Genomic DNA, 108,907 nt, shown 5'->3' on the forward strand with positions numbered 1-108,907 from the left:
TCACAGCACTGCTGAGGGATGAAGTAGATGTTCTCTTCACATCCACCATAACAACCCCAGGGGTACCATGATGACACTCTCTCCTGTAAGGCCCATAGAGAAACTCAGATTTCAACTGAGTGACAGCTGCCACTCAGGGGATCCAAGTGAGACACTATTAGTTCTGGGTAACATAGGCACAAAGGTGCAAGTAGTTTTTATTCCTTTGGCTTTTTGAGGCAATGTCTCTCAAAGGCCTTGAACCCCTGATCCTTCCCACCCTTTCAATTGATTTCTGCAGACTGAATAAGTATCAGGAATTTTGAATTACCTTTTCCTTAAACTGGGTTCTCTTGCAGAACTCGGGCTATGTTGTGTTTTATTTTGTTTTTCGTTTTCACTTCCACAGATTTGGAATGTTTTGGGTTGAACAGTATGTTAGAATGCAAGGGAGGTCTATCAGTTCTTAGTGGCTTTAAAGATTGGAGGGAAATGATGAGACTATTGTATAACAATGTTTGAAAACATGTTTAGATGGTTTCACAATGAATACATTATTGTGAGAACAGTGTTGATACCATGAGCCCCTGAATAATTCTTTTGTTATTACAGTGTTTGTGGGTTTCCTCTTTCCCTTCCCTCCTCCATTTACTTCCATCTCTTCCTCCATCCACCCCTCCACCCCTCTCTCACTCCCTCTTTCCCCCTCTCCATCCCTCCCTCCTTCCTTTCTTCCCTTCCTTACTTCTATGAGGTTATATAAAGGAGGAACAGAGCAAGGAGAAAGAGTGGAGGATGCAAAGAAAAGCAGTGATGTCACACCTCACATTTTACCTTGTGTTTATAAACTAGTATGTACATTATTCATGATGGTCTCTATTTATATTTTTTATATTTTAATGTTCACAATTTTATTACAAACATCCTTATAAAGGAGATACTAGTAGTATGAATGCCTATGAAGTTGGCCATGTTACCACATCCAAGTCATTAAAGAAACTACTAAGTATTTATGAACAATCAACATCAAAACTTTAAAAATCTAAGTATATAGTAGCCTCCAAAAAACCTCCAGCTTGCAGATGGTGGTGGAGTAACCATTACTGCATCACCAAGGAGGCAGGAGCAGGGGGATCTGTGTGAGCGTAAGCCTAGCTTGATGACAGAGAAACTGCTTCAAACAAACAAATGAACACATAAACAAACCCTGGGGGGAGGGGGAGCTACAGACTGTATTGAAAACTTCTTTCTCTACCACAGTACTAGAGATTGAACTCAGGACCTTGTGAATATTAAGTTAGCACTGCAAGCACCCACTACTGAGCTACATCCTGATAACATTCAATAAAATCCATTCATACGTGTATACAATGTATCTTAGTTGTAGTCATTCCTTGGTTACTCCCTCTAGCCTTACCACCATCACCTCCTGCCCCTAGCCTGTCTTCCATATGCTTTGATCAACACCCTTCCCTCAACAAGTCTCCTGTATCCCTCCCAACTTCATGTTGTTTAATAAAATCACCCACTAAGTCCAACTGGTGCTGCCTGTATTCGTGCATGCTTGCTGGGCATACAAAGGGGCGTGGGAAACCTGCCAATGGCCACCTTTCTCAAAGAAAAGTGGCTCTCTGTCCTTTAGCTTTTATCAGTTGCCATTAGCAACTCAGCAAGGGATGGGGTTGGGGTATTGAGAATCCCTCCCCCTCCACAATGGAAAGTTTAACTCTCTGGATCTTGTGAAGGGCTTGCATGGGTAAACACAGCTGCTGTGAATGTGTGTGTGTAACAGCCATGGTGTGTTCAGAGGCCAGCCTCTCACAGTATTCCTCACCATTCATCAGGTTTTTACACTCACTCTTTCCATAGCTTCTTCAATACTGTTTCCTGAGCCTTGAAGTAGGTAGGGATCCTCTACAAAACAAAAAACTGCATGATATTTATACAGAAGCCAGTGTTAAGCCGTACTTAAGGTTCACATTTGTAATGAAATAAGTAACTGGGCCTCCACAAGTTCCATGGGAATCGCAGACTAACCATTTGGTTTTCCTCTGCCTCATTTTCTCCTCCTCCTCCTGCTCCTCCTCTTCCTCCTCCCCTCTCTTTAGCATCCTCCTCCTCCTTCTTCTTCTACATCCTCCTTTTCCTCTTCCTCCTCCATCTTCTCCTCTCCTTCTCCTCTTCCTCCCCTTCTTCATCTTTTCATTCTTCCTTGAGCCTCCTGGCCCACTAGGGCCCTTCTATCTTGCATCACCTCTGCCCTCTCAAGGCATGCAATATCCTGTATCTCATTCTTCCTTTAGTTCAGCTGCCTTCTCTTCACATGGTGGTCTATCTTGGGCTGTCTGCTCAGACCACATCTCACCCAATTTCCTTGCTACATTCCCAGTGGACAAGCCCGGTGATTCACTCTTGATCTTTGGACAATATTCAGAATGAAGCAGGAAGAAAGCAAGCGGTAGTCTTTTGTGAGTACCTAAGTCTTCATTTTTCTTCAGTTCCTTTCTTATTGCCTTTAAGAGGAACATAATTCTTCATCAGCTATCATAGCCTCAGAGCAAGCCTTGTCACTTGGAGCTGTATCTTCAGGTTTCACCTTTTCCTTTGTAGGCATGAAGGTCCTCTCCAAGAACTCAGCAAAGCTGACTGGAATCCAGGCATTTCTTTCTGTTCTCCTGGAAGTCTGCAGGAAGACAGCTCCTGGGCCTTTTCTTCCTCCAGCCAACCCAGTCTCCTTCACCCAAGGTGACCCATGGCGTGCGGGGAGAAGGGGGGCTCTATCTGAGTGGGCTTTTTCCTGAGTCCAAACCAGATGCTTCCTTTTCCATACGATTGTCAGCTGGCTTCACTTTTCATATTATTTTAAGCTTTAAATATTTTTCTCTCCTTGTGGAGCAACAATTGTGGTAATAAAACCAGATACCAACTCTTATCTCAGGTTAGTAATAAAGTTGTTGCCTACTATCTAGAAATGTACCTGCCTTTTCTTTTTTCTTTCCTTTTCTCTTTCCTTTCCTTTCCTTTCCTTTCCTTTCCTTTCCTTTCCTTTCCTTTCCTTTCCTTTCCTTTCCTTTTCGTTTCTTTTCTTTTCTGTAAAATGTGGCATATTACAGGTTGGGATGTATCACCGTTGGTGGAGTGTTTACCTAGCTAGTATATACAAAGCCCTTGTTTAAATTCCTAGCACTGTGTAGGTATGGTGACTCGTGTCTGTAATCTCAGAACTCTACAGGTAGACATGTGGGAAGCAGAAATTCATCCTCAGCATACAGTGAGTTTCAAGTTGGCCTGACCCAGAAGAACTCAGGGGAAAAAAGCTGATGTCTTTTCTCTCTCTCTCTCTCTCTCTCTCTCTCTCTCTCTCTCTCTCTCTCTCTCTCTCTCTCTCTTTCTCTCTTTCATAATTCTTTTGGTAGAGAGAAGGAAAGAGATGAACATGTATTAAGTTCCCTGGTATCTACCAAATTTGTGTATTACTTGTCGGTTAATATTATAACAAACATTAAATTGTATTCAGAACCATATTTTGATTATTATCTTTGTGTGCTTTGGATCTCACGACAGTGATAGTTACCTGAGGTGCTTAACTACCGTTTCTGTGACAGTAAATTATTTAAGTTTACTCTCTCCCTCTACAGCCCAACAGTGTGTAGTTTGTATGGTTCATTTGTTGTTGGCTTGTTGTTATTGATGTTGTTTGTGTTGCTGATGCTAGAGTCTGGGGCCTTGGACATGTTCGGCAGGCAAATGCTCCACCACTGAGCCTCCAGCCACTTTGCTGGAGGTTTTTGTAGTTGTAGATTGTAATGAAGAAGTTTTTCATCTTTTATATTTGAAAAAGATACCACGGCACGATACACAGCTACAACCAATGCACTAAGATAAATAACCAACCCAACAGAGTGACATTATGATGCAGTAGTTGTAAGACTCAATTTAAAAGATATATCACTTCATCCTTGGGTTTGCCTATGTTCTCATCTGTGAGATTTAAAATCTTTTGAAACATTGAATGAAGCCTCTCATCTATCATCTACTGCCATTAAATATCACATATTCACAGCTGGAGAAATGGACCAGCCGACATCCAGAAAAGTCCTCCAGTCATTCAAGAAAGAGTTCCTGACTAAGGACAAATTGTTTCAACTGATTTCTTTCCTAAGGTTTGATTTTGCATTGTATGTTCACTTTTAAAGCGGCTTGCTGATCTCTTCGTGGACCAGAGAAGGAGGAAGTACTACTCTCTGTTTATTTTTTCACCACAAGATTAATTCAGGTCAATCTCAGCTCTCAGGTTTGTTCTTGTAGTGGTTTTGAAGGTTTCAAAGGAAAGGTTGCTGCATGGATTGCTATGAAGCTGCAGATGTTTGCAAGTGAGTTAGAGAGTGACTTCTACAAGCAGATCAGATTGGTGGTCCTGGTCTTCTGGCTGTTAGGGGAACACCACTTTGGCCACTGATTCAAAGAATGTTCTGTTGAGAGCATTTGCTAAGGGGGTTCTGATGATGGCAACTTGCTGATGTCAGGGAACTCCAGGGACACGAGCTCACTGAATCACTGCTTTCATTGGAAAAGTAACTTTTGGCCATAACAATTCTCTGCTGGCTAACTTAATGTCAACTTGGCACCAGCTGAAGTTATCTGAGAGGAGGGAACCTCAATGGAGAAAATGACAACACAAAATCATGCTGTTGGTACACCTATAGGACATTTTCTTAATTAGATTGATGGATGTGGGCCCAGCCCATTGTGGGTGGGGCCGTCACTTGCCTGGTGGTCCTAGGTTCTATAAGAAATTAGGTTGAGCAAGCCATAAGGAGCAAGCCAGTAAGCAGTATTCCTCAGTGGCCTCTGCATCAGCTCCTGTCTCCAGATTTCTATACTGTTTGAGTTCCTGTCCAGATTCCTTCCATGATGAGCTGTATTGTGGAAGTATAAGTCAAATAAACTTTCCTTCCCAAGTTACTTTGGTTATGATATTGCCACAATAGCAGCTCTAAGAAAGAAATTCCTATTAAAAAAAGTCATTTAACATACCAACTAATAAATCTATTAGGATGTATGTTGGCACGTGATAGCAAGTAGGACTCTAAATGTTAATTTCTATGATAAGGGTTTGTTATTCCTAAGCACCAAGGAAGTGCAAATCAACCACAGTGACATTCTGCCTCATACCCCATACCTGTGAGCACAGATATCAAAAACAGAGCAGAGAGATCAGGCCCTGCTGACAGCATACAGTAAAGGCATCATTCTGTGTCTCTGCCTTCCTTCTGGGGGTCAGGAATGCCACCAATGTGCCACTTGGGGAAGGCAAAACTCAGGGATATTAGGCTGTGTTTCTTCCTAGCCCCTGGGGTGCTGAGCCACATTGCTCAGGGAAGGCTGAAACAGTCTCAGATAGGGGGCCCAGCCTGTGTTTCTCTGGCTGAAAACAGCAGGGTTGGGGGGAGGGGGAGTCCTATGCACCCAGAAGCTCCTGGGAACCATGATGAGTTGAAAATGGTGGTCCCAATCCGCTTGTGTATGCAGATACCACTGGGAACTTCAAGTAGTTGGGAACAGGAGCCAGTAGCCATATATGAACCCAGTGTGGGGAATTCAGCTTAGCTCCAGGTGAGTGCCAGGACTATGGAGGGGCTAGAAGAGGGGTCCTCTACAGGAGACTTAACCACAGCTCTGTGTGTCTAAGCCTTACCCCCGCCATCCCCATCCCCCCACAGCCCACTGTCCCCCACACCCTTCAGGTCTTTGATGAAGAAGACAGTCCTTGCTTGTCTAAACTGTTTTATTCAGGGTAGATGAAAATGCACAAGTCTTACTCTGGGTGAACCAGAGATTGAATATCTTTCACAGAATTGGAGGGAAGCTCACTGGCTAATCACTTAGAGCCTAGTTAGATACCCCATCACAATAGAAAACTCTATGCAATGTCACCGGTTGTCATGGTCCTCTGGTGACACAGTCCACTGCCTCACAAAGGATATCTGTGTGCACTCCAGGCAAGAATGTAAATTGGTGGAGCCACAGGCAAAACAACATGGAAGTTCCTGAAAAGAAATATAAAAAAGATGTAACTTCCTCATGAGGTGTTTGAAATAATTGTCTAATATTGGCCTGTAGGCAAGTCTGTCGGGCATTTTCTTGATTAAGGATTGATGTGGTAAGGCTAAGCCCACTGCAAGAAGTGGGTTGCCTTGGCAGGTGGTCCTGTGGTGTAAGGAAGCAGGCTGAACAAGCCATGAGGAGCAAGCTTGTAAGCAGGGCTCCACCATGGCGTCCTGCACTGACTTCAGTTCATGATGGTCTATAACTGTAAGCTGAGAGAAACTCTTTCCTGCCTGTGGTAGTCACTGTTCTATTACTGTGATGAAATACTACAAACAATGTAAGATACAATGAAGCTTTTAACTGAGGGCTTGCTTAGAGTTTCATATAGTCCAAGGTCATCATGGTTGGAAGTATGACCGCAGACAGGCAGGCCTAGTGCTAGAGCAACAGCTAAGAGCTAACTAACATCCTGATCTTCAGGGAGAAAGAGATTGACACTGATTCTGACTTGGTCTTTTGAAATGGGCTGAGAAAGAAGTTAGGGAAACAACACTGTTCACAAGAGTAAAAACCAATAGAAAATACCTTGGTGTGACTCTAACTAAGGAAGTAAAAGATTTGTATGATAAGAACTTCAAGTCTCTGAAGAAAGAAATTAAAGAAGATCTCAGAAGATGGAAAGATCTTCTATGCTCATGGATTGGCAGGATCAATATAGTAAAAATGGCTATCTTGTCAAATGCAATCTACAGATTCAATGCAATCTTCATCAAAATTCCAACTCAATTCTTCAATGAATTAGAAAGGGCAATCTGCAAATACATCTGGAATTACAAAAAACCTAGGATAGCAAAAACCATTCTCCAGGATAAAAGAACCTCTGGTGGAAATACATACAAAAGTTGACCAGATTTGGTACAAGCTTGTAATTCCAGCCCTCAGAAGGTTTTTAAAATTGTTGTTGGTAGCCTGACCTAAAGCTGTACTACAGAGCATTGTGATCAAAAATTGCATGGTCTTGGTATAACGATAGACAAGTAGACCAATGGAATAAAATTGAATACACAGAAATGAACCCACACACCTATGGTCATTTGATCCTTGACAAGGGAGCTAAAACCATCCAGTGGAGAAAAGACAGCATTTTCAAAAAATGGTGCTGGCACTACTGGCGGGTAACATGTAGAAGAATGGGAATTGATCCATTCCTATCTCCTTGTACTAAGGTCAAATCTAAGTGGATCAAGGAATTCCACATAAAACCAGAGACCATGAAACTTATAGAGGAGAAAGTGGGGAAAAGCATAGAAGATATGGGCACAGGGGGAAAGTTCCTGAATAGAACAGGAATGGCTTGTGCTGTAAGATTGAGAATGGACAAATGGGACCTCATGAAACTGCAAAGCTTCTGTAAAGCAAAAGACACCGTCAATAAGACAAAAAGGCCACCAATAGGTTGGGAAAGGATCTTTACCTATCCCAAATCGGATAGGGGACTAATAACCAATATGTATAAAGAACACAAGAAGGTGGACTTCAGAAAATCCAATAACACCATTAAAAAGTGGGGCTCAGAGCTAAACAAAGAATTGTCACCTGAGGAATACCGAATGTCAGAGAAGCACTTGAAAAATGTTCAGCATTCTTAATCATCAGGGAAATGCAAATCAAAACAACCCTGAGATTCCACTTCACACCAGTCAGAATGGCTAAGATCAAAAATTCTGGTGACAGCAGATGCTGGCAAGGATGTGGAGAAAAAGGAACATTTCTCCGTTGTTGGTGGGATTGCAAGCTTGTACAACCACTCTGGAAATCAGTCTGGCAGTTCCTCAGAAAATTGGACATAGGACTACTGGAGGATCCCTGAATACCACTCCTGGGCATATATCCAGAAGATGTTCCAACTGGTAAGAAGGACACATGCTCCACTATGTTCATAGCAGCCTTATTTATTATAGCCAGAAGCTGGAAATAACCCAGATGCCCCTCAACAGAGGAATGGATACAGAAAATGTGGTACATTTACACAATGGAGTACTACTCAGCTATTAAAAAGAATGAATTTATGAAATTCCTAGCCAAATGGATGGACCTGGAGGGCATCATACTGAGTGAGGTAACCCAATCACAAAAGAATTCACATGATATGTACTCACTGGTAAGTGGATATTATCCCAGAAACTTAGAATACCCAAGATATGAGATACAATTTGCAAAACACAAGAAACTCAAGAAGAACTAAGACCGAAGTGTGGACACTTTGCCCCTTCTTATAATTGGGAACAAAACACCCAGGAAAGAGTTACAGAGACAAAATTTGGAGTTGAGAAGAAAGGATGTATCATCTAGAAACTGCCATAGAAGTGGATGCTCACAGTCAGCTATTGGATGGATCACATGGCCACCAATGGAGGAGCTAGAGAAAGTACCCAAGGAGCTAAAGGGATCTGCAACCCTATAGGTGGAACAAAATATGAACTAACCAGTACACTCCCCCCCAATCCCCCCCCCCTACGCCGGAGCTCGTGTCTCAGTCTGAGTATGTATCTGAAGATGGCTTAGTTGGCCATCAGTGGAAGACGAGGCCCCTTGTTCTTGCAAACTTTATATGCCTCAGTACAGGGGAACACCAGGGCCAAAAAGTGGGAGTGAGTGAGTAGGGGAGTGGTAGGGGGAGGATATGGGGGACTTTTGGGATAGCATTGGAAATGTAAATGAAGAAAATCACAAATAAAAAAAGGGAAAAAAAGAGAACTTCAAGTCTCTGAAGAAAGAAATTGCAGAAGATCATAGAAGATGGAAAAGATCTCCTGAGCTATCTGGGGAAAGGAAGCAGCATGCAGTGTCACACAGCTCTCTCTGAGGCAACTGCTAGAACTGGAATAGGGATGTTTGTTTGTTTGTTTGTTTGTTTGTTTATTATAAAAGCATACAAAAGTTAGCCAGAGTTGGTACATGCCTGTGATTCCAGCACTCAGGTTTTTAAAAAATTGTTGTTGTTAGTATTCCTGTTGATTCTATTGGATTTGTTTTGAACTCTCCCAGCTATTTGCACTGGACCCAGAAAATTAAGCCCATGCTCTGTACAGACCTATCATTCATGTTAATCAGTGATTTTATTCTTAGCAATCACTCCTCAGATGATCTCATTACTCACTTTCAAATAAGGAAAACAGTCATACAAACATTAGTTAACTTGTATGGTCTCACGTAACCAACTCATCATGACTATAGAGTGGCATCCCAATCTTTGGAATACCCAAGCTTCTATTTTTGAGATGACAGGCCTCTGTGGAAGACTCTATTAGCTGGCAGAGGACCTGGAATGTCTGGCGCTTGAAGGCCAAGGCTGCCCCTCCAGTGTCTCTGAAGTTGAGGCAGAGTTCAGCCAACAACACAGGAACACTTGGCCACAGCTGGTTCAGGTCTGTGTTTTGGATGAGCCCTGAGACCTGGATGTACACAGGTCTCCAGAGTTCTGGTAAAGGTGAGCACAAACACTTAGACTCGAGGAGAATGATGGACCTTTGGGATGCAAGTCTTTCTTTTTTTTTTTTATCTTTGCTTTGTACATAGTTTATGTCAAAATCAACTTTTTCTATACTCCAGACCTTACTTAATCAGTCTGACAGAAATTTTGAACCCTCTGACAAACATCACTCCATCCCTCTTCTACCTTTTTCCCTGGACCATCATTCTCAGAGATGAGCCATTCTGAGGGAATCCTAATAGCCCCAAAGGTAGTCATCTTTGGCACTTGATCTTTAGGAAAGTAGGCAGAGTTCTGACCCAGATGATTGCAGATGTTCCTCTTGGCCTCCAACTTGTCTGGAAACCTTTGGTCTTACTTCTCCCTTCTCATCTTATTTGGACCTAGATCCCAATATTTCCACACAAAACAGAGGCTGGAGATTCTTAATGATACCTTGTAGTTTATTGTTTCTGTTTAAAACACTAGGTAGAAACTCCCATGACCTCCCAAGACAAAATGATTTACAATTTGAAAGTCAGTGACCAAATGCCCTATTGTCTCCTCCCTGGAGAAATCATGATTAAAAAATTAATAATAATCCACGGTGGTAGAATGTTGCTTTGTTTGTTTGTCCGTTTATTAGTTTTGGGGGTGGTGGGTTTTTTATTTTGTTCTGTATTTTTGAGACAAGGTCTGTCAGTGTAACCCTGGATGTCCGGGGAACTTACAACATAAAGCAGGATGGCTACAACCTCAGAGAGATCCACCTGCCTCTGCCTCCCAAGTGGTGGGATTTAAGTTGTACACAAGCATATCAGATAATAATCTTTTAATTGCCTAAACTATATCTCATAAAGGAAAGAAAAACCGAAGTCAAAATTGCCTCACTCTAAAGCTACATTCATGATTAATTAAAAGCAAGGTACTCATCAGCTGACTGTGTTCTGTGTTTAGCACACTTTTGCCAAATTTAGAGAACAATTTAAAGCCATTCAGAATTAACAATGAATATACATGAATGTCAAACAAAATAAGAAATCCATATCTTACTCAGGAGACATTTTTGACACACAAAGATTTCTGACCTTGGCTGAGATAATTGTTTTATTGTTGTTTTGGGGGGTTTTGTTTGTTTGTTTTTTCTTTTTGTTTGTTTGTTTGGGTGTTTTTTTTTTGGTATTTTGGTTTTTTTTTTCTGAGACAGGGATTCTCTATGTAGCCCTGGCTGTCCTGGAGCTCACTCTGTAGACCAGGCTGGCCTCGAAGTCAGAAATCTGCCTGCCTCTGCCTCTCAAGTGCTGGGATTAAAGGCATGCATCACCGCTGCCAGGCAGGCTGAGATAATTCAATGGCTGAAAGTCATGGAGACAGTTCTCATCCGAGTGTACCACCGTATGACCAACCATTAACTATGCCAGCTTGAAAGTAGAGCAACAATCTCCAGCCATTGAGGCATAATGAAAGATTACTGTACTCACAGGCCAACAAAAGGCGCAAACAGACTTATTCACATTCAGAGTTTATAGCAATGTCCTTTCAGACCATTGATATCTACGAAATGCATATGAAATACCTACAGCACTGAGTCTAAAGGGGACTCCACCTCACAGGGAACATACAGAAGGGTAAAGAGGAAAACCAAGAATGGAAACCTTACTGCTCCCAGTTGCCTTTTTCAAGCCAACATCTCTTTCAAGCCTGCAGATTTTTTTTTGCCTTTGGGAAATTAAGTTGGACACAAAATCATCTTGCTTATCACATAGCAACGTAAATGTAACTACCTGATGTCCTACTCAGCTGACAGGAGGAACGATACAAGTGAAAAACAGAGAATGAGTAAAGAGGAATAAAATGTACCTAGTCAATAGGAAGATGAACAAAATGGACCAAAGACATCAAAAAAGATGGAGGTGAGGAGGGCACTAATATACAGGAGATCACTGTCAAACTACATGCCCTTCAAAGAACAGTCTTAGCCCTGAGCTGGGGCAGTGCCAGCACACTTCTTTTTTTTTTAATTTTTTATTAGGTATTTAGCTCATTTACATTTCCAATGCTATACCAAAAGTCCCCCATACCCACCCACCCCCACTCCCCTACCCACCCACTCCCCCTTTTTGGCCCTGGCGTTCCCCTGTACTGGGGCATATAAATTTTGCGTGTCCAATGGGCCTCTCTTTCCAGTGATGGCCGACTAGGCCATCTTTTGATACATATGCAGCTAGAGTCAAGAGCTCCGGGGTACTGGTTAGTTCATAATGTTGTTCCACCTATAGGGTTGCAGATCCCTTTAGCTCCTTGGGTACTTTCTCTAGCTCCTCCATTGGGAGCCCTGTGATCCATCCATTAGCTGACTGTGAGCATCCACTTCTGTGTTTGCTAGGCCCCGGCATAGTCTCACAAGAGACAGCTACATCTGGGTCCTTTCGATAAAATCTTGCTAGTGTATGCAATGGTGTCAGCGTTTGGATGCTGATTATGGGGTGGATCCCTGGATATGGCAGTCTCTACATGGTCCATCCTTTCATCTCAGCTCCAAACTTTGTCTCTGTAACTCCTTCCAAGGGTGTTTTGTTCCCACTTCTAAGGAGGGGCATAGTGTCCACACTTCAGTCTTCATTTTTCTTGAGTTTCATGTGTTTAGGAAATTGTATCTTATATCTTGGGTATCCTAGGTTTTGGGCTAATATCCACTTATCAGTGAGTACATATTGTGTGAGTTCCTTTGTGAATGTGTTACCTCACTCAGGATGATGCCCTCCAGGTCCATCCATTTGGCTAGGAATTTCATAAATTCATTCTTTTTAATAGCTGAGTAGTACTCCATTGTGTAGATGTACCACATTTTCTGTATCCATTCCTCTGTTGAGGGGCATCTGGGTTCTTTCCAGCTTCTGGCTATTGCTATGAACATAGTGGAGCATGTGTCCTTCTTACCAGTTGGGCCATATTCTGGATATATGCCCAGGAGAGGTATTGCTGGATCCTCCGGTAGTACTATGTCCAATTTTCTGAGGAACTGCCAGACTGATTTCCAGAGTGGTTGTACAAGCCTGCAATCCCACCAACAATGGAGGAGTGTTCCTCTTTCTCCACATCCACGCCAGCATCTGCTGTCACCTGAATTTTTGATCTTAGCCATTCTGACTGGTGTGAGGTGGAATCTCAGGGTTGTTTTGATTTGCATTTCCCTTATGATTAAGGATGTTGAGCATTTTTTCAGGTGCTTCTCTGCCATTCGGTATTCCTCAGGTGAGAATTCTTTGTTCAGTTCTGAGCCCCATTTTTTTAATGGTGTTATTTGATTTTCTGAAGTCCACCTTCTTGAGTTCTTTATATATGTTGGATATTAGTCCCCTATCTGATTTAGGATAGGTAAAGATCCTTTCCCAATCTGTTGGTGGTCTTTTTGTCTTATTGACGGTGTCTTTTGCCTTGCAGAAACTTTGGAGTTTCATTAGGTCCCATTTGTCAATTCTCGATCTTACAGCACAAGCCATTGCTGTTCTGTTCAGGAATTTTTCCCCTTTGCCCATATCTTCAAGGCTTTTCCCCACTTTCTCCTCTATAAGTTTCAGTGTCTCTGGTTTTATGTGAAGTTCCTTGATCCACTTAGATTTGACCTTAGTACAAGGAGATACGTATGGATCGATTTGCATTCTTCTACATGATAACAACCAGTTGTGCCAGCACCAATTGTTGAAAATGCTGTCTTTCTTCCACTGGATGGTTTTAGCTCCCTTGTCGAAGATCAAGTGACCATAGGTGTGTGGGTTCATTTCTGGGTCTTCAATTCTATTCCATTGGTCTACTTGTCTGTCTCTATACCAGTACCGTGCAGTTTTTATCACAATTGCTCTGTAGTAAAGCTTTAGGTCAGGCATGGTGATTCCACCAGAGGTTCTTTTATCCTTGAGAAGAGTTTTTGCTATCCTAGGTTTTTTGTTATTCCAGATGAATTTGCAAATTGCTCCTTCTAATTCATTGAAGAATTGAGTTGGAATTTTGATGGGGATTGCATTGAATCTGTAGATTGCTTTTGGCAAGATAGCCATTTTACAATGTTGATCCTGCCAATCCATGAGCATGGGAGATCCTTCCATCTTCTGAGATCTTCTTTAATTACTTTCTTCAGAGACTTGAAGTTTTTTTTTTCCATTTTTTATTAGGTATTTAGCTCATTTACATTTCCAATGCTATACCAAAAGTCCCCCATACCCACCCACCCCCACTCCCCTACCCGCCCACTCCCCCTTTTTGGCCCTGGCGTTCCCCTCTTATGGGGCATATAAAGTTTGTGTGTCCAATGGGCCTCTCTTTCCAGTGATGGTCGACTGGGCCATCTTTTGATACATATGCAGCTAGAGTCAAGAGCTTCGGGGTACTGGTTAGTTTATAATGTTGATCCACCTATAGGGTTGCAGATCCCTTTAGCTCCTTGGGTACTTTCTCTAGCTCCTCCATTGGGAGCCCTGTGATCCATCCATTTGCTGACTGTGAGCATCCACTTCTGTGTTTGCTAGGCCCCGGCATAGTCTCACAAGAGACAGCTACATCTGGGTCCTTTCGATAAAATCTTGCTAGTGTATGCAATGGTGTCAGCGTTTGGATGCTGATTATGGGGTGGATCCCTGGATAAGGCAGAAATTACATGGTCCATCCTTTCATCTCAGCTCCAAACTTTGTCTCTGTAACTCCTTCCAAGGGTGTTTTGTTCCCACTTCTAAGGAGGGGCATAGTGTCCACACTTCAGTCTTCATTTTTCTTGAGTTTCATGTGTTTAGGAAATTGTATCTTATATCTTGGGTATCCTAGGTTTTGGGCTAATATCCACTTATCAGTGAGTACATATTGTGTGAGTTCCTTTGTGAATGTGTTACCTCACTCAGGATGATGCCCTCCAGGTCCATCCATTTGGCTAGGAATTTCATAAATTCATTCTTTTTAATAGCTGAGTAGTACTCCATTGTGTAGATGTACCACATTTTCTGTATCCATTCCTCTGTTGAGGGGCATCTGGGTTCTTTCCAGCTTCTGGCTATTATAAATAAGGCTGCTATGAACATAGTGGAGCATGTGTCCTTCTTACCAGTTGGGGCATCTTCTGGATATATGCCCAGGAGAGGTATTGCTGGATCCTCCGGTAGTACTATGTCCAATTTTCTGAGGAACCGCCAGACGGATTTCCAGAGTGGTTGTACAAGCCTGCAATCCCACCAACAATGGAGGAGTGTTCCTCTTTCTCCACATCCTCGCCAGCATCTGCTGTCACCTGAATTTTTGATCTTAGCCATTCTGACTGGTGTGAGGTGGAATCTCAGGGTTGTTTTGATTTGCATTTCCCTGATGATTAAGGATGTTGAACATTTTTTCAGGTGCTTCTCTGCCTTCGGTATTCCTCAGGTGAGAATTCTTTGTTCAGTTCTGAGCCCCATTTTTTAATGGGGTTATTTGATTTTCTGAAGTCCACCTTCTTGAGTTCTTTATATATGTTGGATATTAGTCCCCTATCTGATTTAGGATAGGTAAAGATCCTTTCCCAATCTGTTGGTGGTCTCTTTGTCTTATTGACGGTGTCTTTTGCCTTGCAGAAACTTTGGAGTTTCATTAGGTCCCATTTGTCAATTCTCGATCTTACAGCACAAGCCATTGCTGTTCTGTTCAGGAATTTTTCCCCTGTGCCCATATCTTCAAGGCTTTTCCCCACTTTCTCCTCTATAAGTTTCAGTGTCTCTGGTTTTATGTGAAGTTCTTTGATCCATTTAGATTTGACCTTAGTACAAGGAGATAAGTATGGATATATTCGCATTCTTCTACATGATAACAACCAGTTGTGCCAGCACCATTTGTTGAAAATGCTGTCTTTCTTCCACTGGATGGTTTTAGCTCCCTTGTTGAAGATCAAGTGACCATAGGTGTGTGGGTTCATTTCTGGGTCTTCAATTCTATTCCATTGGTCTACTTGTCTGTCTCTATACCAGTACCATGCAGTTTTTACCACAATTGCTCTGTAGTAAAGCTTTAGGTCAGGCATGGTGATTCCACCAGAGGTTCTTTTATCCTTGAGAAGAGTTTTTGCTATCCTAGGTTTTTTGTTATTCCAGATGAATTTGCAAATTGCTCCTTCTAATTCGTTGAAGAATTGAGTTGGAATTTTGATGGGGATTGCATTGAATCTGTAGATTGCTTTTGGCAAGATAGCCATTTTTACAATATTGATCCTGCCAATCCATGAGCATGGGAGATCTTTCCATCTTCTGAGATCTTCTTTAATTTCTTTCTTCAGAGACTTGAAGTTTTTATCATACAGATCTTTCACTTCCTTAGTTAGAGTCACGCCGAGATATTTTATATGATTTGTGACTATTGAGAAGGGTGTTGTTTCCCTAATTTCTTTCTCAGTCTGTTTATTCTTTGTATAAAGAAAGGCCATTGACTTGTTTGAGTTTATTTTATATCCACCTACTTCACCAAAGCTGTTTATCAGGTTTAGGAGTTCTCTGTTGGAATTTTTGGGGTCACTTATATATACTATCATATCATCTGCAAAAAGTGATATTTTGACTTCCTCTTTTCCAATTTGTATCCCCTTGATCTCCTTTTGTTGTCAGATTGCTCCGGCTAATACTTCAAGTACTATGTTGAAAAGGTAGGGAGAAAGTGGGCAGCCTTGTCTAGTCCCTGATTTTAGTGGGATTGCTTCCAGCTTCTCTCCATTTACTTTGCTGTTGGCTACTGGTTTGCTGTAGATTGCTTTTATCATGTTTAGGTATGGGCCTTGAATTCCCGATCTTTCCAGAACTTTTATCATGAATGGGTGTTGGATCTTGTCAAATGCTTTTTCTGCATCTAACGAGATGATCATGTGGTTTTTGTCTTTGAGTTTGTTTATATAATGGATTACATTGATGGATTTTCGTATATTAAACCATCCCTGCATCCCTGGAATAAAACCTACTTGGTCAGGATGGATGATTGCTTTAATGTGTTCTTGGATTCGGTTAGCGAGAATTTTATTGAGGATTTTTGCATCGATATTCATAAGAGAAATTGGACTGAAGTACTCTATCTTTGTTGGATCTTTCTGTGGTTTAGGTATCAGAGTAATAGTGGCTTCATAAAATGAGTTGGGTAGAGTACCTTCTACTTCTATCTTGTGAAAAAGTTTGTGCAGAACTGGAATTAGATCTTCTTTGATGGTCTGATAGAACTCTGCACTAAACCCGTCTGGTCCTGGGCTTTTTTTAGCTGGGAGACTATTTATAACTGCTTCTATTTCTTTAGGGGATATGGAACTGTTTAGAAGGTCAACTTGATCCTGATTCAACTTTGGTACCTGTTATCTGTCCAGAAATTTGTCCATTTCGTCCAGGTTTTCCAGTTTTGTTGAGTATAGCCTTTTGTAGAAGGATCTGATGGTGTTTTGGATTTCTTCAGGATCTGTTGTTATGTCTCCCTTTTCAGTTCTGATTTTGTTAATTAGGATTTTGTCCCTGTGCCCTCTAGTGAGTCTAGCTAATGGTTTATCTATCTTGTTGATTTTCTCAAAGAACCAACTCCTCGTTTGGTTAATTCTTTGAATAGTTCTTCTTGTTTCCACTTGGTTGATTTCACCCCTGAGTTTGATTATTTCCTGCCGTCTACTCCTCTTGGGTGAATTTGCTTCCTTTTTTTCTAGAGCTTTTAGATTTGTTGTCAAGGTGCTAGTATGTGCTCTCTCCCGTTTCTTCTTGGAGGCACTCAGAGCTATGAGTTTCCCTCTTAGAAATGCTTTCATTGTGTCCCAAAGGTTTGGGTACGTTGTGGCTTCATTTTCATTAAACTCTAAAAAGTCTTTAATTTCTTTCTTTATTCCTTCCTTGACCAAGGTATCATTGAGAAGAGTGTTGTTCAGTTTCCAGGTGAGTGTTGGCTTTCTATTATTTTTTTTGTTATTGAAGATCAGCCTTAGACCATGGTGATCTGATAGGATACATGGGACAATTTCAATATTTTTGAATCTGTTGAGGCCTGTTTTGTGACCTATTATGTGGTCAATTTTGGAGAAGGTACCATGAGGTGCTGAGAAGAAGGTATATCCTTTTGTTTTAGGATAAAATGTTCTGTAGATATCTGTCAGATCCATTTGTTTCATCACTTCTGTTAGTTTCAGTGTGTCCCTGTTTAGTTTCTGTTTCCATGATCTGTCCATTGGTGAAAGTGGTGTGTTGAAGTCTCCCACTATTATTGTGTGAGGTGCAATGTGTGCTTTGAGCTTTACTAAAGTTTCTTTAATGAATGTGGCTGCCCTTGTATTTGGAGCATAGATATTCAGAATTGAGAGTTCCTCTTGGAAGATTTTACCTTTGATGAGAACGAAGTGCCCCTCCTTGTCTTTTTTGATGACTTTGGGTTGGAAGTCAATCTTATCAGATATTAGGATGGCTACTCCAGCTTGTTTCTTCATACCATTTGCTTGGAAAATTGTTTTCCAGCCTTTCATTCTGAGGTAGTGTCTATCTTTTTCTCTGAGATGAGTTTCCTGTAAGCAGCAAAATATCGGGTCTTGTTTGTGTAGCCAGTTTGTTAGTCTATGTCTTTTTATTGGGGAGTTGAGACCATTGATGTTAAGAGATATTAAGGAAAAGTAATTGTTGCTTCCTGTTATTTTTGTTGTTAAAGTTGGCATTCTGTTCTTGTGGCTGTCTTCTTTTAGGTTTGTTGAGGGATTACCTTCCTGTTTTTTCTAGGGCGTTGTTCCCGTTCTTGTATTGGTTTTTTTCTGTTATTATCCTTTGAAGGGCTGGATTCATGGAGAGATAATGTGTGAATTTGGTTTTGTTGTGGAATACTTTGGTTTCTCCATCTATGGTAATTGAGAGTTTGGCTGGGTATAGTAGCCTGGGCTGGAATTTGTGTTCTCTTAGTGTCTGTATAACATCTGTCCGGGCTCTTCTGGCTTTCATAATCTCTGGTGAAATATCTGGTGTAAATTCTGATAGGCTTGCCTTTATATGTTACTTGACCTTTTTCCCTTACTGCTTTTAGTATTCTATCTTTATTTAGTGCATTTGATGTTCTGATTATTATGTGTCGGGAGGAATTTCTTTTCTGGTCCAGTCTATTTGGAGTTCTGTAGGCTTCTTGTATGTTCATAGGCATCTCTTTCTTTAGATTTGGGAAGTTTTCTTCAATAATTTTGTTGAAGATGTTTGCTGGTCCTTTGAGTTGAAAATCTTCATTCTCATCCACTCCTATTACCCGTAGGTTTGGTCTTCTTATTGTGTCCTGGATTTCCTGGATATTTTGAGTTAGGATCTTTTTGCATTTTCCATTTTCTTTGATTGTTGTGCCGATGTTCTCTATGGAATCTTCTGCACCTGAGATTCTCTCTTCCATCTCTTGTATTCTGTTGCTGATGCTCAAATCTATGGTTCCAGATTTCTTTCCTAGGGTTTCTATCTCCAGTGTTGCCTCACTTTGAGTTTTCTTTATTGTGTCTACTTCCCTTTTTAGGTCTAGTATGGTTTTGTTCATTTCCATCACCTGTTTGTATGTTTTTTCCTCTTTTTCTGTAAGGACTTCAACCTGTTTGATTGTGTTTTCCTGTTTTTCTCTAAGGACTTGTAACTCTTTAGCAGTGTTCTCCTGTATTTCTTTAAGTGATTTATTAAAGTCCTTCTTGGTGTCCTCTGCCATCATCATGAGATATGCTTTTAAATCTAGGTCTAGGTTTTCAGGTGTGTTGGGGTGTCCTGGACTGGACGAAGTGGGAGTGCTGGGTTCTGATGATGGTGAGTGGTCTTGGTTCCTGTTAGTAAGATTCCTACGTTTACCTTTCGCCATCTGGTAATCTCTGGAGTTAGTAGTTATAGTTGACTCTGTTTAGAGATTGTTCTTCTGGTGATTCTGTTACCATCTATCAGCAGACCTGGGAGACAGATTCTCTCCTCTGAGTTTCAGTGCTCAGAGCACTCTCTGCTGGCAAGCTCTCTTACAGGGAAGGTGCGCAGATATCTTGTTTTTGGACCTCCTGCTGGCCTAAGAAGAAGGCCCAAAACAGGGACTTTCTCAGAAGCTGTGTTGCTTTGGCAGTTCCCAGAAGCTGTCAGCTTCTGTGGTGCAGACTCTCACCTGTGCAGACTAAATTCCTAAGTTCCAGGGAGTCCCGGAATCAAGATGGCGACCGCTGCTGCTGAGGCTGAGGCCGCCTCCCAAGCCAGGCGGACACCTGTCCTCTGGTCCGGACGGTGGCCGGCTGTCTGCGGCCCGCCCAGGCTGCTGCCTCAGCGGCTCTGTGCTTCTGCCTGTCCCAGAAGCTGTCCGGTTCTCTGCTGCACCCTCTCACCTGTTCAGACTAATTTCCTAAGTTCTGCTGAGTCCTGGAACCAAGATGGCGACCGCTGCTGCTGAGGCTGGGGCCGCCTCCCAAGCCAGGCGGACACCTGTCCTCTGGTCCGGATGGTGGCCGGCTGGCCAGCACACTTCTTTTTCTCTGCCTGTCTGTCTGGCTGTCTGTCTGTCTGTCTGTCTGTCTGTCTGTCTGTCTGTCTGTCTCTGTGTTTCTCTGTCTCTGTCTCTCTCTCTCTCTGTTTCTCTGTCTCTGTCTCTCTCTCTCCCTCCCTCCCTCTCCCTCCTCCGTGTCTTTCTCTCTCCCTCCCCCTCTCTCTCTCACACACACACACACACACACATCCTATTCTTTACATTAAAAGTTGTCCTATACACTACCCCACCCCCCAAAATGGTGAGATTAGTGTACTGTCCTAAAACCACCAATTTCCTCCCACTAAAATGATTAATTAAATGATCTCATACCGTGTTATTTCAACCAAATGAAACTGTCTACACTTTGCCAACTTTGAACTGCTGAAAGCAATTTAGCACAGCTCATCTGAATGGCCTACTATCACTAAAAAGAAGGAAGTAAATATACAGAAAGCCATTAGGGAATAGTCCTACTAGCAGTTTTTAAACAGAATATATACACATTGTGTGTGTGTAGAAATATCTACGAATATAAAAATAGACAGTGATATTTTCTAAATGTCTATTTTTTGAGAGAGGGTCTCACTATGTCACCCAAGTTAGCCTTGATCTTTAGGCAATCCTCCTGCATCAGTTTCCCTGGTGCTGGGACTACAGGTATATACCATGTTATTTGGTTATCTTAAAAAATGTATAAATGCATATATATATATGCGTGTGTGTTTATATGTGTGTATATATACATACATACAGACACACACACACACACACATATATACATATATATATATATATATATATATATTCTTACGTGTATGTTGTACATAAATAATATATAACACTTGTAAGTGCATAGAGATTTTCTGGAAGCACCGCAAGAAAACATCACTTACGATTGCCTCTGAGAGGAAACCAGAGATCAGTGGAAGATGGGATTTCTCTCATGGCTAGAATCCTTTCCTGTAGCCTCTTGTATTGTTAGTATGTGTGGGTTTGAATATGCTTGGCCCAGGGAGTGGCACTATTAGGAGGTATGGCCTTGTTAAAGAAGGCATGGCCTTATTGGAAGAAGTGTGACAGTGTGGGGGTGGGCTTGTAGACTCTCCTCCTAGCTGCCTGGATGCTAGTCTTCTCCTGCTTGACTTTGGAACAAGATGTGGAATTCTCAAATATTCCTATACCATGCCTGCCTGGATACTGCCATGCTCCAGCCTTGATGATAATGGACTGAACCTCTGAACCTGTAAGCCAGCCCCAATTAAATGCTCTCCCTCTGTTGCCTTGGTCAAGGTGTCTCTTCATAGAAATGAAACCCTAACTAAGACAGTATTTCTTGCTACATACATGTCTTATTGTTGTTTTGAGATAGGGCCTTACAAGATAGGCCAGACTATAGTCAAATTTACCATCCTCTTGCCTCAGCCTTCTGAGCAGTATAATTAAAATACCCATTGCCAGCTTGTACAATGTTTTCAATTAAGAAAATGCCTAGACACTTTTCAAATGTCTCAAGTAAAGCAATGTCCATTTTAGTATGCAAATACTTTAGTGTATCATGAAATATTTACAAAAAGTATTTCAAACAAGGTTAATTACTTAAACTCTGGCCTTTTGTTAGTTTGGTTTTGAGACAGAGTTTGATGTAGCCCAGGCTGGCCTGGGACTCCCTTTGTAAATGAGGATAGTCTTGAAGCACTTATCCCCTGCCTCTATGCCCTGAGCATTAGAATTCCAGGTGAGTGACACTGCACCTTGTTTCTATGCAATACTGGGAACTAAATCCAGAGCTTCATCCATGCTAGCAAAGCAGTCTACCAGTGAGCTGCCTCCCCAGCCCAAACTGTTCTGCACTGTTCACTGCCTGCCAAACAGGGGAATGACCCCGGGGATCTTCAATGGGAACTAAAGTCAGTGGGCTTGTTCTAATGATAATATTCACATTGCAAGTATTTCATAACTATGCAGTCATTCATGGAAAGATATTTGTGTGTGTGTGTGCACGCGCGTGCACGTCACAAGCACATATTCGATGAGGTCATGGTCAGCTCTCTTCTTCTTCTTCTTCCTCTTCCTCCTCTTCCTCTTCCTCCTCTTCCTCTTCCTCCTCTTCCTCCTCCTCCTCCTCCTCCTCCTCCTCCTCCTCCTCCTCCTCCTCCTCCTCCTCCTCCTCCTCCTCCTCTTCTTCTTCTTCTTCTTCTTCTTCTTCTTCTTCTTCTTCTTCTGAGACAGGATTTCTCTGTGTAGCCCTGCCTTTCCTGGAACTTACTTTGTAGACCAGGCTGGCCTCAAACTCAGAAATCCACCTGCCTCTGCCTCCCAAGTGCTGAGATTAAAGGCTGGCATCACTATGACCTGCAGCTGTCTTCTTTAGTCACTTTGCTCTTTAATTTTTGGACAAGGTTGATCCTTAAACCTGAATCTCTGATTGGCTTGGCCAACAACTCATGGGGATCCTCCTGTGAATGCCTCCCCAGCACCTGTCTTTTATCAAATGTGGTAGAGGGGTCTGAATAAGAATGACTGCCCCCATCCCTGACCCCTCCCTACCCCCACTCCACACAAGCATGCCCCCAGTCTATGGAATGTAAACACTTGGTCCTCAGTCAGTGGCATTATTTGGGAAGGAATTAGGAGTTTCTTTCTGGAGGAAGTACCTCACTTGGGGGGGGCAGGGTCTGGGAATTTAAAGCTTCACACTGCTCTCAGTTGGCTCTCTCTGTTCCAGGCCTTCAGTGCATCATGCTGCAGCTTCCTGCTTCTACTGCTATGCCTGCCTCATGCAGCCATGCCTCCCCACCAGGATGACCTCTTATGCTTTTGGAAGTAAAAGCCCCAAAACAATCTTCTATAAGCTCTCCTGGTCAAGGTATTTTTGTCACAGCAACAAAAAGGCAACAAAGACACATGAGTATTGGGGATGTGCCTCAGTTCCTCCACTTACACAGCAAGCACCTTACAGTCCGAGTCCTTGCTCCTCCCCTCAAATATTTTCAAGTTCTATGAACAACACACTCACCTGTGGGCCATACACCTAACTACACAACTCGATCAGGAGCACATTTGCACATCTATATGTAAGCATGTAGTATGTATAAGTGTGTGAATGCAGAACTAAACGCACTATTAGTAATCCTAATCCATCATACTTAGAGGGTCTTGATGTATCTTCAGGATGACTGAGAAAACACTGTTAGTGTGGCCTCAAAACCAACTAAGCCTTAGCCAAATCTGGGGCCTGTGCCTCTATTCAAGCCTCTCTCACCTTATACTCCTAGGGAGAAGATGAGGAAATATCTTCATTCTCCTAAGGGTGTTTCTCTTCTTACCTGGATAATTCCCAAAGACTAGGAACCCACTGTTACCTTTAGTAGCTCTACTTAAATTACCTCCTCCACAGACCTCACCTTCTCCTCTCAGGAGCAGTATGTGAGCTAAGAGCCACCATGATGGGCACAACAGCACAAGTTACAGCCTGGAGTACCACAGTGATGGGCACCACAGCACAAGTTACAGCCTGGACTGCAGGAGGTGGGCCGTGAGCCAGAGGCCCATTAGTCTTTTTTTTTTTTTTCCATTTTTTATTAGGTATTTAGCTCATTTACATTTCCAATGCTATACCAAAAGTCCCCCTTACCCACCCATCCCCACTCCCCTACCCACCCACTCCCCCCCTTTGGCCCTGGCGTTCCCCTGTACCGGGGCACACAAAGTCTGCGTGTCTAATGGGCCTCTCTTTCCAGTGATGGCCGACTAGGCCATCTTTTGATACATATGCAGCTAGAGTCAAGAGCTCAGGGGTACTGGTTAGTTCATAATGTTGTTCCACCTATAGGGTTGAAGATCCCTTTAGCTCCTTGGGTACTTTCTCTAGCTCCTCCATTGGGAGCCCTGTGATCCATCCATTAGCTGACTGTGAGCATCCACTTCTGTGTTTGCTAGGCCCCGGCATAGTCTCACAAGAGACAGCTACATCTGGGTCCTTTCGATAAAATCTTGCTAGTATATGCAATGGTGTCAGCGTTTGGATGCTGATTATGGGGTGGATCCCTGGATATGGCAGTCTCTACATGGTCCATCCTTTCATCTCAGCTCCAAACTTTGTTTCTGTAACTCCTTCCATGGGTGTTTTGTTCCCACTTCTAAGGAGGGGCATAGTGTCCACACTTCAGTCTTCATTTTTCTTGAGTTTCATGTGTTTAGGAAATTGTATCTTATATCGTGGGTATCCTAGGTTTTGGGCTAGTATCCACTTATCAGTGAGTACATATTGTGTGAGTTCCTTTGTGATTGTGTTACCTCACTCAGGATGATGCTCTCCAGGTCCATCCATTTGGCTAGGAATTTCATAAATTCATTCTTTTTAATAGCTGAGTAGTACTCCATTGTGTAGATGTACCACATTTTCTGTATCCATTCCTCTGTTGAGGGGCATCTGGGTTCTTTCCAGTTTCTGGCTATTATAAATAAGGCTGCTATGAACATAGTGGAGCATGTGTCCTTCTTACCAGTTGGGGCTTCTTCTGGATATATGCCCAGGAGAGGTATTGCTGGATCCTCCGGTAGTACTATGTCCAATTTTCTGAGGAACCGCCAGACTGATTTCCAGAGTGGTTGTACAAGCCTGCAATCCCACCAACAATGGAGGAGTGTTCCTCTTTCTCCACATCCTCGCCAGCATCTGCTGTCACCTGAATTTTTGATCTTAGCCATTCTGACTGGTGTGAGGTGGAATCTCAGGGTTGTTTTGATTTGCATTTCCCTGATGATTAAGGATGTTGAACATTTTTTCAGGTGCTTCTCTGCCATTCGGTATTCCTCAGGTGAGAATTCTTTGTTCAGTTCTGAGCCCCATTTTTTAAGGGGGTTATTTGATTTTCTGAGGTCCACCTTCTTGAGTTCTTTATATATGTTGGATATTAGTCCCCTATCTGATTTAGGATAGGTAAAGATCCTTTCCCAGTCTGTTGGTGGTCTTTTTGTCTTATAGACAGTGTCTTTTGCCTTGCAGAAACTTTGGAGTTTCATTAGGTCCCATTTGTCAATTCTCGATCTTACAGCACAAGCCATTGCTGTTCTGTTCAGGAATTTTTCCCCTGTGCCCATATCTTCAAGGCTTTTCCCCACTTTCTCCTCTATAAGTTTCAGTGTCTCTGGTTTTATGTGAAGTTCCTTGATCCACTTAGATTTGACCTTAGTACAAGGAGATAAGTATGGATCGATTCGCATTCTTCTACATGATAACAACCAGTTGTGCCAGCACCAATTGTTGAAAATGCTGTCTTTCTTCCACTGGATGGTTTTGGCTCCCTTGTCGAAGATCAAGTGACCATAGGTGTGTGGGTTCATTTCTGGGTCTTCAATTCTATTCCATTGGTCCACTTGTCTGTCTCTATACCAGTACCATGCAGTTTTTATCACAATTGCTCTGTAGTAAAGCTTTAGGTCAGGCATGGTGATTCCACCAGAGGTTCTTTTATCCTTGAGAAGAGTTTTTGCTATCCTAGGTTTTTTGTTATTCCAGATGAATTTGCAAATTACTCCTTCTAATTCGTTGAAGAATTGAGTTGGAATTTTAATGGGGATTGCATTGAATCTGTAGATTGCTTTTGGCAAGATAGCCATTTTTACAATGTTGGTCCTGCCAATCCATGAGCATGGGAGATCTTTCCATCTTCTGAGATCTTCTTTAATTTCTTTCTTCAGGGACTTGAAGTTTTTATCATACAGATCTTTCACTTCCTTCGTTAGAGTCACGCCGAGATATTTTATATTATTTGTGGCTATTGAGAAGGGTGTTGTTTCCCTAATTTCTTTCTCAGCCTGTTTATTCTTTGTGTAGAGAAAGGCCATTGACTTGTTTGAGTTAATTTTATATCCAGCTACTTCACCGAAGCTGTTTATCAGGTTTAGGAGTTCTCTGGTGGAATTTTTAGGGTCACTTATATATACTATCATATCATCTGCAAAAAGTGATATTTTGACTTCCTCTTTTCCAATTTGTATCCCCTTGATCTCCTTTTGTTGTCCAATTGCTCTGGCTAATACTTCAAGTACTATGTTGAAAAGGTAGGGAGAAAGTGGGCAGCCTTGTCTAGTCCCTGATTTTAGTGGGATTGCTTCCAGCTTCTCTCCATTTACTTTGATGTTGGCTACTGGTTTGCTGTAGATTGCTTTTATCATGTTTAGGTATTGGCCTTGAATTCCTGATCTTTCCAGAACTTTTATCATGAATGGGTGTTGGATCTTGTCAAATGCTTTTTCTGCATCTAACGAGATGATCATGTGGTTTTTGTCTTTGAGTTTGTTTATATAATGGATTACATTGATGGATTTTCGTATATTAAACCATCCCTGCATCCCTGGAATAAAACCTACTTGGTCAGGATGGATGATTGCTTTAATGTGTTCTTGGATTCGGTTAGCGAGAATTTTATTAAGGATTTTTGCATCGATGTTCATAAGAGAAATTGGTCTGAAGTTCTCTATCTTTGTTGGATCTTTCTGTGGTTTAGGTATCAGAGTAATAGTGGCTTCATAAAATGAGTTGGGTAGAATACCTTCTACTTCTATCTTGTGAAAAAGTTTGTGCAGAACTGGAGTTAGATCTTCTTTGAAGGTCTGATAGAACTCTGCACTAAACCCGTCTGGTCCTGGGCTTTTTTTGGCTGGGAGACTATTAATAACTGCTTCTATTTCTTTAGGGGATATGGGACTGTTTAGAAGGTCAACTTGATCCTGATTCAACTTTGGTACCTGGTATCTGTCCAGAAATTTGTCCATTTCGTCCAGGTTTTCCAGTTTTGTTGAGTATAGCCTTTTGTAGAAGGATCTGATGGTGTTTTGGATTTCTTCAGGATCTGTTGTTATGTCTCCCTTTTCATTTCTGATTTTGTTAATTAGGATTTTGTCCCTGTGCCCTTTAGTGAGTCTAGCTAAGGGTTTATCTATCTTGTTGATTTTCTCAAAGAACCAACTCCTCGTTTGGTTAATTCTTTGAATAGTTCTTCTTGTTTCCACTTGGTTGATTTCACCCCTGAGTTTGATTATTTCCTGCCGTCTACTCCTCTTGGGTGAATTTGCTTCCTTTTTTTCTAGGGCTTTTAGATGTGTTGTCAAGCTGCTAGTATGTGCTCTCTCCCGTTTTTTCTTGAAGGCACTCATAGCTATGAGTTTCCCTCTTAGAAATGCTTTCATTGTGTCCCAAAGGTTTGGGTACGTTGTGGCTTCATTTTCATTAAACTCTAAAAAGTCTTTAATTTCTTTCTTTATTCCTTCCTTGACCAAGGTATCATTGAGAAGAGTGTTGTTCAGTTTCCATGTGAATGTTGGCTTTCTGTTATTTATTTTGTTATTGAAGATCAGCCTTAGTGCATGGTGATCTGATAGGATACATGGGACAATTTCAATATTTTTGAATCTGTTGAGGCCTGATTTGTGACCTATTATGTGGTCAATTTTGGAGAAGGTACCATGAGGTGCTGAGAAGAAGGTATATCCTTTTGTTTTAGGGAAAAATGTTCTGTAGATATCTGTCAGATCCATTTGTTTCATCACTTCTGTTAGTTTCAGTGTGTCCCTGTTTAGTTTCTGTTTCCATGATCTGTCCATTGGTGAAAGTGGTGTGTTGAAGTCTCCCACTATTATTGTGTGAGGCGCAATGTGTGCTTTGAGCTTTACTAAAGTTTCTTTAGTGAATGTGGCTGCTCTTGTATTTGGAGCATAGATATTCAGAATTGAGAGTTCCTCTTGGAGGATTTTACCTTTGATGAGAATGAAGTGTCCCTCCTTGTCTTTTTTGATGACTTTGGGTTGGAAGTCAATCTTATCAGATATTAGGATGGCTACTCCTGCTTGTTTCTTCATACCATTTGCTTGGAAAATTGTTTTCCAGCCTTTCATTCTGAGGTAGTGTCTATCTTTTTCTCTGAGATGAGTTTCCTGTAAGCAGCAAAATGTTGGGTCTTGTTTGTGTAGCCAGTTTGTTAGTCTATGTCTTTTTATTGGCGAGTTGAGACCATTGATGTTAAGAGATATTAAGGAAAAGTAATTGTTGCTTCCTGTTATTTTAGTTGTTAAAGGTGGCATTCTGTTCTTGTGGCTGTCTTCTTTTAGGTTTGTTGAGGGATTACCTTCTTGTTTTTTCTAGGGCGTTTTTCCCGTTCTTGTATTGGTTTTTTTCTGTTATTATCCTTTGAAGGGCTGGATTCGTGGAGAGATAATGCGTGAATTTGGTTTTGTCGTGGAATACTTTGGTTTCTCCCTCTATGATAATTGAGAGTTTGGCTGGGTATAGTAGCCTGGGCTGCAGTTTGTGTTCTCTTAGTGTCTGTATAACATCTGTCCAGGCTCTTCTGGCTTTCATAGTCTCTGGTGAAAAATCTGGTGTAATTCTGATAGGCTTGCCTTTATATGTTACTTGACCTTTTTCCCTTACTGCTTTTAGTATTCTATCTTTATTTAGTGCATTTGATGTTCTGATTATTATGTGTCGGGAGGAATTTCTTTTCTGGTCCAGTCTATTTGGAGTTCTGTAGGCTTCTTGTATGTTCATATGCATCTCATTCTTTAGATTTGGGAAGTTTTCTTCAATAATTTTGTTGAAGATGTTTGCTGGACCTTTGAGTTGAAAATCTTCATTCTCATCCACTCCTATTACCCGTAGGTTTGGTCTTCTTATTGTGTCCTGGATTTCCTGGATATTTTGAGTTAGGATCTTTTTGCATTTTCCATTTTCTTTGATTGTTGTGCCGATGTTCTCTATGGAATCTTCTGCACCTGAGATTCTCTCTTCCATCTCTTGTATTCTGTTGCTGATGCTCAAATCTATGGTTCCAGATTTCTTTCCTAGGGTTTCTATCTCTAGTGTTGCCTCGCTTTGAGTTTTCTTTATTGTGTCTACTTCCCTTTTTAGGTCTAGTATGGTTTTGTTCATTTCCATCACCTGTTTGTATGTTTTTTCCTCTTTTTCTGTAAGGACTTCTACCTGTTTGATTGTGTTTTCCTGTTTTTCTTTAAGGACTTGTAACTCTTTAGCAGTGTTCTCCTGTATTTCTTTAAGTGATTTATTAAAGTCCTTCTTGATGTCCTCTACCATCATCATGAGATATGCTTTTAAATCTAGGTCTAGGTTCTCAGGTGTGTTGGGGTTCCCTGGACTGGGCGAAGTGGGTGTGCTGGGTTCTGGTGATGGTGAGTGGTCTTGGTTCCTGTTAGTAAGATTCCTCCGTTTACCTTTCGCCATCTGGTAATCTCTGGAGTTAGTAGTTATAGTTGACTCTGTTTAGAGATTGTTCTCCTGGTGATTCTGTTACCGTCTATCAGCAGACCTGGGAGACAGATTCTCTCCTCTGAGTTTCAGTGCTCAGAGCACTCTCTGCTGGCAAGCTCTCTTACAGGGAAGGTGCGCCGATATCTTGTATTTGGACCTCCTCCTGGCCGAAGAAGAAGGCCCAAAACAGGACCTTTCTCAGACACTGTGTTGCTTTGGCAGTTCCCAGGTGGTACAGACTCTCACCTAAGCAGACTAAATTCCTAAGTTCCTTGGAGTCCCGGGACCAAGATGGCGACCGCTGCTGCTGTGGCTTAGGTCGCCTCCCCAGCCGGGCGGGCACCTGTCCTCTGGTCCGGAAGGTGGCCGGCTGTCCCCGGCCCACACAGGGTGCTGCCTCAGCGCCTCTGTGCTTCCGCCTGTTCCAGAAGCTGTCAGGTTCTCTGGCGCACCCTCTCACCTGTTCAGACTAATTTCCTAAGTTCGGCGGGTCTCGGACCAAACGAGGCCCATTAGTCTTAGCAACTTATTACTGTGACTTCAGATGTTTGAACACAAAACCATTTTTTATAAATACTGACATATGAGCCAGTATAAAATGCAGATTTCCTGATATTCTGATATGAATATCAGAAGCAGTATTCCAAAACTTGATAATTAGCCATAATCGTGGCAAATGTTTCTCAGAAAGTCCAAAAAAAAAAAAAAAAAAAAAAAACAACAACAACAAACCCAAACACCTTTAATCCCAGCACTCAGGTGTCAGAGGCAGGCAGATTTCTGAGTTTGAGGAGAGCCTGGTCTACAAAGTGAGTTCCTGGACAGCCAGGGCTATACAGAGAAACCCTGTCTCGAAAAACAACAATAACAACAAAAAACAAACAAACAAAAACATTTTCTTAGATTTATTGTAGTCTTCATAAACATGCTTTATCCAAAAAGTAAACAATACAATCTTTCAAGTTCATTAAGCCAACAACTTAATAGTGCCCTCTATCAAATTTTTTGTTCAATCTTACTTCCTCAGTTCAATTTATGCCATCCCTAATTTTTTTTCAAATGGCATGAATCTTACTTGCCGATATTGATATTAATAGGCATGGAATTTTGACCATTGCATATAAGTATATGATGTGCCAAATTTGAAACCTGCCATTTTTCTCTTTAATTCACTTTTTCAGGTTTGTTTGTTCATTTTGTTTTGTTTTGTTTTTTATGAAACGGGGTTTCTCTGCATAGTCCTGGCTGTCTTGGAACAACCTTTGTAGACCAGTCTTGAACTCAGAAATCTGCCTGCCTCTGCCTCAGGAGTGCTGGGATTAAAGGCTTGTGCCACCACTGTCCGGCCAGGGTTTTGTGTCTTTTGGTTTGTTTATTTTTGTTTTTGTTTTGTTTTGTTTTGAAAATTTTTTCACAAGTTAAAAGTATGGTTAGCTTTAGTTTTCAAAAAATCGAAATTCAGAAAAATTACAAATGCTATGAACTTCAAATCCGTCTCCATTAAACAGTAGTTCCAAGATGTCTGAGTAAACATGGCTGAAGCAACCTTTGACTCTGGTAACTGAAGTCATTGTCATGTATACATCTAGTGAATTTTAGATGCCAGCACATGCTCAAACAAACACTAATCCAAATTGTTTTCATGTAAGACTCCCATAAGCCTTAGGCAGCTAATTGTCATGAAATGACTGTAGATGAATTGCTTTTGCAAATCTGTTACTAGAGGGAGCATCCACTAATTTAATCATTTCCCTCCTCAAAATCTTGCTTTAACTCCTCCACTAACGACAGTCTAGGTGTTGAAGACTTCTAAACTAAGAAGAATGTTAAAATATCTAAGTCCCTTAACATCCAGTAGCCTCTGCCTTCATTATTAAAGGAAAGCTCAACTTTGAGACTAATCAGCACAAAATGCCACAAAAGCACTACCACACCCTGAAATACCCTAAAGAAATTAATTTGTGATGAACCACCATGGATGTCTGAGCCCTACACTTTGAGGGAACCTGCAGCACAGAAGCCTGGGCAGCCTGTGGGCACAGCACACCAGGGAAACTGACTGAGAGACTCAAGCTGCTCAGCTTGCTGTGGGTGGGAAAGCACAGTGGCTGGCAGAATACAGCTTCCAGCAGGGTTTCCATAGCATGCAGCTCATGGGTGAACAACCAAACTCCCTTTAAGTTTCCTAGGTGGCATCTCGCCACCAAGCTCTAACCGTGCTTCAAGATGCTTGCTATGATGGCTAGACAAGTGTTCCAGAACACACCATAGATATCTCTTCAACCCACCTCAGGAATCCCTAGAGCACCTTCCAGTCCTCTGCGCCAGGCCACGCCCCATCCAGGCAGCCCCGCCCCACGGCCCCCCTGCACCACTCTTCTGGATACCACTTCCAGGGATCTCCCAGAGCATTCCCTCTGCCCACAGCCCTCTCACAGGTCCACGGCCGAGCCTTACCTTGGTCCCCATCTGTTCAGAGGTGGACACTTTATGGATCAGCTTCTGGGGCCCCTCCTGTTCCAATTCACTGTAGGATGAATCCTCTCCAGGTCCTGCAGCAGTGGGGCAAACCACACTGGCCTCAGGGACAGCTCCTCCTGCGAAGCCCTGAGGGTGGTGCTGGCTGCAGGCCCAGGCATTCTCTCTGATTCCTGCAGGGACACAGCAGTGCCCCAGGGGCTGTGGTCAGCTGCTGGGCTCTGCCCGAAAGTCTGAGCCCTGCCCCTAGCTAGCACCATCTTCCGCGATCCCCTCCGCGCAGCACCCTGGACCGGGGACCCTGGATCACAAGCCTCCCCTGTCTAGACCTCTTGGGTCCTCTGTGCACTTCACGCCTGGGCACCCAGCCTTGGGATGTTCTGGTGTTGCTGACCCAGGATATGACCAGCACCAGAATGAGATGACAGATGTCGAGATACGCCTCGAAGGACCTCCCTCTCACTCCTCCTAGGGTCTGGAGGGCTCAGAGGGAATAGAGTAGAGATAGGAAGGGGCATGAAGCAGCAGGTCAGGCAGTGGAGATCCTCCTCCCCTTGTTCTAGGCAGCAGGAGTGAGGAGAAGGCTCCTGAGGGAAAGGGGGACATGGAGCTATCTCCTATGTTCTGGGGTGCACTCTGAACCCCGAATCCCTCCACATACTCGGACCACAAAGTACAACTCCAGCTAATTAAATGTTCCCTCTGCCCTGGAGAAGAACTCGGTCTCATGGACCCTCACTCAGCAACATTGCTAGGACCTTGCCTCCCCACCTCTGACTGGGGGTTCGGGGCCTTTAGGCCACCTCTACAGTGCTGTTTAGCTTCGGGCCCACCCCCATCTGGCGCATTAGGTAGAGAAGAGCATTTTCTGGGAGGTTCAGCTCTGCTCTGAGAGCTTTTGGTTCAGAAAGAGCGATTCCCTTTGGCTAACAGGAAGCTGGGAAGGGCATGGTGAGGACTCAGAAACAAGAGAGGACATGCATGCAGCCCAAGATGACAATATGCCGAAATAAATGTCTAGGCTAAAGCGCCCATCCAGAATGCCTGGAAGAATGCACCGAACTACGTGAACAAAGTATAAAGCAAAGAATATATATACACACATCCACAGGAGAGAACACCACTCCCTGGTCCAGACTAAAGTCTGAGGAAAGAGAATCCACAGGCTGGAGCCTCAGCTCCCAGGCTTCCCTGGCCAGCTGCTTCAGCACAGCCACAGGGAAGAGCTACCTTGCAGCAGCAGTGCACAATGCACATTCGACCTCAAAATCCTACACAGGTGGGGGAAGAGGGGCTGAGGGAGAGGGTAGGAAAAGGACAGGCTTCCTGCTGTCCACCTTAGAAACCTTCACAGTGCTGTTAGTGATTTTCCAATGGTGAAGTCCCTACCAACTTGGGGGGGGGGTGCTCTCTTCAGTAGATCAATTCTTTTAGCCCTTCAGGTTCCTCCCCTAGTTTGTCACTTAGCCTTGACCTTGAAAATTCCTGGAAATTAAGATTTGGGGTTTTGATTCTTTCAGGTTTCAGGTGCAACCTTAAGCCCAGCTATGATCAGCTGCCAGCTCTAAGAGATTTTAACTACACTGAAAACGTGAAATCCCTTCAGGTCATTCAGCAAGAGAGTGCTGCCATGTTTCTCAAACACAGAGACAGCCTCTCTTGTGCTTCAGTTATTCTCTTTAGCTAGGGAAAACATGGGGTAAAATGGACTTCAAAAGTCCTTCTGGCCCTATAATATGAACTTCTGTACCTACAAGTACACACTGCCGAGAACTTTCTAAGAAACAATAGCATTAAATGGCCTTGGTCGGAGATCCAGATCAGTGCCTAGAGTACAGAGAGCCCATACACGGCCAAAAACAAAACAATGCCCTTTTATTGACCTTTGTCTTAGTCTGACTATTTGTTCACAGACAAGTCAAGACAAAGACCCCTAGTAAAAGGCTTACCACAGTTCAGACTTTTCCTTTTAATGTAAAGAAGACAGAGGGCACAAGCTGGGACCAAAATGTGATTATGATTCTAATGTTCTCTTCCCCACACTCTATATAGTGAAAGGTCACTTTGGCAGCTATCCTGTATTTCAACCTACACATTAAACTTTCAGGTTTTATATAGCAACATTTCCCAGAATCCAGTCAAGGGTGACTGAAGTGAAAGGTGGTCTAAGGCCCATGCCTATTTGGGGAAGAAGACGGGTTCCATTTCTTACTCTTTGAAAGGATGCTGATTGCTTAGAGACACATTGCACAGCTTCACATCCAGGAGCCAGGCAATTAATTCCTCAAAGTTCAGGTATCCATTACTTATAAAAACCTAGCCTTGCAGCCCACTCTGATCAACACAGAATTCAGTAGCCAGCTCCTAAGGCCTGTAACTTTGAAAAGCAAAGCCAGTCTAAGCTGGTTCCTGCTAAGTAAATGACTGCAACTCAACAGCATCTGCAGCTGTAGAGGAAACCCAGGATGGCTGAAAATACTGTGTAGGCAAAGAAAGGAAAGCTGCCTCATTTCCCACAAAAGGCAGCTCAGGGGAAAAGCCTGGTGGAAGCCCATTGCTTCTGAGAAACTTTCAAGGAATCCCCAATTTAAAATAGTTTCTGACCTACTAACTGCTTCTCCTAGTTAAAAGCTTTCACAGTGGTTCTCTGACCTAAGGGACATGCACTTGCCTTTTCTTTGTTCAGTTTGTGTCTTTGTCTTGAGGGAGTCCCCTAGCACACCTCAGGCCCAATCTGACTTGGCATTTATGGCAGGTCTCCAGCATCAAACTCTATTTCTCTAAATGGCTACTACCATTTCAAATACATGGCATATTGTCTCATTTGGTTTATAAAAAGTTCCTTGACTTTCTTTAGTGTTTTAGATTTTCAAATAATTTCTCCCATGCTGCTCACGAATTCCCTTTTATTACTGTTACTTTGAGATCTTCATTGGTCAGCCATTGTAGTGCACACCTTTGGTTGCAGAATTCCAGAGGCAGATGCCAGCAAGCCTCTGAAATGTGAAGCCAGCCTGGGCTATACAATAAAACTTCCATGTAGAACATATCACTAATCTTGTTGAAAGCTTGCATGTTGGAGTTTAAGATATGAGTGCTCCCAAGAGCTGGAAGCCAGTCTGGCCTACATTGTAACAGGCCCGCAAGGGCTACACAGCAAGATCTTGTTTCAAACAAACAAACAAACAAACAAACAAACAAAAGCAAGAAAGAGTCTTGGCCGTACAGTGTATAGATGCTACAGTCAGGGTTATACAGAAAGGAGTAAAGCTGAACCCCCAGTCAGTTTTCTTCTTAATAAGGTGCCATACCCTCACCCCCAAAGTACAAGAGACATAAGCCAAAGCTGATTAAAACTTTATGAACACTCTATTACTACTTACAGGTATTTTGAACTAATCAATTGCTCACAAGCAGAATCATGAGACACTTAAAGTGTCTAATCCCATGTTCTAAGGTTTTACCTTCAATTGTGATAGAACTTAAGAGTTATGTGTCATATCTTGAAAACCATGAGTGGGTACTTGAGAAGCCATGGTGCAGGGCTCATGTTCCTGATCAGTCCAGAAGCAAAGGACTACAGATGGAACCAGCACAGACTGGAAGGCTGCCCTGGCAGCAATATGGAACCGATTCTGCAATCACTATGTGTTCCGTAGTCAGAACTTAACATTCAAAACGTTTGCCCTGGGTCAATTTTCTTAGTTGTTACGCGGATAACAAAACATTCCGTGAGCAACAGTGCTGTCGATTACAGGAACTTCTGTGGTCCTAGCCCACAAGGGCAAAGACTCACCATCCAGGCAGAAAGGGGAACTGTACAACCTCTAGCTTGTATTGTGGCCTTTTTGCTTTGAAACACTTCTCTTTCTAAGTGTCCATTAATTCTGGACTATTAACTGGTATACTGCCATCAGTTAATGCCAACAGGTACAGAACCATTTGAAAATAAAAACCAATTTTAGGCAATGACGTATAGTCAAGCCTCTCTCCACTTAAGGTATTTTGTAAATACTCCCACATTTTTAAACTGAGCTCGAATTCTAACTACCTATCTGCTACCCACTCCCACCCAAGATTAAGGACTGCTTTGCTAAATATCTTCTAATCGCTCATTCTCAACAGCAAAACACTTTGATTCTACTTACTTATTTACTTTAGTGATGCTAGGGCAAGCCTTGCACTGGCATATGCTCTGTCCCAGATCTACATCCCAGGCCTCATTTTTTTCTTCTGTCTCTGGATCCAGAGTCTCAATATGTAGCTTATGCTGGCTCCCCAATCTGGGCCCTCTTTCCTCACCTAGTTGTTGTGAATACAGGTGTGCAGCACCGCACCCAATTCCCCAAATAATTTTTGGGCTAAAATTTAAATTATGCCTATATTCACTAACACTGGACTATATTCCAAAGCTAGCAACAAAGAAAACCAAGAAACTTACTATGCTAGCAAGTATCTCCTTTAGGCTCAAGACTTAGCCAGAATAACGCTAAATAAATTAATATGTATCCAAATGTATCTAATTAACTTAATTTCACTCCCTCACAGAGAGAATGGCAGAAAGTCCCAGAAAATCCCTTTTCTCCACAGGAATCTCCAAGGAATCTTTTGATTTTCTCTCTGAATAGGAGAAATCAGGCCATCAAAGTTTAGGCTCCATCAGGAGAGAGGGAGAAAGGGAGATAGAGGAAGAAAGAGAGAGAGAGAGAGAGAGAGAGAGAGAGAGAGAGAGAGAGAGAGGGAGGGAGGGAGGGAGGGAGGGAGGGAGGGAGGGAGGGAGAGAGAGAGAGAGAGAGAGAGAGAGAGAGAGAGAGAGAGGGAGAGAGAGAGAGGGAGAGAGAGAGAGAGAGAGAGAGAGAGAGAGAGAGAGAGAGAGAGAGAGAATGAGAATAAGGGAAGGGAGAAGGGAAGAAGGGAGAAGGGAGAAGGGAGGAGAGAGGAGAAATTAGAGAGGAGAGAGAAGACAGAAGAGAGAAGAGAAAGCATAGTATGCCTTGGTTGCCTGGTGAAACAAAAAACATCTATGAGTATTTTAACCTATATGTCTTTGACACTGCAGACCTATTGCATAGGAAGTCTTTCCATCCAGAAAATAAGCATCAGAGAGATAGTCAGCTGTCCTTTCAAAATAGGACAAGAGAAATATACTCTTCTGCATTTTGGCCAGAATAAACCTGATAATATGCAAGGCTTCTCTCTCTTTTAGGGGTGATGATCAGAATGGTCTCAAGCAACTCCAGAATTTCCACACCAAAGCAGAAGGCTTATGAACTCAAGGACCAAAAAGTCCAGCCAAGCAGCTATTGATGCTAAAACTAAAGGCAGATTCATCAGTGCAGCCAAATCCCCACTGAATCTAATGGAAGAGAAAGCAGGAAAGAGCCTCAAACTCATGGGAATGGGGATAAATATCATAAATGAACTCCAATATCTCAGGTTCTAACATCAAAATTTATAAATGGGCCACAAGAAACTGAAAAGCTTCTGTAAGACAAAGGGCATAGCCAATAGGACAAATTGGCAAGCTATATATTCGGAAATAATGTTTACCAACTCCCCATCCAATGCACAGCTAATATACAAAATATATAAAGAATTCAAGTAGCTAACCACCATAAGAGCTAAGTACACCATCTAAAAATGGGGTATAGAACTACACAAAAAATTCACAATGAATCTTGAATGGCTGAGAGCACTGAAGAAGTCTGCAACATCCTTAATCTTCAGGGAATAAAACCAAAATGACCCTGAGGTTGGTGTCCAGGAGTATACTTTCTAGTGAAGAATGCCAAGATCAAAAACTTCTGTGAAAACACATGGTCAGAATTTAAAGAAACAGAAACATTCTTCCATTTCTGGTAGGACTGCAAACTGCTATGACAACTATGGAAATCAATATGGAGGTTCCTCAGAAATTCCCACATAGATCTACTTGAAGGCCATTTACCAACCTTACTGGTGAATGGCCTGCAACTTTCAGTTTTCACTTGATGGCTTATTACTCAGATTTTCTTATTTATTGAGCTATGACTTTGCTCTTGGTAAGCATTTGGTCTCTCTGATTCTAAAGCAGTTCTTTGTTCTTACACATTTTTTGAGGAACCTCTATCCACTGGGACTTATTTATACCTTCAAATCCCTCTAAATTGGGGGACTTTTTATACTTGAGGAAGCTGAGTGACAAAAGCAAAGTATGTTGAGCCCTTTGGTGTCCAGTGCACACGAATCTATGGGAGTCTAGATATGATAATCCTCTAGAACATTCCTTAGGAAAGCAGCAGGAAAACAGCAGTATGCTCTAAGGTACCTGTGTGACCTCACTTACCTTTGCCAGCTTTGTGGGTTTCTCTACTGCTGGTCTGAGAACAATTGGAAACTCCTGGAATAGATGTCTCATATCTCATTTCCTTTGTCATTGTTAGTATACTAGTGGGAGTAGGTTTGAAGGAAAAATACTCTCAAGAACATTAATAAAACAAGTGCTTCATATGGACCATCAGGATGAAGTACCAAGTTCAAGGACAGTTCTGCAAGAACTGCTCAAAGCCAGCCAAGTGGAGCAAGAAGAAAGCCAAGCAGAAGTCATTCATTACCAGCACCTGCAGCACCTTTCTCCAGGACAGGGTCACTTAGCTTTGGTAGGAGAAGGGATGACCTGAGATAGCTGCCCCATATTCCTTCAGAAAAGAAGCAGCCAGCAATATTGGGGAAAGAATATGGGTGTCAGGGGGCAAAGAAACAGAGTGTAAAGTGAATTAGTAAAAAGATATTAATACAAAAATATTTAATTATTTAACAAAATGTGACAAAATGTATTGTTCTAGTAACTCTAGTGTGTATACACTGGCAATCACTTTAACACACAGAGAGACTAGAAGTTGTAAAGTAGGGTACCTTTTTTATTGACATAAAATATGAACATAGCAAAGATAAATAAAAAAGAAAGACTTGCATCCAAAAGATCCATTATTCTACCCAAGTCTAAGTGTTCGTGCTCACCTTCACAAGAATTCAAGAGACCTCTGTTCATCCAGGTCTCAGGGCTCATCCAAAGTACAGTCCTGAACCTGATGTGGCCAACCAAGTGTTCCTGTGTTGTTGGCTGACCTCTGCCTCAGGCTTCAGAGGCACTGGAGGGGCAGTCTTGGCCTTTAGGTGGCAGCCATTTCAGGTCCTCTACCATACCAGATAATGAGTCTTCCACAGAGGCCTGTCAACTCAAAAATAGAAGCTTGGGTATTTCCAAAGTTTGGGATGCCACTCTACAGTCACGATGAATTGGTTACATGAGATCATACAAGTTAACTAATGTCTGTATGACTATTTTCCTTATTTGAAAGTGAGTAATGTGATCATCTGAGGAGTGGGTGCTAAGAGTAAAATCACTGATTAAAATGAGTGATAGGACTGTACAGAGTATGGGCTTAATTTTCTGGGTCAAGTGCAAATAGCTGGGAAAGTTCAAAACAAAACCAATAGAAACAACAGGAATACTAACAAAAACAATTGTTTAAAAACCTTCTGAGTGCTGGGATTACAGGCATGTACCAACTCTACCCTACTTTTTTGTGTATGTATAACAAACAAACAAACAAACATCCCTATTCTAGTTCTAGCAGTTGCATCAGAGAGAGCTGTGTGACACTGCATGCTGCTTCCTTTCCCCAGATAGCTCAGGTCTTCTGTCCTATACCAGGTCAGCTGGAGCTAAAGCTGGTGCCATGCCATGATTCTGCAACAATCCTTTTCTTGGTAAAATTGATCCTGTATACAGTGAGCCCCTTGTTGTTGGATCCAGGCCCCGTTAGGCCAGCAAACACATAAGCCACCCTCAGTGAAAGAGAAAAGGAAAATTGGAAGAAAAAGACCTCAACTTTGAATCTATCACCTATCTCCCCTTGATTTTTGAGCTCTGCATATTGATATTGTTTGGCTCAAGAAGGGAGTGAAATTCAGATGGTTTCCCAATGAAGACATACATAGTTTTTCACTCTTTATCTGTGAGGTTAGCGGGCATTATAGCACAGATTCAGCAGACCCAGCATAAGAACACAGAAGCCAGAGATGATAATGCCAAGGGACAGCATCCTGAACTTATAGACACATTAAAATTGAGGTTTCATCTCAACTCAGGCCATTGCACTCCCTGTCCTACCTCCTGAGTCTTATACTTGCTGTGAGTACAGTATCACGGTACAACCAGCAACATCCTTATTGCTCAACTTCTCCATTCCGGAAGACAGATATTGGAGAAGTTATTGCAATGAGGCTAAAATGTAGTAATGTAAAGTCCGGGATGACCTTTGCTCTCTGATGCCCACTTAAATTGTCTGGTTGTATTTGAGAACAGGACCATGTGCAAGATAATGTTTTGAAGATGGGACAGCAAGTTTACCATTTATATTTGCCCTGTAGTTGATCCCCTATGTTTGAAAGAATAGGGAGTTTTCCTTATAAAAGATAGCATTGTAAACCAGAGATTTTGTGAAACACATAGATATATATATACATATATATGTATGTATTTATGTATGGAAAGAATGACAAGAATAACCACTATCAAGGAATGCACCGTTAGAAAATATCATCCAGGTTTTATACAATTAAATGTATAGGAGAAAGATATTTGCCTCTGTGATACAGGAAATCCCTGGGAAATTGGAGTATATGTCATATGAATTGACTCAGGTGGCATATTTATTTTTGAGAAAAATCTACTACATCCACAGTCCCTAGAGATTTGGGGCTAACAAAATCTCTTAAGCATGTCAGAGTCCTAACCAACGTTCCCCCTCAAAAGCACATGACATCTAATAAAGCAGTTAGAATTCTCCAGCTTTGGAAGGATAGGTTGCCAAAGGGGATCCCACGGGTCCATGAGAGGCTCCAGGAGAGGCACCCCAGAAAAGGACCAAGTTGGGGAGAACTAGTTAGCAGGTAGGTCATGGCAGTTGCTAGTGATATCATCAGTAATGCCTTCCTTGGAGAATCTCTTGTATCTAGGATAGAACTAGAATCTTCTGTGTTGTCACCTGTGTTGTGGTGACAGCAACTGCCTGTGGTTCATACCTTCTGTTTGCTCTGGGATTACCAGCAGGAATGTTTTCCTGGCTGCTCAGGCTATGTCAGAAAGAGAATGGCGATGAAGGAGAGACCAGACCAACGGAGAAGGAAGAGGGAATCCTTTCTCATGAAAAAGGAAGAAGGAAGTCATTCTTGAGAAGGCACAGTGAGTCCTGGGCAGAGTGGGGAACTTCCTGGTAGAGGTAGGCTTGAGCTGGGCCGTCCAGGAGTAGGTCTTACAAGCTGAAGCCTTGGACTTTGCCAATGTCAAAGAGTCAAGAATTTCTGATGATTAGTTTGACAGAGCCAGGAATTGACAAACCTGCAGCTACTTTTCTGGGAGCTATTTAATTTCAATTTGAGTGGCAAAGAATGCCAGGAGTGGGCACTATGGGAATATCAGTGTGTTATTCCTTTCATGGAAGGGAGTTGAAGCACTTCACCTTCCAGATTACTGTAGGTAACTTGAGTATCTGATGAAAAGAACAGAGAAGGATGCTCCCCTGGTCATGTCATGTGGTGAGGACTCAGACACATTGGATTTGAAGACACACTATTAATTAGTGCTTGATAGTGCTAAGCACTATGAAATCCAGGATTTCCCTGCAACACATCTGATATGACCTGACAATGTTCCCCATATCTTTACGTCTGAGGCAAATTATAGAATTCAGGGCAAGGGGTCCTGTAATAGGGAGTGTGGCATATGTCTGACAATGGTGGTTAGGAAGAGGACATAGCTTAGCAAACCAGCTGGAAGATAGCTTTTCTGCTCTTTTAGGGATTCACCCTGTCTTTACCTTTTCTCTCCCTCAGTCTTCTTCTTGGGACTCAGAATGGTCTCCCCTCTCCTGGGCCATCAAGTATGCAAATTCTTTTGTGTTTACCTATCTGCAGGGTCTGCTAGAAATACTTCAACCCAAAATTCCAAAATGACTAAGAAGAGATCAAAAATAAATGAACTAGAAGAACTGAAATTAGATATGAGGAAGATCAGCAATGACATGGAGGAAATGTGTGGAATCCTGAACCTTTACATGTATGAGGATTTGAACTACAGGTAGGAATTATGCCCAGTACCCTGTTGCCTGTATTGTGCCATCTGTTAACCCAATTTCCTTCCATGAATGGAGTGTGTCATCTCCCATCATTCAATTAAGTAGCCCTGACAGGTGTTTAATTGTTGGATAAACAAGGTGCTGTGTGTTTATTATCATCTTTTGTACTTGACCTTGGGGTGCTTGCAATCTGATTGTTGCTGTCAACAGCTGGAAGGACCTGCTCACACTTACTGTCTCTCAGTGTGTGAATGCAATACCTGCAGGCTATCACACGTTTACTCTGATATTGTTCATTATATTCTGAGAGATGGCACCTGTCTGGATTTATTTGGCATTCTAATTGTGTCTATGTGTGTGAACTTAGCTGTGTATGTTTTGTTCAGGACTGAGGCTCTGGGACCTTTGATGGGGTCTGAGGATTTTTGTGATGCACAGTTTGCAGGTCCTTTTAGTGTTTGTCCATAGAGGTCCAAAGTGATCACCAGGGAAGTTTGCTCCTGGTGTTTCCTTGTTGTCACACAGGAATCTCCTGGGGGAGGAGATGTGATAAAGCCTTTCTCCTGTAAATACTAGTTGTGTCCTCTGGGAATTCACATAACAACAGGAACCAAGGAATGAGAATCCCTGCCTTAAAAATAAGAGGAAAGTCATTACAGATATCTACTGGACCCATGCCTGTGGCACAGTGTAGTGTAAAATTGTCATAGAAGTACTCTATTCCTACATGCTTGCCCGGGAAGCCCTTGAAGGTCAGCTAGCTCCATTTGGTCCCCTGGCTCTGCTGTCCTCTGCCCAGGATAGTAAGTTTAATTAGCACCTACGGGACCCAGTTTTGAGGAACTAGGATGTGGCATGCAATTGGCTTGGGTAGTCCATGATACAGCCTGTTTGCACATGATTATTGAATCCTCAATTCAGCAGATTATTTGCTTCTTGGGCCATGCCCTAACACAGAATGAACACTGAATTCAACATCATTAAATCACAACATGAGAAGACAATGTTGGATATGGATAAAATGACCCAGTCCATAATTATTTCCATGAAGTTCTCCGAGGAACTGTTAAAAGATAACTATTCCTACAGGTGAGTCAGTGACACAACTGAGACCCCCAGAACTAGGCAGGGAATGCTTCTGTCCTTTTAGGACTTTGAACAAATGCAAGGGCTCTGGTTCTATGTTATCTGTTTTTTTTATTTAGGAACACTGCCCTGAGGCAAGGGTCTTGGATTTGTACCTCTTGGACTCAGTTGTCCTAAGTGTGAAGAGTGTCCAAGACCCTCCAATCTTTATTCTTCCAAATTCAAGGCCCTCTATATAGAAAACTTTTCCACCACGCTGGGAATATCCAGGAACCCTGAACCTCTAGGGTTCTGACCACAGATTAAAAGATCTAGGATTCCCGACAAAAATGGAAAGAGTGTACACTTGTTGGGTCAGCTCACCTCTCTCAGAGGAGATAAGCCCTCTCCCTGCTGAAGGTTTTATGGTCCCACAGACCTATAATCAACCATGAAGAACATTTCCTCTTCTGTGATGTATAGGGTGCACTCTTGGTGTCAGGGCTTTCAGAAGTTTGTTGAGTCCTGTGGAATATGGCTGGTATCTTGATTTGACCTGCCTCTGTTTGCTGCTGCTACATATACTGTAGACTCTTCTGGGACTGTCAGGGGTTCAGGGCCCTAGTGAGACCATGGGACTTGTAGGAGTGGAAAGCCAATGGTATCTGGCTGGGAATCACCAATTTTTCTTTGTGGATCAGCATCAAGCAGAAACACCGCCTCCGTGAGTGCACTCAACTAAAGGAAAAAGTGAGGATATTACTGAATGAGAACAGAAAGCTGCTGGTGGAGCAGGCTGGAACGCAAGTGTCCCATGGGGAAGAAAAGAGGTTCTGTGAGGAGGCCAGCAAGAACATCTGTGCCTCAAGTGCCAAGGAGCAGCAGGTAGGATGATGTGTATCAGAGGCAGATTGCCCTCATGTCTAAACATAAACATAGACAATCCAATGTCACAGTCCACCAACTTCTCCAGGCACTCACCTATGTCTCCTCCAAGTGTTTGTTTATGTGATCATCTACAGGACTCTCTGTGGAGGTAGCCTGGTTCAAGAAACTGCATGTTTGGCATGCAAATGTTCCTGCTCTGCTAGAATCACTAAGGGAGATAGGTTGATTACACATCACAACACTACATGCCTTAAGTTTGAAGGATGCTGTGTTGGAGCCCTTCTTGATAATAGAAAGAGCTTTGAAGGAAGAAGTAAAGGCCTGTAGCTCATTTGCTTTACAGGGATCTTGTGAGATTCTAGGTAGGAAATAGTTTGCAGGGATGACAGCCTTGTGTAATTGACAAATAAGTGGATTTCATAGCTGTCTTTTGGCCACTTCCATTCACCCCTTTCCCCTCTATCTCAAAATAGTCTCTACAGGCTTCATATATCTTGGTTCACACTGAGAGGTCCTGAGTAGCATATTGTCAGTCCCATTTTCTTTGAGTGATGTTGGAGTGGTCATTCCTGGGCCTTAGAGTCTGGAGTTGTCTGGATGACCAGAGATGACAGAGAGGCTTCTCACAGGCTCAGGTTTGGTGTGTGATTTCTGAGGCTTCATGAAAAAATTTCTTAATATATGCCCCCAATTCTGACCAAGAAGAGTGTTCTCTAGTGATTTTTGTTAGTTTTTTTTTTTTTCTGTCCCCTGTGACAGGGATTCTCTGTGAAGCACCTGCTGTCATGGAACTCACTCTGTAGACCCGGCTGTTTTTGAATTCAGAAATCTGCCTGCCTCTGCCTCCCAAGTGCTGGGATTAAAGTAGTGAGCCACTATGACCTGGCTTCTCTAGGGCATTTTATTCCTCTAAAATAATCGCACAGTCGTTGGGTCTCCCTTGAAACATCTCCTCTGCATAGTCTGAATTATCTTGGTCCTGAACCATAACAGATACCTCGTTGTTTTCTGCTCAGTTATGATTTTATGTGAATCAGTCTGTGTGTGCTTCTGTGTGTGTCTTTGTCTCTGACAGTATGTCTGTGTGTTTCTTTTTGTGTATGCATTGTTTTCTTGACCTGTGTCTCTCTCGGTATGTTGGGAGGCCATTCAGTGACATCTGAGTTGTCCAGTTATTCTCTATATTACTTCTTTGAGCATTGGTCTCTCAATAAAAGTGACATTTCCTGTTTTGTTCTGTCCAGTAGTCTTTGCATCTCCTGTTCACTATCAGGTAGCACCCCCTCTCTCATTTATTTCATCAAATTAATAAACAATACAGCTATTTTAAAAATAAGTGTTAGATTTCTTCACTTTCCCTGCATAGAGTTATCTCCCTAGGAGATTTGGGTTTGTCTTATTGGCTCCACCATGAACATGCATAGAATCCTACCGTGCATCCCTCTGCTAACATGGCTTTTGCTAACTATATCGTGGGCGTGGCTTTGTTTCAGGATAGATTCCTCCTCATAGTTGGCACAGTGCTGCATTTCATAAATGTCACAGCACGTTATTTCACCAGCTTTTTTTCTGACTGATATTGAGGAAGATTTAATATCACATGAACTGTAATAGGTTGAAAAGTTCCTGGGTAGTGACCAAAAGTCACTGTCTTCCTCTGATGCTACCAAGGAACCAGTGTAGGTATAGTGAGGGGACCGAGAGAGTCAACATGGGGCTTGCTGGGGGCTTTTCTTAGGAATCTCTTTCTTGGGAATTTGGTATTGTGTTGTCCAGGTTATCTGTGCAGAGCTTGTAACTTCCTGGTAGGACCAGAAAGCATCTGCATAAAAATTTTTTTGAAGAGGAGTTAATTACAGATGAGGGCCGCAAAGACTGCCTGAGTCTAAGAACCTTATACACATATACATCAGAGGTCCCAGTAGCTGCTCATGCAACAGGAACTTTGCTGGGCGACAGTAATATTTTCATTGATTTGTGTTTGTGTGTCTCTGTGAGTATTGTGTGGTGTGTATGTTTTTGTTCCTTGTGTGTGTTGTGTGTGTTTGTCTGTGTGTGTTTGGACCAAGTTTGGCTGAGCTTGTTTATACTAAAGTTGTGTATTAGTGTAATACTAGGTAATTTTGTGTTTGTGATATGGGTGCTTGTATATACAAGTGTGTGTGTGTGTGTGTGTGTGATTGTGCATAAATGCAGCTGTGTGTGTCTCTAGAGGTCAAATTTAATGAGAAATACACTCTGAGGTTTTAGTTTGCACCTATGAAATATCAAATACAGCAGTCCAATTATTCTGCATGCTCACCTAACACCCAAGAATAAAAGGACACAAGAATTCTTGTAGGGTCAGATTTTTAACTGACTAGAGACAAAACTATTGATTCTCATTGAAATCTTTAGAGCAAATGTAAGGGATATGGTATATGGAGGTAAGGAGGACATTGCTGTATAAAATCGTTGTGTTTATGACCCTTTTCTGCTCTTGGTGAACTGTGAAGGACCACTGGAAGGTCAGGTGGCTCACTGTGTCTTCTAAGCATTCCAGGTTGTTTTCCTCATTGCCTGCCACCATTACATTTCCTGCTATCTCTGCTCAGTAAAGCTTTGCCATGTACTTTGTCTTGGATTTTACTCATTGAGAGATTGAGTTGCTTGGAGCTGAACTTGGATCCAGCAGAATTCCCATAGCTGTGGAGCAAACCAGGCCTGTTTCAGGAGCCCATTGAGGGTCTTGATAATCTAAAGTACTCACACTATCTTATCTGTGTAGCATTCATCGGGACTGTTCTTCAACATCATTTTCTCAGAGTTAAAATCAGCCTCAGTTGGGGTTGGGAGAAATGAGGACCTTCAGACAGTTCTGGTAGTATAAAATTGGTTATGTCTGTTAGAAGCCATGTTCTGAAAGTAGAAAAGAAGTCCTCATTGACCCAGTCCTTCCAGAACAAGTAGGAGGTATCCACAGAGTCTAGGGTATTCAGGGTTGTAGTGGTCCTCAGAGCAGCCCTGAAGGAGAAGTTATCCTGATGTCTGTTTGCTGAAGAATGAAATGGTACTGTGTGGTGCAGCCCTTTCATGAACTCAGTGTGAGATAATCCATGCAAGCTTTTGTCCTTCAACTAGTCAGCCTTTTCTTACTCAAAATAGCCCTGACACAATCACATTCTGGGGAGAAAATGGTTCCTTTGGATCCTGTTATAGACAGTTCCTATTACTCTGGGCTCATACCTTTGGACACCAAGTCAGTTAGGTGATGGAAAATGGAGATCCTATTGAAAGAATTTGTTTACTTTGAGACAAGTCTGAAACAGTGAGCAAGAACAAGAGGCTGGTCCACCACCAACATGTGAGTCTAGGCTGGGAAACAAACCTATTCTACACAGCCTTGGGAACTTGCTGAGCCAGATTGGATAATAGGACAAGAACCCTGATTCCCAGACCGGTTTATGAGTGGAAAGCATATCACTGACTGCGCTGCCTATATGCTTTGCCCACTAAGTACCTTTCCCATTCAAGATTTGGTTTTTTATGCCTCTAAAGTTTCCTGGGAGATTTTTATATTTGTATTAACCGGGAAACTAAACGGGGCACTGCAATACAATATGCTTGTATTGCATAAACACAAATAGGTGTGTTTGAGAATGTGCCCTACAATAGTCATAGCTGTACAGGGGTGTTCTGTTTTTTTCATGACCATCACTTTTAAGGTTCATTGCTCGGCCTTGGGAATATTTTTATTTAGCAAACTCTTGCAGATTCTAGGACCTATGAAGTACCCATGGGGGTTTGTGTTGTATGTTGTCTCTGGTTATTTGGAGATAGAGGGATTGACAAGAGGAACCTTGTGAGGTTCCTGCACTGGAGAAATAATCATAGCCTTCACTTCAGTTCAGGGCATGCTCGCACCCCATAAGGAATCCACATGGTTTTCTAGGTTGCACACATCTCTCTTGGACTCACATTCAGACATTGTTCAATTGTTATTACTCAATATAATATACCCGCACAACTGGGGAAATGTGGTGTTTTTTTTAAACTCCAGTATAATGTGTCATTGACAGTTCTGATTCTAGCAGTTTTTAAAAGGTGAGAAACAATTCCAAGCTCAGGTGTTCTATGACACTTGGGATGCACGGTATGATCTCAGCTGATAGGTCATGTTGGTTTGTCCAGCTGAATAGAGCTGTTCTGGGAGGGACAGCTCAATTGACAAATGCTTACCAGGCCTTTGTTTCTTCCTTCCCTAAGTCTGAAATAGTCCAGCAGAAAGCAGAACATGGCACAGACCAGGACATGATCTCCCTCAAAGAGAAGTGCTGGAGGAAGAGCACTGAGTGTGCACAGGAAATACACCACTGTTGCCTCTCATCCCTAATAACCATGGCTGTAATGGGCTGTATGCTCCTCCTTTATTTTGTTTCTTTGGTATGAACAGGCCTTAATTTCATCTAGCCTCTGGCCCAGGAAGAGTGCACATTTAAAGGGATTAAGAGAAATGCTGAGACACATTAAGAGCTGCTGGGCATCCAGGAAGAATCTGAGTGCAAATTTATCGTTTCCTGATGGGTCATCATGACTAATTACATGGAGATCAGTCAACAAAATTGTAAAACCTTGGCTCCAAGTCTACAACCTGTGTTCTGCTTTGACTTGGGAGGCCATATCCTTCAGACCCACAATCCAAAAGGAGAGTGTTGCTTAAATTTCTCCTGCAAAGATTTTTACCTGCAGGAACTGCTTTTCTACTTAGTTGCCAAGGACAGCCACAGGCTATAAGTCTGCGCTACAAAATAAGCAGACTAAGAATTTTGCTTTGCACAATTTTTTGGTTTGATTTTGGTTTGAGTTTTGATTAGTTTAGTTATTTGGTTTTTCTTGTTTTCATTCAAAGTTTTGTTATTAATTGGTTGTTTATTTGTTCTTGTAATTAATTTGATATTTTGATAAGGCTATATACAGTACATATTGACTGTCAGCTTTTAGTTACAATTGAGTACATTGCATTTATTCTTATGACTAACACCTTGATCTCCAACTCTTCACTCTTAAAAACCTTGTTATTTCAGGTGTGATCATGAAATCCCACAGATATCAGACCCAGATGGATCTCTGCATTCTTCACGGGACCTGGGCTCCATAGTTTCTTCTGAGCCAGACTGCACTACAAAGTCCATCATAAATTCATTGTGGAGAGTGTGTCCAACTCTCTGGATAGGAACTTAATGTTGGAAAACTTACCCATGCTGCATCCTTGTTGTCAAATATTTAGCTACTGTGAAAATTCTGTGGATGATGATGTTGCACACATTAATGGCAAATACATCAGTATTTCTGTAATAACTCTCATTAATTAAAAGCATAGTCTAAGGGAATAAAAAGCTGTCAGAAAACACAGCAGTGTATGCTTCAGCTTTCCTTCAAATATAAAATCACTGGTAACTGCAAGTAGAGATAATAAATTCCACAATCTGTTTCTGGACAGGTTTCTCTACGGGTCCTTCAACATTCATTTTATTACTTTATGATTCACCTGTGTCTGCCAAAAGACATCATTCAAAAACGATGAAGACTGCAATTAGGTATCATCCTATAAAATCCTAACAAATGCTTTTTTATTTGATATTTTCTTTACATACATTTCAAATGTTAAACCCTTTCCTTGTTTCCTCTCTGAAGATCCCCTTTTTCCTACCCCCAACCCCTGCTTCCCAACCTACCCACTCCCTCTTCCTGGCCCTGGCATTCCCCTTTACTGGGGCACAGAACCTTCACAGGACCAAGGATCTCCTCCCAGTGATGACCAACCAGGCCTTCCTCTACTACATATTTAGCTAGATCCATGAGTTTCACCATGTGTTTTCTTTGGCTGGTGGTTTAGTCCCAGGGATCTCTGGAGGTACTGGTTAGTTCATATTGTTGTTCCTTCTATGGGGCTGCAAACCCTTCAGCTCCATAGTTCCTTTCTCTAGCTCCTTCACTGGGGACCCTGTGCTTTGACCAATAGATGGCTGTGAACATCTACTGCTGTATTGGTCAGGCAGTGGCAGAGCCTCTCAGTAGACAGATATATCAGGCTCCTGTCAGCAATCTCTTGTTGGCATCTGTTGTAGTGTCTGGTTTTTGTGGTTGTTTATGGGATGGATCCCCAGGTGAAGTCTCTGGATGGATATGAGGTGTCCTCCTGCCTCAGCACAAATTTGAACACAAATTTGTACACATGCATCCACACACAGGTATACAGGCACACCAAACAGGCGCTGACACTGTAACCTAAGTACATTATGAATCCCTTTGACCTTTTCTGGTCTATGCATCTTTTATCTGTCTTTAAACACAGACAACATACCTGACATACCACTTTGTAACCTGTAGTCTCCCCTCCCCCAGCCTGAAACCTGCTTGCTCAGGGGTGGAGCTTCTCGCTCAATCATTCTGCCATGCCCACTGCTGGAACCTGCTGCTTTGCTGTTCGGAGCCCTGCACATTGTCACTCTGCTATTGGAACCCAAGATTAATTGGCGGGAATAGGGGCCCCCTTTCCCTGCTTTATAGTTGCGTGTGGAACAGTAAAATTGAGCTTTGATCAGAATGACTGTCTTAGCTACATTTCTTTATCTCGCCACCTAGCCCCTCTTCTCTTCCAGGTTTCCAAAATGCCTTTCCAGGCTAGAACCCATGTTGTGATCTGCTGGCCCGACACAACAGTAACCTCATGTACTAAAGAGAAGTTCTTTAAGTCAGACGTGATGGAACATTACTGATATCCCAAGACTCAGGAAAGGTGTGAAAAGTACAAGTCCAGGGCCACCATGAGCTACATCATGCTATTTCCAAACAAAACAAAACAAAACAAAACAAAACAAAACAAAACCAAACCAAAGTTTGTTTTATAAGCATTTGTTCAGTTGGTAGAGTACTTCCCTAGCATGAACTCAGGGGGATGGAGACAGGTAAGTCAATTTCTTCAGCTTCATAACAAGTTTGGGACTAGTCTGAGCTACAGGGAAATGGGCAGGTGTGAGATCAACAATACTGTGTGTGTGTGTGTTCTGAGAGAGAGAGAGGGAGAGAGAGAAAGAGAGAGAGAGAGAGAGAGAGAGAGAGAGAGAGAGAGAGAGAGAGAGAGAGAGTTTATTGTTAAGACACGTAGATGTGACTTTGATAACTTCTTTCTTGAGCAGTCCATGGGCACTGTGGAGGTCTGAATGCAAATAGCCCCCATATATTTGGGAAGGATTAAGAGATGTAGCCTAATGGAGGAGTTTCAAAAGCCCATAGCATTCCCTGTCTCCTGCCTGTGGATCAGATATAAACTCTCAGCTACCACTCCAGTATGATGCCTGTCTCCTGCCATGCTCCCCACCATAAGAGTCATGGACTAGCCCTGTGCACCCATGAGCCCCAGTAGACGCCTTCCTCTATACGTTGCCTTGGTCATGCTTTCTCTCCATAGCAGTAGCAAAGTAACCAAGACGGCCCCCTGATATGTACAACTACCACCACCCAACCCCCACACAGTCGTTCTCAGTAAACTCCATTTATGGTTCATACAGACTTGTACTAAATTTCTCTTTTGTGGTGTAAGTTAAGAGTTTCATTTTTCAGTGAGTAGAAGTCCCCCTAAGGGACAGTTGCCAATGTTGAGCTGTGTCTTCCTTTTCCACTGCCATTACTATGCAGCCCAGGACTGCTTGGGGACCTTTCCTGAAGTGCCTTCCCCAGCCCTTTAGTTTCAAAGGCCCTCTCTAGTCTCCTGGATTCCTGCCTCCCTGGTAGATGTCATGCTGGCTACTGAGTCACCTACAGCCGCCTTCAGGCTCCTTCTGTGATTATTCTCCAGAGTTGATTCCAAGAGAATAATCACAGAATTATTGATTCCGAGAGCACCTGGGTTGATTCTTGGCAACTGCGTGTCTTGTCTTTGGAGCTCTAAGCTGGAATCTGAAGTGCTGGGTCCTACCACTGTATAGAGGGGCTCTGCTAGAAGTATTCTCAGGGGATCATAAGAGCTAGCTTTCCCATGCTGCCCCTGGCGTTTCCCCTGCACATTTGGAGGGAACCTTGTGTTTTCTATTTCTTTAAAAGAAAAACGTATTTATTTTCAAGTTTATTTTAGGTATATGAGCATTTTGCCCACAGTATATGTCTTTGCACCATGACTTTGCTGTATGCGTAGAGGCCAGAAGAGGGTGTCAGATCCTCTGAAATTGGAGTTGCAGATGAATGTTAGCCATTGTGTGAGTGCTAGGAACCCAACTTGGGTCCCCTGGAAGACAACCAGTGCTCTTAACCTATAGCTGACTCTCCTGCCCTGAACGTGTCATTTCTTGAACTACAACTAAATCTGTCACAATTTATATTTATTTTAGACTCAATTGTTTCATCCTCTCTCTGTGGAAAGCAGACCTCATGTTGGTTTGTTCTTTTCTCTGCATCGTTAACAATCTCACCCAGCAGTCATGGAATACTTTTTTCATAGTTTTCTATACTGATCTCTTTGTTAGATGAATCATTTGTAATTATTAATCATTTTCTTCTCTTATAAGCAACATCAAGTGTGCGGAGAAAAAAAATACACCATCTTACCATATTTTAGCCAAAAGGAAGGAAAAAAATACATGCAATTATGGAATCCTGTTGCACATTAATAACCAGTAGCCATGTTGAGACATAACCTACCAATTCAAAAATTCTTATTTTATCATATGTACACTTTTTACGCATTGGGCTTTAGTTAGCTAAAATATTTAACAGTTTTTTATTTTTAATAATAACAATTTTTTTTACTATTAGTAATGTGTGTGTGTGTGCAGAAGAACATGCTATCCTGGACATGTGGGGTCAGGGGACAACTTTGTAGCCTTAGTTCTCTCCTTCCACATTTATGTGCATTTAGTGATCTATTTAACTGACATCATTAGGCTTGTGTGGCCCATGCCTTTACCCACTGAGCCATCTCACCACCCCTATATTGTGCTTTAAAAAAAAAAATCTGTCTTTCATTTTAAAATGACATTTAGTTTTTTTGTTTCTCTTGATAATTAGGTGAGATGAGGACAACAGGAAAATAAGGTCATTTGTAGAATTTACACCTTGAGTTATGAGCTGGAAGTAACAGTGCATGTGGGATGGTCATGTTTACATGCCTGCAATCTCAGCACCTGTGAAGAAAGAAGAAAAAAGGAAAAGCTCCATTGTACTCTATGAACCACCATAGGAATGATACTCGCCCACACACCTAAAGCATAGCTGTTCCTTCATTGCGAGCTCCACAGGGGCTTCATAAAGTGGGACTGAGACCAGAGTTCTCCTTCCTTGCGTCAGAGGTATTATCAATACTGAAATGCAATCTGCTCGTGAGCCTCCCTCAAGGGCAGTCCTCACTTTAGAGTCTTTATCAGTTTATTTCTGTGGGAAAGTGTTCGTCTCCAGCACGTTCCACTGAAGTCTGGCTAGAAAGGTAGAAACTACTGTTTTTTGTTGTTTGAATGGGAGATACACATGCCTCTATTCTGGGGGACTGCCTTCACCATGGTCTCCAGGGGCTGCATTAGAGGGAAGAAATAGCCCACACTGATGAGCATGGAAAAAAATGGACACTGGTTGCCTGGAGCATGAATGTCAAAACTTATCAAGTACAGAGAGCATTGTGACAGATTGTTCCAATATATATATATATAGTCATGTATACATATCTAATCCACATGCTCGTTTGACAAGGTTTTTTATGAAGGCTGTATGTTCTGGCCCTCTTAGTCTAGGTAAGGATTTATGACAGGTTCAAATGACTCATTTGGTGACAATGATGCTATGCGACTTCTGAGACTTCAAAGTGCAGTGTGAGTATATCTCTCTTTCTATCTCAGAATAAATCTTGGGACACCTGACTTTCGGTGTACAAAGTTCCATTCAATACTGCGAAGCCAGCATGCTAGAACAAGTGAGAGCCTGGCCTTGGAGCTGCAGATTCCTAAGAAGCCCTGCATGTACTCAGAGTCCTGAGTCTCAAATCATTAAGGACTACAAACTCTACTCAGACAAGAAAATCTGGTGGCTCCTGGGAAAATCCAGAGCAGACCCTTTTGGGTAGACACCTCCAGGATGCATGCTTTATTCCCTACCCTCACCCCTGCAAAAAGCAAACAACAACAAAAACCAAACCAAACAACCAAAAACAAAACAAAACCAAAAACCTCCAAACTAAAGCAAACAAGGTCACTGAGGAGAACTGCCCAGCAAAACACTACTAAGCATGCAAGAAAGCAAGCTGACACAAATGGGGCCCATATGTGGACAAATGGGAGAATTTATTCAGGCAACTATAAATAAAAGAAATATTTCTAAATAAAAGTGCTTAAAATGGTTAATGAGATGCTAGGCGTGGTAACACATGCCTTTAGTTCTAGCATTTGGGAGGCAGGGGCAGGTGGATATCTGTGAATCTGAGGCCTAATCCTAACCCTAACCCTGTCAACAAGTGGCAGGGTAGCCAGGCCTATGTAGAAAGATCCTGTTGTACATACATGCCCGCCCACCCATGCTCACACACAGGTTTAAAAGATAAATAAAACACAAAGTATATTTAAAAAGACCTAACAGCTTTTTAAAAGAATGAGATGAAAGTTGTAGGGAGATTAACAAATGAGAAGACAGTGGTCATATTAAGAAATTAAGAAGCAGGCTAAACGGAGACAGGAAGATTACTACAAATTTGAAGCCAGTCCCATCTCTGTAGAGACTGGCAGGCCAATCACCAGAACTACATAGCAAAACCTTACCTCAAAAGGACAAGAAATCAGCACTGGCAACTGAACATTGTTGCAAACAAAATTAGGGAATTGGATAATATATCAGAGAAAATTATCCAAGACTAGCAAAACACACACAGACACAAACAAAACAAAACAAAACAAAACAAAAGAAAACAAATCATCATCATCATCACCATCACCATCACCAGCAACAACAACAACAACAACAACAACAACAACAACAACAACAACAACAACAAAGAGGAGAACGGTGAAAGAAAGATCGAGATTTGGAGGATAGTATAAAATCTCTGTGTCAAATCTAGTTATAGAAACTCAAAATAGAGAAAATTGCATGGAACAGGAATGAAGATAAGTAACAGTTGAATTTAAAACATTTTCAGTCTTCTCTTGAGGGACATCTGGGTTGTTTCCAGCTCCTGGCTATTATAAATAAGGCTGCTATAAACATAGTGGAGCATGTGTCCTGGTTATATGTTGGCGTATGTTTTGGGTACATGTCAATTAGTGGTATAGCTGGGTCTTCAGGTAGATCTATTTACCAATTTCTGAGGAATCGCCAGATTGATTTCAGAAGTGGTTTGACCAGCTTTCAGTCCCACCAGCAATGGAGGAGTGTTCCTCTTTCTCCGTATCTTCGCCAGCATCTGCTGTCACCTGAATTTTTGATCTTAGCCATTCTGACTGGTGTGAGGTAGAATCTCAGGGTTGTTTGGTTTGCATTTCCCTGGTGACTAGGGATGTTGAACATTTCTTTAGGTGCTTCATGGTCATTCAGTATTCCTCAGTTGAGAATTCTCTGTTTAGCTCTGTTCCCCATTTTTAATAGGGTTATTTGGTTCTCTGGAGTTCTTCTTGAGTTCTTTGTATAGACTGGATATTAGCCTTTGATAGTATATAGGATTGGTAAAGATCTTTTCCCAATCTGTTGGTTGCCATTTTGTTTCATTGACAGGGTTCTTTGCCATACAAAATGTTTGCAATTTTTTGAGGTCCCATTTGCCGATTGTTGATATTAGTTATCTGGAGACACCAAACCCAGACACTATTGTTTGATGCCAAGAAGCACTTGCTGACAGGAATCTGGTATGAGTGTCCCCTGACCAATACAGATGCAGATACTCATAGGCAACCATCTAACTGAGCATGAGGATACCAGTGAAAGAGCTGGGGGAAGGACTGAAGGAGCTGAAGGGGGTTGCATCCCCATAGGAAGAGCAATATCAACTAACTGGACCACCCCATGCTCCAAGAGACTAAACCATCAACCAAAGAGTATACATGGAGGGATCCATGGCTCCAGATACATATGTAGCAGAGGATGACCTTGCTCGGCATTAGTGGGAGGAGAGGCCCTTGGTCCTGTGCAGGTTTGATGACCCAGTGTAGGGGGATGCTAAAGGAAGGGTGGGAGTAGGTGGGGGAGTGGGGGATCACCCTCATATAGGCAAAGAGGAGGCAGGAGAAAGAGGGTTGGGTGGGGGTGGTTGTGGACAGTTAAAGGGGGATATCATTTGAAATGTAAACAAAATGATTAATTAAAAATCCACCCCCCAAACCCAAAAAACATTTTCAGATTTAGAGAAGGATTTATATTTCAGGGTAAAATGAATATCAATTTCATAAGAAGAAACAAACAATCCTAAAACTAAAATCCACTTAGATTCAAACCATTAGTCCAAACACAAAATGAAAATATTAAAACTTGATGGACAGAAACATAGTGGACTGAGAGTAGACATCTCATTGCTGGCCCGAGGTGCCAAAAGGTTGTTATGAAGGGTTGGTGTTAATCACTTTCCATGTAGAATTCTGTAGACATTGAAATTTTGATGTAGGCATAGGAGGAAATAAAAATACAAGACTCAGAGGCCTTTGGTGAAAGAAATTGAAAAGCACATTCTCAGACACACACATACACACACAGACACACACATAAACACACAGAGACACACACAGAGACACACACACACAGAGACACACAGACACACACATAAACACACAGAGACACACACACACAGATACACACACACACAGACACACACACATATACACACACACAGAGACACACACACAGAGAGACACACAGACACACACATAAACACACAGAGACACACATACACAGATACACACACACACACACACACACATATACACACACACAGAGACACACACATACACAGACATACAGACACACATACACACACACACACACACACACACACATACACCAGTGTCTAGAGGTCTGTGAAGCAATGCCCCTCCCTGCCTTTTTTGTCTCCCACCGCAGACTCTGTATCACTTCCCTCCTCTGTATGATGGCAAAGCCTTAGGAGGTGGATGGTAATATGGAACAGAGGACACACCCCACAATCTCCTAAAGTGTACTGTTCCCTGAGAAGGAAACAAGGTGAGGGGGAGGGGCGGTGGCAGCAAGGCTTTCCTAGAGCCCTATAGTCTGATTTATACATACAATGAATGAAAACAGTCATGCTAAAAGTAGTGCTCTTAGGATGGTCTGGTAGTAGTGAGATCAAACCGTATTTTTAGGACATCCTTAAAACACAATGACTTGGAAGAGTTGAAAAACAGAACTAGTTATACTGTGCATTCAGGAGCAAAGAGAACATTTTTATTATACAGGACAGAATTTAATGTTATAAGACAATGGAGATGGTATACTGTTTCTTGCTTTATGTTTTGAATTGTTTTATGTGAGTGTGTGCCTGCCTGTCTATCTGTGCACCATGTTCATGCAGGTACCTGAGGCCAGAAGAGGGTATTGGATCTTTTGGAACTGGTGTTACAGGTAGTTGTGAGCTGCGCAAGGTGGGTACTGGGCACTGAACGTGGGTCCTCAGGAGGAACACTGAGTGTTCTTAGTCACTGAGCCATCTCTCCAGCCCCTCCACCTACAAGACACCAGTTCCATTTATACAGAATCTGCTTTCATAACCAGACCCCTTTCTTGGGTGCTCATGCAAGTTAGGACTTCAACGGGAACTGGGGAGATACCAACATTTAGAACATAGAAACAGCTGTATATGTAGTCACATTAATGAAGCAATCTGGATTATAACCCTGGCTCTGGGAGTTACACAGGTCCCTGGGCAAGCTGCATTCTTCTTTTCCAGTTTTAATCTTTCTTTCTTTCTTTCTTTCTTTCTTTCTTTCTTTCTTTCTTTCTTTCTTTCTTTCTTTCTTTCTTTCTTTCTTCCTTCCTTCCTTCCTTCCTTTCTTTCTTTCTTTCTTTTTTCCTTTTTTTCTTCCTTCCTTCCTGCCTTCCTTCCTTTCTTTCTTTCTTTCTTTCTTTCTATAAAAAAATAACGTATGTGTGTGTTTGAGACAGAGAGAGAGAGAGAGAGAGAGAGAGAGAGAGAGAGAGAGAGAGAGAGAGAGAGAGAGAGAGGAAACACAACTTTTGGGAGTTGGGTTGCTCATTCTGCCAGATGGGTTTGGGAGTCTGAAAGGCAGGCTTGACAGTGAGTGCCTTTACTCCTGAGTTACATCACCAGCCTCTGCTCTGGTTTTCCATGAATGGCACTGACTGCTGTGAGAACGAAGTGGGACGATGCAGGGGAAACATAACTCATACCGCATGACAAGTCATTCTTTCAACAGACTTGAGAAACATGGAGTGTGCTGAGAACTGTACCAGAGCCAGGAAGATGGAAGATGTCAGGTATAATATTTGCTACCAGGAAGACGATATGTGAAAGCTGACTTCAAAAGTCTTCTCAGGCATTATGACAGGATTGTGTGTAGCCATTTAGTGTAGAGAGGGCAGACGGGTTTTTGTTTTTCTTTTTTCTTTTCTTTTCTTTCCTCTTCTTTTCTTTTCTTTTCTTTTCTTTTCTTTTCTTTTCTTTTCCTTTCCTTTCCTTTCCTTTCCTTTCCTTTCCTTTCCTTTCCTTTCCTTTCCTTTCCTTTCCTTTTCTTTTCTTTCTTTCTTTCTTTCTTTCTTTCTTTCTTTCTTTCTTTCTTTCTTTCTTTCTTTTACCATGCAGTAAAGTCGGGAATACTTTTATGAGAAAGGTAGCCCTTAGGGTGAATTGTGAAAGATGAACAGGTGCTGTACAAGGCTGAGTAAGAGGAAGACCATTCCAGAACAGGGTGCAGCACAAAGACAAGTGGCCTGAGGATAATCACCTGCATGGAACTCCTTGTTCCAAGGGATTCCTAGTGAAGATACTAGGACTTCAACTTGTGACTTGGGTCATGGCAAGAGGGATGACATATAAGCAGCTTAGAGAGGACACAACCAATGAGGGGAGCCGGGGGTGGGGTGGGGCTTGGTTGGTCAGGCACCTGAGGCCAAGCCTGACCACCTGAGTTCAATACCCAGCTCTCATATGGCAGAAGTTGGGAAACAATTCCTGCAAGCTGTCTTCTGACCTCTCCACACTTGCACATGGGGCCCACACACAAATAAGTAAAATAGAGTAAAAACTTCAAAATTAGTAAGGAACATAATGCAGGCCAGAGAGGAGAGGGAGAGAAATTGCCAGGAAGGGGAAGCAATGAGAGAAGGGGGGAACCCAGGCTTTTTTTTTTTTTTCTTTTCCTTTGCAGGACTAAGTGAATTGTGGTGACATTTACATAAGGCTAGAGAGAAAAGTCAGCTGTCAGGAAAGCACATCATTTTACACAGGCTGAAAATAAGGCCAGGGGATAAAGGCAAACATTCCTGGTTAGGAAGTTGGCAGGCTTCTGGGCTGGAGAGATGGCTCAGTGATTAAGAGCACACACTGTCCTCTCTGAGGGCAGGGAGTTTGATTTGGAGCACCCACACTGGGTGCCTCCTAACTCCAGCTCTAGGGGTACTGGATGCTTCTGGCCTCCATGAGAATTCACACTGCTGTGCACAAACCCACACACAGACACAGACACCCAAGTGAAAAAGAAAAGTCAAAAAATGTAACAACATGCTTGAAAAACAGCAGTTCACTTCTGGTCTGGGATAGCTCATTTGGCCTAGAGGAATGAAGGGCTGGGTTTGAGTGAGCCCCAGTGTTCATCTGTGATCCCAGTGCTGAGGTAAAGGCAGCATGGTCAGAATGATGGAGATCTGTGAGTTATCATCTGGCTGCTAACTAAAAGCAAGGGAGGAACTTGTAGACTGCTCACTCACCCCACTTAACCCTCATTCAAAGTAAATGAAGGGCAGGCTACTTAGGCAGCAGGTAAGAGGCCACTGAACAAAGCATAGTCACAAACAAAGAAGACCCAACATTCCAAGGCCCCTTTAAAGGAGAGATTCAGGAATGCAAATCTAGTCAGTCAAGTTATAGAATGTGAGGGCTGGACGCCATCTAGTGGCTTAGCTCTCTCCACAATCCTTAGTGACCTTAGTGACCTTTAATCCTTAGTGACCTTAGTGACCTTTAATATTCCAGTGGAATATTAGCCTCGGAAGTTAGTATGACGTGGGAGCATGCTGGATCAATTACGTGTTTTGAATTTTCGGTTTCAAAACGTGTGAATGCATCTGTCTACCAGACTAAGAGCCATGAGATGGTAATGCATCTGTCTACCAGACTAAGGGCCAGGAGATGATGCTGGCAGGAGTCTGAAGTCCATGAGAGAGGAAATGACCCATGCAAATGCAGTCACTCCTCTGTTTGCAACTAGATGGAAACTGTCTCCACTGCCAGTAAAGACGATTTCAGGAAAGATGATTGAAAAACTTGCTAGTTGCAATTTTATTTTCTTTTTCCCAGAGAGCAGCAGGAGAGACAGTTGACATTTGAGCTGTGTCTCTGAACTGCCCCTGTCCCTAATTTGAGTTGAGAGCTCACAGGGAACCACAGACCTGCTCCTTAGCTGGTTTTCTTTCCACAAAATCTTTCAGCCATAGAAAATGAATAAAAGCAGGGCTCCCCAGACAGCCCAGCCAGACATCTCAGCTGCCAGAATAGGTGCTTGGGAGCGGCCCAGGGGTGCAAAGCACAGCCTTGCTCTGTTGAAGCCAGGTACTGTCCTGGGCAATTGGCTCCAGGCTCAGCTCAGGAGAGGCGACCACCTGGAGCTACAGGCACCCGTGGCAAGGAATGCCTAAAGGAAAGGTGCCAGGTCCTGCTCGCCCCTTGAGAGCTACTTGCCCCCAACATCCCCCAATGCTCCTGTCAAGCCTGGGTCCTTGGTGAGGGTTCCTCTTTTAGCTGCAGCATGCCAGGTGCCTGTGACCACCTGGTGGCTGCTTTCCTTTCAGCACCATATATGGCCTGGCAAGTGGGTCACATGCATCCCGGGCCGCCCGCCTGGAGGGGTCGCTGGGGAAGGGGCGGAGGGCGGGAGAAAAGGGGAGGGAGTCGGAGGCGGGGACAGGAGAGAGAGGGGGCGGATTCTGAGGCCATGGGAGGCGGCAAAGGCTTGAGGAGCCTAGGGCTCTCCACCGCGCCAAGGAGCTGCACTCCTGCGGCTGCGGAGGTGGTGATGAAGGAAGGGACCAGCGCAGGGGGAGGGGCGGGGAGAGCGCGGCGGAAGCCAGAGAGCGCCTTGACCCTGCGCTCCGTCGGTCAGTGAGCGCGGGCCAGCGGGATGGAGCCTCAGCATCTGCGCCCCGGGTTTGGATCCCAGAGCACAGCCTGGGTGGAACCGGTGGGTACCATGCCAGCGCCCGCGCCCACCCCTCCCGCTTGTCCTTGCTCCCCGCCTCCCTCTCCAGGCCCAGGTTCCCTGCAGGAAGCGGTCCCGGATGAGGTCCCCAGCTGCTTCCCAGCCGGGACAGCGCTTCCTCCAGCGCCCTGGCTCCTCCTTGCTCGCCGCCCGAAGCGCCTTTGTCGGGTCGGCCTCTGGTGAGGGTCCTGAGAGGACCGTTTCCTTGCTTCATCCTTTTCTCAGCTTTGCACTGCATTCCCGAGAGTGGTCGGGGGCCCGGGGAGTGGAGGTGACTAGGTTGCGCGGTCAGCGGGTGGCACAGGGAGGGGACGGGGCTCACCTCTTGACCGCACGCTGGCAGTCACCTGGGCATGCAGGTTCCAGAGGAAAGCCGCCTGGGGAGGCCCGCGGCTGCCAGAAGCCCAGAGCCACGCCTCCGACTCGGGTGGCCTAGGCTGCCCTGAACTGTTCCGAGGGTCAAGGACCTGGCCCAGGATCCAGCCCCAGCTAACTTCGCTTTCGCCTGGATCTCAAAGCACACGCCACGCGCAGATGGAGTCACTTTTGGGGCTCAGAGTGTTGCGTGTGAGAAGATGCGAGTCGGGGTCTTTGGATTTATTCCCTAAAATCCATTAACTTATTTCTTGCACCTCAAACTGAACCTTCTGTTATCCATCCATCCCATCAGGGATTCCTCGCAGGAATCCCGCCCTGCGTAGACCCTTGTAATCTTGAGTGGGCAATGAATTTTGGCTCTGCATACCCTATCTATGTATTTCTTACTCCTTTTTGATTGACGTTGTGAACCATCTCAAAAGCCTGGTCCAAAATTTCTGGCTTCATTCATGCAGAGGTGCTGTTCTGATGACATTTTCCCAGGGACTTCCTGAGTCTGCTCATGTGCGCCCTCTGCCTGTTGAGAGCTTGTAGGTGAGGGGCCAGGTTTGCTTCTTTTCTACCCTTAGACTTCCAGCCATTTTGCCAGGGTACAATTCACTGCCTCCTGCTTCTTGACCTTTCACGAGTGTCTTTCGACTTTGATCCATCTGCCACTGCGTTTGCTTTCGTGAGTTTGCACGTTAGGTAGCCCATCTGCGCGTGTTCTATTGCGATCATTATTAGGGAGTAAGGTGTTCTTGGTTAAACATACCATTCAGTCTTGACATTTTAGATCATTGGGAATGAAATCCAGCGACTTGTTTTGAACTTTACTATATAAAATCTTATCAGCTTCCACCACGTACAGCGGGAAGCTCCAAGTTATGTGTAGTGCTTTTTGGGTGCTGAATGCTAGGACTTCACCGCAGTTAGAAAATCAGAGAACCTCCGGCTTTCTTCTCCAAAGTGCTAAGAAACAGAGTGCTTTCTTATTCTCCTAGAAAATCTTCAGTACTCGTCTCGCCACATGAACGTTTAAAGCTAAAACCTTCACAGAGAAGCGAGATGGAGCAGGAGCAGTGGCTAATTGCTGAACTCTTCAAAACTTGGCGTATGTAGGTGGCTAAGGCATTTTATTAGTTCAGCAGATATTCTTATCCAACACCTGTCGTGTTCTGAGATTGTTGGGCAAGTTGTTAACTCTCAGACAAGCGTTGTCCCCAAGAACCTTACTTTATAGCTGAAGGTTGACATCTATCCAAGTATGTGTCATAAAAAGTTCTCACGAGGGATTTTATTCAGAACTTTGTGTAATGACTACAATATTTAAGGATTTTTCAAATGCTTTATATAACTACTTAAGAAAGTTGTGTTACCTGAACGACTAAAAGAGGAGTATATTCAAGAGAAAGCAAGAATGTAGTAGAGGAAACAGCTTTAAATGTTAAATTTTCTGGCATGGGGTGCAGTGGGGTTGACGATTTAATCTAAATATGTTTTGAAGGAACACTGGGTCCATCCAAATCCGTGTTGTTTATGTTTGGGACAGAGCATCACACTGTAGGACAGGCTGCTGTGGGATTTACCCGGTAGGCCAGGCAGGACTGAAACTGCATGCCCTGTTCTTGCTTCAGCAGAGTACAAGGCATCATCAAATTCCCCAAAATCAGAGTCTTTAATTTTGATTCAGGGATCTCAAGAATCTGAATGAAGTGAGTTCTGGTTTCCTTCAGAATGAATCGATATGACCGCCATGCGGTAAGCTATACTTAGAACATTAATTGCTAGTCTATATACAATTTTTTTTGAAAGTTTGATATATTTATTCACAAAAGCGATTCAGCTGCAGGGGCATGATCTTCTGTGAGGAAGTCAGCACTCCTGTTGATTCCCTTCCAGCCTCCTGATGAGATTCTCTTGGCTGAGGGTTCTCATGCATTCAGGTACTTAGCATGGTGTCTGATGTGGTCAGCGATTAAGGTTGCAATGAAGCAGTAGCTATGATCATAACCCTCTTGTAGCCTAAAAACAACAGGGATTTTCTTCTCTGTGCAGGCAGCTATGAAGTTATCAGGGAGTAACTGCCCATTTGAAAGAATCTCGTCATCTTTTCCTTGATCAATTAGGATGTCAATCTGGGAACCCGAATAGGACTTCACGAGACAGGTTGCATCATATGCCTTCCATTTGCTTTCATCTGGTCCCAAATATCCACTAAAAGCTTTTTTGCCCCAAGGACAGAGCACAGGGTTGCAAATTGGAGCAAATGCTGACAGAGATCTGTATTTTCCAGGATTTTTCAAAGCACAAATCAGAGCTCCGTGGCCTCTCATGGAGTGATCAAAAATAGACCATCCTCTGTGGGTCCACTGGGAAATTGGCATTTATGAGTTGTGGAAGCTCCTCTGTGACATAAGAGTACATTCTGTAGTTAGCTTTCCAAGGATCTTCAGTGGCATTCACATAAAACCCAGCACCAGTGCCGAAGTCCCAGCTGTCATCTTCTCCTTTAATATTGCAGCCACGAGGGCTGGTATCAGGGGCAATGACCACAAGGCCGGGCTCTGAGGCAGCTTGCTGATAGCCAGACTTTGATATGAAATTTTGTTCTGTGCAAGTTAAACCAGACAGCCAGTAAAGCGCTGGACATTTTCCACTCTCGGCCTGGGGTGGTAGGTAGACAGCAAATTTCATTTTACATTTCAGCTCAACACTGCTATGTTCAAAAACTTACTGGAGCCCGCCAAAGTACCTGTTGCTGGAAATCTGTTTGAGTGCCATTCTCCTCCTCGGTGACGGGGAGGGGCCTATATATAATTTTAAGAAGCCACACTGTCTGTCTGTCTGTCTAACACAAACACACACACAGACACACACACAGACACACACACACACACAGATAGAGAGAGAGAGAGAGAGAAAGAGAGAGAGAGAGAGAGAGAGAGAGAGAGAGAGAGAGAGAGAGAGAGAGAGAGAGAGGTAGAGTGCGGGGACAGAGAGAGAGAGAGAGAGAGAGAGAGAGAGAGAGAGAGAGATCAGATCTAAACAGTAGAATCACAGCTTTCTTGACTGTGTGTGCTTAGAGACTCTCATTTTCAAGACCTGTGTGTGTCCCCTCCCCCCATTGCTTCCTAGTAGGTGGCACAGAACAAGCAGCTGGTACATGCTCTGGCAACCACAGCTAAAGCCCCAGCTCCATGCCTCTCCAATCAAGATACATTTATCCTCTGAGACAAAATAAATCCTTCCTCTCTTAAAACAAAATAAACAACAGCAAAGAAAGCAAACCTGTTTTAACCGGGATTCCAGTTCTGAGTTGTTTTATTTTTTTAAACTTTCTTAAAATTTAAATATAGGCAATTTAATATTTTACCATACAAACTTGACTAAAGGGGATTACTGTGCTATTATGGCATATGGCAACATGCATGCAAGAATTTGGTCTCTCTCTCTCTCTCTATCTCTCTGTCTCTCTGTCTCTCTCTCTCTCTCTGTCTCTCTCTCTCTGTCTCTCTCCTATGTATGATCTATTTTTCAGTGAACACAGTTTGAGTTTCAAGAAGATTGGATCTTGTAACAAAGGGTATATTTTAACGTTTGAAGCTATATGTGACCACATTGACTAACAGCACACATGTGGTCCAGACTTCACAAGAGAATGACAGTAAAAGAGCCACTAGCTAGAATCCAAGTACCTTCTGCCCTGCTTTCTATTAGAGGTAGGGACCAAAGAAAATGTTGGGACACAAGTTGAAGTAGGAGAGAGAAAGGAGGTGAGGGGGATGCCTGCCTGGTTCTGCCTGCCTTTAATTTCAGCACTTGGGAGTACTCAGAGACAAGTAGATATCTGTGAGTTCAAGGCCCTGCAGGCTCTTCCTGGGTGTGCTTACAAGCATCAGTACTTGAGGCAGGTGTTCCTTCTGCATCCATATTCATCCTAATCTGAGTTTTCAGGAATATTTTATTTCACATTTAGATGAATAGGGGAATTTTGAGAAAGAAATGAAACATTCCTGGGTAAATTTTTGAAAGTAAACAATCAGTTCCCCACAAGGGAATTAGTAATGAGTTTCCAAAAAAATCTAATGGAGGTCTTTGGAAGGAGGAGGTACTGAAAGGATTCCCTTCAGTGTTAGGAGTGGCTCCTGGAAAGTGCAGCATGAATTGTGAGGAGAGCTAGTTAGCATGGTTGCAGTGTCAGCTCCCCATGACATCAGCAGTTCCTTCCCTAGACATTCTTTTGTATCCTGGAGAGGCCTGGCATGGTTTGAGATGTCACCTCTGTTGTGGCAACACCAACTGCTCTTGGACCACTTTATGCACTGCCTTTCCTAATCACCCATAGATATGTTGACAGAGGAAGGATGCTACTTAGGAAAAAGAATGGACACAAGTGAGAGGAAGAAAGATGACCCTTGACCCTCAGGCTAAAGCATCAAGAAATAAATGGTCCTTGAAAATGCGCCACCATAAGTATTGGTCAGAAGATGGGAAAATTCCTGAAGGAGACCACAGTCTGTTTCTGGGTCTTCAGGAATTGGGACTCAGTAGTTAGTCTCTCTGGGAAGCTTCTGGCCTTCCCTGATTTTCATGGATCCTGAATTTGCCAATGATTACAGGACATTAGTTTGTCCCAGATCAATGAAGTTTTAAGGCTAAAGCTGTTGTCCTGGGTGTTTCAGGCTTCTGCTCTTACAGGGGAAATGGGTTTGAATGGGACAAAAGTGAAAGCAGCAGCAGGCAGAGGACTGTGAGTGAGATGTCAGCACCTCAGGGCTGGGCATCACTGCCCTTTACCCCAGGGACTCCATTAGGTGAACTGTCTGTCCAGCTCTCCTAAGAAGGAAAGAAATTGGCTTCCCAGGGAAGACCTTTCATTTCTCAGATGTCACAGAAGAATGTCTCTGAACAGTGTTCCCTAAAAGTTGCCCATATAGGTAGCAGGTGTGGGTATCAGTTTGTTCTCTAGTCTATCCACTGGACTGTCAAAATAGTGAGCCAGAGTAGAGACTGGTGCTTTCTTGCCAACTCTGGGCACACTGGGCTCTCACGCAGCTGACTTGGTGAGTCTGGGAACGAGTTGTGCTCTTGCACTGTTTTCCATCCATAGTATTGTTTCTAGAGTGACCTGACAGGAGATATGGACATCTCCACACCATCTTGGTGCTTGTGGGCTATGGTATTTTTGTGATGGTTTCTATACCACAGGCTTATGGACAGTACTGCCTAATTAAATCATACGTAGCTATGAATAAGCCTGAGGATCCTGTCCTTGGTCACATGATGCATGTGCTAATGAAGCAAAAGAGGTCTGACTGGGTCACATGCATTCCTGTTTTGTCAGATGTCTGTATAGGACTCAGTGTTCTGTCAATGCTCTGTTCCTTGACAGTATGCATATTCACTTGTGTTCATCTACCCATAGGGGCTGCTGGTGTACCACCATCATCCCCAACACTCCAGTTCAGAAGATGGGTGGGGAAAGTGGAAAGTCTAATCAGTCAGCCGATGACCAGTGGGAAAAATGAGCTACAAGATCACCTGATCTTCATCAGTGAGAAAGCTTTGCACAAGAGGTATTTTTCATTCTGTCAAACATCATGGTCAATTTCTTGGGTCTATGGTATGGCCTACAATTTATTCTTATTAAATTTTATGGTACTGGGAGACTGTAACTCCAGGGTGTCACTGTGCCCAACCTTTTCTCGCTAAACATTCTCACAGGCTGAACTTGAAGTCAGAGCAGGAGTGAGCTGCGGACATAGGCTATTCAATTTCTTTTATATGAAACTGAAATCCTACCACTCAGGGATTGAAGAGGATGTGATGTCTCAGCATGTATTGATAGAGGCACTGACATGTGACCGTTTGAGTGAGATATTAGTTGCTGTGAGGTTTTGATTGATTGTTTGCTTGCTTGAGTTCGTTGTTTGTTTGTTTGCAAAGCTTTGTAATTGTCTGGCAGGTGTTGCTTGCTGAAGCTTGCTATATCACCAGGAAAGCTTGGTCCCATTTGGTCCATCCTTATACATGATGGAAGGTCTTGGGCTCATTAATACTCTTCTCAGATTTTGGGTCTTATAAACAGAATGTCCTCTGCATTTCCTCTGGATTCTATTTCAATTGTACTTTCTCATTCTCCCTGCAAACACACCCTGATTCTGTGTGCATGCATGTGTGTGTGTGTGTGACTCTCTCTATATTCTGGTCATAAGGGTATGTGGTAGGACCTGAGGAATTGCCTGCCTTACAGTCTGCTGACAATGCCAATGCTTAGGACTGGAAACCATACTTCAAGCAACAATGCACTTGCATTATGTGTTCAACTTGATGAAATATTTGAGTTCTGTGGTGAATTCACCATGACCTCCTCATTCTGGGTAATTCTCCCTGAAATGTGGATTATATAGTTTGGCCAAATTCATAGGACTAGGCCAAAGATCAAGAGTCCTTGTTCTGAAAGAAAAAAAAAAAGGAGAAATGTCCTCATAGTTTCTGTATACCCACACCTGCGCCATAAACTACTGAGAGTTTAGAGACCTCATCTGTCCCTCCAGTCCTATGCGGGAGCTCAAACAACCAGAACTCTAACCACCTGGACACCCAGCCTCTGGAGACCTTTGGACAAGATAGCAAGATTAATAAGCTTAGATGATCCTAGTACATAGGAGGTAGAAGGTAACATACTGTGAGCTTGGATAGTTCAGAATCCATCCTGGATTCAGGTGACCCTTGAAGCCTGTGTTCTTGGGACTCTTTGCTCTTGGGGCCAGGCCCAACCACAGATCAAATCCTTACTATGAAAAATTGAAAGTGGAGACTAAGCAGGTAATGTTGGACCTGCAGAGCTTACAGAATGTGTACACTGAGGCCTCAGAGACATTTGAATTCCTGGCAAAGAGAAAGGCTGCTATAGGTAACTGTCTGTCTTGCTTGGGAGCACATGAGCTGTAGAATTGCCATCTCTGCTTTTGATCCTGCACAGGAGACTCTCGAGCTCTGGTTCTTGCTTTCTGCCACTTCACACAGGAGCCTTTAGATTTTTCTGTTGTAAACCTGTGGGTTGAAACACTTTTTGGGGTAAAAAAAAAAAAGGTCAAAGGACCCTTTCACAGAGGTTGTGTATCAGACAATCCTTTATCTCAGACACTTCTATTATGGCTTATAACAGTACAAAAATTATAGTACCCAAGTAGCAATGAAAATAATCTTAAGTTTGGGAGGTCACTGCATTAAAGCATCCACAGCATTTGGTAAATTGAGAAACCCTGGTATTGACAGAAGAACTATTTGTATCATGTGAGGTCTACTTGACCCCCGGGGCTGAGTCAGGATCTGTAGAGAGCTAGTTACCAGCAGACCCATATATAGCAAGTATTCCCCTTGTTTCTCCTTTCCAATTCATAGTGCCTTTGCCCATTCCTTCGTGATGTTTCTCCATTAGGATGGACAGGTAGGGACAACTGTAGTCCACTTCTTCTTTTTAGGAAACATGGATCCCTCTTAGTGTTGGGACTTTTGGAAGTAGCATGAGTGTTTCTGGAATTTGCTGTTCTCTAATTTTTGCTTTCTGAGTGCAGCTCACCTAGATGTCCTGAGTTCTTATCTAGGTCTTCCTGAGAACCAGGGTCTGGTGGGGTTGATGGTGTTTCTTATAAGTTAATAGGGAAAGGATAGCAGGGGCTTTGTATGCATTGGGTGTTTGCAGAAACCTGCAGAGCCACCTTCTGATGGAACTGAATCAGCTGAAGAAGAAGGTAGACATGCTGAGGAGGCACAGGAATAAGAAAGTGCTGGAAGATAAGGCACTGGTGCTGCAGTACTTGTGGGACTTAAAGGGGCTCCATAAGGACCAATAGGAAGAGGCCAGTGACTTCCAGAGTCAGGAACAACAGGTAGAGACAGGCAGCTTTGTCAGGCTAATGGTTAGCTCCATCTGCCCTTGTAACTTCTAGACGAGCTCATCCACCTACCTGTGCTTTCATCCATCATCTTACTCATCCACACAGCAATCTAAGTACATACCTCATGACAGCCAATTGTTCAGGTCTATGTCCAAGCACAAATATTTCTGGGGAATGAGCTTCTTGTGAGAAAGTGGATTATCAGCAAGCAAATCCACCTCTGCTTAATACTTCAGCCCAAAGATGAGTACAGTTCAATAATACACCACACGCCTACAGGGTTCAGTGCACAGAGCTTTAAGTGAGTGAAGTCAGGGCTTGTGGCTTATTTGCTTGGCATCAGTCATATAATTCACATGTGAGAAGCAGCTTGCAAGGGTGGGGGGAATCCCTTTGCAAATGCCAAATGAGCAGTTCTTAATGTTATCTCTTTTGGGGTGACATGTGGCATTTCTCATCTTTGCTGTCTACATTTCAAGACAATCTTTTTAATCTGCCCAGGACAGACTCACACTGACTGAACTCTGACTAGCAGAGTGTTAGCCATGTTTTTTGTCAATGAGGCTGGAGTATTCTCCTTTTCTGTAGATTGCATTCTCCTGTTGACTGGATGACTATGGATGTGGGTAGGGATTCTGACAAGCTAGGGACATGGTGTCAGAGATTTAAGATTGCAAGAGGAAATTTTATGCAACCACTTCAGCATAGTCTGGCCAAGCAAAGCATGCTCACCATAGCAATTGTATCTTCCACCTTTTGTTTAGCATAGTGTAAGATACCGCTCAAATTGCTGGTATGCTATAACTAAACGAATGTGTTCTTGCAGCACGAGGTGCTTTTTTTTTGGTATTTTGCTCTCATTTACATACTCTGTGTGTGGTGGATAGGCTGCGGATATGTGTGTTTTTGTGTGTGTGTATATTTTCTTTTTTGTATAGTATAGGCATGTGGTATTTTTTTTCATGCACTTTTTCATGCATTTTCTTCATTTTCTAGAAGATCTCATTGGGTTTCATTTTCAGCCTCTGTCTTTAAATACTGTTTGCTCTTTCCCCCAGAAGCTCGCTGCTTTGCTTGCCTGGCTGATCATCAACCACTGGTATCTTTGTAAACACTTGCATTTTTATTCCAGTGTGTGCATGCTTTTTGATACCCCTACACTAAGAACACATACTCTAATTATCAGGAACAGGATAGTCTGGAGCAAAGGCTATAGTACTGCTGAGCAGAAGGACCTGGTCATGCAGAAGAAGAACAAGCAATAAAAAAAAAAATCTGGTCTTGCTTGGTTGTCTCTCAGATGAAGTAGGAACAAAGCCTGGGAGGATCCTGTGGAGTGACTTTTGTGGGCTTCTTTCTGCTCATGGACAACCTGATGGTCACAGCCAGAAAGAGAACACATCAGAGTTTACATGGATCTAGTCTTCAGGACCTTCTGTCCAGGAAACAATATGTTTGATACTCAGTGAGTGTCTTCCTCCATTCCAAACTCTCTGATATGTTATGAGCTTGCTGTTTTTGAACACACAGAGATGCTCCTGTTTATAACTTTTAAGTGATGGGATTTAAAGGAGTGCATAACCATGGCTGGAAGAAACTACACTTTTATTGAGAAATACTGCCTGTAGACCTGAGATTGCCACCCTTGAACCCGGGTTTCTGCAGTTTCTGCCTATTTCTAGTGAATAGTGTTCTCTGGATAGAGAAGATTTAGGAGGTAGCTGGATGAACCCAGGCAGAGCCTCTGCTGCAGGGATGCCTAGAGCACTTCAGAGGAGTGTTCTGTAACAGAGTCCCATAAGAGCCAGCATACAGCATCCAGAGCTAGTCCTAAGTCTAACACATCATAATGAAAGTCATTTTTAAACAAACAGGATCACTTTCCCTCCCAGGTCCTTCCCTCCCTCCCTAACATGGTAGGGGGCAGTTGGTGTGGGGAGAGGGAAACCTGATCTGGTATTGGTAGAGGGAAAATGACTGAAGTCCTGATGTCTGGCAGAAAGAATGTAAACAGGCAGCCTCAGGAAACTGGAGCCCCAGAATGCACCAGAGGCAGTGTCTTTTGCTTTGCAATTTTGTGAGGTCCCATTTGTCGATTCTCGATCTTACAGCACAAGCCATTGCTGTTCTATTCAGGAACTTTTTCCTTGTGCCCATATCTTTGAGGCTTTTCCCCACTTTCTCCTCTATAAGTTTCAGTGTCTCTGGTCTTATGTGGAGTTCTTTGATCCACTTAGACTTGAGCTTTGTTTAAGGAGATAAGAATGGATCAATTTGCATTCTTCTACATAACTGCCAGTTGTGGCAGTACCATTTGGTGAAAATGCTGTCTTTTTCCCACTGGATGGTTTTAGCTCCCTTGTCAAAGATCAAGTGACCATAGGTGTATGGATTCATTACTGAGTCTTCAATTCTTTTCCATTGATCTACCTGTCTGTCGCTGTACTAGTACCATGCAGTTTTTAGCACAAGTGCTCTGTACTACAGCTTGAGTTCAGGCATGGTGATTCCCCCAGAGGTTCTTTTATTGTTGGGAATAGTTTTTGCTATCTTAGGTTTTTTTTTATTATTCCAGATGAATTTGCAAATTGCATTTTCTAACTCAGTGAAGAATTGAGTTGGAAGTTTGAATCTGTAGATTGCTTTCATCAGGATAGCCATTTTGACTATATCAATCCTGCCAACCCACGAGCATGGGGGATCTTTCCATCTTCTGTGTTCTTCAATTTCTTTCTTCACAGACTTGAAGTTCTTATCATACAGATCTTTCACTTCCTTAGTTAGAGTCACGCCAAGGTATTTTATATTGTTTGTGACTCTTGTGAATGGTGTTGTTTCCCTAATTTCTTTCTCAGCCCGTTTATCCTGTGTGTAGAGAAAGGGCATTCATTTGTTTGAGTTAATTTTATATCCAGCTACTGCACTGAAGCTGTTTATCAGGATTAGGAGTTCTCTGGTGGAATTATTAGGGTCACTTATACATACTATCATATCATCTGCAAATAGTGATAGTTTGTCTTCTTACTTTCCAATTTGTATCCCCTCGATCTTCCTTTGTTGTCGAATTGCTCTGTCTAGGACTTCAAGTACTATATTGAATAGGTAGGGAGAAAGTGGGCATCCTTGTCTAGTTCCTGATTTTAGTGAGATTGCTTCCAGCTTCTCTCCATTTAGTTTGATGGTGGTTTTCTGTAGATTGCTTTTGTCATGTTTAGGTATGGGCCTTGAATTCCTGATCTTTCCAAGACATTTATCATGAATGGGTATTGGATTTTGTCAAATGCTTTCTCAGCATCTAATGAGATAATCATGCGTTTTTTTCTTTGATTTGGTTTATATTGTGAATTACGCTGATGGATTTGCGTATATTAAACCATCCCTGCATCCCTGGGATCCAGCCTACTTGGTCATGATGGATGATTGTCTTGATGTGTTCTTGGATTCGGTTTGTGAGGATTTTATTAAGTATTTTTGCATCCATGGTCATAAGAGAAATTGGTCTGAAGTTCTCTTTCTTTCTTGGATCTTTGTGTGGTTTAGGTATCAGAGTAATTGTGGCTTCATAGAAAGAATTGGGTAGAGTGCCTTCTGTTTCTATTTTGTGGAATAGTTTGAGGAGAGTTGGAATCAGGTCTTCTTCGAAGGTCTGCTAGAACTTTGCACTAAACCCGTCAGGTCCTGGACTTTTTGGGGCTGGGAGACTATTGATGACTGCTTCTATTTCTTTAGGGAAATGAGAGTGTTTACATCGTTAATCTGATTCTGATTTAACTTTGGTATCTGGTATCTGTCTAGGAAGTTGTTTATTTCATACAGGTTTTCAGTTTTCCTGAGTATAGCCTTTTGTAGTAGGATCTGATGATGTTTTGGATTTACACAGGTTCTGTTGTTATGTTATAAAGAACTCAAGTAGATAACCTTCATAAGAGCTAAGAACACAATCTAAAAATGAGGTAGAGAACTAAACACAACATTCACAACAACTCATCTTGAATGGCTGAGAAGCACTGAAGAAGTGTGCAACGTCCTTTTTTTTTCAGGTAAATGAATATCAAAATGACCCTGAGGTGGTGTCCAGCGTTATACTTTCCAGTGAAGAATGCTAAGATCAAAAAAACTCATGTGAAAGCATATGTTGGTGAGAATTTGAAGAAAGAGGAACATTCTTCCATTTCTGGTGGGACTGCAAAGTGCTATGGCAACTCTGGAAATCAAAATGGAGTTCCTCAGAAATTTTCAGATAGATCTACCTGAGAGCCAAGGACCAACCTTACTGGTGCATGGCCTGCTACTTTCAGTTTTCACTTGATGGCTTGTTACTCAGATTTTCTTATTGGGCTATGACTTTGCTCTTGTCTTTCTGATTCTCAAGCAGTTCTCTGTTCTTACACATTGTTTTGAGGTACCTCTAGCCACTGGGATTTATTTATACCTTCAAATCCCTCTAAATTGGGGGACTTCTAATACTTGGAGAAGCTGAGTGACAAAAGCAAAGTATGTTGAGCCCTTTGGTGTCTAGTGCACACGAATCTATGGGAGTTTAGATATAATAATCCTCTAGAACATTCTTTAGGAAAGCAGCAGTATGCTCTCAGGTCCCTGTGTGACCTCAGTTACCTTTGCCAGCTTTGTGGGCTTCTCTACTGCTGGTCTGAGAACAATTGGAAACTCCTGGAATAGATGTCTCATATCTCATTTCCTTTGTCTTTGTTAGTATACTGATGGGATTCGGTTTGATGGAAATATAATCTCAAGAATAATTAATAAAACCAGTGCTTCTTACGGACCATCAGGATGAAGTACCAAGTTCAAGGACAGTTCTGCAGGAACTGCTCAAAGACAGCCATGTGGAACAAGAAGAAAGCCAAGCAGAAGTCATTCATTCCCAGCACCCTCAGCACCTTTCTCCAGGACAGGGTCACTCAGCTTTGGTAGAAGAAGGGATGACCTGAGATAGCTGCCACATATTCCCTCAGAAAAGAAGCAGCCAGCAATATTGGGGAAAGAATATAGGTGTCAGGGGGCAGAAAGCAGAGTGTAAAGTGAATAAATAAAAAGATATCAATAAAAAATATTTAATTATTAAAAAAATTGGACAGAATGTATTGTTCTAGTAACTCTAGTGTGTATACACAGGCAATAACTTTAACACCCAGAGAGAATAGATGTTGTAAAGTAGGGTGCCTTTGGTATTGACATAAACTAGGAACATAGCAAAGATAAATAAAAAAGAAAGATGTTTGTCCCATAGATCCATTATTCTCCTCAAGTCGAAGTGTTTGTGCTCACTTTTACCAGAACTCTGGAAACCTCTGTTAATCCAGGTCTCAGGGCTCATCCAAAGTACAGTCCTGAACTGGCTGTGGCCAAGGGTTCCTGTGTTGTTGGCTGACCTCTGCCTCAGGCTTCAGAGGCACTGGAGGGGCAGTTTTGGCCTTCAGGTGGCAGCCATTCCAGGTCCCCTACCATACCAGATAGCGAGTCTTCCACAGATGCCTGACATCTCAAAAATAGAAGCTTGGGTATTTCAAAGATTGGAATGGCACTCTACAGTCATGATGAGTTGATTACGTGAGACCATACAAGTTAACTAATGTCTGTATGACTGTTTTCTTTATTTGAAAGTGAGTAATGAGATCATCTCAGGAGTGGTTGCTAAGAATAAAATCACTGATTAACATAAATGATAGGACTGTACAGAGCATGGGCTTAATATTCTGGGTCCAGTGCAAATAGCTGGGAGAGTTCAAAACAAAACCAATAAAAGCAACAGGAATACAAACAACAACAATTGTTTAAAACCCTTTTGAGTGCTGAGATTACTGGCATGTACTAACTGTGGCTAACTTTTTTTGTTTTTATAATTAACAACCAAACATACAAACAAACAAACATCCCTATTCCAATTCCAGCAGTTTGCATCAGAGAGAGCTGTGTGACACTGCATGCTGCTTCCTTTCCTCAGATAGCTCAGGTCGTCAGTCCTATACCAGGTCAGCTGGACCTAAGACAGTGTAGTTGAACTACTTGCTGTCACGACATGATTCTACAACAATCCTTTTCTTGGTAAAATTGAGCCTCTATAGAGTAAGCCCCATGTTGTTGGAACCAGGACCCTTTAGGCCAGCAAACACACAAGCCACCCTTAGTGAAAGAGAAAAGGAAAAATCACATTGGAAAAAAATATGCGCCCTAATTGTAAGAAAAAGCCCTCATCTTTGAAGCCATCACCTATCTCCCCCTGATTTTTGAGCTCTGCATATTGATATTGTGTGGCTCAAGAAGGTAGTGAAATTCAGATGTTTTCTGAAAGAAGATATACATGATTTTTCACTCTTAAATCTGTGAGGTTAGGGGGCACAGGTTCAGCAAAGCCAGCATAAGAACACAAAAGCCAGAGATGATAATGCCAAAGGGACAGCATCCTGACCTTATAGACACATTAAAATTGAGGTCTCATCTCAATTCAGGTCATTGCACTCCCAGCCCTACCTTCTGAGTATTATATTTGCTGTGAGTACAGTATGACGTTACAACCTGCAACACCCTCATTTCTCAACTTAGCAATTCTGGAAGACAGATATTGGAGAAGTAATTGCTATGAGGCTACAATGCAGTAATGTACAGTCCAGGATGACCACTACTCTCTGTTGCCCACTTAAATTGTCTGGTTGTATTTGAGAATGGGAGCATGTGCAGGATAATGTTTTGAAGAAGGGACAGCAAGTTAACCATTTATATTTGCCCTGTAGATGATTCCATATGTTCAAAAGAGTAGGGAGTTTTCTTTGTAAAAGATAGGGTTGTAAACCAGAGATTTTGTGAAACTCATGTATATATATATATATATATATATATATATATATATATATATATATATATGAAAAAATGCCCTCTGTCAAGGAATACACCGTTAGAAAATATTGTCCATGTTTTGTACAATTAAACCTATAGGAGAAAGATATTTGCCTCTGTGAGACAGGAAAACCCTGGGAAATTGGAGTGTATGTCACATGAATTGACTCAGGTGGTATATTTATTGTTGTGAAACATCTACTACATCCACAGTCCCCAGAGATTTGGGTGCTAACAACATCCCTTAAGCATGACAGAGTCCTAACCAACGTTCCCCCTCAAAAGCACATGACATCTAATGAAGTAGTTAGAATTCTCCAGCTTTGAAAGGAGATCCCACAGGACCGTGAGAGGCTCCAGGAGAGGCACCCCAGAAAAGGACCAAGCTGGGGAGAACCAGTTAGCTGTTAGGTCATGGCAGTTGCTAGTGACATCATCAGTAATGCCTTCCTGGAGAGTCTCTTGTATTTAGGAAAGAACTAGAATCTTCTGTGTTGTCACCTGTGTTGTGGTGACAGCAACTGCCTGTGGTTCATCCCTTCTGTTTACTCTGGGTTCACCAGCAGGAATGTTTTCCTGGCTGCTCAGGCTATGTCAGAAAGAGAATGGCGATGAAGGAGAGATCAGAACAACAGAGAAGGAAGAGGGAATCCTTTCTCATGAAAAAGGAAGAAGGAAATCATTCTGGAGAAGGCACAGTGAGTCCTGGGCAGAGTTGGAGAACTTCCTGGTAGAGGTAGGCTTGAGCTGGGCCTTCCAGGAGTAGGTCTTATAAGCTGAAGCCTTGGACTTTGTCAATGTCAGACAAAGAGTCAAGAATTTCTGATGATTAGTTTGACAGAGGCAGGAATTGACAAACCTGCAGCTACTTTTCTGGGAGCTATTTAATTTCATTTTGAGTGGCAAAGAATGCCAGGAGTGGGTACTATGAGAATAACAGTGTGTCTTTTCATGGAAGTTAGTTGAAGCACTTCATCTTCCAGATTACTGTAGGTAACTTGAGTCTCTGATGAAAAGAACAGAGAAGGATGCTCCCCTGGTCTTGTCATGTGGTGAGGACTCAGACACTTTGGATTTGAAGACACATGATTAATTAGGGCTTGATAGTGCTAAGCACTATGAACTTCAGGATTTCCCTGCATCCCATCTGATATGACCTGACAATGTTCCCCACATCTTTATGTGTGAGGCAGCTTATAGATTTCAAGGCAACGGGGCCTGTAACAGGGAGTGTGGCATATGTCTGACAATGGTGGTTAGGAAGAGGAACATAGCTTAGCAAACCAGCTGGAAGATAGCTTTTCTGCTCTTTTTGGATTCACCCTGTCTTTATCTTTCTCTCCCTCCATCTTCTTCTTGGGACTCAGAATAGTCTCCCCTGCCCCTAGGCCATCAAGTATGCAAATTCTTTTGTGTTTATCTATCTGCAGGGTCTGCTAGAAATACTTCAACCCAAAATTCCAAAATCACTAAGCAGAGATCAAAAATAAATGAACTAGAAGAACTGAAATTGGATATGAGGAAGATCAGCAATGACATGGAGGAAATGGGTGGAATCCTGGAACTTTACATATATGAGGATTTGAACTACAGGTAGGAATTATGCCCTGTTGACTGTATTGTGCCATCTGTTAACCCAATTTCCTTCCATGAATGGACTGTGTCATCTCCCATCATTCAATTAAGTAGCCCTGACAGGTGTTTAATTGTTGGATAAAAAAGGTGCTGTGTGTTTATTATCATTTTCTTTTGTACTTGACCTTGGGGTGCTTGCAATCTGATTGTTGCTGTAAACAGTTGGAAGGACCTGCTCACACTTACTGTCTCTCAGTGTGTGAATGCAATGCCTGTATTGTTCCTTATATTCTGAGAGATGGCACCTCACAGGATTTATTTGGCATTCTAATTGTGTCTGTGTGTGTGAACGTAGTTGTGTGTGTTTTGTTCAGGACTGGGGTTCTGGGACCTTTGATGGGGTCTGAGGATTTGTGTGATGCACAGTTTGTAGGTCCTATTCGTGTTGAGTCCATAGAGGCCCAAAGTGATCATCAGGGAAGTTTTCTCCTGGTTTCCTTGGTGTCACACAGGAATCACCTGGGAGAGGAGGTGTGATAAAGCCTTTCTCCTGTAAATACTAGTTGTGTCCTCTGGGAAATCAAATAACAACAGGACCTAAGGAATGAAAATCCCTGCCTTAAAAATAAGAGGAAAGTCATTACAAATATCTACTGGACCCAAGCCTGTGGCACAGTGTAGTGGAAAATTGTCATTGAAGTAGTCTATTCCTTCATGCTTGCCCAGGAAGCTCTTGAAGGTCAGCTAGCTCCATTTGGTCCCCTGGCTCTGCTGTCCTCTGCCCAGGATAGTAAGTTTAATTAGCACCAAGGGGACCCAGTTTGAATGAGCCAGGATGTGGCATGTACTTGGTTTGGGTAGTCCATGATACAGCCTGTTTGCACATGATTATTGAATCCTTAATTCAGCAGATTATTTGCTTCTTGGGCTATGTCCTAACACAGGATGAACACTGAATTCAACATCATTAAATCACAACATGAGAAGACAATGTTGGATATGAATGAAATGATCCAGTCCATAATTGTTTCCATGCAGTACTCCAAGGAACTGATAGAAGATAACTATTCCTACAGGTGAGTCAGTGACACTACTGAAACCCCCAGAACTAGGCAGGGAATGCTTCTGTCCTTTTAGGACTTTGAACAAAAGCAAGGACTCTGGTTCTATGCTATCTGTTATTTTTATCCAGGAACCCTGCCCTGAGGCAAGGGTCTTTTATTTGTACCTCTTGGACACAGTTGTCCTAAGTGTGAAGAGTGTCCAAGACCCTCCAAACTTTATTCTTCCAAATTCAAGATCCTCTATATAGAAAACTTTTCCACCACGCTGGGAATATCCAGGAACCCTGAACCTTTAGGGTTCTGACCACAAATTAAAAGATCTAGGATTCCCGACAAAAATGGAAAGAGTGTACACCTGTTTGGTGGTCTCACCTCTCTCAGAGGGGATAAGCCCTCCCTTGATGAAGGTTTTATGGTACCACAGACCTATAATCTACCATGAGGATCTTCTGTGATGTATAGGGAAAACTCTTGGTGACAGGGTTTTCAGAAGGTTGTGGAATCCTCTGGAATATGGGTGGTATCTTGATTTGACTTGTCTTTGTTTGGTTCTGCTATGTATATTGTGGACTCTTCTCGGGCTTTCTGGGGATCAGGGCCCTTGCAGGGATCATGGGACTTGTAGGAGTGAAAAGCCAATGGAATCTGGCTGGGAATCACCAATTTTTCTTTGTGGATCAGCATTAAGGAGGACCACCTCCTCCGTGAGTGCACTCAACTCAGCGAAAAAGTAAGGATATTACTGAATGAGAACAGAAAGCTGCTAGTGGAGCAGGCTGGAACGCAATTGTCTCATGGGGAAGAAAAGAGGTTCTGTGAGGAGGCCAGCAAGAACATCTGTGCCTCAAGTGCCAAGGAGCAGCAGGTAGGATGATGTGTATCAGAGGCAGATTGCCCTCATGTCTAAACATAAACATAGAAAATCCAATGTCACAGTCCACCAACTTCTCCAGGCACTCACCTATGTCTCCTCCAAGTGTTTGTTTATGTGATCATCTATATGGCTCTCGGTGGAGGTAGCCTGGTTCAAGAAACTGCATGTTTGGCATGCAAATGTTCCTGCTCTGCTAGAATCACTAAGGGAGATAGGTTGATCACAACACAACAGCACATGCCTTAAGTTTGAAGGGTGCTGTGTTGGAGCCCTTGTTGAGAATAGCAAGAGCTTTGAAGGAAGAAGTAAAGGCCTGTAGCTCATTTGCTTTACAGGGATCTTGTGAGATTCTAGGTAGGAAATAGTTTGCAGGGATGACAGCCTAGTTTAATTGACAAATAAGTGGATTTCATTACTGTCTTTTGGCCACTTCCATTCACCCCTTTCCCCTCTATCTCAAAATAGTCTCTACAGGCTTCATATATCTTGGTTCACATTGAGAGAGCCTGAGTAGAAGCTTGTCAGTTCTATTTTCTTTGAGTGCTGTTGGAGTGGTCATTCCTGGGCCTTAGAATCTGGAGTTGTCTGGATGACCAGAGATGATAGAAAGGCTTCTCACAGGCTCAGGTTTGGTGTGGGATTTCTGAGGCTTCATGAAAAAATTTCTTAATATATGCCCCCAATTCTGACCAAGAAGAGTGTTCTCTAGTGATTTTTGTTAGATGTTTCCCTCCTCCCCCCCATCCCCCTGACAGGGTTTCTCTGTTCACACTGGCTGTCCTGGAACTCACTCTGTAGACCTGGCTGGCCTCGAACTCTGAAATCTGCCTGCCTCTGCCTTCCAAGTGCTGGGATTAAAGTAGTGTGCCACTATGACCCGGCTTCTCTAGTGCTTTTTATTCCTCTAAAATAATCGCAGAGTCGTTGGGTCTCCCTTGAAACATCTCCTCTGCATAGTCTGAATTATCTTGGTCCTGAACCATAACAGATACCTCATTGTTTTCTGCTCACTTATGATTTTATGTCAACAACTCTGTGTGTGCTTGTGTGTGTGTCTGTGTCTGTGACTGTGTGTCTATGTGTTTCTTTTTGTGTGTGCATGGTTTTTCCGACCTGTGTCTCTCTCTTGTATGTTGGGAGGCCATTCAATGACATCTGAATTGTCCAGTCATTCTCTATATTACTTCTTTGAGCCTTGGTCTCTCAATAAACGTGACATTTACTGTTTTGTTCTGTCCAGTAGTCTTTGCATCTCCTGGCCACTATCAGGAAGCTCTCCCTCTCTTATTTATTTCAACAAATTGATAAACAATACAGCTATGTTAAAAATAAGTGTTAGATGTCTTCACTTTCCCTGCATAGAATTATCTCCCTGGGGGATTTGGGTCTGTCTTATTGTCTCCATCATGAACATGCACAGAATCCTACCATGCATCCCCCTGCTAACATGATTTTTGCTAACTATATCGTGGGCATGACTTTGTTTCAGGATACTTTCCTCCTCATAGTTGGCACAGTGCTGCATTTCATAAATGTCACAGCACGTCATTCAACCAGCTTTCTTCTGACTGATATTGAGGAAGATTTAATATCACATGAACTATATTAGGTTGAAAAGTTCCTGGGTAGTGACCAAAAGTCACTGTCTTCCTCTGATGCTACCAAGGAACCAGTGTAGTTATAGTGAAGGCTACTGAGAGAGTCAACATGGGGCTTGCTGGAGGCTTTTCTTAGGAATGTCTTTCTTGGGAATTTGGTATTGTGTTGTCCAGGTTATCTGTGCCGAGCTTGTAACTTCCTTGTAGGACCAGAAAGTATCTGCATGAAAAAAGTTTCTGAAAAGGAGTTAATTACAGATGAGGGCCTCAAAGACTGCCTGAGTCTAAGAACCTTATACACATACACATTAGAGGTCCTAGTAGGTGCTCATGCAACAGGAAATGTGCTGGGCGACTAATATTTTCATTGATTTGAGTTTGTGTGTCTCTGTGTGTGTATTGTGTCCTGTATATGTTTTTGTTTCTTTTGTATGGTGTGTGTGTTTGTCTGTGTGTGTTTTGACCACCTTTGCCTGAGCTTGTTTATACTAAAGTTGTGTGTTTGTGTAATACCCTTGTATTTTGTGTTTGTGATATGGGTGCTTGTATATACAAATGTGTGTGTGTGTGTGTGAATGTGCATAAGTGCAGCTGTGTGTATCTCTAGAGGCCAAATTTAATGAGAAATGCACTCTGAGGTTTTAGTTTGCACCTATGAAATATCAAATACAGCAGTCCAATTATTCTGCATGCTCACCTAACACCCAAGAAAAAAAGACATAAAAAATGTTGTAGGGTCAAATTTTTAACTGACTAGAAACAAAACTATTAATTCTCATTGAAATCATTAGAGCAAATGTAAGGGATATGGTATATATAGGTAAGGAGGACATAGCTGTATAAAATCCATGTGTTTATGTCCCTTTTCTGCTCTTGGTGAATTGTGAAGGACCACTGGAAGGTCAGGTGGCTCACTGTGTCTTCTAAGCATTCCAGGTTGTTTTCCTCATTGCCTGCCACCATTACATTTCCTGCTACCTCTGCTCAGTAAAGCTTTGCCTTGTAGTTTGTCTTGGATTTTACTCATTGAGAGATTGAGTTGCTTGGAGCTGAACTTGCATCCAGCAGAATTCCCATAGCTGTGGAGCAAACCAGGCCTGTTACAGGAGCCCATTGAGGGTCTTGATAATCTAAAGTACTCACACTATCTTATCTGTGTAGCATTCAGTGGGACTGTTCTTCAACATCATTTTCTCAGAGTTAAAATCAGCCTCAGTGGGGGTTGGGAGAAATGAGGACCTTCAGACAGTTCTGGTAGTATAAAATTGGTTATGTGTTTTAGAAGCCATGTTCAGAAAGCAGAAGCTATCCTGATGTCCATCTGCTGAAGAATGAAAAGGTCCTAATGGTGCAGCCCTTCCATGAACTCAGTGTTAGATAATCCATGCAAACTTTTGTCCTTCAACTAGTGAGCCCTATCTTACTCAAAATAGCCCTGACACAATCACATTCTGGGGAGAATATGTTTTCTTTGGATCCTGTTATAGACAGTTCCTATTACTCTGGGCTCATACCTTTGGACACCAAGTCAGTCAGGTGATGGAAAGGGGAGATCCTATTGGAAGAAACTGTTTACTTTGGGACAAGTCTGAAACAGTGAGCAACAACAAGAGGCTGGTCCACCAACAACATGTGAGCCTAGGCTGGGAAACAAACCTATTCTACACAGCCTTGGGAACTTGCTGAGCCAGATTGGATAATAGGACAAGAACCCTGAATCCCAGACCGGTTTATGAGTGGAAAGCCTATCACTGATTGAGCTGCCTATATGCTATGCCCACTAAGTATCTTTCCCATTCAAGATTTGTTTTTATGCCTCCAAAGTGTCCTGGGAGATTTTTATATTAGTATTAACCGGGAAACTAAACAGGTCACTGCAATACAATATGCTTGTATTGCATAAATACAAAAATTATGTGTGTTTGAGGGTGTGACCTACAATAGTCATAGATGTACAGGGGTGTTTTTCTGTTTCTTCATGACCATCACTTTTAAGGTTCAGTGCCAGGCCTTGTGAATATTTTTATTTAGCAAAGTTTTGCAGATACTGTAACCTATGAAATACCCATGGGTTTTGTGTTGTATGGTGTCTCTGGTTATTTGCAGATAGAGGGATTGACAAGAGGAACCCTGTGAGGTTCCTGCACTGGAGAAATCATCATAGCCTTCACTTCAGTTCAGGGCACGCTCCCACCCCATAAGGAATCCACATGGTTTCTAGGTTGCTTACATCTCTCTTGAACTCATATTCAGACATTGCTACAATGTTATTGCTAAGTAAAATATACCTGCACAACTGGGGAAATGTGGTGTTTTTTAGAACTCCAGTATAATGTGTGTATGTTTGTGTGTCTTGTGTGTATGTTTGTGTATGTTTGGACCACCTTTGGCTGAGCTTGTTTATATTAAATTTGTGTGTTTGTGAAATACTAGGTAATTTTGTGATATGTGTGCTTGTATATACAAATGTGTGTGTGTGTGTGTGTGATTGTGCATAAATGCATCTGTGTGTGTCTCTAGAGGCCAAATTTAATGAGAAATTCACTCTGAGGTTTTAGCTTGCACCTATGAAATATCAAATACAGCAGTCCATTTATTCTGCATGCTCACATAAAATCCAAGAAAAAAAGGACACAAAAATTGTTGTAGGGTCAGATTTTTAGCTGACTAGAGACAAAGCTATTGATTCTCATTAAAATCATTAGAGCAAATGTAAGGGATATGGTATATGGAGGTAAGGAGGAGGTTGCTCTATAAAATCCATGTGTTTATGTCCCTTTTCTGCTCTTGGTGAATTGTGAAGGACCACTGGGAGGTCAGGTGGCTCACTGTGTCTTCTAAGCATTCCAGGTTGTTTTCCTCAATGCCTGCCACCATAACATTTCCTGCTACCTCTACTCAGTAAAGTTTTGCCTTGTAGTTTGTCTTGGATTTTACTCATTGAGAGATTGAGTTGCTTGGAGCTGAACTTGCATCCAGCAGAATTCCCATAGCTGTGGAGCAAACCAGGCCTGCTTCAGGAGCCCATTGAGGGTCTTGATAATCTAAAGTACTCACACTATCTTATCTGTGTAGCATTCAGCATGACTGTTCTTCAACATCCTTTTCTCAGAGTTAAAATCAGCCTCAGTGGGGGTTGGGAGAAATGAGGACCTTCAGACAGTTCTGGTAGTATAAAATTGGGTATGTCTGTCAGAAGCCATGTTCAGAAAGTAGAAAAGAAGTCTTTTTTGACCCAGTGTTTCCAGAACAAGGAGGAGATATCCATAGAGTCTAGGGCACTCAGTGTTGTAGTTGTCCTCAGAGCAGCCCTGAAGGAGAAGCTATCCTGATGTCCATCTGCTGAAGGATGAAAAGGTCCTGTGTGGTGCAGCCCTTCCATGAACTCAGTGTGAGATAATCCATGCAAGCTTTTGCCCTTCAATTAGTCAGCCTTTTCTTACTCAAAATAGCCCTGGCACAATCACATTCTGGGGAGAAAATGGTTCCTTTGGATCCTAGTTATAGACAGTTCCTATTACTCTGGGCTCATGCCTTTGGACACCAAGTCAGTCAGGTGATGGAAAGGGGAGATCCTATTGGAAGAAACTGTTTACTTTGGGACAAGTCTGAAACAGTGAGCAACAACAAGAGGCTGGTCCACCAACAACATGTGAGCCTAGGCTGGGAAACAAACCTATTCTACACAGCCTTGGGAACTTGCTGAGCCAGATTGGATAATAGGACAAGAACCCTGAATCCCAGACCGGTTTATGAGTGGAAAGCATATCACTGACTGTGCTGCCTATATGCTATGCCCACTAAGTATCTTTCCCCTTCAAGATTTGTTTTTTATGCCTCCAATGTTTCCTGGGAGATTTTTATATTTGTATTAACCGGGAAACTAAACAGGTCACTGCAATACAATATGCTTGTATTGCATAAACACAAATATTATGTGTGTTTGAATGTGTGCCCTACAATAGTCATAGATGTACAGGGGTGTTGTTTTGTTTTTTTCATGACCATAACTTTTAAGGTTCATTGCTCGGCCTTGGGAATATTTTTCTTTAGCAAACTCTTGCAGATTCTAGGACCTATGAAGTACCCATGGGCTTTTGTGTTGTAAGGTGTCTCTGGTTATTTGCAGATAGGGGGATTGACAAGAGGAACCCTGTGAGGTTCCTGCACTGGAGAAACAATCATAGCCTTCACTTCTGTTCAGGGCACGCTCGCACCCCATAAGGAATCCACATGGTTTTCAAAGTTGCACACATCTCTCTTGAATTCACATTCAGACATTGCTACAATGTTATTACTCAATATAATATACCCGCATAACTGGAGAAATGTGGTGTTTTTTTTAGAACTCCAGTATAATGTGTAGTTGACAGTTCAGTTTCTAGCAGTTTTTAAAAGGTGAGAAACAATTCCAAGCTCAGGTGCTCTATGACACTTGGGATGCACGTTATGATCTCAGCTGATATGTCATGTTGGTTTGTCCATCTGAATAAAGATGTTCTGGGAGGGACAGTTGAATTGACAAATGCTTACCAGGACTTTTTTTTCTTCTTCTCTAAGTGTGTAAACTCCAGTAGAAACCGGAACATGGCACAGACCACGACATGATCTCCCTCAAAGAGAAGTGCTGGAGGAGGAGCACTGAGTGTGCACAGGAAATACACCACTGTTGCCTCTCATCCCTAATAACCATGGCTGCAATGGGCTGTATGCTCCTCCTTTATTTTGGTTTCTTTGGTCTGAACAGGCCTTAATTTCATCTAGCCTGGACTGAAATCCAGGCATTTCTTTCTGTTCTCTTGGAAGTCTGCAGGAAGACAGCTCCTGGGACTTTTCTTCCTCCAGGCAACCAATTCTCCTTTACCCAAGGTGACCCTTGGCGTGCGGTGAGAAGGGGGCTCTACCACAGTGGGCTTTTTCCTGAGTCCAAACCAGATGCTTCCTTCTCCATAATATTGTCAGCTGGCTTCACTTTTCATGCTATTTTAAGCTTTAATTTTTTTTTTCTCCTTGCGGATCAACAATTTTGGTAATAAAACAAGAAACAAACACTTGTCTCAGGTTAGTAATAAAGTTGTTGCCTACTATCTAGAAATGTACCTGCCTTTTCTTTTTTTCTTTTTTCTTTTCTTTCCTTTCCTTTCCTTTCCTTTCCTTTCCTTTCCTTTCCTTTCCTTTCCTTTCCTTTCCTTTTTCTTTTTCTTTCTGTAAAATGTGGCATTTTACAGGTTGGGATGTAGCACCGTTGGTGGAGTGTTTACCTAGCTAGTATATACAAAGCCCTTGTTTCAATCCCTAGCACTGTGTAAGGTAGGTTGTGACTCGTGTCTGTAATCTCAGAACTCTACAGGTAGACATGTGGGAAGCAGAAATTCATCCTCAGCGTACAGTGAGTTTCAGGTTGGCCTGACCCAGAGGAACATGGAAAAAACAAAAACAAAAACAAGAAAACCTAAAAGCTGATGTGTTCTCTCTCTCTCTCTCTCTCTCTCTCTCTCTCTCTCTCTCTCTCTCTCTCTCTCTCTTGTCATAATTCTTTTGGTAGAGGGAAGGAAAGAGAAGAACATGTATTGATTTCCCTGGTATCTACCAAATTTGTATATTACTTGTCGGTTAATATTATAACAAACATTAAATTGTATTCAGAAACATATTTTGATTATTATCTTTGTGTGTTTTGGATCTCATGGCAGTAATAGGTACCCGAGGTGTTAACTACCGTTTCTGTAACAGCAAACTGTCTCTCTCTACAGCCCAATGCTGTGTAGTTTGTATGGTTCATTTGTTGTTGGCTTGTTGTTATTGATGTTGTTTGTGTTGCTGAGGCTAGAGTCTGGGGCCTTGTACATGTTGGGCAGGCAAATTCTCCACCACTGAGTCTCCAGCCACTTTTCTGGAGGTTTTTGTTGCTGTAGATTGTACTGAAGAAGTCTTTCAGCTTTTATATTTGAAAAAGATACCACGGCAAGATACACAGCCACAACCAATGCACCACAATAAATAACCAACCCAACACATGACATTATGATACAGTAAGAATCAATTTAAAAGATATATCACCTCATTCTTGGGTTTGCCTATGTTCTTAATTTTTAGATTAAAAATCTTTTGAAACATTGAATGACACCTCTCATCTATCAACTACTGCCATTAAATATCGCATCTTCACAGCTGAATAAATAGACCAGCCAACATCCAGAATAGTCCTCCAGTCATTCAAGAAAGAGTTCCTAACTAAGGACAAATTGTTTCTACTGATTTCTTTCCTGGGGTTTCATTTTGGATTGCATGTTCACTTTTAAAGATGCTTGCTGATCTCTTCGTGGACCAGAGATGGAGGAAGCACTCCACTCTATTTATTTTTTCACCACAAGATTAATTCAGGTCAATCTCAGCTCTCAGGTTTGTTCTTGTAGTGGTTTTGAAGGTTTCAAAGGAAATGTTGCTGCATGGAGAGCTATGAAGCTGCTGATGTTTGCAAGTCAGTTAGAGAGTGACTTCTACAAGCAGATCAGATTTGTGGCCCTGGTCTTCTGGCTGTCAGGGGAACACCACTTTGGCCACTGATTCAAAGAATGTTCTGTTGAGAGCATTTGCTAAGGGGGTTCTGATGATGGCAACTTGCTGATGTCAGGGAACTCCAGGGACATGAGCTCACTGAATCACTGCTTTCATTGGAAAAGGAACTTTTTGGCCAGAACAATCCTCTTAGAATCTATCTTTCTGCACAGCAGCTCTGGATCATTTCTCCAATGCCCTGACTGGTTTAGCCTTAACTATAGGGGAAATCACACACACACACACACACACACACACACACACACACACACACACACACACACACACTGTGGTTAGCATCTGCTTTCTTTCCCTGTCTACCTGGGCCACAAAATTTCTCCACCTCAAATATTTTCAGGTCTCAATAGATAAAAGTTCTGAAACTTCATCTTGATATGCACCAATAATACAGTAACACACAATTTCTAGCAGTCTATGTAACATTGATGTTTTGTCCAGGAGGCTCATAGCTCTTTTTTCAAGTAATCACCTAATCCAACTCTAAGTCACAAAAATTGCAAACCTGAAGACAAAAAGAATCTATTCTGAGTCAGGTGAAGTCTCTGCAATGTTCTTTTGAAGTTCATATACTGTTTTCAGATCTTCCCTCTGATATTCTAAAATGTCACCATCATTCCTTCACTGAGGGCTTTATGAAGAATGAAGTAGGAATATTGAATCCTCTCTGTGGCATTGGCTTTAACTCACTCAGTCTTGGAAGATACACTCATATCATGGATAAATTCTGTTCTGCCACCCACAGTGCAGAGCAAGCTACAAATCTATCAGATATGTGTCAGCATCTACATGTTCACAGTAATTCATGCTTCATGATTTATGACCACACATCTTGAACGATAATATGTCCTGTCTTGATCAAACAAGCTTCACATTATCATCCCCAAATTTTATCAATCGCCATCACCTTCAGTTTTAAAACAAACCCTGTAACATCAGTTATGGTTCTCTCTGCTGGAAATCAGGAATGCATGGAAAATAATTTGTAGGGTCCTTATGATCTGTTTCTGCTATCACAAAATTCAGGAAGTCATAATTTTCCCAATAACTCAAATTATCATTGTCATGACAGCTTTAGTCATCTCAGGGTTATGCTTTCTACATCCTAAGCTTCAGTCAAAATATTAATAGCAACCTCCAGCTATGCTGACCGAGTGCAGTTTGCTGTTTCTGTCTAGTAGTTGTGCTGTCACATGATCCATAAGTGATCCTCATATAGTTTTCCTTTATACTCAGCTGGATCTCATCATAATGAATGGGGCTGGGAGCCCACAATTCTGCCTTGTATATAGGGTGTCACCCTGCCTCTGGATAATTTTGCATTGTACTATCTGTACACGTCTTTCAGCTGATGTTCATTGATCCAGCAACAACATACATAGCTGTTGAGCTTCAGGGTAGTATATGAAATAGCTCAGCCAAATGATTAGTAGCTCCAACCTGCAATGTGCATATTGCCTGGTAAACATAGAGCTTTTTCAAGCATTGGTATATTTTGCCCTGAATCATCAATCTCTGTTGGTATAAAATACACTGTCTTGGCTTGCTGACCTGTGGAGAAAAGTAAGTTCCTCATTAGGCTGATACTATAATATGGATTCTTTCAGTCAATCTCTGCTTGTGACCTTCTGGAGAAGTAGCTGAACATTGGGAGCATCTGCTCTTCAAAGAGGTCAAACATGCCCTCTACAAATACTTTCTCAGGACTGGACATTTCAGTCCAGTGGTGAAACCGGAGTCTCCAGTAATTTTCTTTATGGAGGAACAAATGAGTAACGGGAGGAATGTGGGACTGTTGTCATCTCTGACACAAATTATCTTCGTCCACATTTTACTCTTGTGCGTGTGATGGAGTCATTCTGCTTTAGCACTGTACTGGGGTTGGAATCTTATGCATTTGGTTGTCATCTGTTTGGATAACAACCTAGATCAACACAGTTGACAACATTCTTTCATGACACATTTCCCTACACATAGGGAGAACTGAGGACTCAGTAAGCTTACCACTGCCTTGGGCAGTAAACTGACAAGATTCTTTCTTGCTCACGTGCAAATCTTCCCTCCATGTGGGCTACTTGTTGGTGGATATCTGGGTTTTGAGTACAGTTATAAGGAGTTGGGCAGAGGACATGGAAGTTGAAAGGAGGGGCAGTTGAGTGCAGAGAAAGTCAATGTTTGACCTTGCTTACTGAATGTAATAAACCAAAGGGGCAGTGGTTCCCATAATTCAAATAAGTGAATCATGTGACTATGAAACAGCATGTGATTATATTGGAGAGTCCTATATTACTGGATAACTGGATAGATACCAGGACATTTTTAGCTCTTTTGTTTTCAATGAAGTAGTTCAAACTTCTATGTAGGTTTGTATTTTTAGTGTATTTTGCAAAGAGTCACTTTCTTGATGCATATACTTTTTCCAATTATGGCCACTCCCACCTAATTTATCGAATTGGTTTTTTCTTCCAAGTCCACTGGGTACTTCAAATTTAATATGAGAAACTGAAGACAATGTCCTAAATCTTGTCTCTTGTCTTAGGATTTCCATTGTTGTCAAGTGACACATGACCACAATAATTCTTAGAAAGAAAAATTTTATTGAGGCTGGTTTACAGTGCAGAAGTTTAGTCCATTATCATCATGGTGGGGAGCATGGCAGTGTGCAGGCAGAAATCGAGCTGGAGGACCTGAGAGCTCTAAATTTTGATCTGCAAGTAGCAGAAAGAGATTGGGTTATACTAGGCTTGAGCATATATCAGACCTTGAAGCCCTCTTCCAGTTACACACTTCCTCTAACAAGGCTACACCTAGTGCAACAAGACCACACCTCTTAGTAGAGCCATTCTCAATGGGTCAAGCATTCAAACACACAAGTCCATGCAGGCCATGCCTATTCCAACCACCTCATCTTGGAATTACTCCACACTATCAGCTGGTATCTCATCCTAATTAGGACCAGGTGGTAAATTGTACTGAAATCCTGAATTGGGGAAGTTTTGGGTCCTAGTAATTCTTCATAGCTCTAACAGTCATTAAGTTCTGTGTCTGTTGTTCTGTCTTTATCGTTGAGGAGAGCATGTCTACTTCTTTTGTATTTATTTTAATGTTTCAAAATGTTATTTACAATCACATAATACATTTTCATCTAAAACACCACACTTTACTTCCCTCAATTCGTTCCTATCTGTAACCACTATTCCTTTACACACTATGTATTTTTAAAGAAGATAACAGAGCCCACTTAGCATGGATAGAATTAGCAAAATCTACTGGAGCATGAGTAGCCTCTCAGGGATCTATCCCCAAAGAAAACTGGCTCTCTTCTCCTCAGCAGCCACCACTTGCCAGCAAGTCCTTACCTAAGGATGGTCCTGCATGAGCCTCTCCCTTGTTAATGCTGAGAAGTTCATTGCCCAGATCTTGCTCACCTTTTGGGCATGCAGTTACAATTGCTATGAAGTAATGTGTGCAGCAGCCCTATCATAACAGATAAATACTGTTTTGGTTTGGACATCCTTACCTCTGCATCTCAAAAATTTCCTCTATCTTTTTCTGCCATAATTCCATAGCCTTGTAGTATGAGGTTGTGATATAGCCGGGTCATGTAAGCTGAGAACTCCACAGACCCATATTCTCTGTACATTGATCAAGTGGTCTTTTAGGACTCTAATAACTGTTATACACTGTTAGGAGAAGTATAGGACCAGAAAGGTGTACAACTTACAGAGAAAGTCTGACACAAGAGTGAGTTTGAAACATGTCCAATCCCTGAAAATATCCTGAATACAACACTAGGAGCATTGTGTCCTCCTTGTCTGAGCCTGCATGTTCCAGCTCACTTACAACACCTACCTCCACCACCCTTGAGGTAATCATTTACTCTGGTGACTAGATTACAGGTTAAACTTCCTTTCACTCTATTATGACAGGACCAGCCAACACATGGAGTTCTTCATGCAAATGAAACATTCACAGCACATTTGCACTGGAGAATAATGCAGTTACCCTGAAAGCCCCTACCTACATGTTCACTCCAATTTAAGGAGATCTGTTTCACTGAAAACCGTCTCAAGAGAAGACTATTTCTCCCACACTCACACCAACCAAGATCTTGGTATCCTAACTGGCTACTCATCATTCTTTCCAGTCAAGCCTGGGGTACAATGGTGCCTGGATATGCCCAAGGGAAAAACAGATTTGACTGACAGAGACTCTTTTCTGATGATTACCTAGAGCTATACTATTTTATGTGTCTAGAAATGAAACTTAGAAGACAAATTAATACTATTTATTTACAGTGGGCAAATAGTAGCCAGATCTCCCCTAGGGGCTATGTCCTACACATACATATTTAGCCCAGTCAACATCAACAACAAATAAATGTGGAACTCTGAATCTAGTGTGGAAAGGGTTGGTTATTCCCATAACATTCACACTACTGTTTCACTTGGGATCGTGATTTGCTGGCTGAGGAACATTGTTGATCACAGGGTTCACTGTTGAGGAAATGGTTGATTATTTTCTCACTGTTAGCATGAAGGCCATATCCTAATATTGTGAATGTTATCAGGCAGGGATGAACCTTGCAGGTTAGTACCAGATTGAGTTCTCCATGTCCTATGACTCAAGGATATAATGTCTTCAGCAAAAGGACCTTAACATTGAGTTTTGGAGGCTAACCATGAGCCATGGGATTATTCCATATTTTTGAAGGGATTGTATCTATGGGACATTTTTACTAGATAAATTTTTGGGTGAGAAACTTTCTTGTCAGTATAGAGTAACTCCATTTAAATCCATTATATATATGCAGATGTACATATTTTACCACCTGTTTACTAATGGGTCTAAAATTATGTACGGGACTATGGAACTATCTTATCATGTTCATAATTAACAAGGTTCACAAGGTTCATGGGTGGGTGAGACTGTTGAAGGCTTTCCCCCAGCAGGTTATAAAAAAATATAGTAGACAAAGAATTGATACATCTGTAACATGGATCAATCTTGAAAACAATGCTAAGTGAAAGAAGCAGTTCATGAAGTCTACTGCAGCCTGAACACATTTATATTTAAATAGTCACCCAAAAATATTCCTCCATGCTCTGACACAACTAGATATAAAGCACAGTTATTGTAGTATGTGACCTCCCAGATCTCAGCTACTTAAGGCATCTTTGGAAGAGTAGAAATTTTAGTAATGAGGCCTTATTTGTTGCAACTCTACCATTCTGCATAACTCGCCTTTATCAGTCATTCCCTACCCTAAATTTGAAAAGTTAAAATGAATAACGCAATCCATAGATATTTGCTTTAGAGTGCAACACTCTTTTCCTTATAGCTCTTAGTCATTTCCTGACATTTCTAAGAGCTGTTGAAATCTTCTAATGGGTGGTCACTTAATGAGTGGACCCTGGCCCCTCAAATACTTCCAGATCCTGTATTTTGTTTTTGTTTTTGTTTGCTTGCTTGTTTTGTTTTTCGAGACAGGGTTTCTCTGTATGGCCCTGGCTGACCTGGAATTCACCTCGAACTCAGAAATTCGCCTGTCTCTGCCTCCCAAGTGCTGGGATTAAAGGTGTGCACCACCACTGCCCGCCAGATCCTGTATTTTTATTCAGGTCTTTGGTCAGAAAGACAATGAGAATATTATCAAATAATTATTTTGTGTGCTTTGTTTTCTTTTAATTGATGTAGGTAGTATCCTATCTCAGCATGTCTATTAATTTCATGGACCCAAACATTATCAGTCTGACAGAGCTCCACAGTGAGAGCCACACTGTTGACAAACAGTAATAACAGCAGTAAGATATGTTAGGAACTTAACTTTACTGATTGTGGAATCAATTATTCTTTTAAAAATCTGAGAGAATTGAATATAAATAGTAAATACATTAACAACTAGTATAACTCCATAGGTTGCTTTAACCCCATCATGTATTCTAGCTTTTTACTAAAAATATGATACTAACAAAGAAAAAGTTAAATAAATGCTTTCTTTGTATCATAACCAGTTGGAAACAGATAGAACGGACTGAAGGCAGTCAAGACTGTATCTCACTTAGTTGTTTCCACAAATTAAACCATTAGCCAAACTTCCAGAAACTTCTTCAACAATCTACATTTGCAGTTGCTCTTAAGGAGCTGAACCTTGTGTATTTGGAGCCAGAGTTATAGACTGGTCCTTGTAGATGAAGCACACATGTGCATTAGTGTGCTAGGGATCCACCTTTAGTTTTCATGTCACTTTGCATCTATAATTATTAGAATTTACAACCCTTTGCTGTTGATCAAAAGAGAGATGCTAGTGTTTCTTAATATGGTTAGTATGGATTTCTATTGAAGTACTATAAATTTGCTAATAGTGGTTGAAAATGGCATTAGATTTTAGAGTTGAAGATGCAGCTCACTGTTAAAGCACTTATTCCAACAGGAGACTGTCAGCCTTCATGGGTTAATACTGGTTACGCTTGAGAAGGTTATACTTATTCTAAAAGTTGCATCCTTCTTTTTATTCCTATGCCTTTGAGGTACTGACTTTGCAGCTCATTGAGCAAAATGCAATCCAAAGGGATTGTATCTGAATCCTCTTAAAAAACATTGATATTTTATTTCTAGTTTGTGATTTGCATAAATTTTTAGTATACAGACATATAAAATGTATGCAAGTATAGAAATTTACAAAATGAAAGTCAGAGTTTACAGTAACTTCTATTTCTTCGTAATCATTAGAATACATGTACAATTGATATCCAGCAAAAGTTCCAATCTTTTAGAATTAGAGAGATTCTCATATTCAATCACCACAACCACAGATTTCCTCAGTCACCAGCTCTTAATCTAAATCACTGGTGAGGCATTGCTTGCTAACTTTTCAAATCCATATACAAAGCAGTTAATAGCGCCTACAATAATCATGCTATGTAGCACTGAGAAGCATATCTTTACAGGCAGGTAGTAACTTGCAGGGTCAACAAGTGCTGAGGCTGGAGGATTATTTCAGGATTTGGTTCTTCTACCATGTGGACCCAAGATCAAACTCAAGTAATCATGTTTGGCGAGTGGCACATTTACCCATTGTACCATTTAACTGGACCCTCAAACAGTTATTACATGAATTAAAGCACAGTATGGTTCCATGGAGCTTTTTCTTCTCTGCTTAGTCTTGGTTATCACTTACCCCTCTGCACTGTTTAAAAATTTCCACTTGCCCCTAAATCAGATAGGGGACTAATATCCAATGTATATCTAAAGAACAACTCAAGAAGGTGGACTCCAGAAGATCAAATAACCCCATTAAAAATGGGGCTCAAAACTAAACAAAGAATTCTCACCTGAGGAATACCAAATGGCTGAGAAGCACCTGAAAAAAAATGCTCAACATCCTTAATCATCAGGGAAATGCAAATCAAAACAACACTGGAGAAAGAGGAACAATCCTCCATTGTTGGTGGGATTGCAAGCTTGTACAGCCACTCTGGAAATCAGTCTGGTGGTTTCTCAGAAAATTGGACATAGTATTACAGGAGGATCCCGCAATACCTCTTCTGGGCATATATCCAGAAGATGTTCCAACTGGTAATAAGGACACATGCTCCACTATGTTCATAGCAGCCTTATTTATAATAGCCAGAAGCTGGAAAGAACCCAGATGCCCTTCAACAGAGGAATGGATACAGAAAATGTGGTACATTTACACAATGGAGCACTACTCAGCTATTAAAAAGAATGAATTAATGAAATTCCTAGGCAAATGGATGGACCTGGAGGGCATCATCCTGAGTGAGGTAACCCAATCACAAAAGAACTCACATGATATGTACTCACTGATAAGTGGATATTAGCCCAGAAACTTAGAATACCCAAGATACAAGTTACAAATTGCAAAACACATGAAACTCAAGAAGAAGGAAGACCAAAGTGTGGATACTTTGCCCCTTCTTAGAATTGGGAACAAAACACCCATGGAAGAAGTTACAAAGACAAAGTTTTGAGCTAAGACGAAAGGATGGATGATCTAGAGACTGCCATACCCGGCGATCCATCCCACAATCAGCCTCCAAACGGTGACATCATTGCATACACCAGCAAGATTTTGCTGAAAGAACCCTGATATAGCTGTCTCTTGTGAGGCTATACCGGTGCCTGGCAAACACAGAAGTGGATGCTAAAAGTCAGCTATTGGATAGAACATAGGGCCCCCAATGGAGGAGCTAGAGAAAGTACCCAAGGAGCTGAAGGGGTCTGCAACCCTGTAGGTGGAACTGTTGTCTTAGTTAAGGTTTTATTGCTGTGAACAGACACCATGACCAAGGCAAGTCTTATAAAAAACAACATTTAATTGGGGCTGGCTTATGGGTTCAGAGGTTCAGTCCATTATCATCAAGGTGGGAGCATGGCAGTATCCAGGTAGGCATGGCGCAGGAGGAGCTGAGAGTTATATGTCTTCATCCAAAGGCTGCTAGTGGAAGACTAACCAGTAACCCCAGGGCTTGTGTCTCTAGCTGCATATGTAGCAAAAGATGGTCTAGTCAGCCATCACTGGGAAGAGAGACCCCTTGGTCTTGCAAACTTTATATGTCTCAGTACAGGGGAATGCCAGGGCCATGAAGTGGGATGGGGTGGGTATGGAAGTGGGGGTGGGGGACTTTTGGGATAGAAATTGAAATGTAAATGAAGAAAATACCTAATTAAAAAAATTTGGAAATGGAAAAAAAAACAGAAAAAAGAAAAAGAAAAAGAAAATGTCTTGCAACATTACAAGGAATTGACACAAGTCTGTTCTGAGGGACATACAGTTACACATATGAGGCAAATGTCATTTTTGTATAATTTAATTGGGTTTTCTTCTTATATAGTCAGGAGGATTAGACATTCTGCTCCCTTCTTCCTTCAGTGCATCTTGGAGTTTCGACCCATAAGTTCTTGCACCCATAATTACATAACTTATCATAGACTCAGACTGTGGTGTTGTGAGGAAGTGAAGACATGTTACAGGCATATGAAACTCAGATGGGCTGTTGGGAGCAGCACCTGCCTGTACAGGTGTCAAGGCAGCTAAAATCAGAGCAATATGCAGGACAGCTAGCTTTAAGCTAAGGCACCAGTGTGGATGGAGTGGGCAGGGAAGGTGTGGAATGCTCAAGGGAAAGAATGGCTTGGAACTAAAAGAGGGAGAATCAGAAGATCTCTGTGGAGAACGGGTACAGAGAGGTGGGGGCCTGATTGGGCAGATGTTAATGTCACTGTATGATGTTAACACTGTATACCCACTTGAATGAATAAGAAAATTTCATAATGTAATGGGAAAAAAATTTCCACTTGCAGGCTCCTCCCCATCTGCTTTCATAGAACATATATTCTGCCCTCCCACTTACCTTGAGATCTGTCTCTTTTTTTTTTTCTTCCCTTTTATAGTCCCATTACTGCTTTCTGGACTTTACAGGCCCTTCATATTAAACACATTTGTCTGGAACTCCATAGCTATGACCCACATGTAAGACAGAAGAGACACATGGATTCAAAGTATCCATTTTTCTTCCCAAATCTTTATTTGTTCTGCTGCTCATGTTCCCTAGACCTGAGCTGAGGTTCTAAGGCCTCCGAATCTCTGCAGCTGGTTGGAAGTTTGAACAGTGTTTCTTTTTCTCTTTTTCCTGCTTTTGCACTACTGCTTGTTTTGTTTTTCACACAGCTTCTCATTTAACTAGAAGAGGGGCTCTCAGATTCTGTCTCTGTCTCCCTGTTTCTCTCTCTGTCCCTCTCTATCTTGTCCTCTCCCACTGTGAGTGTGTGTGTGTGTGTGTGTGTGTGTGAGTTCCTATCCTCTCATCCTTTTATGTTCATAAAGACACAGTTCAGAGCAGTTTAAGCACATAACTTGCTTCTAAATTCCAGTGTGGCCTCAAGGTGTTATCTCTACAAGACACTACTTTAAATAAGAGTTGACATCCTCCTAAGGGAAATGATTTTGGGGGAAAAGCACAGAGATCTGAAGAAAATGCATTCCAAACTGTCCATGTGTTGACTCCTCTTTACAGCAACTCTCAAGGAGAAACATTGTATATAGTTTAGAAAGGATGTATGCTACAATATCCCAGAGTGGTTCCACTTGCTAGCTTCTTGCCTGACATTCTCATGTTCTTCTGATAGATAGTGTATCTAAAGCTAGCAACAGCACATTTTTAAGAACATAGGAATTGCCACAAATGGGTCTGTGCCAAGGTATTTGGCATTTCTTTGCTGGGTGTAGCACCATAGCAGTGATCTATATCATGTTCACCTCTGTGGCTGAGGGTTTAGTGTGAGTGAGTGTGAGTGTGAGTGAGTGAGTGAGTGTGTGTGTGTGTTTCCAGCTCATGTTGTTTCTACATAGCTCAGGCTGATATCTTACTTGCTACTACTCTGTCCTCAGCTCCTTGATTCAACATATGGGCCAACATACTCTTCCTGGGATTGTTTGCTTCTGATGGCTGAGGGGATCACTTGGGCTGATTCAGGACTCACATGGATCCAGCTAGACCTATGAGTAGCTTATCATAACTTCACTAACATCCTCAAAGCTGTAGTGAGTTCTGATGAGGATTTCGGGGAAATTCTCATCACTATGTATGTGATTTCCTTTGAACACCCACTCAAAGAGTGTATAGTCCTAGAATCTTCTCCAGATGCTTGTTCATTTCAGAGGATTCATCCTGCTGGCTCTGTATCAAACAATTCTAAATTCTCGTCATCCTTTTTTTTCTTATCTTCATTACTATGAACCTCAGAATGGAAAGAGCCACTTCTAGCAGTGCTTGGAAATTGAACCTTAAATTCCCCCAAAGATTAAAAAGTTTCTAATAAACCAGAGAGCTATTGGAAAGTGGAGATGATAAAGAGCTTTGTTGTCACAAATGACAAGGAGAAAAAAAAATCCCCTGGTCAAAGCCAGAGGTTCTAACCCTTTACATCGCACTGTCTACCAGTGTGATATCAAACCTGCCAATGACACTTTATAGTTCTGAATGCCTGACCTCTCCCTAGCCAGGCATCTTTCCTCAAATTCAAATGCAGGTTTGGACCATCACTCTTTCTGCCAGTGTTTGCTCCTTGTATCAGAGGGCTAAGCTTGTGTCTGCCAGTCCTTAGGTATCTCCAGCCTGACCTGTCACTGGCTGAGCCCACCTTTTCTAACATCATAACGATTGGAATTTATTCTGTTGAAGCTTTGAGGGAAATCTCCATCTTATGTGACACATCTTTGTCACACACAGGCCCCCCCACCCTGACACATTTTACGGGCCCTGAGGATCTTCCTTTTGTCCTTGTATATGTCAGGTGACTGGCTTTTGATATGCATTATCCTGATCCAACTTCCTAGCAACTTTTCTCATCATCCTGATTAGAGGAATTAAGGAGGGCAAGAGCTGGGCTGTGTGGGAAAAGTGAGTGTCCACCTTCCCACATGAAGTAATGACATGATTCTAATGTAGCAGAGATTTCACACTTTTTTGGTAGAAGGGGATGCTAAAGACTTTTTCTGGGTCTCGGGGAAGGCCTGTGGAAAGGTATGTTAAATTGTGGAAAAGCTAACTACGTGTAGGCTCCTGGTGATGACCCTAACAGCTCCTTCACTGGACATTGTCTTGTATCCTGGAGAGCCTTAGCATCCTCTGTGATGCCACCAGTGTTGTGATGCCGTCAACTATTCTGGGGCATTTGTTTGTTGCACATAAGGTTACCCATAAATATGTAGGCCAGACTGAACAAGCTGCTTCAGAGAGAGAATGGAGAGCCTAGCAAGAGCAGAGAGAGGCAGAAGGAATCCAGCCTTTGCTGTCAGAGTAAAACAGCAAGAAACAAGAGTTCTGTGGTTGGCACAGAAAGTCCTGAGCAAGGGATGGATGACAATCTTCCTGAAGTAAATGGTCTGGAGATATGTCTTCTAGTTTTGGGGCTCTGTAGCTGTGAGTTCCTGGGAAGAAATCAGCCTCATAGGCTCCAGCTTGAAGCATGCTGCCCTTGTCTTTCGGTGTTTCTTTAGGGTTTTTCCCCACTATGCAACTTCTTTTTTATTATTAGATATTTTCTTTATTAAATTTCAAATGTTATTCCCTTTCCTAGTATCCTCTCTAAAAATCCCCTATCCCCCCCTGCCCCTGATCCCCAAGATAACCTTCCTCTTTCTTTGCCCTGGCATTCCCCTATTCTGGGGCATAGAACCATCAAAGGACCCAGGGCCTCTCCTCCCATTGATGACCGACTAGGCCATTCTCTGCTACATATGCAGCTAGAGCCATGAGACCCACCGTGAGCTTTCTTTGATTGGTGGTTTAGTCCCAGGGAGCTCTGGGGTTACTGGTTAGTTCATATTGTTGTTCTTCCTATGGGGCTGCAAACACATTCAGCTCCTGGATACTTCCTCTAGCTCATTCATTGGGGAACCACGCTTTGGTCTTCCTTCTTCTTGAGTTTCATTTGTTTTGCAAATTGTATTTTGGGTACTCTGATCATCTGGGCTAATATCCACTTATCAGTAAGTACATATCATGTGTGCTCTTTGTGATTGGGTTACCACACTTAGGAAGATGTCCTCCAGATCCATCCATTTGCCTAAGAACTTCATAAATTCATTGTTTTTAATAGCTTTGTAAATGTACCACATTTTCTATATCCATTACTCTGTTGAGGGACATCTAGGTTCTTTCCAGCATCTGGATATTATAAATAAGGCTGCTATGAACATAGTGGAGCATGTGACCTTGTTACAAGTTGGAGCGTCTTCTGGGTATATGCCCAGGAGTAATATTGCTGGATCCTCTGGTAGTACTATGTCCAATTTTCTGAGGAACTACCAAACTGATTTCCAGAGTGGTTGTACAAGCTTGCAATCCCACCAACAATGGAGGAGTGTTCCTCTTTCTCCACAACCTTGCCAGCATCTGCTGTCAACTGAAATTTTGATCTTAGCCATTCTGACCTGAGGTGGAATCTACGGTTGTTTTGATTTGCATTTCCCTGATGATTAAGGATGTTGAACATTTTTTAGGTGTCTCAGCCATTCAGTATTCCTCAGTTGAGAATTATTGTTTAGCTCTGTACCCCATTTTTAATGGGGTTCTTTGGTTTTCTGGAGTCTAACTTCTTCTTTTGGGGTGGTGGTTGTGGTTTCGAGACAGGGTTTTTCTATATACCTCTGGCTGTCCTGGAACTCAATTTGTAGACCAGGCTGGCCTCCAACTCAGAAATCGGCCTGCCTCTGCCTCTCCAGTGCTGGGATTAAAAGTGTGCACCACCATGCCCGGCTGAGTCTAACTTCTTATCCAGAGATGGGCAACTTTCCTCATGTACAGACCAACCTAAGACATGGGACCCGGTGGTGATAGGGTTAACCTATGACAGGAAAGGCTGTGACATTGGAGGAATGACCTAAGACAGTAACCACAGCAGATGGACATGACTGCAGAGGCCTAGACCAGCCTCAAATTTTAATAAAATAAAAAGGGGGAAATGTGGAGAGCCGTGCCATTAGCAATCGCCATTATAAGATGGCGCCGGCTTCCACTGAGCCTAACTAGTAAACAAGCCTTATGCGCAAGTGCAAGAGTAAATTCACGCCCAGTCACTGCCCATCTCGGGACGTAGTAATGGGGTGATGGGCGAGCAACTAATCAGGTGCTGTCACGCCACATCAGGTGCTGAACCGTCACGCTGCGGGCTATATAAGCAGCACCATTTTCTGGGTTCGGGGTCTTCCTTATGTTGAAGCAATAAAAGCTTTGCCGTAGAAGGATCCGGTTGTCCGAGTGAATTCTTGCCGGCGAGATACTAGCTCGGGTGAGAGTCCTGGGGTTAAAGCACTCCCTGGAGGCAAGCTCTCCTCTGGGAGGGAAGGTGCTCGGAGGACTGAGGGTCAGCTCCACCTCCTGGCTGCAGATGTAGGCCTGTAGGACCCTGTCCCAGAAGCTCTGTTGCTTCTGTGGCCTGTCCTCTTCTGAGTAGACCTGCCTTCATTTCTTTAGGTTTTATGCATTCCTTTTCCACAGGCTTTTCCATGGGACTTAGCATCATCTCTCCTGGTCTCTCTTATTTTTCTCTACTCTACCTAAAAGGACTATCCTGAAGGCATCATCTGCACTGCTCTTCCCCAGTGATCAGGATACAGAGATGAACAAGGCAGATAAACTGCCATTTCACCCTCAGATTATGACCTATGAGAGGAATGAACTGCATGCAATTCTGGATCATTATAGCAACAGTGATTTGAAGAACATGTAAGCATTACGCCCAGTTCTGTTTTCTGTTTTGACACCATAACATCATCCCCAGTATTTGTCAGATCACAAGAGGTTGTGCCTCAATCATATTCTCATCCCCAGATTAATTTTTATATATTCTTCTAAGAGACAGAACTGATGCCTGGTTAGTAGGTATATGTACTGTGTGGGAAGTATTCTGATCCCCTTCCTCCAAATAAAAAGCAGAGCCTGTCGCATGGAGTCAGGGGATAAGGGTACTAGAGTGTGATCTCACAGCACACATTTCAAGAGGTCTTGACAGGTGTTAGCTTCTGTCATATGCTAGGTATTGTGAGTTTATGGTGAGTCTTTGTACTTAATCATCATGAGCATTGGTGCTGATTGCTCAGACTACAGCAGAAGTGATCTGGTGCCACTTGGTCTGTCGAAGTTTGTGAACAGATTTTACCATTGCTCCTTTCTTGTCTACTGCCTTAGACTCTGGGACAGTGCCAATTTCCTTCATTTTTTTGCATGTTTCCCTCTGGATTTTGGTAATTAGGCTTCGGGTCACCAGGATGATTTTCCTTTTACAAGTTCCAAGCAGTGCCAGTGCTGAGACCAGGGAGCCCCACTTTGACCCTCGCTGCTCTTGGCCTATGGCCCTATGTGTTCACCTTGGAGATATATCAGAATTCCTTGTAAACCGTAATCCAGACATCTTTATGTTGGATTTCCTCCTTGAAAATACTGATTGTGTGCTCTGGGCTTCCATGGAGTAACAGGAACCCAGGATCAAAAATCCTTGTTCTGAAGAAAACACAAATGTCACCGCGGGTTTCATGTGAGCCTATATCCCCTGGAAAATTTTTAGAGAGTTAGTTTACTCCTCCAGGCCCATTGAGGGTTCTCATTCATCTCTGGCTCCCTACCTCTGGTTTCCTTTTCTCTGCTGTTTTGGATCATGAGAATAAGTTTAATAAACAACAGGAAGTTCCAGTGTGTAAGAGCCAGTGTTTGATATCCAGTGTGCTAGAACAGTTCAGGACTCACACCTGAATTCATGTTTTCTTTGAGACCTGTGTTCATGGGCTTCTTTGTTGTTGAGGTCAGAACCAAGATATAGATAGATAGATAGATAGATAGATAGATAGATAGATAGATAGATTTTGCTATTTGATTTCTATCACTCAAAAAACATTAATTTAGCACTAGGTGTTGCAAGTAACGTTGAATCTACTTCCTGTGAAGTAATTCTGCTCTATTTTAAACTTAAACTGATGAAACAGATGCGTTCCATGCCAGGGACTAAGTTGAACTACAGTTGAGTATCCCCAGATGCACACACAGTTCATTCAGAAAAGTGAGGCATTAATGCTAAAATTAAACTCAACAACTTTACCCAGCAATATTTTCTTGAAATGTGTGCCTAGGATTTATTGAAAACACCATTTTCGTGACCAAAGGTGAACACAATTCAAATGACTGTCAACTAGAGAACTACGAAATAAATTGTGCTTTCCTTATACAATAGAATGGAGGATGCAGTCAGTTACCAGAGCAGCCACACAGGTAAAACTCTATAACAAACAAGCATGTTATATACACATGAAATCTAAACACAAAAGTGAAGTAAATGCATAGAATTTCAAACTGGGAGTTGATAATGTAACTCAGTGAGTCCAGAGTGTGCCAGGATTGACAGCTAGAGTTTGATCCCAGGGATGGATGTGGTAGCATGACAGAACCTGCTAGTGCATGTTGTCCTTGGCCCCACACACATGCTATAGCACAATCTTGCCCATGCACATATATACATGCAAAAATCAATAAATGCAATAACTATTTTGAGAACAAATTTCACGACCATGTAACTCTAAACGATATATTGTTTAGTGACATAGATATTCCTGGCTAAACGATGGGGAAATCAAGCTTCCCTTCAGGTTCAAGATAGAAAATGAGTGAAGGGAAGCTGCCAGCATATTGCTAGAGAGGAGACCACAAAGGCTTTGTAGGTTCTGGAAGGTTTTACTTACAAACGCATGAGTATAACTTGTATCTATCCATGACAGTATACTCACTCCACTTTGATGTTTTCTGAATGACAGAGATCTGCAGGGAGGAGCATTGACACTGTTGTGCCAGCTGCAGGGACACAATGACTTTCCCTTCTTCCTTCCCTGTTAGCTGTGGCACACCTCACTATCACTTGGCACTTATTCCATGCTCCTTACATTACTGTTAGCTGTGAACAAGTCTATTTTCCTCTGCCCTTAATTTGTTCATTCAGCTAACCATCATGGAATGTCCATAAAGTGTCAACAGGCAGGAAAGGGCATCAATGAAGAGACCATCCAATAAAGAAGAGACAGCTGGATTACTGGTGTGGTGACAAGCCTCTTATTTCAACACCATGGACATAGGGCAGAAGGATCATGACTCTGTGCCTGCCTGGGAAACATGAGACTCTATCAACAACAGTAATATGAATAAAATAAAGAAAGGCCTGATTATCAGTGGTGGGAAAGAAAGAACCATCTGTGAATATGGCCTGATTTGGTACTAGGCCCTCAAGTAAGGGCTCCAAAAGAGATATCACTATGGAAGCTGAGAGCTCATCCTTTCTAACATCCCAGCATGTGTTTTCTAGAACAGACAGTCCCATCAATATGCCACTGCCAAAGCCAGGGGACAGCTGGGCCTGGAGAAATGAAGGCCCAAGTTATGAGAACTCTACTACCTTAACTGCAGACAGTCACAAGCATCTTTTACTCTTACTGGAGGAGTCTTCTTGGTTTTTTTGCTCACAGGACACTTGCTGATAAGACTGACAACTGTGCAAAAGCAGGCACATTATCCAAGTGGGCCTGGCCAGAGGGTCTGAGGCAAAGTTTGGCTGTATCAAGCCCCTTTACTGCTACGTGCATAGTCTAGTGATTCATCTTCTCTATGCTGAAGAAAGATGGGTCTCATTGTCTGGGACAATGTTTGTGAATCTTAAATGGACTGAGACTAGATGAGTACCCATCATTCCTCAGAAACCTAAATCAATGAATGAATGTTTGAACTCAAGACACCACAAATATTCAGTTTCAATATTACATTTGAAACATTTCAGGAAGGTACAGGGAAGTTGAAAGTAGCTGCATTGGTAGTTCTAAATTGTTTGTGTGTGTCTTTATGTTTGAAATTTCTTTTTCATTTCCCATAGTTAGATCCAGGGCCTTGATCATACGAGATCAGTGCTCTACCAAGGGCCAGAGTTAATCCTTCTTCTTATCCACAAGGTTGACTTCACCATGACTCAATTGTGCCATTTGTTCAAAAAACAGACTGTACCTTGTATGGTGGCTCTGAGGACTGAAACACAATGCTTGAAACTGTTCAGCCTGATCCTACTGGTGTACATGCTGAGATTTGAGGTCCTTTGCTTCTTTCTGGAGATGAAGAGCAGAACAGTCTTGGATGGAAGTCGTTCCATTGAGGGAGAATTTCCCTTCCCAAATCCATGAGGCTCAGAGTACCAGGATACAACTTACAATCCCTAAAACCAGAGCAAAGAAAGGGCATTGGTACCCACTGCCTAAGCAACTATAGGCCTCTGATCACATTGCTTGTCATCATAGTATGCTACTACATAGAGTTTCCCAAAAGGTTCCTAAGCTTGCACATCTGGCCAGTCAGGAGAGAGAATAACAATACCAAGTAGGATTGCTTATGGCCCCTGGAGAAGGCCGCTTGGAATAATCAATTCATTTCTTGACTCTATGCCAGTGTACACCCTGGGGAAAAGGAAGGAATGAGACTCAGATATGGTCATAGTAAAGGGAAGTAGGTAAATTGGAAGCTGAACTAAGGTTAGGTCTGAGGAATGCGAAAGAGTAAGAGCCATCCCAACTGTCCAAAGCATCTTTCTCATAAAAAAATGTGTAATCAGAATTTTCCTATTTCACTGAGAAAACAATGCCCCCCAAACACCACCATCCATGGCACTGTTTAGATGGTTATACTGAGGATTATATCTCTCCCGCACTCCGAACAAAGGTATTTTGGTGATTTGAAGAAAGATTCCCAACAGAAGTGTCTGTATCTATATGCTTAATCTTCAGGGAGTGAGACAATTAGAGTAGGATTATGTGGTGTGGCTTGGTGGAGAAAATACAACCTTCTGGAAGGAATTGTGTCACTGCAGGTGGGCTTTGAGATTTTCACACCCCATTTTGGTCCCTTTTCATCTCTCTGGTCATTCTGTTAGGATGCAGTTTTCAGATAAATACAGCACCAAACCTGACATCATGCATTCTGCCATGTTTACTATGGGATTAATCCTCCAAAATGTAAGCAACCCCACAATTAAATTCTTTAATAGGACTTGCCTTGGCCATGCTGACTCTTCACAACAGTAGAATGGTGACTAAGTTAGCCATGGGAAGTGGAATCAACTATAACTCAACTTTCTCTACATGGCAATATAGGGAGGAAGACTGCAGCTTCTACCCCAGTGGTAGCAGTTCTAAGGAAGGCATAATTATTAGTGCTTTGGCAAGCCATCCACCTGCCATCACTTTCTGAGACATCAGAGAGTTTTTGAACCTTCCTTTCTTTATTTCTGATTGACCTGGACCAGCACATCCTACATCAGTGACAAATTATTGATGGGGAGGTGCCAGGAGTTTAGAAGGATAGAGAAGATAGAATCTGTGTCTTCAGATCTTTTACTAATTTGGCTTAATCCAAGCAGGTTTATGAAGAAATACAGCATCATATAGATTATTTACATGGGGAAATGGCCACAGTCATCAAAGAGCCAAGTGTAATTGTGTTGCCAAAGAGAGCATGGGACACCTCAGAAACAGGTGAATAAGCCCTGATAGCCAGAGCCCAAGAGATGGATCCAAAAACACCACAACCTTGATGCCCTGGAGGCATGGGCTCCAGTCCTAGATCATTCTTTTTTTTTTTTTTTTTTAACTTGGCAATGAGATCTTTCTTGAGTGGTCCCATGAATGCTTTATTCCCCTCCATGGTCTGGAAATGACCATGACAAAACTTGGAGGCGGTGTCAATGAACTTCAGGTCAATCTTCTCAAGGGCCTGACTTTTGATCTGGACCTGTAAGGACTTAAAAAGGGTAAGCACTCGCTTCTTGGTCCCCACCACACAGCCTTTGATCATGATGAAGTCATTGGTTACCTCACCATAATGGACAAAGCCACCCAGTGGGTTGATGCTCTTATCAGACAGGTCATAGTCAGTAGATGCATTGTTCTTGATCAGTTTACCATCCTTAATGAGGTATCCTTGACCAATCTTGTAAATCTTCTTGATAATCTCTGTTCAGTGATGGTAGCCTTTCTGTCCAGCTCGAGCCATAGAGAAGGCTGCACAGGCAGGGTTCCAGGCTCTAATCCAGGCAACTTTGTGCAAACCTCGATGGGTCTTTTGGGGTAGTTTCTTTGTCTGCCAACAACTGGTCACCCCTTTGTATCCTTTGCCTTTTGTCACGCTGATGACATCAATCATCCCATCCTGCCCCAGCACCTGGTTTACAGGAACCTGCTGCTCCAGCTTCTCTTGGGCCCAGTCTTGATTCTCAGCCACAGTGCCTCCATTCACCTGGATCTCCATCAAGTGTGCCTTCTGGCACAGAGGAAGCAGACTCATCTGAGTGTGAACAATCATGCGAATGGCCTGGCAATAGTTCTTCATGCTGTTGAAGTCATTTTCCAACTGCTTCTTGCCTGTGTCATCCTGCCATTTCTCACAGTACTTGGTAAAAGTCGTCTTCTTAGATTTGTGCCACTTCTTATAGAACTGCCTTTTACACTCATCACTGATATGCTCAACAAATATAGTCATGAAGGTCCAGAGGCCTCGTGGGGTTTCAACATATCTTACAATGCCCACAACCACCATTGGTGGGGTTTCCACAATGGTCACAGCCTCCAGAACTTCTTTTTTGTTCACCTTAGATCCTGGCCTGTCAACTTCCCAGACGATGTGGGTCATGGCACCCTTGTAGCCTAGAAAAGCTGTGAGGTGAACAGGCTTGGAAGGGTCATCCTTGGGGAGGCTCTTAATTTTCCCATGATGCCGGCTGTTGTGCCTGTGAGGCAAGAAGCCCAATGACCCATGCCTGGGAGCTGAGAATTTCCTGTGAGGCATCTTGCCACCACATGCCGCTTATAGAGCTAGATCATTCTTATTGAGGCTACTCCTGAACAAGGACACAGAACGAGAGTTGTTTGTCCTTTAACAATTGACTCTGAGAAATCTTTGGGTAGGCCTACCTCTCCACTTCTGATTCTCCTGTTGCTGGTGGTTTCATTTCATGAATTGGATTTAGTTAATAAGTATATTTATGGCTCTTGTTTCTTCAGGCTGCTATATAACATGTCCACCAGAAGTGATCCTCAATGATGTGGGTCTGGGTACCAGAGGTTTTCCATGGAGATCTCTGGTCAGGCCTATTGCCAGGGTTCCAGCCAAGGGAAGTGATTGCAGGCAGAGATGAAGTTTCTGCCATGCCTTCCAGGTCACTCAGTAACTCTGAGCTGCTTTGCACTGAGTTGGGTTGGGCTGGGCCAACGAGAAGCCGACTATTCAGTGAGGAGTGCAGTGGAACCTCAGATGGAGAGAAGATCTCTTCCCAAGTGTTACAGCTCTTGGAACATAACACTCAGATGACAGAGTAGTTCTC

General features: G+C 42.4%; 3 protein-coding genes and 3 pseudogenes across 6 annotated transcripts; 3 read left to right on the forward strand and 3 right to left on the reverse strand.

Moving 5' to 3' along the window:
* Positions 1 to 40,783: 40,783 nt before the first annotated feature.
* On the forward strand, positions 40,784 to 49,183 carry Gm5795 (predicted gene 5795). Its single transcript, NM_001270806.1, has 5 exons — positions 40,784 to 40,947; positions 41,679 to 41,841; positions 42,797 to 42,928; positions 43,606 to 43,789; positions 48,856 to 49,183. The coding sequence occupies exons 1-5, from the start codon at positions 40,818 to 40,820 to the stop codon at positions 48,859 to 48,861; spliced, it is 615 nt and encodes a 204-aa protein (NP_001257735.1). The 5' UTR covers positions 40,784 to 40,817; the 3' UTR covers positions 48,862 to 49,183.
* An 11,809-nt stretch (positions 49,184 to 60,992) lies between these two features.
* D830030K20Rik (RIKEN cDNA D830030K20 gene) lies at positions 60,993 to 87,062 on the forward strand. 2 transcript variants are annotated; one of them, NM_001320366.1, is made up of 5 exons: positions 60,993 to 61,161; positions 77,729 to 77,891; positions 78,818 to 78,949; positions 79,619 to 79,802; positions 85,970 to 87,062. In NM_001320366.1, the coding sequence occupies exons 2-5, from the start codon at positions 77,815 to 77,817 to the stop codon at positions 86,015 to 86,017; spliced, it is 441 nt and encodes a 146-aa protein (NP_001307295.1). In that variant the 5' UTR covers positions 60,993 to 61,161; positions 77,729 to 77,814; the 3' UTR covers positions 86,018 to 87,062. The 2 variants fall into 2 exon arrangements, with proteins under 2 accessions (NP_001307295.1, NP_796109.1); NM_177135.5 differs by lacking the exon at positions 60,993 to 61,161 and adding an exon at positions 76,940 to 76,996.
* Gm38690 (predicted gene, 38690) lies at positions 61,175 to 70,737 on the forward strand. Of its 3 annotated transcripts, none has more exons than XM_017316345.1 (3): positions 61,175 to 61,358; positions 66,965 to 67,115; positions 70,636 to 70,737. In XM_017316345.1, exons 1-3 carry the CDS (start codon positions 61,259 to 61,261, stop codon positions 70,706 to 70,708), a joined length of 324 nt encoding a protein of 107 aa, XP_017171834.1. In that variant the 5' UTR covers positions 61,175 to 61,258; the 3' UTR covers positions 70,709 to 70,737. The 3 variants fall into 3 exon arrangements, 2 of the variants coding, with proteins under 2 accessions (XP_017171834.1, XP_011243104.1); XM_011244802.1 differs by lacking the exon at positions 70,636 to 70,737 and adding an exon at positions 69,248 to 70,354; XR_001781480.1 differs by lacking the exons at positions 61,175 to 61,358; positions 70,636 to 70,737 and adding an exon at positions 64,517 to 66,602 and having other exon boundaries at positions 66,965 to 68,346.
* On the reverse strand, positions 63,474 to 64,320 carry Gm17222 (predicted gene 17222; annotated as a pseudogene).
* Gm18565 (predicted gene, 18565) lies at positions 88,850 to 89,984 on the reverse strand (annotated as a pseudogene).
* Gm4904 (predicted gene 4904) lies at positions 107,179 to 108,398 on the reverse strand (annotated as a pseudogene).

The sequence above is a fragment of the Mus musculus genome, chromosome 14 (assembly GCF_000001635.26).
Source record: "Mus musculus strain C57BL/6J chromosome 14, GRCm38.p6 C57BL/6J".
Lineage (NCBI taxonomy): Eukaryota > Metazoa > Chordata > Mammalia > Rodentia > Muridae > Mus > Mus musculus.

Coding starts and splice junctions, on each gene's coding strand:
- D830030K20Rik (NM_001320366.1), top strand. CDS start 77,815: ATGAGGAAGATCAGCAATGACATGGAGGAAATGGGTGGAATCCTGGAA. Junction 77,892..78,817: donor TATGAGGATTTGAACTACAG/GTAGGAATTATG, acceptor GTCCTAACACAG/GATGAACACTGAATTCAACA. Junction 78,950..79,618: donor GAAGATAACTATTCCTACAG/GTGAGTCAGTGA, acceptor TTTGTGGATCAG/CATTAAGGAGGACCACCTCC.
- Gm38690 (XM_011244802.1), top strand. CDS start 61,259: ATGAGGTCCCCAGCTGCTTCCCAGCCGGGACAGCGCTTCCTCCAGCGC. Junction 61,359..66,964: donor CTTTGTCGGGTCGGCCTCTG/GTGAGGGTCCTG, acceptor ATCTACCCATAG/GGGCTGCTGGTGTACCACCA. Junction 67,116..69,247: donor GAGAAAGCTTTGCACAAGAG/GTATTTTTCATT, acceptor GGGTGTTTGCAG/AAACCTGCAGAGCCACCTTC.
- Gm5795 (NM_001270806.1), top strand. CDS start 40,818: ATGTTTTCCTGGCTGCTCAGGCTATGTCAGAAAGAGAATGGCGATGAA. Junction 41,842..42,796: donor TATGAGGATTTGAACTACAG/GTAGGAATTATG, acceptor GCCCTAACACAG/AATGAACACTGAATTCAACA. Junction 42,929..43,605: donor AAAGATAACTATTCCTACAG/GTGAGTCAGTGA, acceptor TTTGTGGATCAG/CATCAAGCAGAAACACCGCC.